Raw genomic sequence first — 114,998 nt, forward strand, 5'->3', positions numbered from 1 at the left:
AAAGGAGCCAAAAGATGGTCTCGATTACCAAAAGTTGGTGGGAAAAAAAGTCTTAAGACTGTTGGGCACGAAATTAGGTTCCCAAGTACTTAGATTATAATTGCAGTGCCTGGATGACTTCTTTTTGACCCAGTTTCTCTCTCTGAAAAGCTAATATAATGCTAATTCTCTCCTTTGTAAAGTGCTATACAGGAACTAAGGAAATATTAGTAGGAAATGAAATTGCAGCCTCACCCACTTGCACAGCCATATGTACATAGGGGAGGATGCAGACAAGGAAATTAAGAGTTACCGTGTCCCAGAAATAATACTGTAGTCTCATTAAAGCCTGAGTCTCTCCTCCACTGCAGGGGAAGGCTGTTTGTGGATCAGTTACGAAATCTGCCATAGAAAATAACCATCAGTTTGTTACCAATAAAAATCAGCTCTCGGAAGCAGCTCGAAGGCAGGGAGCATAAAAACTAGGCAGAGGAGTTCATTGTTAGGGCTATCTGCTTTGGGGAAATAAATGATTGTGCCCAGGGATCCCTGGAAACAAGAAGGGCCACATCAAGCATATTCAAAAATACTGATTAAAAGGATATTTTCCACTCCTCTACAGGGCTTGCCACCCCAGCTTCTCCATGCAGGGAGTTTACCTTCAACCTGCCAACAGTTTGATTTGATGTATGAACAAACAGACATTGAGTTACAGTTTGAAGGGCCCTCATGGCCTTGGAGGGCCTCTGATTCTCAGTAAAAGACATCTCTCAGTAGGAATTTCATGGGCACAGCTGCCAAATTAGGTTTTCTTACCCTTTTGTCCCAAATCCTCCATTGTAGGGATACGTCCTTTTTCCACTCCTGGGGCCAGAGGCTTGAGCTGATCTGCCATGTGGAGTGCTGGTCATACCTTTGCCTTGGTTTCCACGGCTTTTCGAAATTGAGTGTAGACATCAGGCAAGCTGCACAGATTACAGTGCAATCAGACCTTCAGGGGATGGCTATCCTGGCCCCTCCTCACAGCACCAGTTAGCTTCTGCTGATGGAGGATTAGCATCTCAGGTTGCACTCTCCTGAGGGTGGTGTACATATTTGTGGTACATGCTTGTACATCACCTGGCACACAAAAGGGGTAGATTTCCCTGGGGATAGCAACAATCAGAAGTTCAGTCCTTCACCCAGGTTTTGTTTGCTTCTGATCAAAATGGTGTCTTTTCACTAAGAGGGATTTATGGAGTGTCCTGATGGGACAATCCATGAGTGTGAGGTTTATCTCACCTAACTTTAGATTGCCCACAAGTCTGCATCATACAAATCTGCAACCTCAGGTTTCCTTTATAATCAACGGAGAGAAACAGACATTTTTATGGCCTGATTCTTCTGCCCTGTTTTATAGATCTTCTATAGGATAATATGAATCACTCAACTCCACCAACTAGATCTCCAGTGATTATTGCAGGAGCCAAGAGTGAAGAGCCCACATGCAGAGGTCTGCTCTCATAGGTACCTGCATTTAGCCAGATGGGGTAATGGAGCAATCCGGTCCAATGCCACAGGGGCTCTGGGCACTGCAGACTGAGTATCCAAACTGTGCTGAGGGAAGGAGGAAGAGAAATCAGTCCCTCAATCAATGATCAAACAAGGCCCTCATCTTGACACATATTGATGAGCAAATGCTACTGACAGAGAGGGATGAACATGCCCCTTCCCCTTGATGTGCAGGACAGCACTGCTCCATAAATGCAGATGAACTAATGGGTCCTTTCCCAGTGGAACTGGATGGCTAGACCCGCCCTGAGCAGTTTAGTGGAGTAAGCAATAAATGAGGCAAAAGAGGAGTGAGGGGTATCATGGAGCATCCCACCTGGCGATAGGCCTGAAGGGAAGGTCATCCCAGTGATACAGCGTGGATCCCCAGAATGTCTGGATTTTCATTCCGTGCTGACCACACACCTGGCACAGCCCCTTCTCTATATCCAGCTCCTCCTTTGTAGCCGAGGAAGAACATGCAGCAAGACCATGGCTGCATGGCCTCAGCTCCCTCATGCACACAGACCCTGGTCCTGTCCTCCTCCCTCATCTCCACATTTAGCTTCACCCACTCAGAGACAGTTGCATGGAAACAATCTCTAAGGTACTCTCTTTCTGCCAAATCCAACAACTGTTTGAACTCTCCATTAGTAGTCCTGACACTAGAATCTGAGGGAGATGTGGACAGGGAGCTGCCAGGATGCCTTGGAATACTTTCCACCAACCACAGGCACCAATGTAAAGCGTATAAGTGAGTCCAGACTCTTTCCAAGAAGAGACAAATGAAAAAACATTCAATGCTAACAAAAGGATATTCAAAACAAAGAGAGAAGCTGGTTCACCATCCAGTGTGCAGTGAAAGCTGTGGAACTCCTTGCTGCATGACACTCCAGATGTTAAAAATTTACATGAACTGGAAAAGTGACCAGACAAATATATGGAAAAGAAATCCATTGAGGCTTATTGAATATTAAGACACTATCTCTGCCTCAAGCAGTCCTTGAGCCACAAATTCTTGGAGGGTGGGAAAGTATTTGTGCGAAGTATCTTTACAGACTTACCTTGCTGTTATAGTCTTCCCTGGGCATCTGTTATTGGCCACTGGCAGGAAAAAGGCTATGGAGTTAGATGGCCTTTTCTCTGACCCCCAGTGGCTGTTCTTACACCAACATCCAGTGTTGCATGCAGCAAGGCACTATGGGATGTGTAGGCTGCTCAGTTGCAAGGGTCTTAGTTGTGACAACAGGGATGCTTGGAGTGCAGGTCACAGAGTGCTTCCTGCCTGTTCATGTGCACATAGCCCTATAGGTTTGGAGGTTTGGATCCAGAGCCCTCCATTGAATCCAGCAGGCTCTGGATCAGGCAAACCACTACGTTAGCTCAGTGAAGACAGGTCAGTGACATGCCAACTGCTCTGCAACCAGGGACTGGCCTCCTGTTCCACTCCTCCATGTGCTGGTGGGCAGCTGCCTAAATACAGGTGCTGTCAGCACACTGCTGGCCTTTTCTACTCACAATACAATACACGTCCTGACAGCTGGCTCCCAGTTCAAAGAAGAAGCCAGGAAAAAGCAGCTTGCGGCAAACAGGAGGAGAAATGGGCTCTGCTCTCCTGATCCAAAATGCCAGCTGCCAGAAATTGCTCTTCTTCCTTCCTCAAGGCACAGCACTTGCAAGTGATCATTCACAAATAGCTGCTGTCATCCAGCAAGGCCTCCCACCTGCACAACCCCCATCCTGGGAACTGGCCGGTTCCCCTATGGTCGACAACGCCACACACAAGGAAGGCTCTGTACAACGTACAAAACCAGCATCACCAAATGGTTGTGGAAGAAACCTCACCAATTCTATCTTTAAGCAGCATCACTCAGATCTTTCCTTTACCTCTTCATGGAAAGCCACAGCACTCACGGAGCCCAGCTGAGTAATTAGATCATAGACTACATCTTCCAGCTTCCCTTTCCTCATGACCAGCGTACTGCAAACACAAAAATTTGGTCTGAATTAGGTTTGATACTATTGATATTTATTTGTACTAGGAACAGAGTCATGTTGTGTCCTTACAGCCCCACAGACTGCCCAGCTGTGTACTCAGGGGTCCGAACCAAAAGAGAGGCCACAGTGAGAAAGCTGGTCAGAGGTGGGTGCAGGGAGTCCTGTGAGGAGCCCGATACCAGACTCCATCCCTTTCACTGCCACACACACAAACCACAGTGTAGTACAACAAAGGTCTCTCCTGGAGAAGTTGCTGGAGGGGTTAATAAAGTGTTTCTGCTAGAACAATTTAAACCATGACTGAAAGGGTTCTTCAAAGACAGGGTGGGTCTGAGGAGGGCAGGACCGAGGGGTCCCATAGGAAAGCAGAGACCAACCTGCCCATTGGGAGCACCACAGACTGGAAGTGGTGGAGGTTTCCGTCTGCCCTGTTACTGCCACTGTAATGAGAAGACACTTCATGGCCATGGAGGTGGAGCATAGGTCTTAGTGTGGCTGTTCAAAACTGCACAGCGCTCACACTGCAGAAGGCCAATCTCTTTTCAGTGGCTTATCAGCATTAACAATGTCAGGGGAGCATTACAGCAGCTCTGAATCTGTTCACTGGAGGGTGAGGCTGTAGACACCCACTGCTCAGCTGTTTCACCCAGTCTCCCCTAACATTCACCATCAGCACAGCCCACACTGCACCGCGCACCCAGAGCCATTTCTCTTGTTTCTACTACCCCTGTTGTGCTGCCGCACCAGAAGACGGGCTGGCTGATGCATCTTCTGCTGAGCAAAGCCAAATGTTATCTGGTAATGGGATTCCTTAACATGAAGACTTTCAGGCCTTGGTCTACCCAGTTATGGCTCCTAAAGTTTTCCAGGGCGCAACGAAAGGGGAATCCCTGAAGATCCCCTTCCTGTAGCGTAGCCTGTCAAAGGGGATGTGTTTAGTGAGACGGGATGAACAAACTTGACTCTCTGGTCTCACAAGCCATGGTCCACGCTGGCCTGTCTTAGGCTTCGAGCCAACTCCTAGGGAAATAGCAGGGATACAGCAGGAAGGGCGCCACAGCGATTAGTGTAGCTGCCGTTTTGCAGGACTCTGGGCAAAACCCTCAAGGTGCAAACCCACCTGTGGTGTCTGAGCCAAGAGAGCAACCCCCTGAATGGCAAACCCCCTTTGCTCCCCTCTGGATGCCACAGACGGCCCAAGGAGCAGCCCATGGAGACACCGACATGGATGCTGTATCCGACAGAAGGGCTCTCTGGGACTGGCCATCATCAGAGCCCGGAGCATCCGACAGGGTTGACCTACAGTGGGGGGACAACGTGATCGGCGTCGCTCCGAGTCCAGTGCAGCACCGGGAAACGCCGAGGGGCCGCGACACCATCTGGGTGGCACTTTTTTACCCGGGGGGAGCAGAGCAGGGCCAGGCCCGGGGCATGGCTGGGCCCTGCCTCGTTGGCGCGGGGGCGCAGGTCACTGCGCAGCCAGCGTGGTGCCATCCCCGCTGTCACCACGGTGGCTGCCGTCTCGCACCAGCCCGCTCCTGCCTCTGCTGGCCTGGCCTGGTCTGGCCCCCTCCAACCGGCCGGGTCCTCCCGCAGCTCAGCCCCTTCCCACCTCACCTGCCCCGGATCTCTCTCGGCCCACCCCGGTCCTTCTTGGCCCTCCCCAGCTCCCTCCATCCCGCCCCGTCCCCTCTTGGCCCACCTCGGCTCCCTCCATTCCGTCCTGGCTCCCTCCATTCCTCCCCAGTTCCCCTCATCCCACCCCAGCTCCCTTCATTCCACTCCGGCCCCTCTTGGCCCACCCCGGCTCCTCCATCCCACCCCAGCTCCCTCCATCCCACCCCTGTTCCCTTTCAGCCCACCCTGGCTCCCCCCATCCCGCCCTGGCCCCTCTCAGCCCACCCTGGCTCACAGAATCACAGAATCACAGAATGTTTGAGGTTGGAAGGGACCTCTGGAGATCATCTAGTCCAACCCCCCTGCTCAAGCAGGGTCACCTAGAGCACATTGCACAGGACTATGTCCAGGCACGTTTTGAATATCTCCAGAGAAGGAGACTCCACCACCTCTCTGGGCAACCTGTTCCAGTGCTCTGTCACCCTCACAGTGAAAAAGTTTTTCCTCATGTTCATATGGAATTGTCTGTGTTTCAGTTTGTGCCCATTGCCTCGCGTCCTGTCGCTCGGCACCACTGAAAAGAGTCTGGTCCCATCCTCTCGACTCCCTCCCTTCAGATACTTGCACACATTGATAAGATCCCCCCTCAGCCTTCTCTTCTCCAGGCTGAACGGTCCCAGCTCTCTCAGCCTTTCGTCATAGGAGAGATGCTGCAATGCCTTCATCCCCGTAGCAGCCCTCCGCTGGACTCGCTCCAGTAGCTCCATGTCTCTCTTGCACTGGGGAGCCCGGAACTGGACACAGAACTGCAGGTGTGGCCTCGCCAGGGCTGAGTAGAGGGGGAGGAGTCCTTCCCTCGACCTGCTGGCAATGCTCTTCCTAAGGCAACTGGGCATGCCATTGGCTGCCTTGGCCACAAGGGCACATTGCTGCCTCATGCTTAACTTGGTGTCCAGCAGCACTCCCAGGTCCTTCTCCGCAGAGCTGCTTTCCAGCAGGTCAACCCCCAACCTGTACTGGTGCATGGGGTTATTCCTCCCCAGGTGCAGCACCCTGCACTTGCCTTTGTTGAACTCCATGAGGTTCCTCTCCACCCACCCCTCCAGCCTGTCCAGGTCTCTCTGAATGGCAGCACAGCCCTCTGGTGTATCGGCCACTCCTCCCAGTTTTGGATCGTCAGCAAACTTGCTGAGGGTGCACTCTGTCCCTTCATCCAGGTCACTGATGAAGAAGTTGAACAAGACTGGACCCAGGACTGACACCTGGGGGACACCGCTAGCTACAGGCCTCCAACTAGACTCTGTGCCACTGATCACAACCCTCTGAGCTCTGCCATTCAGCCAGTTCTCAATCCACCTCACTGTCCACTCATCTAAACTACACTTCCTGAGCTTGTCTATGAGGCTGTTATGGGAGACAGTGTCAAAAGCCTTGCTGAAGTCTAGGTAGACAACATCCACTGCTCTCCCTTCATCTACCCAGGCAGTCATTCCATCATAGAAGGCTATCAGATTGGTTAGGCATGATTTCCCCTTGGTGAAGCCATGCTGACTACTCCTGATCACCTTCTTGTCCTCCACATGCTTGGAGATGGCCTCCAGGATGAGCTGCTCCATCACCTTTCCAGGGATGCAGGTGAGGCTGACTGGCCTGTAGTTCCCTGGGTCCTCCTTCTTGCCCTTTTTGAAGACTGGGGTGACATTGGCTTTCTTCCATTGGCTCCCTTCATCCCATCCCAGCTCCCCCATCCCGCCCCGGCTCCCCTCAGCCCACCCGGGCCTGCTGGCAGGAGCTGCCTGCTGCTGGCTCCCCACAGCTGCCCTAACCCCCGCCGCCTCCTGCGGCCCCGGCGCGGCAGGTTCCCCCAGGTGCTCCCACTGCGGGGTCCCGGCTGTGCCCGGCGGAGGGGCGCAGTCCCGGCTCCCCCGGCAGCTGCGGTGGGGGCCAGAAGCCACCGGCAGGGCCTGCCCTGCCCCGGGCTCTGCCCTGGATGGCACCAGTGGCCCGGGGCTGTGCGGGTGCAGAGCAGGAGCGTGGGGTCCGCGGGGGCCTGGCGTCCGGCGAGCCGAGAGGCTGCCGAGCCCAAAGCGGGTTTCCAGGTCCCCCGGTCGTGCGGCAAAGCTCAGGTCTTTCTCTGTTGGCTCGAGTCTCTTTCCCTTGCAGCCCCTCTTACCAGAGCCCTGCCCAGGCTGGTAACACCTTTTACTGTTGGTTTGTTTGTTTTTAATCTCTGTAATCTCTTTTTTTATCATCCAAATAGCAGCTGCTGGGAGCCACTTTGCAGAAAAGTGCCGCTCCGCTGCACAAAAACCTGCTCCTAACAGCTCTCTTCTACCGCCACACTGCCAAACACCCCGCAGCCGGCCACGCACTGCGCTTCATGAGCGGGATGGAGAAGTGGGAAATGCTGCCAAGGTGCCGTGGAGCTGCTTTCTCTCAAATGGCGATGCCTGGCAGTTTCATACGACCACGGTAAATCCACCCGTCCTCTGCAAAACTGCCCTGGTGCACTGAGCCCGGCAGGCCTGGCTCTGAGTGTTATTTATCCTGTAAATTCCAAGTATGCAATATAGCTGCACTTGCTCCAACCGGTGTGCCGGCCTGCCTTCCGGGTAGCTTAGTCAGCTGTTACTTGACTAACAAAAGGTGAGTTGTCGATTCAGAGTGATGACAATGTCTTTGACTCCCGTCGCGTGAAAAGACTTGCCTCAGCCTATAGTTTCCGTAATTCAGCATCGGACACTGAGGATCACACCTCCCCTTACTCAGTCTGGATTACTCACTGAATTGTCCCTGAGGATCTTCTTTTTTTTTTTTTTTCATTTAACTGCTCTCATAATAAGAGGAAATGCAGAAAACTGCTTGGCTACCTCGCAGAGGTCTCTAGCCACATCCTCCCCTTGTGTAACTCCACTGGTTCTCTTGGAGTGTGGGAGGATGGAGAAGGGGTTAATATACTACTGCAGAGCTGGTGATGATTTGGGGACTGAAGTTAATGAAAGTGAAGTGCTGCAGCTCGCCTAAGCATCTGAATTGCTGGAGTCATTGCCTTTGGTGGGGCCGCACTCTGACTATTAGATGCTCATCAGAGATTGTGGTACCCAAACGCCACTAAGCGGGGAGTCCTGGTTTTATTTCCAACTCTTTCAGGCCAGCAGGTCCTTTGCATGCAATCTGCATTTGCTGGCTAAGGGAAGTGATGATGATTTCCCATGTGACTCACATGACACATAATCTCCTGATTCCCATTCTGTGTTACAAGGGCTCCTTTTCTTGGCTCACCAGACTGCAACCCTCTATAAGAACCAGTGACTCATCTCAGAGGGCTCATGTTTGGTGAAGGAAAAGCAGAGCCAAAACTTTGGCTAGCACCCAGGGAAAACACTGTTAACTTGCAATACACATGGTATAGGAACAAACATCTCCCTTTATCATATCAAAAATGAAGGGGTTTTATGAATCCAGTTTACAAATCTTCCCTGTTTACTTTGGCCTTCATTTGGAGAAGGACAAACTATGCAGTTGGCTTCTCTTTTGTTTGCAGTCAGGTCCCCCCCGCCACAATATCTTGCTTGACATTAAGCTGGGCCAAGTCTTGCAGTAATGACATCCTCTTCTAGCTTAGTCATAGCTGCTAGACAGCCACCCACTTGCATTGCAACTTAAAGAGATCTTATTTAATGTGCGTGCAAGCCCTACCGGCTGAAAAGGGCTGAGGGTGTACTTCCCATTGGCAAGGGAGGTTGGTTTCCACCAAACAGAACCCCCAGCAATAAACAGAAGAGAGAAGATTTGAAACTCTCAGCCTGCCAAGGGTGTAACGAAAGCAGGGGAAAAGCAAATGAGCCTAGGCCAGCTTTCTGTGTTGTGTAGATATAAAGGATGAAAGGTGTACAATATTGCTGTAATTCATACTACAGTGGTGGCAAGATGAATAGTTTGCTCAGGCCCACGACGCTGGGCCTCCTTACTCCCAGCGCAGTACCTTCCTGTTACGTCACCGGAGGTTAGTTTTATTTCCTTTGACCTTCCGCAAGAGAATACAAATCCCGCTGCATGCTCAAACCAGTGCTTTCTAATATAGTGCTGCTTGCTGCCACTCTCTAGCTCACCCAGATAATAAAGGCTTGTATTTGGCCCACTTCACTGTTTTTTTTATTTATACAGTTGTTTCTCTTTCTTAGATTCTTCATGTAAATGTTCTCAAGCCCTGCTTTTGTGAGCCCTTATGAAATCATGCTCTGAAAATGTGTGTATTGGGAGTGTTTAGGAAAAGCAGTAGTGAGGAGTACTTTGTTCCAAAATTAGAAATCAGGAGAACTGGCATTGTGAACTGTGGACTCCAGGCTCTCCTTGCCTGGATTTTCCATTCAGACAAGCACAGTCAATGAGAACAAAAGCTTTTTTTTTTTTCCACTGACACCTGCCTCTTTACTCCAAGAAGGTGTTCCAGCTTTCCATTCTCCCTGTAAAAAGCAGAACATCTTTGCCAACAGGGCTGGTGACACTAAGTTGCATTGCGATACCCTTGCAGCGTGAATCCTGTTCTGTGGCAAGGACCACTCTGCAAGAATGATTCTGTTCCCACAGCAGACAAAAGAAAAATTCCTCTAGACAAGCAACAAAATAAACACTATGGAGAAAAATTTAATCAGGTTGGTCCCAGGCTATCCCAAGGGACTGGAGAAATGCTCTCTGATTTTCAGATTTGCCCTCTATTACACAGACTTGAAAATTATAGATGGGACTGCAATCTCACATTAAGCCATAGTTCAGACATCACTGTGGCATCAGCCTATGCTTGTGGCATCAGCCTATGCTTCTGCCTTGCTCTTTCTCCTGATGTTCAGTCTGATACTAATTAATCTGACTGGGATTAGAGTCCAGATCCAGCTTTTCACTTCAGCTGGCCCACTGGCCTGCCCTCTTTGTAGAGAGGACAGAAGAGGAGCCGTTCGGTGCTGACAGCTCTCCAGGGCTTTCCCACAATCCTGTCATGGGCCCACAAACACAGGCAAATTCTCCTGCAACTTGCCTAGAAAAACATCCTGGAGCAGTACAAGCGCATTCAGGGATGTGTCAGGATGAATCAACACCTAAAAATATGTACAGATGAGTGCAGCACCAGTAAGGGTGCTGTACATCTTCCTCGCCCTGGCCAGGCTGACTGAGTGACTTAGCTCTGGGCATCAACATCTCAGGCCAATTGTAAGGAACACATCCTGTGTGAGGCCCACTGTAGAGTTTGGACGTAGTGTGCGTAGGACTGAAGGTAACACTGAAGAGAAGTAGAGAAGTGGTTCAGCCTCTGGAAATGCTGTTAACAGGACATTTCCAGGTAGCATGTCAGTTCTAATATTAGCATTTGAAAAGTAGGGGGAAAAAAAGAGAAAATTAAGAGACCTTATCACAGACTATAAATATATTTATCAGGAAAAAGGTTTAATAGCAACAGGCTCGTAAGTCTTGGATGAGAAAAGTTTCAGAGAGATACAGTAATCAGAGCTCAAGCAGGAGCAAATCAGACCAGGAACAAGATGTAAACATTTGCCAGAGTGGGTGATAAAGCATAGACTCAAATGGTAGAGTAGACTCTGGCCTGAATTCAGACTGAAAATTCATTTTCGCCTGAACCTCAGCAAGGTCCTAGACGTATGATATTTTCTGCATTTCTGTGGGATATCCTGAATTTCTTACTGGCCTCCCAGTCTCTCAGGGAGCAGCTGCAATGCACAGATGAAAGTTCAGCCTTGCAGACCTCAGGGAACAAAACATCCTGCCAAACACACTTCAGTGAAGTTATGCAGGGGACTTCAGATAAAATGCACTGGATAGCCATGGACTATCCAGAGCCCGGGAAAACTCGGACCAGGCTAGCCAATACCTAGCAGTTGCTTCTTGCAATGCAATCCCTTTGTTTCTCAGAGACAACCTCATGGGACACGAGGTCTTGGACTGACCCCAACTCCAAGTCAATAATCATTTAGCTGTACTCTTCCTGTAGCTGCTTTAGGTGTCCTTTTTCATTCATTAAAGCCATTTGACATCTCTTTGTTTATTCCTGGAGTTGAGTGTTAGAGTCAAAAATGTCTGTTGTACCCATCTTGGGTAACACGGTCATAGAATTACACTTCTTCATTCCTGCAGCAAGCTCTCCATTTATGGCTGACCCAGAACAAACCTGTTAGAAAAACAGCCAGTCTTGTGAAGGAGGAACTGGAGGTGGGCCAAGTGTCCTTCTTTCTCTTTGCTCTGCTCTGCTTCGCTCTGCTCACCTCCTCATCTTCACCCTGCCTTTTTGATGCTAGCTTGTTGTGACTGAAGATCAACAGCATGCTCACAAACACCAACATTTTTGCTTTCCTATCCAGAAACAGGCTGCAATGAAGCATGGAGGCAAGAGAAGGCAGAAGTCTTCTTCAGTAGTGACAGTGTCCTGTTGAACATGAACAACGTTTAAGACAGTGGATACAGCAGCAAGTCCACTTGTGTGCTGAATAGCACCGCAAATAGTAAGATAGAAAGCAGCTGTCACACATGGGCTGTGTATTCTTTTGTGTATTTTTGATTATGTTAAAGGCTCACACCTGATGATCTTCCCCCAAGACAAGAAAGCTTTTGTCCATTGGAAAGTCTGCCTCCAGCATTGCTGTCCATTGCATCACTGATCTCAATCTTTGTCATGTCATCCATCAACGTCCACTTTTACAAGCATCTGTGACCAACTTCATTCTCGATGCATAGCAGCATCTCCATTCAGATGGTGTTTCAACTGATTAAAGTAACAAAATTGGCCTGAATAATCTCTTTTTTTTTCATTTTGGAAGCAAGCTCCAACTGTTGCGTCTTTTAATTCTCCACGAGAATGACGCTTTTGCATTTAGTTTGTCATCCATGACAAGACTGACATCATTATTTGATGTTTCACTGAGTGTCCCTCTGAGCGCTCTATAAAACTCTTGAATCATGTCATCTTTAGCTGTTACCATAAAAGCATAAACCCTCTATGGTCAACATGTAGAGCAGCATTGCTCAAGGACAGATTGTAATGATTCTATTACCTGTCCTGCTGTGTCCAAGCATATGCTCTAATGCTTCCTTGGGTGCAACAAGTGCAATCTCATTTCCTTGGATGTGAGCAGCATGGTGATACCAGCATGAAATACCCCTTTCTTTTCATGCCTATCTGAGATTCCACCTAGATCTATCTTTCAACTTTTTGAACCACTGATAACAATGTCAACCTGCCCTTGATATTGAAACCTCCCATTCCATGGACAATGCTCTGGTGTTTTGACTGCAGAAATCCTGGCATTCTTTTCCATGCTGGAAGCAGAAACACACAGCACCTCTCAAAGAGTTCAGTTCACTGCCTGCATAAATGCAACCACTCTTCTTATTGGCCAGAGACTCTTCCCCAGTGTCACCTGTCATGCTTTTTGGTTTGGAGAGGTCTTGCCATCAGGTAGGCATGGGGGTTGTCTGACCCTGGTTCTGCCATGATTACTCTTGTAGCAAAACATACAGACAGGTTGCTCTTTGTAGTTCAGTTTGTGACCACTATTCATTAAATCTGTCATTTCCTCTTCTGCCTTTCAGCGGCATTTCCTCCATCAGGAACCTAATGACCTTCTGCAAGCTCTCATCTACCTACAATGACTGGACTTATCTGAGGTTTACCAAGTGGCTTTAAATACTGTTTAACATCTAATGTCAGCTACTGCTTATGGCCGTCATATGGGCTCACAACACACTTGCCTGACTTATGCTATGCCCTCAAAATACTAGAAAAAAAATCTACCTTGATAAAGTATCAGACAAGCATAACTGCAACTGAAGTGGCATAGTATCAGTGAAGTATAATCAATATGAATGTAATTCAACATGGCTGCAATAGAGCTAACCAAAGATTTGCTTCAACACACAGTTGACTAGAAAGCTCAGTTCAAAAAGGCTTTTAAAGCAAAAAAGGAATCATGTTTTTGTGGTCACAACTAGGCCTTGGAGCATCATGTTTTTGCTGTATTCCAATCTGTGCTTCCTGTGTTCTTGGGACAGGTCATTTCAACCCTCTACCTCAATTGCTTCTGCTGTAAAATGTATGTAATGTCACTTCTTTATTGCACAGGACATTTTGAGTGTTGCCTTCCTTTGTATTAGAGACCTATCCCTAACTAATAGAGGTGCAGAATATTTTGGACAATAACATTTACAGAAAAATACAGTCAGATCATCTTAGACATTTAAAAACACAGATCCAAATGTTACTGTCAACTTGTTTTAATCAATAGACACCAGAGCATTTCTGACATACAGGTTGTGATGAAAGGACAAGGACTGCAGCCCGGGTGAGTTCCAGGGTCCATTCAGCTCACCAGTGCATCTAAACCAGAAGTGAGCACTATCTGGGCCAGAAGAAGATGTTAGAGTCTGCTTTTGAGGAATAGCCATCCTATAAAACATTTTATTCTTCACATCCCACTAGATAGAAGTTGGTTCATGTTGGGTTTCATTTTGAGGCAGCAGTAGTTCTGTGTGCAATATTTTGGGGAACCATATGATCACTTCTGCAGGGTAATCATTATCTGGAGAAAATTCCTTTATTAGAAGCCCTGTATAGTTTTCACATCTATTAGAATTTTCTCTTGGAGACAGATCCCAAGGTCATCGTAGTCTTGCAGCCACGTCCTCCTTCCCCTGCGGAAAGTAAGATTCTGTGCTGGAGACAGGAAGAACCAACACTGACCAAGGACATCAAGGGCTGGCCCTTAGGCAGAAGACGCTGGCATCATGATTTGGCCACGTGTTGCTAAGAAGAATGGCAAATGAATGGAAACCAAAAAAAGAGTCAAGAAGAAAGCCTTCACTTTCGCCACTCCTCCTCAAATCATAGTTATTATGGTCCCCACCAAACTATACCTAAAATAGCTTGTGTCTGTTGCTATTTAGCTGTTTAGGTTGAATCTACCAGCTGCATTAACTTGCCCCTATTGTACTATTGCAGTTGGATTGTTGCCATCCTCCCCCCATGGGTTTTCTATAGATCTATATTTCAAAGTTATGGCTCTTGCAAAACTCTGCTGTGACTGTTCAGACAGGCTAAAAAAAAAATTAGTCATATTTCCTCTATTCCTGCTGCTTTACTAGGCTTCCTATTTGCAATCAAATTATTTTTAATTTTGACCATGTTCCTATTGTTTGCCAGGAAGATAATCATCTTATCTCACTGCCAGGATATTTCTCTCCTTTCTCATGTAGTTTCAGATGGATTAAATAAATACCACTTACACAAAGCACACCAAACTGGGCGAAAGGGCATTTCACAATCACTGGCTGATCTGAAATTTAGGAAATGTCTCCCTTTTGGAAAAAATAAAGGATTGGAAGGACTCAGACATGCCATAATGGCAGCTGTGCCATTACAATGAGCTAATTGTACACACACCGTTAATTTTTAGCCATCTCAGAGTAGCTTTACGGAAACACGTGGGTGAAGTGAAGTTAGTGAGTGACACTAGCTTGTTTGCCTACTAGTGCTGAACAAGGGCCATGGGTGACAACTGACCAAGCTTTGGGTAAAGGAGAGGCCAAAAAATGTTCAAGTGGTCCTGCGGGATCCTTCTGCTCTTCCCTCATCACTGCTTCTTCCCAGGTGGAACAATACGAGCTCCATACAGGGAGCAGCAGCTCCCACGTGTGCCCGACAGGAAAGCTTTTCACAGGAGCGTTCCTGCGCAGCCTTCTCCACCTCCACGTGTCTGGAGATTATCAAAGGGAGCTAAACAGGAGCAGGTCACTTCACTGCATTTTGTGGCCTGATTTTAAGTCATTTTCAAGGGAAGGATTAATGCTCATTAAGACTGAAGGATCAGGCTATCAGTTCAGGCCAACCTGATGGCGGAGGATCAGGCACGCCTCAGCTATTTCCAACTTCTCCAATGTGCCCTCCAGGAGGAACTAGGTTGTTAATGCACCGGCTATGATGGCGCAACGGAAAGTTCTCCGAACAAGTGACACTGCTCAAAACCGACTTGCACTGTTTTGTGTTTTGTAACCTTCACCCAAATACACTTTCCCAGTGCTGGATGCTGAGTGGTTTACCCCCAGCTTCCTAATTATCGAAGTGCTGCTGCTTGTATTTTACCATAGATGAGGAAATGAGGACATATGGCTTTTGTGATAAGAGATTTATGTGAGCTGTCTGTGCAATAGTGCTGCAACTTTCTATACAAGTCCATTTATAAAACAAAACGTGTAAACAGTCAGGTTTTGATTGTTTCTGTGATTTCTTCCCCCTCGTGACAGATGTAAAGGAAAAACTGTAGGTTTCCACTTGATGCATGCAGATAAGTTTATGGTTAATGGGACAGATCCCAGTTGCGGTATATCAGTCTCTACTTCCCCTGATTTCTGTCAGCCAAAATCGAGCTCCGTCCGTCCGTCCGTGTGTGTGTGTGTAGAAATACAAAGAAACTCAGGCTCAATGGGTGCATGACAATGACTCATTCTCAGTTTTAAGAGCACAAATATGCCTGAAGGCTTCTGGTAGGAGCTTCTTCATCAAGAATACAGCAAGGAGTACAAAATACTGATTGCAATGGCAGCTGTGATTGTAATGGGTGCCTTTGACTACACCCCAGTAGACTGATTACCTTTCAAATCAGGAGAGGGATTAGAGAATTTAGGGACATATTCCCAGGGAACAAATTCCTAATAAAGTCAGTGGAGACAAAGAACAGAGCAGGCTGGATACATGCACCTAAACCCTAGTCTGGACCATGCTCTTTCAGTCCTCTTATTCCTTAGACTTTACTAGAGAGGGGCCAATTGTAGGGTGGAGAATCTTGGTTCTGTCCAGGAAACTATCAAGATTTTCTCTGAACTTCCTGGGAACTTGGAATGGAAACCCAGGATACCCCCTGCAATTTTTGGCTTTCTTGCCGTTTCAGCTGTGAATGCCAGAAGGACAATATTTCTTGTGCTATTTCCCACATTGTTTCAGACACCAGATGAGCCCATAAGTATTCTGGGATAGTTCTGACCTTATCTGAGAAGGTCTAAACTGGGTCCGTTTGCAGACAGACATGATAACTCCCCGGGGCTTTCAGCTCCACACCTTTCACCAGGGTGATAGGTAGAGTCACCTTGCAAATATCATTTGGAGGACACAAGATCTAAGCTCCTTGCGTATGTGCAAATGCATCACAGGCAAATGCTCTCCGGTGATGTTTGCTTAACAACCTGTCCAGAAACCAGGCCCTCTGCACTTTCACTTTGTTGCTTTTGGAGCTGTTTTTCCCCTTGTTTGGGCAGAGAAGGCGAGTCATGGAACAAAGACAGCGTGGAAAGTTACATTCAGCCATTAAAGCGAGTGCAACAACTAACAGGAAAAAAATTCATCCATGCAGCTAATCTCACTGTAGTCACACCCAAATTGGATGAATTATGAGCTAAAATCTGAGCCTTTCGATTGATCAAGGCTGCTGGCTGTTGCACGCTGCTGCCTTCCTCTGTGTGTCACACTCAGCCTTCAGTGCTTGTTTTTTAAGATCTGCAAAATCTGCTCTGTCAGCTGGATACGGTTAGGTGGATGGACACAGATACATGCTGCGCTGAAGCTCACAGCCACAGAGAGGGCTGCGACTCTGACCCCATCACACAGCGGCTTTCTAACCCCCAAGATGGGAGGTTACTGTATTCCCACATGGTCCACCTCTTCTCCAGCATGAAGCCTGTGCCATTCACTTCCAAGCGTAGGATTCACCCTTCCTTTTTAAAGTATGGTTGCTGCTGCTGCCACCTACCTTTTACGCCAGAGTGGGTGCTAGAAATATCCTGTTTGCTAAGTCTGGGAAACAGCCCCAGATTTCCTCCTCATCCAGAGGGGGTACAAACCCTGACTTGCGGGGGATTGCGCTAACCCCCGGGGCTGATCGGTCATGTGGCGTGGGAGATGCTACCTGCTGATGGTGGGGAAGAGTTTCCTGCCACAGTGGAGGAAAAATGTCAAAACCCATTGAGCTAGAGAGATCCCGTGTTGCTCTTGCCCACTAGTTCGGGCAGTCATGTAGCAGATCTGAGTGCCTGCTCCTCACGGCGTATCATCATACTTGCCGGGGGGGGGGTTCATTCTTGTAAAACGGGAGCAGAGGCAGAGATGAAATGCTGCCCCCAAACGTTTGTCCCCAGCACACCTCTGGATGTGTTTAGCCATGTTCTGGGAGCAGCACAAGTCCCTCCGGGAACGCTGACACAGTCATGGGTAGTCTATAGGTCCTGCTCGAGCTTACATATCGGATAGGTCCCAAATCACTCGGCCTCGCAGCAGCGGTTCGAAGCATGCGGGAAATGGGAGAACGTTTAAGTAGAATAAACACGGCTTCTCCCCAGGTGGAATGACCCACACAGACATAGGATGGCTGCAGCCCTTTTTTCCACCCTGAATAATTAGTTTCTTTTCTTTACATTGAGATGGCATCATTCCTTCACAGGTTGCAGACTAAGTATAGCAATGATTTCACCCGCTGCTGATGCACCACCATCTCTATGGGAGAGAAAGCCCGACATGTCTCGCAGCACACAACAGCTTTATGCTGCCGTTTAGACAGGAAGCAAGAAAGGATATTATATCAAACAGAAGGCATGGGAGAATTGCAGGTTAGACGGAGCATACTTAGTCACTTAAGAATTGGGTCGGCTCCCTGGGACCTGCGTTCACTTCCTGCAGGAACCCTAACATAGCCCCAAATAGTAGCAGCTAGGTAAAAGCCAAGTATCTTCCCCTTTTTCTCCCCACAGCAAATACTAATGCTTACGACAGAGAAAGAGAGGCATAAATAGAACAGCCTAGGGCTATGATTTGCAGATTTTGGTCTGTGGATGAGCCGCCAACGTTTCTTAGAGATTGCTACTACCCACTTGTGTCATTAAACTTTTCACCAATGATATGATCTGGATGATATAGCCCTGTATATCCACTGGATACATTTATACCAATAAACTAGGAAGAACCAGAGCACAGGCCTGGGAGTGTCCATACTTTTGATATATGGCATGGTTTCCATCTGGCCACCTAGCACGTTCCCAGCCAATGCCCCGGCACGGCTTGGGAGACTGCACGCACCAAGGTTTTCTGCTGGCAGTTTGGGCACGCCGGTTTGGAAAAGAAGGGAGTTTGGCTGTAAGGATAGAGGGTATGCCCTGCCAGGTGTTTTCAGGGATGGAGAATAGCCCTGTGGCTGTTTTATCCCCGGTACACATGTACCCACAACAACTGCTGTCTGCATCACACTGGTTTTACTATTGCTCTCTGCTGTGTGCTCTCTGCCAGGTTTTCCCCTCTCTCCAGAAGTGTGGCGAGGGTTGCTACAGCACATTTGCACCATGACAACATGAAACTACACACAAAGCCATACGTCTCCATTCATCCTTCTTCCAAGCTTTATAAATGTCTTCAAGAGCTGCTCAGGGAGGCAGAATGTAGGGCCAGATCCTCAGCACACACATCAGCAAAGTGCAGGTGACATCAGTGGAAACACGTTTTACATACCTTGACGATCACTCGTTTGGGTACTGTACACGCTGGAAATGAAATCCCCATTGCTGGATTTCTGGAACATCAAAGAGGTTCAGGAAAGAGATGCTTGGACAGAGTTTTCCAAAGCAATTGACACTTGCCTAACTGATTGCCATTAAAAACTAGGAGGTTTTAAAGGAGCTGCTTGCCACTTAGTGGCTTAAAAACTTGCACCTGAAGTACGGGGGCTCTATGCCTGGTTCCCAAGGTAAACACATGTGATTTATTTCCTAAACGCATCTGCGGCACAAGAATTCATTACATCCATCCCTGACGGATAGGAGACAAAACGTTTCCAATGTACCAAGTTACCCGAATGTTATTAAAAGCTGCAAGAGCTGGAGGGAAGGTGCAGAGAAAGGCAACCTCCTTCCCAAGGCCAGGTGGCTTAGGATAGACTTACGCCGCTTCCCAAACTGATGAGGCAAGCCGGAGTCAGCGGTTCCTTCCAGCAACAGCTCAGTCCCCCTGGATGCCTCTCCGAAAGCTGCACAAATATTCTGGGGAGGGGGAGGGAGAGAGAAGAGAGTGAAACCTATTCAATTACATCGAGCTCACGCCTGGCCTAGTAAAATCATTTATGGAGTGAGGGAACCCGGAGCGGTTTGGGCTGGAGCCATCTGCTGTTATTTGGTATACAGAATTGGTTTCTATGGATTTTATTAATAGGTCACGCGATCGTATACGGAGATGTGAGATCTGAGTCTCTCAGGAGGGGTCCCTGACTGGGGTTTCTGTTGCCTTTACAGGCAACGGCTCCAACTTTCTCGCAGCAGCAAGTCCGTAAAAGCTTGAGGGGAATGGCTCTGGGTTTAGGATCCTGTTTTTTTGCTTTCCCCTCCGCAAAAATCTTCAACTGACCTCATCCCCGTTCCTCTCCACAACACGTTTAGTAAATGGGGAAATGATCAGAAAGGTTTTCCTACTTACTTACCCCACCCTCTGCATGGATCCTCTCTCTCTTCCCCACTGGTGTGAGCCATACCTGGTACAAAACCAAGGGCCGGCTCCCACCCGTCTTCGAGGCACAAGGCTTGCGCTGGCCCTCTGTGTGGGGGTGAATCTTGCCTTTAAGCCACTGTGGGCTCTCCCCACGTTAAAGGGACTTGGACACACAGAGGAGGCTTGGGACAGGTGGGTGTAAACCAGAGCAGCCCAGAGGCTGCTCTACCTCCCCCTGGGTTCTGTCCCCCCAAAAGAAGCGAAACCAAACTGAGTGGTCAGAGCAATCCCTTCACCCCATCTTCATGTATCCACTGCAGGGAGAAAGCAAGGCGTTGGAGGAGGCTGCAGGGAGGCAAAGTTTCACCAGCTTCTGCAACATTTCAGCTCATAAATTTGCTTCTCCGGGAGTCAGGTGATATCAACATGTTATATTGCTCATCAGCTCTCTGCTTTTCACCCTTAAACAGGGTGTCTTTGTTCTGGTCCCCCTCTTTCAGAAAGTCCCAGAAGCCGTTGGATGGGAAGTGCACAAGCCACCTTAACAGCGACGGTGCAGTCTCCATCCTTGAATGCAAAGCCACTACCACCACCCGAAAGCCGGGCCAGGATGGGGAGGGGCGTCACAGGGCCAACTCGGGCTGCAGGACTCCCCAGGCTGATCTGGGATGCAGGACCCCCCCCCCCCCAGGTCTGATCTGGGATGCAGGATGGGGGGGTTGCCCTGCTCCGATCCGGACTGTGGAACCTCCTGGGTCTGATCTGGGCTGCAGGATGCGGGGTCCCCGAGGCTGATCCAGGCTGCTGGACCCTCAGGGTCTGATCTGGGCTGCAGGATGGGGGGTCCCCCCAGTCCGATCTGGGCTGCGGGACCCCCCAGTCCGATCCGGGCTGTGGGATGAGGGGTCCCCAAGGCTGATGCGGGCTGCGGGACCCCCGGTCCGAGCCGGGCTGCGCGCAGCGGCTCCCCCAGCGGCGGCAGCGGCGGCAGCGGCGGCAGCAGCGCGGAGCCCCCCGGGCCGCCCCCCGGCGGCGGGCCGAGCGCGGCGCCTGCCCCCCCCGCCGCCCCATTGGCCGCGGCGGCGCCGCGCGTCACCGCTTCCTCCCGCTTTTGTGCGCCGCCCCGCGCCCGCTGCCGCCGCTGCCGCCGCCGAGCCGAGCCGAGTTGTGCCGTGCCGTGCCGTGCCGTGCCGTGCCGTGCCGTGCCGTGCCGTGCCGTGCCGTGCCCGGGCGGTCGGGCGGTCGGTCGGTCGGTCGGTGCTCGGCGCCGGGCATGGCGCTGCGCCGGTAGCCGCGCCGCCGGACGGGGTAAGGGCCGCGGCGCCGCGGGGAGGGGGCTCGTGCCGGGGGGGGGGGGGGCGCGGGCGCCCCTCGCTCGCGCTTTCGTTTTGTCTTTTCCCCCTCGAGTTCCGCGTCGAGCTCGGGCTCCGCTGCGCCCCTCGCCGCCGCCCGTCTGCGGCCGCGGCTGCTGCCGGAGCGGAGCGGGGAGCGGAGCGGAGCGGGGGCGCCCGGGGGCGGCGGCCTCGGCTCGGCTCGGCTCCCCCGGGCGCTCGCGGCGGCTGCCCCGGTTGGGGTCCGCGGCTCGTGTTCCCCAGCGCTGCCACGAGCCTGCCCGGAGCAGCTGCCTTACAGCCCCCGAACGTGCATATACATATATATATATATATATGTGTGTGTGTGTGTGTATGTATGTCTATAAAATTGCGTGTGTGTATATATATGTATGTATATAGCATCATGTTCTCAGGATGCATTAACCCACCGGGCCAGGCACAACACAGTTATATCACCCTTTTGCGATTGCTTGGGTCCTGTTGTGATGCCAAGTGTCTGACACACGTCCGGACGGCGCGGTGCCTGTGCCGGGGTGCTGCGGGAGCGCCTGGCGAGCCCTCGCCCTCCGAGCTCGCCGGGCAAGCAAAGTCCGGTGGCGCGAGCTTGGCGCGGCGAGGATGAGGAGGCTGTGTGGAGGAAGGCTCAGCGGCCGGAGCGGCAGCTGTTGGGCGCTCGGCTCTTCCCCGGGCAGGTGCGCGGTGGGAGTGACAGCGTGGGCCGGCGGCATCGGGAAGCGGCCCGACTCTCTCGCTGTGCCCCGGCGGAGCGAGCCGGTGCTGAGCCGATGCTACGGAAGAGGTTGCGTTGCCAGCGCCCGACCTTGGCGTTGCAAGGCTGGGCTGGGAGTGCAGGGGGAAGTTGTGTGCCGGGCTGAAGGCTCGCCGGGCCACGTAACGTGCGAAAGGGTGGCTTCCCCTGGCCAGGTGCTCCTTGGAAAGAAGCATGTTTGTTTATTTATATATATATATATATATATATAGTTTGTATAGACCTGCTTCTGGTTCAGATCGTGCCAGGGACTGTTGAATGCATCGGTGCACAGACAAAAACGCAGGGCGCCCTCCCCTGCGGCAAGCACGGAGGAGAGGCCGGGGCTGGGAATGGGGAGCTGGGAGAGGAGGAGGGTCTTTCTCTGGAGAGCTGGGATTTGTGCCGAGTTCGGGGGATCCCAGGGATCTCCTGGGTCAAGCCCTTCTGCCTCTCCTGTGCCTGGGAGCCATTTAGCAGAATTTCCTTTTGTGGTGACTTGCAGATTTTTCCCACCCGGCGTGTGCAGTTTGATGTAGCTCCGTGCACGCCTTGGGCATGGGAAGCTCTCCTCACTTGCACGAGAGACCGGCTTCGTTTGCAGACTTGCACGTGACTGTCTGTCTTGTGACAGTAGTTGTGTCCGAGGGTTTTCAGACTCCTAGTTGGGAATTAATTATAACAGGCATTTCCAGGTCTCCCAAGGCTCCTGCAGGATCGGGGCTTCCCTCTGCAGCCGGGCACAGTCCTTGCCTTATGAAGGGTTTGCAACTTGTAAAAGCTGCTCCGTCGGAGATGGGATGCATGGCGTGTTTTCCGCATCTTCCCGTACCAAGGCTCTCTTAGACCAGGACCCTCTTAGATCCTGAGACCCAGAGCCACAAAAAGGGGAATATGGAATTCAATTTGGTTATTTTTTTTTTTTCTTCCACTAGCCTTTAGACACTGTTTTCTTGGAAAAGCTATAAATGGCCCCCCGATCCCGAACCTGTCAGACTTGCCATGAATGCCCAGACTGCATTTATTTATTTTTCCCGTTTAAGTGCTGTAAGGTGAAACACGTGACCAGGCGGTTTCTGCAAATGCCTTCAGGAAAGTGTCAAAGGAGTGATGTGTCCCGCAGCGGCGGGGCCCGCGCTCTCCTGAGCGGCTGCTCGATTTCCCACCTGCCGCTCCACCAGCTCTGCAGCTCTGTGTGCTCCATGCACGCCGGTCAAGATCGTGTTTCTTTTTGGTGCCTTTTTCCACCTTCTCCAAGCATCTGTTTTTGCACGCTCGATGCGTGCCAGGCCGCCATCGGAAGCGGCGGGCAGCGCGGTATCATGGCCCCCACAGCCGCTGGAGGGTGACGAGTCCGCGACGCTGCGCCTGAGCGCTAACACAGTTCGTGATTCTGCACTCTTGTGTGCTGGGCTCGTCCACCCGCCTGGCTGACTTTGAAGGTTACGGCGTTGCAGTCAGGATTTACAGGTTCCCGTTTGACTCTGGATTTAGTTTCCGCGTGGTTTTTAGGCTAGTTGCATGTGTGTGTTTGTTTGTGGGGTTTTTTTTCCCCCCGGGTGTCTTCCCTTGCCGCTCTGTAGCGCGCTCCGTGGCTGCCTGCGCTGGGGGAGCTGTGGATGCCGTCCGCTCTCATCGGATGCTCTGACTTTGCCAGATGCGAGACGCAAGTGCCAAGTAGCATCCCGGTTTTGCTTGAAACGCCATCTCCGCGGGCTTGGCCAGCGTCCCATGCTGCGCGAGTTCTCATGTGATGTGGTAAACGCTGTGGCTGGCATCCGACATGTGCCGACTTTCCCCAAAAGAGACAAGGCAAGTGCATTGCTGCCAGGCGAGCACATGTGCTTGCGCTTTTTTGTTTGTTTTCCGTCCCTCCCCGCAGTTCTGAGCCGCTCTGGCCGAGCCATCTTGCTATTAATCACCGTGAAAATACCCCTGATGTCCAGCCAAATCCATCTCGCCCATCTGATCTTTAATAATGCAGGAAAGAAAAAGCCAAGATCCCTCAAAGAGGAGGGTGCCCTCTTCTTCAAAGCAAATTACTCGCTGCAAAATAATCACCTGTTGTGGTGAAACCTGGGAAGGGAGGACAAGTGCGAGAGAGCTCTCCTGTGATATCGGAGAGCTGCGGGGGGTGCACAGCCTCCGCACCCCACTGATGGTGCCAGCACGACAGTGTGGAGCCCCCGGACGGAGAGGAGGAACAGTTTTGTGCATGCAACTGGCTGAGCCACGTCTGACCCTGCGATGCTGCAGCTCCAGCGAGATCCCATCCCGGTGCAGCACAGACCGGCTTTGTTTTGTGCTAGGAGTGTTCCCCAGCTGGCAGGGGCATTGCCTCTGGCCCAGCGCCTTTTTTCCGATGGGGAAAGGATTTTTGGGCAGCACAGTTGGCCTGGAAAGCTGAACGCCTCTTGCCCTCCCAGGTGCTCGGAGCCTGTGCTGCCGTTCCCAGGGAAGGACGCTGGGGCTGGAAGCCCGGCTGAGCACACAGAGTTGGATGCTGCAGCATCAGCATGGCCCACGTTGGGTTAAGTGGAGGAATTTGGCCCAAAGCCGACTCACCCTCTGCAGCAGCAGACGTGGGGGGAAGTCTTCACCGAGCCGGGGGCATGTGGCTTTGCAGTTAGCCGGCGTCTTCTAGCAGCCCTTGCCGCTGCTTCCTCTTCTCTGTGATCTGCTGTGGACGAGCTGTTGCATGTCATCGCTGCGTCAGGTCTCAGGTGCCAGCTTGTGTTTGAGGCATCTTAATGCAGCTGCTACTGGGGAGGCCGCCAGGGGGGCTGGACGAGCAGCAGTGGGGCTACCCGGAGCGTTTGACCTGGACTTCCAGGGCTTTTAGAAGTCAAGGCTGAAAGGTGTGCTTGTCCTGCCAAGAACAGAGAGATTCAGCTCCAAAACCCATTCCCTAAACACTTCTTCCTTCCCTGGAAGATTCCCAAATAGATGTTAGTGAAGACCAAGTAACTCTGAATTTAATGAGAACCTGTAGTAGGCTAGAGCTTGTCCTGCTCTCCTGAGTTAAACAGAAGCCAACATGGATTTTAACGCCCCTTGCTTGTGAAGCATGGATATTTCTGCAGAAGGATTCAGGAGAAGTGGACCTCACCCACAGAAGGACAGTGAGATTTATCACTTCAATGAAAGCTCCCCCGTTTCATATGCTCCAGCCTGGCAGAAGATCTGGCACAGCCTAGGAAGGAAAAGCCACAGCAGCAGTGAAAACAGAGGGTGGAGCCGAGCCAGACTTTGGCTCGGTGCCGTAGAAATTGCATGAGACAAAGTCCAGCGAGTAGCGTGCCCAGCGAGGCAGGCCAGGGCTGTGCGTGGCTAGATCCTGGAAGGAGCCAGTCAGCCTTCTGCGTGGGATGCTGTGCAAACAGCAGGCGTGTGGGCCGGGCCCTCGGAGGGATGGGTGGATGGACGGAGTTCAGGTGGTGCTTAAAGATGAAATAGCTTGAAAAAATGGCTCTGGTTGGGTGGAGCCCAGGCTGCTGTACAAACCTGCTATGGCCAGGAGCCTCCACACTATGTAACAGTGACCTGTTTGGTAACTAGATGCTTCAGGGGAAAAAAGACTGGATAAAATTGCTCTGGGAGAGTGTCTGGTGGAACGAAAAGTCTTTGCAGAGGAGGGAGGAAAGTCTTAAATCCAGCGCACTGAAAGGTATTTGTGGCCTCTGACATGCTCTGAGTGCTCCTGCCCTACACCTAGAGCTAGGACTGTCCTGGAGTGATTGCATTTGGGTGGCTGTCTCATCCGTGTGGAGGTATTTCTTGTGCAGAGGCTTCCAAGTGTTTGTAAATCCCCAAGGAGCTATTAAAATTTTTGCATGTAACAATTGCTGATAGCCCAAACATCAGGATTTGGGGGGGGGGGGGAAATGACTTTTGTCTTATGTTACAAGTTCTGTTCCTGCCAGTCCCGCTGTGGAGGTTCGGAGGGAGAGATGTCTTCTCTGAGGTATCTGCTGAGACCTGGCACGCTCCTGCATGTGGAAGTCACTGAGCAGTGAGCTTTTTGCGATGCGGATGCTGGATTGCTTGGATTACTTATTGCTTTTGCAGAGGGCAGGAGTCAGATCGTAGATGATGTAAATCAGCAATAACTGAGTGCCCTTCATGATGATAAAAGCCTATGAAATCTAGTAGAGATTCAACCTGTTTGCAGGGTGCTGTTGCACCTTTTGCTCTGCAAGGTTGCAGCAGAGATGCTCTATCCCAAGCCGTGAGGACCCTGCACAAGGGTGATGGGCACATCAGACTCATGCTCGCTTTTGCTGGCTCTTGCTAATGGGTGAATCTTGCCTGCGATACAGATTAACAGTTTGAAACATCTGCTGCACTGGGGGAACCCAAGTGCTGTGATAAGGGAGGCTTGGGGAGAAGGTGTAGAGTGAGGGCCATTTAGGCTAGTGATCAAGGTCAGCTGAAGGAAAGGGGTGCCTGTGTGCAGAAAAACCCTGTTTTATTCTTCTTCTGCCAGTCTCTCACTTACTGCTCTCTGCCACCATCCCAAGAGTGGCCTGGCTGGGGGGGACTGTCCCTTTTTTGCATGCTGAGTCAGTGCACTGTTATTGTGACCAGTGGCAGAGTTATAACTCATCTTGGGATCTGCAGCAGAAATAATGTGGCTGATGTGGCAGTGCGTAGCTGGATGGCGGTGTGTAGGTTGGGATGGTGGATCTAAGCAGTCTGTGAATTGCAAGTGATGAATAACCACTACTTGGAAATCAGAGATCAGATTTTTTGCCTTGCTTCCTTTTAGGTTGATCAATGCACTGAGATACTGTGGAGCTGTGAAGCAGGGCCTATTTTGCTGAACTGGTGAAACATCCTTCAGTAAAGCTACGAGGCTGGTCCAAGCTCCTAGACAGCTTTTCTTGCTGATGCAAGATGCTCGCATGTGTTTATGTAACTGCATTGTTTTGCAGTTGCTATCTAGGCTGGCCCAAGAGGAGTCTCAGATTCCAGCAACTGCAACCTTGACGTCTTCTGTTTAAGTTTCAGTGCAGAAATATGGTATCGATCCCTCTATTACAATCCTTTTGCTGGATTTCAGTTTGGAGAGTGGCTTTTGGAAAACCCAGGTGACCGGTTAATAAACCAGAGGAATGTATTTGCTGCTTCTTGGTCTTATTCCTTCAATGCTGGTGCTCATCGAGTAGTAAGAGTCATTTGAGAAATATGCAAGATATTTCAGTTATTTCTGGTTGGAGGGTGCTGGTGGCAAATAAGAGATAAACAGAGACTGTATTGAGCTGTGCTTAGCTTATTGCATCATTGGTTTTATTGGAAGGTTCAAGGTCCAGCTCTGAATGTTGTTGCTACCCGGGATAAACCCAGCAGCAGGGTGCATTCAGGCTGCTCCCGAGTTGTGCTGTGTTTTGCTGCGGGGATCAGGGTAGGGGAAGAGTCATTTTTATGGCTCTCACTTGTGTATTCCTTCTGAATGGCACTGTGCTTTGGGGAATTTGAGAGAGCTGGCAATGAGGTGCCTGGATGGAAAAGCCAGGAAAGGGGTTGAACGTGTGTGCTTTTTGAAACGCTGGATCGTAATTCTCCCTACACTACCCTTCCCGCCTCCTGATCGCTGGAGTTGGATTAGCGGTTAGATGCATTTGCTTTGGTGTTGGTCCCAGGAGCTTGCTCTGGGCACAGACTGTGGTTTGTGGTGGCCGCAGGGCTTCAGTTGCGGTGTCTTTGAAGAAATATGATGGGGCAGGTCCTGTTCTGCTTCTTCCGTGGGCTGGCACTCAAAAACGCTGCCCTCGGCTCCTGTTGATCCCAAGGAGCTGTTCTTTGGCAGGAGCCGGTGTCTGATGGTGGCAGCCTCGTGTAGCCCTTTCTCCTCTTGCGTCCCACTGGGTATTGTGGCTGGCGGGGGCAGGTATCTCTGCCCGATGCTCTCTCCATCTCCACGTCCTCAGCTTTCTGCTAGGATGGCTCAAGCTGGCTTTGCTGGCTGGGAGGACCTGTTTTCCCCAGTGGGACTGGGTTGATGCCTGCTTGCTCCCTCTGTGCAATACAGTCATTTTTGACTGTGCTGCCCAGGGGGTATGGAGTGCTCCTGAATGCTGACTTGAGTTGTGGGTGGCTCCAAAGCAAGTACAGCTGTGTTGTTTTCTATGTAACTGAATGATGAAGGTCTCAGTCTGCAGACTGGCTTGGCCTCACCTTGCTTGGCTGAAGCGTGAAGGATCTGAGGAACTATGCCCACTCTTGCTTATTTTTGTTTGGGGTGGGGAGAGGAAATGCTTTGCTTGCTGGGGCTTTCCCTAATGCTCTCCCCATAGCACTGAAATGTTGAAGAGCCCCACACAACGCCTGTGTCTCCTTCACTGTGTTACCTGCTGATGACTCAAGAAAAAGAGAGAAGATACTTAATCACTGCAGTATTTCAGTGACTTGCTAACATCAGGTGCCCGTCTGCTCGCCTTTGGGATGCAACGGTGCGGAGTGAAGACGTGTATTTTTGTTTGCAATTTGTGTGGGAGGAGACAAGATCAAACAACTGGCTTTTGGATCTAGTGTGCAAGGCGCTGAAAATGGCAACCGTCTTCATCTCTCAAGGGAAGGCCAGGGATGAGCTTGTTTCAGTCTTGGTCTATGTCTAGGAAATCCTGCACAGAAGAACTTCCCCTTCAGAAAGCAAGTACTGCTGTCCTGGGGAGGTGGTGTAATAAACTGCACTTTTCATCCTGGACTGCTGCTGAGCGTCAAGGAGGTTGGGGACCTCAAAAGAAGGAGCGAGACCTCCCGTACCCAGCTTGTCGCCGTATGGGAAATCAGCGTGCCTCTTGCAGTGTGCCTTGCCAGGGAGGTCCAATTCAGTGTCTTGTCTCTGCATGAGTTTCTCAGGCAGAGGTGGCTGTGTATTTGCTTCAAGGACTTGTCGAGAGGTGACAAAGGTGTGAGGTTGTTGTGGAAGGATGCAAGAGCCTCCAAGCTAACTGGATGTGATGGAAAGTGTCTTTCTTCACTACAGGAGAAATGTTCCACCTCCCGACATGTCTTGGGCTGGATTTCTGAAAAACTCAGTCCTGGGTGTTGATGGACAATTACCACAGACATGGTTCAAGGGTCCAGGGTTGCATCACCAACTGCTGCTGTCCTTGTGGCCATGTTCAGGAGTGTCACCACAGGTCTTTGATGCCTCTGCACCAGCCTCCCTTACCCAAAGGCTGGTGGGTATGGTGGGGAAATCTTTTTTTAAAGTTGGAGATGGACTGGCTTTCCCTTTGCAGTGCTTGGATAAATCTCATGTACATTTATTGCATGAGTCTTGAGGTGTTGGTGCATGGTGGTGTTGTGCTTAGCCTCATGGTTGCATCCTTTTTATTTGTTCACAGTCCTTGAGAAATGAGAAGAGCAAATGTTTTGGCTGGGGATTAATGAAAGCTAAGTAAGCCTTCCACATGCCTGTGTGCATATGTGCACAGTCATGTATGTGCATAGTCACCACAGACTCCTCTGGTTGGCCGCTTGTAGCATCCGTCTCTGCTTGCTGAGAGCCCCGGCTGGGCCTTGGGGCATCAGGAGACATCCCTGCTGCACTAGGGTCGGGGCTGCGGGGGATCCAGGCTGGTAAATCCCACTCCTGTGGCATGTCCTGTGCAACCTACTGAGAGCTAATCTCGCTGTGAGGCTCTATTTTGGGCCCATCTCTGATGTAATCTCTCAAGAAATGGTCTGCTCTTTGGCTTGCTCCTGAAAGTGTGCTTCTGGATGGGTGAGCAGTTGCTTACCTAGCATTACCAAAGCAACAAGTTGTTGCTTTCCATGACTCATGAAAATGCACTGTGGGCTCTCTTAAGAACAGATGAGATCATTTTTTGGCCAGGTCTGAGCATCTGGTTTCCTTAGCAAATAGCAGTGCGGGTGGAGGGAGGGGATTTCCAGACTCGTTTCTTTGTATCTGTGATCTGGGTTTTTGAGCTCTCCTAGAATAAAATACCAACTTCATTTAAAAAGGGGGGAAAAAAAGACCCGTGACTTTCATGTCTGTTTAGTTTTTGCAGCCTCTCTTGTTTTGCCTTATGGAAGGAAGAACTAATAACATTAGAGAAGTGTACACTGTATTTTTCTCTTAAGCAAGCAGAGAAACATTATGGGTGGCATTTTTCCTTCAGAGCCCATCCTTTTTGGGGAGGAGAAGGAGGTGCAGAGGAAAATTGTGCAAACAAATCCATAAGACTGTAGGGTTTTTTTGTTAAAGCTTGCTCAAGCAGAGGATTCTTTGAACATATAGTGCTGCAGAAAGGTAGAGTGTTGGCAAGAGGGATTTGGTGTCTGATCAGTGTGACTTTTGAGACCCTTGATTTGCTTTCTGGTTACGCCTGTTTAATCTAAAAGAAGCAATATTTGCAGGGGCTGAAGGTGCAAGATGGACATTAGCTGCAGGAGAATCACATCTTTAATAGCTGTATGGTAACTTCGGGTAAGGAGAAGGTCCCCAAGTGCTTTACAGCCTCTGCAACCAGGCTGCAGCCGCCTCTGCAGAAGAGCTGCCTTTCAGGTGGAACATCTCCTTCTTGCCCAGTTTAGCTGCCAAACGCAGGTGCCTGAGAGCAGGCAGGGAAGAGGGAGGAGAAATCCTCGGTAGGCAGAAGGTAGTTGTTGGAGATACGCGCAGCATTGGGTTTAATGCTCCTGCGCTTTGCAGGTGGCAGTAGGAGCAAGGGCTAGGCTTGTTAAACCTGGTGTGCACAGCCGCGTCAGCTGACTCCAGGAATTTAATAGACGCGGACTGACCTCTCGTCGTGCACACGCTCCCTGCTGTAGTTACGTCTTTGGGCTGCAGCAGGCAAGTGCGTGTCCCCGCACCTTGGGGAAGCGGGCAAGATCTAGCCTGGGGCAGTGGGTCTGTCCCGGGAACCCCAGGAACACAGAAGCGTAACCGGCTGGCCTGTGAGGGGGCAGCGACGTTACCGAACAGGTTTGGGCTCACTTCCTCATACTTGCGGAGATGAGATAAGATAGAAACACCAAAATGTTCGCCAGCAAGAGCAGCGAGGCTTCCTCATTCTGCGGGGCAGGAACAGCCGACTCGGTGTCGGCACTGGCTGCGCCGCTAACGGAAAGCAAGCTCTGCCTGCTCGAGGAACAGCGTGATTCGGCTGAAGTCAGCGGCGCTGTATCCTGCCCTTTGGATCTGGAGCGCTTGTGCGTCTGCCCCAAGCCGCTCTGTGCACTGTGAATTCTCGGATCCTTCCGTTTCTCTGCACCTTGTTTAGCTAGCTTTGGGCAGAGTGGGTGAACACTCCTGATCTAATCAAAAGTATAGCTTTTACCCCCTTTTTCCACCTACACAGTGTACTCTGTTCATAGCTCAGCAGCGATCCCAGTCTTCTAGGTCTTGATATTTTCCTTTTATGCAGAAAAGGAAATAAAGGCGACCTGCAGTCTGCTCGTGTTAATGGTGCTTGTGGCTGTTGGACTGCAGGGACGAAGTTCGCTACTCTTAGGCGGTGGGTAACCGCAGCCCAGCACACAGCCGGCTGGGTGGCTGAAGCGTTAAACCCCGTATGTGTTACGTGGATTTAGTGCAGGACAATCTTGTTGGAGATGACCGGGTGTAGGGTGTTCCTCTGCCCCCTGGGCTGGCCATCCTGAGTGCTGGGTCACTGCTGCACTGAGCTCTGCCTTCTTTTGCTCTCGGTGGTATTTCTGCTGGGCGAGACCCACCAACGGGTGTAAATCTGGTAGTTTTGGTGAACGGAGGATGCCAGCAGACAAGCTGGAGGGCTGGAGTCAGCCGGAGTAGCTGACTTCCAGGGCTTTACCTGACCTGGTGCTGCATGAAGGAAGCGAAAGCAAGCTTTGGCAAGCTATTTTTTTTCATTCTTTTTTCTTTTTTTTCCCCTGCTTTCTTTTCTTCCTGTTGTACCTTCATCTTGCTCCCTCAATGCATAATGCAATGAATTGGGTTTGGTTAGAGAGGCCGCCACCTGAGCACCTCCAAGGGCCTTGTAATTTCTAGGCAGGAATTGCTAAAAAGAGACGAATTTTCTCATCTGTAATTTACCGACAGGGATGTTGAAGCCTCCCTGCCCCTCAACCAAGTCATGTTCCCCCAGTCTAAGGTTTCCAGTACATAGATAGCATTGGGCAAAGAGAGTTCATCATCACGTTCCTTCCTCCAAAAAATAAGTAATTGAATTTAAAATATTGTTATTCTTTTTTTTCATTTGAGCATTTTAGACTTTATGGCTTTTACACTTCTTCTTTCTTCAACTTTGACATCTACAAGTCTTTTTTCCTTTCTTTTCTGTTTTTAAAAAAAAAAAAAAAAAAGGAAGTGGAATTCTAATGTAATCTTGTGACTTCAGGAGCTGGGTACTTCATGAAAAGCACCCAATTATGTGAGAACAGGCAATGCTTGGGGTCATGCTGTGGTCCAACAACTGAAAAAAAAATAGAAGCAGAACCATCTACTCCTGACTCCCCTTTCCAGTGTTGTGATCAGTGAATGAATGTTGCTTCCCCAGTGGTGGATGTCTGCCCTGTTGCAAGAGGAGATATAGATTGTGTGTGTGGCTTCTTTTTTTTTTTTTGGGGGGGGAAGGGTATTTATTTTTCTTTACCTAGTATGAGGTTTTTTTCCTTCCATGATGGAGGTTCTTGAAGCTTTTGATTGCTCTTTGGGTTGTTTGGGGTGTTCTCTTGTGGGAATCTGGCAAATTGCTGCATGCTTTGCTTGAACATGTTTTGCAGAGGGTGGCGTACTGCATCTGCTGGATCACTGTTCTCTGCCTGACTGCACTACTTCTGCATTTTTAAACTAAGAAGGGGCCTTGCTGATGAATCAAGGCCAATGCAAATTGCAATATAAGCTATGTTATCCAAGTTGCATTGGATTCTCCTCTTGCCAATCCCCCCTTTTTTTTGTTTTTGAATTGGGTTTCTAACTGTTTCAGGAGACTAGCAGTGGCTGGTTGATGGGAGGAACTGCTTCTGTCTGTTCTCTTGCCAGCCTGCTTTCTGCAAAAGCATACTGAGTGCTTCTCCACACTAGACAGGATCAGATCTAAATGTTCAGAGAAGTACAAATACTGCGATAATACAGAAATGAGGTTCCTCTGCTGCTTGTGGCTGCTAGGACAGGAATTGGGTGACTTGGTTGGGTGCCTTTGAGCTCACCGAAGCTGAAAGCCAGGCAAATGTGAGTTCTTCTTTGCTTAACTCTCCTTAGGCAAGTCCTGTTAGCATGAGTGAAATAAGAGCAGGAAAACAAAATGTCTTCAGAGGGCAATGCTCTGCCAACCTAAACGAGTGAGCAAAGCCAGCACGTTTCTTTACAACGTGGGAGATATTTATTCTGTGACTAAGCACAAAAGTTGAGAGATGGAAAAGGTCCTATTAGATCATCTAGTCCGCCTCCCTGCTGGCATGCAGTTTTTCTCCCTGGAGAATATTTCTGAATACGCTGTAGGACAGAAGGGAGTCCTTTACCCAGGACACTATGTAGGACTAACAGGCAGCTTGTGCGGGTGAGGAACGTGTGTCTGTGTGTGACTCTGCTTGCCGTGCATGGTTACTTGCAGCAACAGGATTTTATAGTAAAAGAGCTGAAAGCCGTTGACTCGACATTCCTTGCATGCTTGGAGCTTTCCTGGTGACTTATTGGAGCTCTGTTTGTGCAGGCGTTAGCTTGTCTTTTTTTAAACATTCTAGGAATAAGCTAATTTTGCCTTTATGTTTACGATGAAGTAGATGGTTCGAAACCCAATCATAATAGAAGAAAATGAGAAGCCTTTTGGTACGGAGAGGTCAGCCAGCTAGATATCTGCGCAGCTGGCCTGGCCTTGGTGCGCCAGGATCTATGATGGTGGGGTGTAAAGCCTCTCGGAGGACGTGTCAGGAAGGTGCAGGTGGAAATGCTGTCGCTATGACAGGCGGAGCAGTTCTGGAATTTCAGGCAGCAGCCTGGAGACCATCAACACTTCTTCATTTATTATTCCTTAGAATGTGCAACCAAAGCATGGCCTCATGCATATACTCTTTAACCCCCCTCCTCCTGATTTAATCTGTGGCTGAGAGCACTTAGCCTCTCCCAGGACTGAAATCACAGATTCTTGAGTGCAAAAGGGCTGATTCTGTTCTCACCTGGACCCTGATTGAGGGAAGACTTGGAGCACATGCTGAACATGGCTGGAGAACTGGAGCAGAAATTTCCTACTGGGACATGTGCTGACCTGCCCTCCTGGTTTGAGACTGCTGGTTTTTGCATTTTGGATAACTCCACTGATTCCAAGGATGTCTCCTGGTTTACGCTGGTCTGAGATCAGTATTTGGGTTTGGAAGCCAGGCCTGGTCTGCAGTATGGGTGAGCAACCAGGCTTCTGCCTCATCGAGGTGTGTTTTGCTCGTGGTAGCACTGTGTTGGGCCCCTGGGGTTGTGCTTTGGCCTGATGATCTGTTTCCTGACACTGCAGTGTGTTTTAGGTAATTTTCTGCAGGTATTATGGGATCACACTGAGCTGTTTACTCTGTTTAGTCAGGAGATGCTACCCCCTAAATCCACAGGAGATATGGGCTGGGTGTTCCATGGTACAGACCATGTCCCTGGCAGCAATGGTCTTTCTCTTGGCATGTTCTGTGGAAGTGACAGTGTCACAGATGACATTTTCCAGGAAAACTTCCAGCACTTGTAAATGAGCTCTGAGATGCGCTTTGCCTCCCTCTCAACAGCCAGACATCTTCTAGGGAGGAGGGAGCTGGATCAGGGCACAGTGCATGCAGGGAGCAAATCTGCCTTATTATTACTTAATTTAGAGAAATCTCTGTCTGAAGATGTAAAAAGCAATTGCGAATGCTGTCTGGACACCACCTCATCAATTAGCAGCGTTAAATGCTCAGCAGGGAGGCTTAATTAGAAAACTAAAATCTTTCCATCGTGACAGCCTTCTGGTTTCCATTGAAATGCAACTGAAGAACTGGAAAGGCTTCTGTGTTTTGTTGTGATATTCAGGCATATGTTTCTTTCCATCCTGGAGATTAATTCTGTCTGTCTGTAACAGGGCCGTGGGAATCAATATTGAATTGTACTGAGAAAACTATTTCTTCAGAGCTCTGTTCTAAAAGTAGTTGGCTGTTTCCCCACTGTGCCTAGTAAGTGACCTGGTTTTGGAGCAGCTGAGCAACTGCTGCTTTCACGGTCCTCAAGCTCGGAGGTGTTGTGCAGCTGCCCTGACAATTCAGGGTTGGTCAGTGGTGTCCGGAGGGTGATGGGCTTCTCCCTTCAGAAAGTCTTTGGGTCAAACTTCCTCCGAGATGGCTGAAGACCCTCAACCTTCTGCTGGCTGTGACTTTCCATTGCACAGCACCGGATCTGGCAAGCTGTAGGAAAGGAAATTACTCATCGCTCTGCAGACTGTGCTCATCATTGGTGAGCTGTCATGACCAGCCCTAGTCTGTGCAATGCTCTAAGCTGTATTTAGAGGCAAGATCTGCGTTTTCCCCATCTTTTCCTCCCCATGTGCTTCTTCCCTGGCACTCTGTTGGTGCATGCATAAAGAAGCACAGGCAGTGTTGTCGCTCTGTTCATGGCTTGAGGAATGAAGGAAAGCCATTTCCTTCCAAGCTGCCTCGCACGAGGGTAACGGGTCACTGTTACATGATGGCAGGGTAGACCTAGGAGGCCCTGAGGGCTTTGTGCTTAGGGCAGTCCTATCTGCTCTACATGCCTGTTGGGATGTGCGAACGTATGACCACATGCTGCCAGTCTGGTTCTTGCACTGTTTGTGGCTTATTTTTGTGTTCAGCTGTATACGAAGGCAAGTGTACGTGAGTTCATGTGATACTACAGGTCAAGAGGGCAAGGAGGAGAATGAAACCCAACCCATGTGTTTCTGTTTCATAACTTCTGGTGGTGGTGTGGTGATGGACACACAAACCAACAGCTTGTGAAGGCAGCAGTCACCTGAGGCTATGCAGAAATACAGCCCTATTGCCTGAAAATACAGCCCTATTGCCTGAAAATACAGCCCTATTGCCTGAAAATACAGCATCCATTTTAATCTTAGCACCAAGCACTTGCTGAGTCTTACTCCCTCAGTTGGTCTAATATTAACTCAGAATTAGATGACAGAAGTGGCATGAGCCAGAAAAGGACCTCAAATTCTGTGGCAGTCTCCAGGGCTGTTCCTCAGGTCCTGGTTTCTGTGCGTGCCATGGGCCTTGTGCTTCTTGTCTGCAGGAAGAAATAAAATAACCCTGTAACTGGTTAGAGAGGTGCTGAGCAGGAAGTGGTCAATAAGTCTGTTGCACTCACCTTCACAGTCAATCGGAAAGCTGTGTTTTGATCAATCGAATCCAAATGGGCTGTGTGTGTGGGGGGGTGAAGTTGAGCTCGTTAAAGAGGATGCTGTGAAGCGGGAAGGCTGCGAGAAGGACTATTGATCACGGGTGGCTGAGGGTAAACGGTGGTACATGAGGAGGGAGGAGGCTGGTAGGACAAATGGTAGGAAATGCAGGAGTTAGCTTGTGTGCTATCAGCGGGATATTGCAAGCAAGAAAAAGTGGATCGGTTAGCAAGTGGGCTAGTCGTGGGAGGTGGCCCAGTGACTTCAAAACCCTGAGGACCGTCTGAACAGAGCTACTGCAGACACCATACGGCCTGTGCTAGCTGCCACAAGGTCTTGCTGCTAACGTAGGCGACGGGATGGACCTCCCTTCTTCCTGGTACAAAGCTTGGTCCGTCAGTGACAACCTCCACATTAGAGCATGTTGGACCACTCATAAAGTTTATAATGATTTTGGTGCTCTTAGAGATCAAAGCTACAGAGATGGTGTTGGTTCCTGGCTGTCCTCACCTTTGGGGGATTTTGGTGTCTGAGTCCCCAGAGCAAAAGCTGGCTCTCGGGCTGGGTTCTCCATTGCACTGCATTGGCTTTGCAGCTCCTGGAGTAGTACCTCATTCATGGAGAGGCTTCATTTCTGATGCCAGATAGTGGGGAAATCAGTGCTGCATAGACATCTTTCTGCCAGTTGCTTTTGCCAGAAAAAATTTTACCTTGAGACAAATGCTTTTCTGAGGATATACTTCATCTGAATGTTTTTGTATCTGTTCCTCCCTTTTGGTTTCTGCTCCTTCTTCTTCCTCTTTTTTCCAGGGACATAGAAGAAAGAGGCCTGAAACTTCACTTTTCTGAAAATACTTTTTTGATTGAAATTTCTCCCCACAAAGTCTCTTGTCATTTGAGCTGAAACATAAAAATAGCCGCAAAAACCTGTGATGGAAGAAATTTTAATGCTTCTCTGCCCTGGCTTTTATTTTATATGCCCAGGGATATTCCTTCCCCCTCACTGTCTCCACTTAGTGTGTATGTTCAGGGAAACTGAAAAGGGTTTCCATTGGTGTAACTTGTATCAGAGTTTATTTCTTTGTTTTATAAGTGCACAAAAAATTTTCTGAGGACAGGATTTTGCCTTGTGAAAGGGCAAAGGATGCAGAACAGTTCTTTCCTCAAGCTGGAGACCTTCATCCTCAGCAGAGAGGACTGTAGGTTTAAGTAATCCTAGCTTGGTTGGCTTCAGTGAGATGAATGTATAAGTTTGCAGGAGATGAGGACCTGGGCCCTTTAGACTACTTCATTTCAGCACCTGATTTAAAAACTTGCTTTTAGGCACACTGGATAATGGAACTGCTTTTTGGAGGGAATCTTTGTAAGAGCTGGACTTAAGTGTGTAATCAGGGTATTGGCAATTTGGTTCAGCTCTGCTAGTGGCTGGAAGAAGCAGTTTCTCTGTAACAAATGTGAATACAGTGGAGATGCAGTTTTTCATTATGTAAACCTTGATGCAAATTAAAATCCATATAGGTGGGGGCCACGTGTGTTCTCTGGAAGTTCTCTTTGCTTGACTTCCCTTTTATATATATGTGAAATAGATTAGCTTTAGCCTGATAGGGCTGTGTTATCTGTTTGTTGCTGATAGAAGAGAGTCCTTTCTAACCCTTTGATTGTTTCCTTATTTTGTGGATTTCCAGAAGTTTGTGATCTCTGAACAAAATCAAAGCTATTTATATGCCAGTGTAGATTGCTGACTATTCCGCTAGATTTGGTAGAAGGCAAGATTATTACTGTAAAGCAAAAAATAAAACTTCTTGGAGCATGTTGTCTGCAACATTTCATTTATAAAATCATTTATATGAAGAATAGGGGTTAGGAGGGGAAAGATTTGAAATCTCAGTGTGTTTTATAAAGGGCTGTCGTGGAAGTTAACAGCCAGCAGTCATGCAGGGTTTAAAGCTTTTATTTTTTATGTACGCATGCTGGAATCGACAGGATGGTTCAGGAGATGGTGCATTGGGTTTGCCATAACTGAACTGGCTGAACCTAGTTGCATGGGCTGGGTCACTTACCAACTGAAGGTATCTTCCATCTTGACCTGTAGAGAGAAGCACAGTCTTTCTTCTCTCAACACCACACTGAGGTTGTACAAAAGCTTTTTAATCAATTTTGAGGTGTGCCAGTAAATGGGGGGGAAAAAAACTTCAATTCATGCATGTTCATACAGAACTGCTTGCTGGCTTTCATGCAATGTAGTTTTTGGAGCACTGGCTTGCCCCTTACGTGAGCTGTGGTGATGCATGTACGTCACCTCTTGCTCAGCAACCTGATCAGTGCGCCTTCAGAAACAACTTTATCTTTTCATCATGGTTCATGCAATTTGCCCGTTAAGCCTGCAAATCTGGCCTGGTGGGTTACACGTGCATCTCTTAAAGTTCATTCAGGTTGCATGCTCAAAAACGTAGGTGCATAATCTTAAATGACTACTTTTTGACCACCCCACTGTGGTGGGTGCCTTGGATAACCTGAGCAGAAACTGCCCTGAGAGCAAGGTCTGACATCTCTGAAGTGTAGCCAAAATTCATCTGTTTTTTTGAGTAGCTCCTGAGTATGAGCACCTTGTGCAGGGCACCTGTATGTGCACAGGACTGAATGTCCCGTCATTTCTAGAACAAAACTATGAGGATGAGGTTGAGGTGATCATAGCAAGCCTGTAATATTTCAACCACTCTTTTTTGCATTCGAATCCATCTTTGCCAACCCAAGTCTGCAGGCTGTTTGACTGAACTATCAGCATGCATATATTGTTTTAACTGTGAGAATACAAATCTCACTTGCTTTGCTGTTGTTTTTAACACTACCCCAGCCCTGGCCTCTGAAGCTTTTTGAAAATAACATTTACAATAATATTTTTAACAGTTCTGTAGTATACAAAACTCCAACACCCTGGCAGGACTCCCGGAAACTTGCTGAAAGTTAATGTGGTCAACCCTTAAAAAGGAGAGATTTTTTCCGTGTGACTCTTGCTTGTTAAACTCTCTGAGCCCAACATGTTGTTCCCTGCTGCTTGAAAAAACAAGGAAAGTCCCAATTTTAGCAATGCTAGTTTGAGTATCTTTCCAGCTGAGCCGCATTTCAGGGGTAACTGTGGCTGCTTTTCTTTTAATGGTGGTATATCCCTGCAACTTCAAAGCAAAGTGCAAGTGATGTTCAGGCCTGGAATAAGTCAGTGGAAACCTGTGGGTGATACTCTGCAGTGGGAGATGCTGCTTGTTTGTGCAACAGTAGTGACAAAACATCCTGGTTTTGAGGCCGTATTTTAGGTTGGATGCTGGGCCTGTGTGGGATAAGAACAGTCCTTTCTTGGAGAGAGGAGATGCTGTAAATCTCATTTCGAAACGGTGGATAGGCCAGTAGAGACATCAGCTGCGCTGTGCTCTTCCCTCTTCCCTAACCCCCTATCCGACAGCCTTCCTCCCAGTAACTCCGTTGCAGTTACTTTTGTGTCTTACCTCAAATTCAGGATGAAACTCCTCTTCCTCATCCCCTCCTCCCACGCCTTGAGTTCCTCACCCTCAACACACAGACCCTGGAGTCACATCTAGCTAGACAGTACCTTGCTGTTGTCTTCCTTGAACTCAGTCTTGACTATTCCCTCCCCACCCTTGGAGAAAGAGAAAGAACTGGAATTAATTTTTGAAGTGGATTTTGTAGTGGGAGGCTTGCCTGTGGCCCCTGTGCGGATACTCCTTCTGCACTGAAGTAGCCATCATGATGTTGAGCTACTTTGGCTGCAGAAGTGAGTTCAGCTTGGTCAAATCAAAGTTGCTTTTATTTCATGTGAGAGCATCTACACCGGGGTTTCCTGCAGCTTAACCAACCTCCAGGAGTTTCCTGGGCAGACAGGCTCTAAGCAGGAGCAGCACAAGTCTCTTGCGTGCACTGCACCGACCTGAAATGTGAGTACTGACTTGTCCCGGCATCCTTGGTAGCTGATGTTTTGCAGAGCTCTTGCTTTTGTTGTTTGGTTGTACGGCAAGGTTACCCAGGCAGTAATTTGTTGCCGATTTATGGTGGAGGCAGGTTTCACCAGCTGTTGGAGCGGGAAGCGGGAGCCCTATTTCGGATACTTGCGTCGTGACCTGCCAGCGCTTGAAAGCTCTGACCAGGGAGCTCGGTGGGAGGAGTGGGGAGATGCTGCTTTGAAGTGCATCAGAGTAGAAACAGGCTTTTCCCTTTTTTTAAGGGAGATAATAAAAGGGCAGAATTTGTACTAGAAACAGGAATTTGTCCTTCTGTAACAGGAAGCTGCTGATATGTATTTTTGGGAAGCCGCGGAAATCGCCGGTGTTCGTGATCCAATTTGAAGGCTGGCTGTCTTCAGGATTTAAAAGAAACTTGCTAAAATAAAATAACCTTTTCTCTCATGTATTTGTGGAGATTTTCTGCACTGTATGTGGGGGCTGGTTTGATGAGAGCTGGGCGATGAGGTCTTGGGGGCTTGCTACGGCAGAGATGACAAAGAAAGAGGGAAATAGGGTTCTACAGAAGGAAAAACTGCCCATTTTTCTAGAGTTTGACTGCGTGGTTCTTTTGGGCATGTGTTTCTGTGACTAGATGCTGATCCCCAAACTGGTAACCAGTTGTGTGTCTGTCTGGCCACTTCGGCCTACAGATACCCAAGTTCATGGGTGCAGTGGTGGCAACCAAGGGCCATATTTGGCTTGCCTGAATTCTGTCTGGTGCCTTTGCCTTGTCATTTAGAGGTCTCTGAAAGGTCTCCAGAGAGCCATTAGAAAAAGCCTGACTCTGAGGGGAGAGTTAATCCAGGCTAGCCCAGGAATTTCAGGTCAAATTTAGGCTATCTGCATGTGGCCCTTCGTGCAACCTCTGTGCACGGCTTAATTGCTGGAAGTGTCACATTAATTTTGAAAGCAAAAACAGTGAAGGTTTGAGCTGTTTCCTGTTCTCGTTGTAATCGGCTGGAGTTTTCACCCTGCTTTTGTGGATTTCTGCTCTCTCGTGTAGATCAGTCACTTCTTTCTCAAGACAGGATTTCAAACCTTTCCCAGCCTGTTGGTTGCTTCCTTGCCTCTTCGTTTCTCTTGAAGCAGGCAGAGCCGAGCGCCCTGCGGCTTTACGCTCTTTGGTTAAATGGTGCTCTTTGGAGAGGAAGCTGCAGCAGCAAAAGGAACAACGCACTTAACGGCACATGTACTTCTCCCCCAGTGCTGCTTGCTTATCGGTTTCCCTTCCTGCTTGTCCCTCTCAAAATAGGTTGGATAAATACCCTCCTGCTTGCCAAGACGAAGGCTCTGGAGCTGCTGAAAACTTTAATCCGCGCTTGCAGTCGTTTGTGGTTCTCTTCAGCGTTTCAGATTTGTTTTTTAGGTTGATTTGGCTGAGCTGGAATCTTTCGGAATTGCCTTTTTGTACTGCTTCTGCACAATATGTGGCTCCAGCATTTGCACGTGTGCCCTGGCACATGCCGCTCTCATTGACTGCAGGGCAGGGTTGCCTGCAGCGACTGTGGAGCAAGAACATTTTATGCTCTCAGCGCAAGCTTCATAAGGTATCCGAGACGTCTCTCTGTTTGGCTGTGCTATCGTGAACTAATGTTTATGGCCAAAAAAAATCTGTGTGCTTATCAGCCAGCTGAACTGGCCTGGTCTTTGCTGACCACTTCTATAGCACTAGTATTTAAAGGGTGTCTGTCTGGCTGGAGGTAGGCTCTGCCTTTGTTCGGTCTAAAAGAAGGTTTTCCACTAGTGTACGTAGGAGTAGAGACTGGCTTTACTGTTTGGGATAATAGTCTAAATTTCTCAGTGAGCAAAGAAAACCCTTTGCACTGAACTTTGACTAAGTGTGGCGTCCCAGGTAGACTGAATCCCCTTCTGCATTGGCCTTGGGTGAACTAGAGGGGGGTCACGAGTAACGTGGTGGCCACCGGCAAAGTGTCTGGAAGGAATGTAGGAATGCTGCCTGCCATGAAGGACATATGTGGTGTTTGTTGCTGCTGAGAGCTGCCCAGATTTGTTTGTGTGTGTTTGTTTTTTGTTTGTTTTTTTTCCCCACGAGGAGATAAAAGTCAGAGAAAGGCTGATCCAGCCTTTAGGAACCTTGGCTGGACTTTGGAAGGCCTAAATTTAGGTCTTTACTCTGATATAGGCTGCTTCTGAGACTGGCTTTCCATTCCTGCTGTCTGTCTGGTCTCCAGACGAGCATCACCCCGTAGGCTTGCTGCAAAATGAAATGCGTTAAAGATGGTATTGTAATAATAGTGTTGATGCAAGTGTATTGCTTCCCTCTGTAAATCCCATTTATTCTTAAAACAGGTAAGTTTTCTTTATCCTCCTCTTACAAAAGGAGACCTGTGGCACTTGTGTAAGCTCATTACTCCAAGATATGTTGGTAACAAAGGGTGCTGGGTTGGTTGCATACAGGGCTGTTGTGTTACCTTTGGGGTGTGTAAAGGAGCTCAGACTGCTGGTCTCGATTCCTAGAGAAATGGCTGGCTTCTTTCTCCCCTGCCCAAGTGATGGCGTGGAAGTGTGTGGTGTTTGTTTTTGTTTTTTTGGGTGTTTTTTTTTGGGGGGGGGGAGGTGGTTAGAAAGATGGTCCTGTTCGGTCTTTATGCCAGTTGCCATGTTCATGTGTAAACTCTGTGTATGTTTTTTATTACAGGTTGGATGCTTGAGAGTGGAAGATAAGGTACAAGTGTCTGGGACCAGTGGAATGGAGGCCTGATGTAGTTGGAAAGATGGGTAAGAACTGAATTCCCTTGAAGCGATTAATTCTCTACAGCCTGCTTATTTTGGTTGGGGTTGCATAGCATGACAGCACAGTGGGAGATGCTGCTGCAATGCCCTGGTTAAATATTATATTGTTTTCTAATTTCTATTTCAGTGGTAACAGAGTTGGACAAATTCTCTTAGCGTGGTTTGGTGGGTCATGTTCTAGGGGGAAACTGGAGTCTTTTGCCAACTCTGCCTTGTATTTCTGAGCAGAGCATCTTCCATTCCCTGTATCGCTCCTCCCAAGGATGCTTCAGTTTTGAACAGAGCCCCTGTATATTGCTTATCTAAATGGTGATCTGGTTTACTTGCACCTTTTGCCCTCTTCTGCTGGAATAACAGAGTAGTTGTATATCAGAAGCCCTGTAGTGGTGAAGGAGATTCTTGTTAAGTGGGGATTACCGATAGCTCTGGAGGTTCATAATAATCTTGATCTTCTCTGCTGCTGAAGAAAGTTTTGTTATGACAGAAACTGGGAACACTTGGAAGTGCTGGACTGTCTCAGTTTTAGTGCATGAATAACCAGATAGATGGTGGAGTGTCTTGCAGGTAATCAGTGTGAGGCTCAAGTGCCCTTGGGCTTATCATGCTGTTGGCCATCGAGCTCCCTGCATTACTCTTGCAAAATCCTACATTATTTGCAGAAAAACAGCTGTGCCCTGTTTGAGATTCCTGTAATCTGTCTATTGCACATCTGGGACAGCTGGAGGGACTGCCTGATGTCTTCCCATCCTGGCCCTCCAGGAACTGCTGCGGGAAGAGCTTCACAGTGGACACCAGCCTTAGTGAGAACAGCACAGGCGCAGTGCTGTGGGGCTAGGTTTGGGATTCAGCAGGCATTTCATGCATTTATGGGCACGTTTCTAGTACAGCAAAGCTCTTTGCGGAATGAGCATTGAGCACAAAAACACTTCCAAAAGGGATCTGTGAGCCAATTTACCAGCCACTAGCTGTCCTAGCACCTGTACGGCTTTCGGCTTCTTTTCTTTAATTTTAATCTTGCTGAAAAAGAGCTCAGCAGGTTGAAGAACAAGGCTGGATTCTGCCTCATATGGGTGTCACTCCTTGATTAACACGTGGAGCCTAACTGAGCTTTGGTTCTTGTTTCCTTTGCCAGAAGAGGAGGAAAGCAAAGATCTCAGAGGAGTCCTGAGTGAAGCTAGATGCTTCATTTTTACATTTGCAACATTTACACAAGTTCATCAAAAACTTTTCAGAGCTGGTTGAAATGACATTTAAAAAAAAAAAAAATCCCAATAAATTCAAGGATCATCCCCCAGCCCTGGTAAGAAAGTGATGCAGAGTTTGGTGGTGGTTTGAATTAAAAAATGAGAAACACTAAGCCATTGCCACTGTTTGTCCTCCCTTATGCAAAAAAGAGGATAGGAAAAAAGCGGTGTTCCCCTGTTCTGGATTTACATCTCCTTACTTTGCTGTTCTCTCTCCATTAACTAAAGAAATGTTTTGGGAAAAGGGAGAGAGAGAGCTGACTTTAAGCGAAGTAAAGCAAAAAAGAAGGGAGGAGAAAGTCCAAACCTGAAGGAATGACAAATTTCACTTAAAAATCCCTGGTGGAAAAACCCCAAACTTTTTAGAGAAATTTTCACTTGGAAGGTTAAAGCCACTATTTTGTCAAAGCAATTTTTTTTTTTAAAAAAAAGAAAGAGAAGTTCTCACTTGCTCTGAGTTGGTGACTCCAGTGTCATTCTCAGCAGACAGTTGATTTGGTGACTTTCTTTTCTTTTTTTTTTTTTTTTTTTTTTTTTTTTTTATGCACTAGAGTCTCTGGCTGGAAGGGGAACTCAAGCCTTGTAGGGGTGAGTCTCTGCAGCAGCAAGTGCAGCTGATGAAAAGTGCTCCAGCTACCTTCAAACTAGCTATCTTGCATGCTGCTGCTAGGCCAGAGCCCGGTGCAGGCTGCAAAATCCTATGCAGGGACTGGTGAATACTTGGGCTGTGCTGCTGCAGCTGGGCCTCCTGCAGCATCTGAGCTGTCTGCTGTAAGCATAACATGGATGCGTTTGGATAAAGCTGTAATTGCAATGGGTACTGTAGTGAAATAAGCACCCTTTTCCAAGCGTGTGACTGGTTTTTGGGCATGCGGGCTGGATAGCTAGGGGTCTGTTGTGCAGATCTACAGTTCTGCTTAAACTTGTGCGTGTGCTTGTCCCCTTCCCAAATCTCATTGCTCAGAGCATTGCTATAGCTCATCGTTAAATAGCTTCACTGCCTGTGTAGGAACCGCTTAGATCTGCCAGGCCTCATTGAAAAAGGACCATGGTGTGATCCCGGTTTCTAGCTTGCCTGCTGGGGTGAGACAGGTAAGTGGGGTGTATCTGCTGAAGCACTGAAACTGCAGCATATCAAATATTTTATTGATGTTTAATCCAGTGCGGGTAGATTTTTCTATCTTACTTTTTAATCTATAGTAGTGATTGTTTTCGAAGCTGTGATAATGGCTTGATAGGACTCTGTGGGGATTTTTGTGGGTTTTTGTACCAGATCCCTTGCAAAAATGATCATTCCTAGAGGTGAAGGACAGTGCTTCATAGAGCTGACCCTGCTTTGAGTCAAAGGCAAATGGATTTGATTAGTGTTACTGAATGGTGTCTGTTAATCGAAGGATCATTGCATCAGTTTTGCTCATGCACAAAAGAATTAGCTAAATTTTGGGTGTTTTACTTTCATTTCCCCCATTTTCCGTGTGAGCTTGCTGCTTTTCTACGCAATGGGAAGGGGGAGTGTTTTCAAGGGAAGAGCAGGAAATCTGGAGTTGTTTCATTGCTTCCCTTCTGGTAGACCACAGAGGAGATGTGTTGGATTAGGTGATCTCTTGAGGTTTTTTCCAGGTCTGCCTCTCTAGGATCCTATTTGTAGTCTGCTCAGTGGCTCTGAGTTCAGTGTAGCACTGTGACACCTGGACCTATTCCAGCGAAGTTTCATCACCTCATATGAAGACCACAGGATGGGAAGTGGGAACTTCTGACTTCTCCATGGGCTCCACCTCTGACATGCCTGTTGGGTTGCACCATACGATGCAGGGCTGCTTGAATTAGCCCTCTGTAGCGGTGGCATCGTAGGGCTGCAGAGGGGTTGCTCTGCCGTTGTGGGTCCAAGAGAATATCTCTGCACATGCTGGCTTGCGGCCAGCCTGAGCAGGGGTCCTTGCCACTGTGTCCTCTTACAGTGTGTAGACATAGTCATGGCTATGTCTACTTGACGCTAGTGTCTGTTCTCTTAGTGCTGTCTTGAAGTACTTGGAGGTCTCTCATGCGGGTAGGACAGAAGGCTGCTGGATATGGCATAGGAACTTGGGACAGAATTGTTTCAGTTTTGCTTCATGCTTTGGTCTTGGATAAACCACATGGACTCCCAGTCAGCATCACCCTGGGGCACTTTACCCCAGATGTGCAACTGTTGTACTTTTACTGAAGCTTTTGATTTTTCCTTTGTATGGAAAAGGAGGGTGGTGAGAAGAGTAGGATGGAGCCATGGATTGTATGTGGAAGTGGCTTTGGAAAGACTCCGTGACCTCTGTCATGTGAACAAAATATACCTGGGCAGCAGTGCACGGGTATGAAACTTATAAAGATCTCCATGTCTCCAATGGGGTCAGTCAATGGAGGTTAAAAATTGCTGTGTTTAAACACTACATCACAGTAAAAGTAACAGAAAAAACCTTTATTGCCTAATTTTGTTGATTAAAAATAATGTGAGCGTTCTTAATTCTGGTTATGAAATGCTGTGTGTGCTATGTTTCTGATGATAAAAACATGGGGCACTTAATCTCTTTCAGTTAGCATTTGTGTGTATTAACCCTAAGGTTTAGGGGTCTCAAGCTTTGTGCTGAAGGAAGTCTGATTCTTGCTTCAGCAGAAAGGTAATCTGATGTGCGGGAGATGGGAGAATGATACTTATTTACAGTACTACCTTGACACAGGGGTTGTGGTGAGTACCCAGACTGTAGGCTGGGCTGGGAAAAGGCAAGGCAGGTGGCTTAAAGAGGAGGGGGCCCTGCTGGGCAGTTGTGGTCTGGTCCCCAATTCAGTGTTTTTCTGGGTCTGTTAACATAGGAAAACAGTTCTGTGGTTGGAGAACAGACCAACTCTCCACATCCCTGCACTTGCAGACAGTGGTTTCTCTCAACTCTTTCATGCCTTGTTTTCCTCATCCCTCAAACTGTGCAAACTGTACTTCGTTTGCTCTTTGTAGGCTGAGAGCTATTAAAAAAAAAAAGTTTCAGCTGAATTGCAGCAGTTTGTCTTATTGCAAAGAACATCGAGCTTTTTAGCTTAGGTTTTGTCATCTTCAGAAGGAGTGCCGGAGTTAAACTCTTTCTCCCTTTCCTGCTGCTGTGCCCTTCCAGGCTCCCGTTTGGGGTCAAACTGGGCGCTTTGGGCACCTGGCGGGCATGGGACCAGACCTGCATCGCTGCTTTAGGGTCGTTGCAGCCATCGCTGCAGCGGCAGATTATGAGTTTGCAGACTGGGGACTGTGGCTCTGAGCATCGGAGGTATCTGGGCTGGGAGGGAGAAAGAGGTCTTTATGGGCACGCAAATAACCTTCAAAGGCATCGGAGGCAGTCAGGGGAAATAACTTGCCAGCTACGTTCATCACTGGACAAACATTTTTCTCCTTTCAAGTATGCTCCAGAGAGGGATGGTTTGTGGGAAGAGCTAATATCTTTTATTAAACCAAACTGATAAAGCTGGAAAAAAATCAGGCCACCCTTTGGGCACATTAGCCCTTTCTCAGAAGCAGCAAACTTCAAGCTAAGCACGGCCAGGAAAATTGCCCCGAATTTAATTAAGTTAACCTGCTGGACAGCGTGAGAGGAAAAGGTAACTAGCATCCGGGGAGTGGAGGGGAGTGTTAGCAAAAAGCTGTGAAAGGTTGTGGGATGAGAGGGAGAAACCAGTGGCTGGTACCTGTGAAGTGGTGAGGAGCTTGCAAGGCAGATGGTGCAGCAGAAAATGCCCTGTGCCGTAAAACCAGACAGGCCCCGATTAATTTTTAAGTACTCAGTGGAGTTACAGGTAAACAAAGCTTTCTTAAATGTGGTGTTTTTACTTTTTAAGGATCTAGCCCCTGCTTGCAGCTCTCCTCGAAGCAGCTCAGAGCCACCCTCCGTGGGGGCTGCGTCAGGACTAGGACAGGTCCCACAGCTGGAGCCATCGAGGTTGGCTTAAGTTTCTCTTCGGTGTCTAGGGGCTTTCGCTCTATCTCAGCACGCAATGGTGCTCTGCAGGGCGAATGCTTTCTCTTCGGCTCACAGATCTGCTTATTTAATCCTGCTGTGCTTTAGGCCTTTTTATGAACTCCAATAGCCGCGATGAGGTTGCTTAAGCAGTGAAGAGCATGTCACGCGCAGTCCCTGGTCGTCCTCGCCGCGTTAAGCCTGCGTGCCTCGAATCACTTCACAAACAAGGTCTGCATCATGGTCCCCGTTTTACAGAGAAGCGTAGAGGCCCTTGGAGGTAAAGCGGCTTTCCCGGTTATGCCTGCACTGGTCAACGAGACACGTCGCAGCCCGTTTGTTGGCCCTGCGGGCTAGTGGTGCTGTCTTGCTTGTAGCCAAACTCTCTGTTCCCCCCAGTTTGGCAGGGGAGAGTCCTGCATTTGGTGTTTCAGTGCTGGACCTCAGTTGTTTCTTGCCTCTCAGGTGCTGGATTTGGCAGCCTGGCAAGCGCAGCAAGCCAGTACCCATGCAAAGGGGATACGTCCAGCTAAACCCCTGCCCTGGGGAGGGACCTGACTTTGCGTTTCTGGTTTTGAGGCAGCCCTTTGGTTCAGCTCTGCACCTGCGGGAAACTCAAGGCCTGATTCTCCCCTGAGCACGGGTTTTTGGGTGCTGATTTGTGTTCGTGTGTGTCCCAGGCCGCCTCAGGGAGCAGCCGCCCTGCTGTGGCCCTGCCGCCCCCGCAGTTGCCCTGGCAACGAAGCCCCGCGGTCGCCCTGGCAATGCGGCCTGGGCCTCGCCGGAGCCCACCTGGCCCTGAAGCGGCGCCGAAATGGGGCTGGAGAAACAGCAGAAAAAGACTTACGAGACCGAAAACAAGCGCGTTTGTGATTATTAAACTTTCACATCTCTCCTGCTTCAGGATTCAAATCACCAGTGGCTGAATTTGGGCAGCAGGGGCCCTTCCGTTTCCTCACGACCACACTTTTTAGCAAATACACTCTTACAACGTATGGCGCTGGCCGCGGGATCACTGTTTCGGGAGCGGAGGATTGTAATGAAATGCAGACATAGCCCTGTTTCCCTCCCCTGCTGAGCGAAACCAAACACTTTTGACTTCGAGGCCTTTTCCATTTCCGATGTCCCTGGTGAATCTCTGGGATGAGGATACATCCATGGGGTGTCACAGCCCTCCACCAAGAAAAACTTCTTATGTGGTTCATGGCTTAGCTGCTGCACCTTTAAACAAGCAGTAAAGCTTACCTTATAATGCCCTTGAAAGGGTTTGCTTTTGGTGTTTGCAGGGTACCCATCACTTAGTGTTTTAAGGGCATGGTAATCTTGCCTTAAGCAGAGATGGATTCCCAGTCACCCTACTCTTCCCCCCCCCCCCCCCGGGGAAATTCAGAGAGGAGTTAAAGCTCTTCATTATCTCGCCTAATGAGATAAAATGTCTGTTAATTTGCTGATTTATTCTCTTATCATTGTATTCTCAATGCTGTTAAACAGATATGTTAAAAGCCCATTTGCTTAACATTACATTGGAAATGTTTCCTTAGTTGTGTATGCAAGTCGTTCTGACAGTGGTTTGGGTCTATCACTGTTGTGGTCAGAGTTAGGGTTATTTAAGTGGTATCCAGTTTTCCTGATTGGCATTTATAAAAATGTCACTTTTACACATGATAACTGGTTTAGCCATTTTAAACAGATTCTTGTCTTTCCCCCAAGCCCATTCCTGGCCACTTATTCCTGCCCCTTTTTGCAAGGGAATGTAAGGGAAAGAGTTGCTTTTAATCCAGGTAGGGTCTCTGGTCTGTTCGCCACACAATTTCACCAGTAGTTGTATTGGGTCACCTGAGTGATAGTGTGGGGTGGAAGTAGGAGGCAGGGACTACCAAGACATGGTCTACACCTGAGAAAAGGATCTGTGAGATGATGTGGCTGTGCCCTAAAACCACAAACAATTTGGTTAGCATTGGTATCGGAAGGTGTGGCCTTCAGCATCATCATTCCTTGGTTAGGAGAAATGTGCTGTCAAGAAACCTCAGTACCTCCCAGCATTAGTTTATCAACGTGAGATTTGCATGTGTCCTACGCTGAAGACGTCAGTGAGCAAACTCCTGCCAAGAAACCCTGCTTATCAGGAGGGTCTTTCCTTGCTTCCTGGTGTGCGACCTGCTGGGCCGTGCTCTGCCCTCGAGTCATGCGCAGGGGTGACCTTGCCATCTCTTGGGTGGGGTTGCAAGAGGGTGAAGGACAGCAGGATCCGGCTGCTTGCAAGCCTTTGCTGACTTGCAAAGGGAAGGTGCCGCACTGGGGGCTGCTACAGTATATAGCAATCTGAACTGGGCGAGGTTAATGGGATAATTTCCCTCTTTATCAGATACTGAATGCTGCTTGCTCTGGTTAGTGGCATGTGGGTTTAATTTAAATTGAGGATCATCTGCATCTCTGTCACTAGATGGATGCATACAGCAATCTGCTTTGCCACAGGTTATTTTTAAGGGAGACAAGTGCTTTTAAGATGGTGCTTTTAAGGGGGATGGGTTGCAGAGTGTATTTGTAGCGGGCTGCATCTAGATCCCCTCCCTGTACTTGCCTAGGGGCTTGTTATGGTCCAAGCCATGCTCTTTGGTTTATACCTTGAGCTTGTGCTTCTAGCTCAGGAGGTCCCTGGTCTCCTTCCTAGTATTGACTGGGATGGTCACTGTGATAGTAGTTACTACCTGATCCCTTCAGCTATTTGCCGGCTAGATATGTCAGTGGCAATACATATCTGCTGAAGGTGTCTGTAGCTGCTGAAGAAACTCTGCCTTTCCCCAGCTGGGATGATATTTTTTCATCAGTAAGAGCCTTATCTCCAAGCTCACGTCCCCTGCTGGCTTTTGGAGGAAGGACGTCATTTGTTTTCACAAGCAGGTTCTTTGAAACCTGCTTCGTGCAGGAGGTTAGCGCTGTCTGGTTCCCTGGACCAGAAAAGCAAACCCAGGGCTGATAGAACATTGACCTTCTGATAAAGGTAGTGGGCACTCCGGATTGCTCGTGGTCCGGTTGCTGTAATGTGTGGGACAAGTTTGCTGTTGCCCCATTCTCACACTGCAACCGCAAATAAAGAGGTGTTATTGCCATTGAACATTGCACTAAAGAGAAAGGTACTCAGACTGTGTGCTGTGCTATTTACAGAGATAAAAGAACAGTGGCCAACTACAGGAATAGTAGCTACAGGAATGAAATAAGGGCTGCTCAAACCTAAGAATCAATGTGTTTCCAGTTCGTTTAGTTACATGAAGAGGGGTTAAAAGGGCATTGGATCATAGTCTACATGCCTGCAGGTGATGAGGGGGAAAGTTTCTGTTAGCAGAGGTCTCTAAAAGATACAGGCGTATCAGGATCTAATGAGTAGAATATGAAGCTAGCTATACTCGAACAGGAATCTAGAAAGATATTTATGGTGAGAGTATTGGAGTTAGTACATGAAGCACTCTTCAAACAGATTTTCTGGACAACTTTCCAAAAGAAATCATTTTGCTTGATCCCAGGTCAAGGTCATGATGTAGACACTGCTAAATGAATTTCTGTGACCTTTGCAGTGAGGAAGGCTAGAGCAAGTTAGGTCCTTTCTGGATTTAAAATCCATTTATGTATTTAGTTCTGGCTGCAGTCTGGTGCAATCTTGGTCAAGACTTGTCTGTCTCAGTTTCTCATCTTTAAAACAGGACATAAATAACAACTCATCTCTCTTCTCCTCTGACTGTTTATCTGAAAGCCCATCAGGACAGGGACTGTCCTTTGCAGGATACTGAGTGGTGCTGAGGTAGTGGATCTTGTGTTTCAGTTGAGGCATCTTTTTGGTAAATGATAAATACCTGAATGCCTTAAATCAGTTAATCCAAAAATATGTGTTTTAGAAAATGACAGGCTGAGGTCCTTCAGAGGCCAAAGTTAAGATTGTTGGATCATGTGGTTAAGTTGTGTGGTTCCTTACTTCTTTTCATTATGTCTTATTACATTTGATTATTTTTCACTGTATATTCAAACTGTGGGTTTGAACAGGCTTTTACTGAAGATGACGGCATTTGTGTGAGGCTTCCCATCCTTTCCTCATCCCTTTCTCCCTTCGGGTTTCTGGTCTGTAAGCCTCAGCCTTAGCAGAACTCGTCCCTCCTCTTGGGAATATACCCAGTAGTTGCGTTGCCTTTCTGAGAGGTGGATGCTAGCGATGGAGGGTGCCGCTGGAATTTACACCGGCTGAGCGACTGAGCTGGACTATCAACACCATGGTTGCGAAAAGCACAGTGGGATCTTCAGTGACCACAAGTGGTCACGGCTGTGGTTTTATGTTTGATCCAAGCGGAAGTGCATATGACAACATGCAGCCCCTTAGCTGCATGCTACAGCCTTGGTTCAGCGATGACTCAAAAGACAGTATTCTGCCCTTCTGCAACACCCAGGATTTTTCCCGGACTTTTCCCAGACGAAGCCCTGAGAGAGAGGCTGAAATCAAACTGTTTTTACCAGACTCTGTTTTACTTCTGAAGCCTCTTTTGTATGCTTTGTACAGCCGGTGCTTTTTATTTTTTGCATTGTTGATGGCAGCGGCTTCATGGAACTACCCTAAGCTGCCTCTTAGTAATGACCTATTAGTGAAGCCAACAATAACAGTACTGTCTAGACCATCTGAACACAGCTAAATTATTCCGTTGTCCCTTCTTCATTTGCTTTCTCTCTTGACTGTCGAATTGTTTTGGGTGGTCCGTGTTGACCTTCAGGTTCAGTATTTCTGCCTTTTTTTTTTTCATTCAGAAGTGAGCCTACTCTACTAAGACTGAAACTCCAGGTTCCTCTCTTTTGCACGCACGGTGGAACTGAAGCTGTTTAGCAGCTCCGGAAACATGTATCTGAAGGACAGAGATGTGTCATGTTGCAGCTTTTTGAATGGAATGGATTTTACTTCGTGGTTGATTCTGCCAAGTGCTGAATATTCTAAACTCGCATTGGTAGCACTTGGAACCTGCGGGTCTTAACAGCTCACAGAACTGAAAACTTGTTGAGAGGATGAGGTGCGCAGGCTTTGATGCAAGATCCTTCCAAAATGGGTCAGGGGACTTTATTAGAAACACAAAACATACCTTCCTTCTCAGGGAAGGACAATGCATCTGGGTAGCAGGAGACATGCATGGGAATGGGATGCAATAATCAGAGCTGTAGGTACTCAACATCTTGGGTAAAAGTGATTTCGATCACTGAATCGTGAACATAGTCCTTGAATTCCTTTGGCTCCAATTCTACTTTGTTTATAGACTGAAACTGCTTGGATTTACACTGGGCTCATGAACTTCACTTTGGCGTGAACGCCACAACCTACAAACCACGTAGGTGATGCTATAGCAGAAAACACACACACCCTCATCTAGTGAGGATTAAAAGCCTCCACACTGCTGTAGGGCAATCTGCAAATTAAACCAGATTTTCACCGAGCAATGTCACTAAGGTCGCTTGATTCCTGTAGACGTGCATTCAGCATCTCCTATGCTTTCTCTCTGCCTGTGCCCCGTTAATAACATTTCCCTTCAGTGTCTCTTGCTGTCCCATCCATCTCTTCCCTGCTTCCCGTAGCTCCCTCCTGTGTCCCCTGTAGCTCCCACTGCATCGCTAGATCCCTCTGTGTCTTCTCTTTTGGCAGGACATAAAGGTACCGTGGTCTGTAGCTGGTTTGGAGCTGTGTGTACTGGTGGCCCAGCTAGTTATTGCTCCTCAGAAGTGCTCTTGGCTGATTTCTTCTTTGTGTTTCTCTCCTCTATCTGTCTGTGGATATTCAGCTTTCCCCTCCCTCCAAATCTTTGGGAAATTAATTTCTTTGAGACCGCTAGACCTCTATTATATTTGGTTGAAAGTGGTCCTTGATTTTTAGGGGTGGGCTGGCAGCATGATTGAATGAGTTTTGCTGTCACAGGAAGGTGATTTAAAAAGTGCAAAATTGAGGTGTTGACGAGAATTAGGGAATAATGAATTCACTAGTAGGAGAAATGGCTGAAAATAAGGGAAGAGGGTGAATCAAGAGGCACACTAGGGACAGAGGGACAGTGCCAGACACAGCTGATTCTGGTGCCATAGTGTTATTGGCTCTGTAATCAGTTTTAACTTGTCCTGATCTTCCATAGCAGAAGTGTTTCTGTTTACATGCCTTGCATGTAAAAAAGAAAGAGTTGGCTTCATTTTACAAGCAATTCTTTCTGTCAACCTGCCGCTCTGCTATGTGAATTTGTACAATAAAGGCATGAGAGCGACGCTGGGCCAGAAGGTTGTTCAGGAGCAAGAACCTGCCCACGCTGTGTAAAGTCATGGGTTTCCCGGAGCCTTTGAGTTCGTCTGAGCTCTGCGGGCTACTTCATTGGTATTGTGTAACTCGCAGTTGTTTTGCTCTGGAGATGTGACAAAAATCCAGGGAAGAGCTGTTAGCTGCACAGTCTCAATGCTGCCTTTTCACAAGTCTGAGGCCTATCCGGGTCCTCTCAACAGCAGATCAGGAGAACCTGATCTTGCACATCCCTTGGGCATGGGTTCCTGGCAGTTCCCCCTGGGGAGAGCCATCCAGCTTGCGCCCTCCGCTTGCTCGAAGCAAGCCGAACAGAAAGCAAGCAGTGTATGACACGCCTTTCGCTGAAGAGACTTGGGAGCGGCATTTGGATTTAATTATCCAGTGAGCTTCAGTGCTTGCTTGAATTTCGACTGAACTGGCTGAGCTGGTTGCTCGTTTCCATGGAACAAAGTTCTCCACCCTTCCAGGGAGTCAGCTTGGAGACCCTGAGAGCGGCAATTAGGATGGGCAAGAGAACTTGTCTGGAAAGCATCAGGCCCTGTGTGAAGCTGTCAGGAAGAGCGCAGGGAAACGTCCGTTTTGCAATTGATGATGCAAATTCTGTTCCTGCTCCAACGCTGCTTCGGAGCATGGTGTGAGGTTTCTTTGCTTTGTTTTGAACAGTTGGGGGTTCGGCTCTAGTCGCTCTGACATTGCAGCTCGCTCGGACTAAAAAACACACGACTATAATTTATTTCTGCTTGTGCTGAAAAACTGTGCTCTGATATGCAGATGCTTCATGCTCCAGTAGCAGAAAACAACCTTTCATGCTTGTATAGGAAGAAGTTTTCTTATCTCGTGTTGTAGCAATTCTCATGGCATGGATTTGTATTTCATGTTTTTGGCAAGTGGAGAAAAAATAAATGCTCAAATGCTCTTCAGAATGCTCTTTAGCGTCTGCTTTTTAGTAGATGGAGGAGCAAAGAGGCTGAGTTGACAGCCTAAATGTAAGAAATATCTTTTCATTTCTTCTTTTTCCTTCTGGGACTTGGTTCAGGACAGGTAGGGCCTGTTTTTTATATTCCTGGTTGTAGGCTACTTAAATGGACAGTTGAGCCTTTCTGCAAATGGGTTAAATTTAGCCAGTTACTGAGAGTGAGTGGACACTTCTCGCTTTGCGACGTTGGGAGAGCAGCAAAAGGAAGCTCCTGGCAGACTCTTACCTTGGCTTTTCTTAGGAGGCTTTCACCGTCATGCTGGTGGGGGCATAGCACCATTAATTTTTAAATCTAAATCTGACAAACTCAAAATGCTAAAAGTCTTGACAAAATTGATGTGCAGGTACTGGAGGAAAAACACAGTTACAACATTGAGGAAAATGCAATATAAACCCAGTCCTTACTGAACATCAGAAACCCCTCTAGGTTTTCAAGAAAAACGGAAATCCCAGGATGATGCTGTAGACCTGTCACCAGCTGCTTATGAAGCAGCTCTGTCTGCGTCCTCAGAGTCCCCGTGTCCCTAAAGAAAGACCGGGGACAAACTGGGTGACTGTCCTGAATTAAAGCGCTCCCCTGTTCCTGTCTGTTGTCCTGGGATATGGTTGCAGGGCATCCGTGGCTTAGCCCGAAATTAGTCTCTTTGCAGACCCTGCTGGGCACATCCATGGGTGTCCCCAAAAATGGGGGAGCGGTGGCCGTCCAAGGGTTTTCGCTAGCAGCAGCCTGGCTCTGTGGTGGCAGGTGAGAGCCCTGCTCGGTTGTGAGGTTGTGGATGATGCACCAGGGCAGCAAGTTTAGGAAAGTCGTATTGTCACTTGGCCTGGAAAGGAAAAAATGTGGGGAGAGGGGGGTTTTTTTGGTGGAAAATTCCTGGAGGGCAGTGTGTGGGTATTTTTATTATTTTTATTTTTATTGCTTTTTTTTAAGTTTTTATTTTTTTATTTTTTCCTACGACAAAAATCTCTCTGGAAAAATATTCTTTTCCCCAGAGGTCCCTTTTAGGGAGGAAAAAAAAAAAAGTAGGGGAAAATTCTAGGTCTTTTGTTCTTTCCTGAACTAGAAATGAAAGTGTGGTGGTTTTTTGATTTGTTGGTTGTTTTTTGTTTGTTTTGTTTTTGCTTGTTTCTGTCTTTTTTACATTTTCTTCAATGCTATATTGTAGCGTTTCATGCTATGCTCCCTCCCCTGCCTGTTTTCAATGGAAAGGGAAAGATGGAGGGAGAGTGGAATTGCACTGTCAATATATATTTATACATGTGCTTTATATATATATATATATAATATATATATATAATATTTTATATATATATAAAAATACACACACACACGTACACACGTTGTATGCTGCAAGAAAATTATTTTCTGAGCTCTAAAATGGAAAGGACCCTGGATTTTAAACACTTTCTCCCCTGTTTTTTTTCCCTTGTTTCTCTAATGAGATGGCTCTGGGTACACGGCATGCCTGAGAAGCCCCTTTTTGTTGCAGGTTCAGTCCTGAGATAACCTAGCCACACGTGACAGAAGAAGAGCAGAAAAAGAGGAGGTGGTGCTGTATCTGAGCATGAGGATCCAGGGAATGTTTTCTCCCTGAGGAATGAACCTCAGTATTTGGACCCAGCCCCATGTGATTTTGTATAGTTTTGTGATCCTCACGTATTTGCAGACTTTGAGTTAGATCTGCAGGCTCTGTTCCTGGAGACACCTGGTTTTACACAAAATGCAGTAGCTGTATTTGTATTTATACAATAATAAGCTGCAGGTGCCTAATGCCTGCCCCTCTTAACTGTATCATGAGCATGGCAGCATGCAACAGGTTGTCACTCCCTCCAAATGGGTATACTATGCCCTGGGTCCTTAACTGGTCTTTTACTGCTTGTAGTTGGTATTTCCCAATGCAATAGTTTATAGCTTCTTTAAGAGACCATGGCCGTAGATGTGAAAGAGTTAAAAAGGCACAGATTGGTTTCAGACCAAATGAGTGAACCAAAATTCTTCATGTTACAGCAGAAATCAGAAATGCCATATGTGCTCTCAGCGCACGTCTCTTCCATCCTCAATGGTCAGATTTTGTTGCCTTTTTCTGGTGGGTTTCTTGTCCTCTCCCCTCATTTACCACTGACTCCAGTTCTGACAACCCACTGTGGCTCTCAAGTGTCTTAAATTAAGTCTTGGTAATGAAGAGGAGATGAAGAACCAGGTTGTTCTCCATCACTTGCTGTGCGAGCTCGCTGGGTCCCAAAAGGTTGCTGTCCTATGGAGCACCCAGCTTGTAGCTCTCAGATGGGATCCAGCCCTCAGGACAGAACATTTAGCCTATGGGTACCTCTCCCAAGGGCCTGGTGGGCAGCAGGCGTAGGCTGCAGGACGCAGGAGCTGTTGAGGTGGTGGCAGCCTGTGCTCAGCTAATGGCTTTTCTGAGGAGCTCTGTCTCTCCTGTGATGAAGAAACCTGTATTTCAGGCATGCAGTGGGCTTGGAGGGGTTGTGCTGAGGTGTCTTTGAATGCCTCTGCAGTAGGAAGGCTGGGCATCAGGACTATGAAGCATTTGTGTTGAAAGACTGCGTGTGTAGCCTTGTGTTTTTGCTCAGTGCCTTTGAGGGCAAAGCTGCCTGGCCTGCTTCAGTTGTCTCTCCTTCTTTTGCAGATGCAGAAGAAGCTCTGAACTCTATTATGAAGGATTTGGCAGCATTGGGCAAATGTGGGGGGCTGCTGGACAACAACAGGAATAAAAACAGTGTCCACTCTGGCAAACAGGTAAGATGTCTCTGGAGTCCTCCACAAACTCCGGCAGAGTTTGGCTCTGCTGGAGTAGAGCCCGTGTAAGAGGTGGGCCTGGTGATGATGGTGGCAGAACTAGGACTTGCGATATTGCCAGTGAGGTGCCATGAGGAGACAGCAGATGCTTTTCCCCAGAGCTGCAGGATGTGGATGTTTGGTACCGTTGCAGCACAGTGCAAGAGGCTGTGTCACAGAGGGGAGATGGAGGAGTGTGACCCCAAAAATCATACCTAAATATATGAGCCCGAAACTCGTCCTAAATCTCAAATCCCACCCCAAGGCACTTCTTTCTCTTATGTAGCACTAAATCTAGTAGAACTGTTACAGGCTATGCAGTTTTAAGATTTGCATTACTCAATTACTTATTGACAGTGTTGATGGGATTAGAATGTGTGCATGATAAATATTATACGCCGGATAGTTTAAGGGTAGACTGCCAACTTTGAGCTGTAGACACCCAGCCTCTTTTGGGAGGAAGAATGTCAGTCTTACATAAAGTGTTTAAATATTAATTGCTGATGTTTATCTTTATGTTCCTAATCCCAAACACTTTGGCCCTGCTACACATACAGTTTTGATTTGCAGAGCAAAAAACGCCCCTTGGGCAATGTGAGAAGTTATCCACTGACACTGACATAAGAGCCGAGGTGGATTTAATATCTTATTTGCATATGGAACAAATGCCATAAAACACTAAGATTGTGAAGAAAGAATTCAGTTGTCAAAATACCAAAAAATAAAAATAAATAAATAAATAAAATAAAAGACCAGCGAGCTGTTGGAGACATATATACAGTCAAATCCCCTTGGAATTCCACTTCTAGTGCTGTGGCTTTGAATAAGCTTGTAATCAGCTTGACAGTCACTGAGGGCCTAGCAAGCAAGAAAACAAACTGTCATTTGCAATTGTCAGGCGTATTTTAGTGGCACTTGTGCTAGTAACAACTCTGGATGCCGAAGAGAAAAATACTTTTCCTGAATCCCTGTAGACTTCCTAGACACAGGCAGATGAAAACACATGCGCACGTTGCCCGTCTGTTTAAAAGTGTGTCCTGGAGGTAGCAGCTGTCCAAGTTGAATCACTGGGGTTGTGTTCAGCTCATGCTGAAATACATCCGAGATGTTTACAAAACAGACCAGAGAAATTCGGAGTTGGCTTTCTGCAGCTGCAGGCAAATCGGACAATCCAGCACAGCCTGGGCTGGCTCTGAGGGTAGCATTTGCTGCTAGTTGATGGGTGGGGACCATACCAAGCCATCTCAGGATGCTTTGGGGAAAGCAAAGCTTTTGAGACTTTTCTTAAATAACATATTTGCTTTTTTTTTTTTTTTTTTTTTGCAAAGGGAGAAAATTCCTGCTGTCATTTTTGAAAGCTGTAACTATAAACACTGCATATATACAGTTAACCAGATACTTAGTTGGAAACAAGGAAAGTAAATTTTCATTGGGTGAATCATTAAGTACAAAAGTTACATAAAATTGTAGAAGAATCTTGCATTCGCAACCCATCCATTCCTTATCTTCATTTATAGATCACCAGTAGGGTTATGTTGTTCTCTGATAAAAGCTTTAGGGTTGTTGGCTGCCACTTGCATTTAATTTTATTATGCTGAGGATCAAAATGTTCTTCCCAATTATGGCATTGGTGCTCGGGAAAGCATTACCTCTTTCATGATTTTATCTTTTTACCTGTAACCAGACCAGCTATAGCTGCGGGCTCAGAGTTACTCAGAGCTCTGTGATGGAGGAGGCGCAAACAGTCAGCGTCCTGCTCCTCTCGTATCCGGGGCTGAGGATTCAGACCGACCGGCCCCACGAGATGAAGGGCGTTGGAGTGTGCTGAATTGTTGCTTCACTTAGCTGGACTAGCTGGAACAAGTCTGGCTCGCGGGATGATCGAGTCTTGTCTGCGAGGTGGGGAGGGGCCGAAGGAGGTGGAATTACTGGCGACTTGGTTCATGTTTGCAGCTCAGAAAGTTTTAATTGACTTGTTTGGGACACTTGTTTTTTCCTCGTTTTCAGCAAAGAATTTGGCGGGGGAAAAGATTGCTTTGGAAATGCTGCTGTTATCCCTGGGGCTGGTTGTTCCTTTGGTACTTGGTGTTCCCAGTTTTCTGCTTGACCAGGTTGCCTGGTTGGGCTGAAGGATGCACTACACGGTCTCCCTGGAGAGGAAGGGTGAGCTGTGGGGCATTTAGACATCTAAATTCTCCTCTTAAGGGACATCAGCAATGAGATTTCTATGAGGCCCTGCAGCAACACATTCACACTGAAATACTTGGGTTCTGGACATTCAGTTTTTAGATTAAAAAAAAAAAAAAAGCTTCTGTGGAAAGAAATACTTTTCTGAGGCAGGGGAATCCTTTAATCAGTGTTCCAGTTTTCCACTGAAAAACATTTTAAACAGGAATGTGTTGACTAACTGTCTTTTTGTGGCTTGCAGCATTTTTTTGATCTACCGAGAAGCACAACAAAAGTGCTATCTCATCTGTCTCTCTCAGTGGTTCCTTCAAGCCCTCTTGACAGAAGATGAAATTTTGAGCCTGTCACGTAGTACTGCTCGTAGGCTGGGCCACGCAAGAAAGTAGCCTATGTTGGTGTGTCCTACACAATATTTTTTCCTGAAGATACTGACAGATCTGTTTCAGATCATTTTTTTGTAGTGAACTTATCCTTAGACAAATTGTTTAAAAAGCAGTCTTTCTTTTTTTTTTTTTTTTTGGGGGGGGTGTACTCTCCTTGCCAATGTGGTTTGGACTGAGGCTGAGTTTCTGCATGTCCAATGCTGCATGATAGAATAAGCCAGAAATGGGTATAATAATACCTGGGGCATGATGGGGAGAGTTTCTTCTCTTAGATTGCCCAATGAACTGGCACCAGATGCGGTAGCTCATCACGAGTCTCCCCAGCCCTGGTCAAACGTGCTAACCATTGCGTTACGCTGCCCTTTGGCTGCTGAGAACAAGGCAGAGGAAGGGAGGTGGATGCCCTCGTCCTGCTGCATGCAAGCCATCATCTTTAAAAGGGAGTCATCCTCTGGGAACGGAGAGATCGCCCTGACATTATTTCTGTTGCATCCTCTGATGTCCTGGAAGGAGTCCTTTCGGCTGCTCTTGTGGCCTGACCGGACCGAGGAGTTTGGGTATAGCGGTTGCTCCATTCTTAGGTGGTGGGAGAGAGAGGAAGGAGGAGATGGCATGAGAAAGATGTACATTGCGCTCACTTATGAAAAAGATGAGTGGGATAAGAAGCGAGACCACAAGGAATTAGAAAACCCAAACAAAAGCATGGAGGAGAAGGAAGCAACGATTGTGAACATTTATTTTGTGTCTGTCTATTTATATGCACATTCATTTATTCATATAAATAGCACTTGGCAACTAGCAGTACGAAGTTGGTTGTCAGTGCTGCGCCTTGCTGCAATGACAAGGCATTGGCGGGGGCCTCTATCGCAGCTGATGACAGCTAGCAATTCCTCTGCCGCATTAATTTTGACTGCAAGCTCTCCCATGGCAGTAAAGTCCAATTTTTAGGAGGAATGTTTTCCCAGACACAGGACAACAAATGTCAGACTGACCTAGAAGTTGTTCTTTCAGTAAATTACCTCTCGACCGTCTTTTCTCTTGCAAGCTGGATGCAGGACAAGGCACGCTAACAAATAGAATAAAATATAGCTCATGTTCTAGGGCTCTTCATCTGTTAGATCTCCAGGTTGGCATTGGCCAAGTTGGCATTATCCCCTCTGGGGAATATGATGGGGATCCCTAAATCTCACCTCGAAGATAGGGGTCTCTGCTAGGGGAGCTGCAAGGGTTGTCACTGGAGGGCAGAAGCAAGGGACCCAGAGCAGCACTGGAGGCAAAAAGCTTAGCTGGAGATGGCAAAGGCAGTGGAGGCTCAGGGATTTGAGCAAGAGGCTTTCCTGTGTCAGTGTGTGGAGCTGACTTGGGTGCTAAGTGATAATCCCTGGGAAAAATCCACCTGGGAAAAAGCTCTCTTGCCAGGTAGGTGGTGTTGGATAAACATGTTGTGCTGCTTTGTAAAACAAAAATATCAGGGCAGCAGGGAGCAGTGAACCCCCTAGACATCATCTTTCTGTCACCTCTGAGCTGCTCGCAGGCTGGGCCTTCTTTTGGGAGGAAAAGGGCTGTAAGGACCCAGGGGGACCTGAATACCTCGGAACTCCCACCCACTGGAAGGAGAAGGGGGCAATCCCGGACAAAAACCTTTTTGTGCCGGATTGCCGAATAACCCGAAGAGCGTGGGGGGCTCTGCGGGGATCATTCCTAATGACGCCCATGAGTCATCTCCTATTGTGGTTTCGGGATGCAGGCCAGCTGTCTGGCTTGTAACGAATGTCCCGTTGCTAAAAGCAGCGGCAAGCGCAGAACTAATTCAAACCGCTCGCGAGTCGGCGAAGCCCCCTCGGCCTGGCTCTGGGGTGCTGATTTTTCTTGACTGAAGCCAGAAGCGGGAGAGAAAACCCACCGCGTTGAGTTAGTACGGAGGGGTGACTAGAGCTCGTACACTTGGACGCCAAAGCGCTCTGTGCGTTTGGTGTGTTTTTTTTCTTCGTTGTTTCCAAAGCCAACAAGTGGGAAGTGCGAGAGAGGTGAAAGTAATTCCTCATCTTATCCTCCACCATGCAGGAATGGGTCCCTTTCATTGCCCCCATTTTACCCAGTGGGGAAACTGAGGCAGAGCAGCCACCTGAGGTCAGGCAGCAGCGGGAGAGCAGAGCTGGGACAAGCCTCTCTCCACCCCGCGCCCCTTCGCTCCCCTTGAAACGCAGCGGCCAAGGGCCGAGGAGGCCCCAGGCCCTTTGCGGTGATGTTCCTGCATTTCTTGACCTGCGAAAGGTTAACTCTGGAGTTGGCAGAACCTGCTGGTTTGGGAAGCAACCTTTGGTTTGGGTGGAAGGAGGGATGGAAAGGCTCGGTCCCCGTGGTGTCCCACCACGGGCAAAGCTATTCCCAGCGAGGTTTGTCAAGAGCTGCTTTAAAAGCTAACTGTAGAGATGGGGTCAGACCAGAACACTGTTTCTGAAAATGCCAGAATTTGGGAGGAGCAGAGGACGGGATGAAGTCCAACTGGAACTCAAACCCCAACCGGGCGCGGGGTTTTGCACCGTGGCAGCTTCACGTGCGGAAAGTGGGAGTTATTAAAAAAGGTGGATCCAAAGTGGTGACGTCCTGCCTGCCCTCACGCCCCAACACGGAGCATTCCCCAACTCGGGGTGCGCACGTGCAACTAGAAATCGCGCCAGCGTGCTCGGTGCTGTGCATCCGTGCGCGGAGCTGTAGCCCCAGGGTGCCGTGCTTGCTCGCAGGAGGACTTTTGCACGTGAGCTCTTGCCTTCGCTGCCTGTTTCCCGGGAGAATCGGTTGTCCCATCCCCATCTGCAACGAGCGGTGGGGCGGTGACACAGCCGGGCACAGCTGGCTCAGGACGCCTGGGCCCTGCGGGTGTTTTGCCTGTTTGAGGATGCTTGGCACCCACCGGCGCTGCCTCCGGTTCCCCCCAAAGCCGCTTCCAGCCTGCTGCGCTCTGTGTGCGTTTTTATTACAAACAGCAGTTGGCTCCTGGGGGATCTCTGCAGAAGAGCGTGATTCAGCTCGTTTGGAAGCGCTTTTTTTTGTTGTTGTTTTTTCCCTGCGTGCCGTCGCGCTCGCTCGTGCGTGGGCCCAAGAGCCAATCCACCCCTGGGAAATGGGATTTAGCTCCCCGCGCTGCCCCAGCGGGACCAGGGCAGCGTCACCGTGGGGCAGGGCCCCCCTGGGGTTCGTGGGGCTCCTCTGGGTGGGTTACGGTGCAGGGAGGCGACTGGGGCTGTGGGGTTTTTGTTTTCCTCTATTCCTCGATGTTTCAAATGGCCAAAATAAGTGTCTGCTCCCCTGCAATTTTATTTATTTATTTATTTATTTATTTATTGGAAGCTCTTTGCCTCCCTCTGGGACCCTGCGCTCTTCCTAGGGCTTTGGGCACTGCCAGCTTCTTTTTAAAGGGGAAAAAAAAAGTCCTCGTTCCTGGTAATGGTGATGGATTCAGCCTTAGCTGTGGGTCGAAAGCTTGAGCAAGCCAAGGGAAGACTGCAAATAAAACTGTAGCCAACTCCCCATAATGTATGTATACACATATACATATATATATTTTTTTCTTCTTCTTTCAGATGCTTACAGGTTTAAGAGCTCAGTTTCTTTGAAGGAAGGGAGCAGTTAGTGGGTTTTCTATCAGCTGTAGAAGAAAAGGATGCAGCAGGGATGTGGCCTTTTTTTTTTTTCTTTTCTTTTTTTTCCCCTCCCCTCTTTTCTTCTCCCTCTGGAGCTTTATACAAGTGTTCCGACCTTTTCCAGCCGCCAGCTGTTTCTTAAACTTTTTTTTGTCTGAGAAGTTGTTTTGCTCGGTGTAAACACGCAGTGCATGTTCGATCCCAGTCCGGCGCCGTGGTCGGCTCTGCGCTGAAAGTGAAACCTGGGTTTTGAAAGGTTTCCTGCGGCGAGGCCAGAGCGGCGCGAGCTTTTGCCCTTATGTGTCCTGCTCCTTTGGAAGGACAAACCTTGAAAGCTTCTTGCCCTGGTTTTTCTCTCACCTTGGAGAAGGACTCTATGGAGTTACATGCAGTGAATCCAGACTGGCAGCCGGGAGAGGTGAACTAAGCCCTGTTCAGAGACTGATGTGCAAATAAAAATTGACATAAGAGGACCCATCTTTTTCTCTCCAACAGATCATTGGAGGTAGGAATCGCACCCATATCTGCCTGTCTCTCTAGAATGATTTGGACCTTCAAGCCCAGCTTGGTTTTGGTCGTCTCTTCTCCTTTTGAATTTTGGACGGTTTGAGAGCTAGTCTGGTATGTTTAAGGTTTGGGCCTGGTTGTAGAAGCGAGCCTGGAGTTTGTCCAAATTTTGTGGATCTGGAGACCTGGCGGCAGATACGGGGGTGATGTCAGCGCGGGCCCGTAACGCTGCTGGAACGCCCCGTTTCGTGATGGTCCCAGCACTGGTTCTTCCAGTCCTGTCTGCAAACACGGCGTATGCCAGGGGGAGAGCTGAAAAGGGCGAGTTTTAGGTGATACAGAGCGTTACCCTGAATCTCCCAGGGTTTTTAAGCTTTTCAACTGAATGGCCTCTAGGCTCAACTTCCTGAACTTCGGCGGGTGTTTGCAGCGCGCGGGGAGCTGTCGGTTTATAAATAAATCTGAGGACTCGCGGCCAGCTCATTTTCCTCATTAGGGACAAAGCGGTTGTGCTGCGTCTCTGCTTTCCCTTGGCGAGGATGGAAAGTGTGCCTTCATGCGCTGGAAATCCAGGGCGAGAGATAAGGCCCTGGCTCAGGAAGGGCTGTCACCCACCCGTCCGGGGACCGTCCCTTTGAGATGCAGGCGGCGCGAGCCTGATTCCTCCCCGCTGTTACACCCGCTGTGCTCTTCTCCATGGAAAGAAAGCCACCGACTGGGGAGGCTTGTGGGCATTAGCAGGACAGAGCCCCGGTTAACTGGAGCCACTGAACCTGGTCTGGGAAGCAAAGGGGTTTTTGATCTGCCTTGAGACCACTGGAAACTCTTGGCGCAAGCCAAGGGGACGCTTGGCTAATGCGAGGTCTGAGAAGCTGCATGAATGAAAAGGCTCCTTGTGGTCTTGTGATTGCTGCCAAGCAGGCACAAATAGAGGATGGGAGAAGTGGCTTTGAGCGGCGTCTGCACAGCTGCGTGCCCAGTCTGCCCAGGATGCCGCTGGCTCTTCTTTGGGCAAATCGAATGGTTTCTCTCAGGGTGAGCAGTGGGTCAGTACATTGCTTGGGCATTTACTGTGTATATTGATGCCTGATTCACTTTGCATTCTGTAGGTCCTGAGAAAATAGGAATAACAATGAAAAAACAGCACTGTTGGTTTTTAAAACTCAACGCTGTCTCTCTACTTCCATTAAAGGATGGTAGCTTTTGCTTTGTTCTTCTCCATTCCAAACGCTGCTGTGTTTTATTAAACATCCCCTGAGCTTTGCTTTTTGGGTTTCCAGACAGAAAGCATTGGGGTAAAACCAGTGGGAGCACTGAAGATCGGCATCGGACATAGGCATTTAACATGCTTTTCCCTTTGATAGTAGTGCATTGTTCCCAAGTGAGTTTGGAGCATTTGAAAATTTGCTCTTGTATTAATGCGGTTTATTAAAACTAGCAGTTACAGACAAGTGGGTGTCCACTCATTTACACAAGACTGTATTTTTTTGGCAAGTTCTTTTATCAGCAGCGTGGAGCTTCCCTGAAGTCCATGAGTTCAGAAAGCAGCTGGCCCTAAATAGACCAGACCAGACATCCACTGGAGTTAGGGGAGTTTTCCTGAGAATTGCTGTGACCTTTGGATCTGCGTGTCAGTCTGGGACGCAGTTTGGGAGCTAACTGTTTTCTCCTCTTTCTTTCAGCAGCGAAATGTCAGGATCAAGTTTGAATATGAGGGAGAGAAAAGGTATGTATCTAACCCAGTCCCTTTCCAGGTGCAGGGACAAATTACCCTTTTTACTCAGCAACATCCTACAGGCTTGGCCAGCTGCAGATGAGCTCACAGCAGGATTCATTCCCCTGAAATCAGCTACAATTTTATATGCAAGAGCCTTGCCTAGTCATCCCACTTGCCACAAATACCTCCTGGGATTTGCACACAGGCAAAGTGGTTCCTAGCTGGAAATCATTAAATGCCTCTTACCAGGCACAGAGGGTACACAGTTGGATCCTCTCTCCTTCTAACTCTTGAGCCCTGCTGAACCGCAGCCCAGCTACAAGGGTACAGAAATGTGTCCTTTGATTAGTAGCCTATGACACTTAAGATAACCAGATTTTGGGCACAGGTCCCATGAAAATAGAGCTGGGAGTTAAAGCTTGCCCGCCCTTCCCTGCTTGACATTTTCATGGAATCATCTCTGCTTGATACTTGGTGACTGTGGCAGGGCAGGACACAGGGCTGGAAACTTGCAGACTGATGTTCTAAGGTACGTGTTAAAGCCAAAGAAAATCTAAGTAATGTCAGTGTAGCGCTAGACCGTACCTGCTGATATGTGCCTGTAGAGCTGCTGCATGCGATGGTCACAGAAGGTCAAACCACACCATCCTCTCTGCCATCCCTCCTCCCTATTCAGAGCCACTTGCTGAAAACAGAGATGATAAATCACTGACAAGCGCATCACCCTGGGGCTTCTCCAATAAAGCAATGTAACCTACCTTCTTACCAATCTATATCTCACAGTAGGGGAGGAGCAGAGGAGATATATTAAGATTTTGGGTAGATATTCTTGCGGGGTAGGTCAAGTCTCCTCTTGGGCATACAGACAAACAGCATTTGTATGAGCGTAAAAACAAGGTGCAAGGTTTGCGCTTGATGACAGAAGAATATAGGTCCTTGCTTAGCTGTCAGTCTAATCTGAAATTCTAGTTTACTTTTACTAATTTGAGACTGCTGTTGTATTTGCATATACAGGATTATCCAGTTTCCAAGACCAGTCAAATTCAAAGAAGTGGTGCAGAAAGTCACGGATGCTTTTGGACAGACGATGGACTTGGTCTGCGTGAATAATGAGGTACTTTGCTCCTTATTGATAAGGGAGAGTTTGTGTGCTTGGTGCCCACTTCAGAAGCGGGCAGTGATTTGTTCTTAAACTCCTGATTTAGTGTCTTTGTACATAGATGTGAAGGAAAACAATCTATTTCTTGGTTCCTAGCTAGTGAGTATAAAAGAGATGTTGTCCAGACACAGTTCATTTGGATCCTCAGATACCAGGCTAGGCTTGCTCTTCTCAAAATGATTTCATTGAAGGTGTATTTAAATGGTGACATAGGAACATTGTCCTTCCTACAGAAAAAAAATTCCTCCGAACTCAAACAGAGAGAGAAGTTAAGTAACTGAGATGCTGGAGACGTTGCCCGTTCACCTGCAGAAGGGAGTAGCACAGTCAGCAGCAGTAGACATTTCCCCATCAACATCCTTGGGGCACTAGGACTAACTTTCAGCATGATGGGAGGTGAGAGCACACACAGGGCAGAGAGCAGAACAGCTGAGACCAAATGAGTTTCATGCGAGCCACAAGAAGTGACTGTAGGTTCCTTCTCGTTTGGGTTAGATGTGAAGCCCAGCTCTGGGGAGCAGTTGCAGGAGCATGCTGAAGACCTTGGCATTAGGGTACAGCAGTGTTAACGTAGCATGCCTTTATCTAGCACTCATTTGGTTTAACCCTGGAACCCCACAAGTGTGTGCATTTGCTTTTGTGACTAGGTCTGCAATGAACCACGCACCACTGTAGGTTCCTCCAGCAGGTAATATGACCACACGCAAATGTCCAAGAAACCCTTGCTCCACCATCCTTGCATTTTAAGGCCTGAAGAGCCTTCTAGCCTGACCTTCCTCATAACACAGGCAATTGCATTTTTACAACTTGTTCTTTGAGCCCAGCACTGTGACTGAAAGAAATGTTATGGAAGCTACTGATGAGGTGTCCTTACCTTGGCATCTGTTTTTTGAGTGTTCAGTGTTTTCTTGCAAGGTATCTTGCCCTGAGCTGTACAGGGAGCTGGAGCCACTGAACTCTCAAGTTGGGTTCATCTTTGGGGAGAGAGAAAAGGGGCAAAATGACAAATAGGTAGCTTTGAAACACTGATTCTGTTGGAACTGCCCTTACAACTTACTTATTAGAATGTTAATTGCAAATGATTAGGGGCCTTTCATTAAAGTATGAATGGAGAGGGAAGATGTGGAGAAAGCTTTCTCTTTTCTTTCTCTTCCCTGTTGGTGGAGGTTTGACCACAAAAAAGTTGCTATTTTTCTGTAATAGTTACCTCCTGATACCAAACTGTCCACTAGTCTGTAGCTTTGAATGTGGTCAGGTTTCTAATCTTGGGCATTCTCCAACAGCCCTCCCGGGAAAAGCCTGCCATTGAATTCTCCAGGAATGACTCACTTCATTCCAGGTTTCTTTCCTCTGGAAGAGGTATTTTTTCCAACAACAGCAAATAGAAGCCTAGGTAATGTACTTTATCCCATGCTAGAAACTGTCTTCCTAGGCATGTGTACAGCACATAGCAGGACCACAAGCAGGCCTTTGGGTACTCCTAGTTACCATAGGGATTAGAAGGCCTGACCACAGACTCATTACAAGAAAATGTTTCACCCTTTCTTCATACCCAAAGGAAGCTGTACAGTAATTCTTTGCTTGCTGCCATTAGATGTTTCTGTTGCAATAGCACCTTGTAGACCAAAATTACACTAAGGCCAACTGCCTCCTACAAACACTTATTAAATGTCAGTCTCCGTCCCAGTGAAGCAGGACTCCTGAAGCCAAGTTCAGTGAGATGACCATGCTGGCTGGGTGGAGTAGGGGCATGCATGAATCACATCCTGGTGGGGCTGTGGAAGCAACAGGCTCGGGCTGGTATAGATAAGAGCAGGGCCTGACCGCGGGCATACAGCATGGTGTAGGGGGCATGTCTGCATGTTAGTGTTAGGCTGGGCTCATCTTTCTGATGAACAGGAGAGCAAAATCTTGCCTGACCACGGACAGCAGGATGTGGTGACTTGTAGATGGCTGGCAGTGTTATGGCTTGAACGCTGGCTCCTACTGGCTCAGCAAATGCTCTCTCTGAGTTTTATCTGCATGCACTGCTAACCAGCTGCTCCCTGTGGCACCAGGTGTGGCTGTGTGCCATCTCTTCACTTGTCCCATCTCCACTACCAACTTGTGGTGTGACCTTGGGCAGAATGCTGAACCTTGATGCACCACCAGTTTCCTTCTGACCTCCATTTGCCTGTCTCCTCTGAGGCAAGGGCTATCTCTTGTCATCATTTAGAAAGGTTAAGGAGCGTTAAAGCCTAGGGAAATGGTAGAACTGCCATTTCTGGGGGAAGGCTTAAAAGCAGATTAAACAAACCTTTGTCAAGAACTGCTGATGCCACTTGGTCCTGCACTGGGAAGATGAACTAATTGACCTCTCAGACTTTTCCCCATCCCTGTTTCCTACTATTCTTTGGCTTTCTAGTGTATCTTACACAGTGAGATTTAGTAATACTGTTGTGGTCAGTGAAAACTCATTCTTTGCACTCACTTTCTTAGACTTGTGAGACTGCAATAGATTGGCTGCCAAGTCCCATACTGCAACATTAGCCTCCAAAGGAGTGTACTGTTTAAAAGCAAGAAGAAAATCTAATAAGCTTCATTTGGTGAAGCTTCTGTGTAGGTGAACTTTGCTGTTTGTCATGGTTGCTCACTATATACAGAAGGAACCCGGTTACTGGAAATGCACCCTGGCGATTACTTCCGTGGTTCTGCATGTATCTATATTGAGTTTTATGTTTAGTAGATATCTATTCCTGATGCCCACATGTGTACCACAATCTGGAAGCCAAGTGGAGCAAAATCTACTCGCCAGATGTGGGTAATAGGTAAAGCCAAGCTAAATACTGGCTGCAGTCCCTTTTAGGGAAGGACAATTTCTGCCTGATGTTTTTGGCTCCTCTGAAGCAGGCATGCAAACGTGTTAGTGTTGTGATATTGGAGTGAGGAGGAGTGACCTGCAGAACATTTTGTTCAAAGCAGAGGCCGAGGGACTGCAGTTCTGAACACTTGTGAGGAGCTCTGTAAAGGGATGAGTGAGCAGTGGAACTAATGGTTGAGTCAAATTCTGCTTGTGGGTGAAACAAGGGGGAGCAGTGTTTCACCGTTCTCATTTCTGTTTAGGTGAGCAGAGGAAGGAAGGCTTTTTCTGCTTGATACACCTGCAGAGCCCTTGTGAACTTCAAGAGGGTTAGGCAATGTACTGAGAGAATATCCCTTAGTCTTTACTGCTTAAGGAAAAAGGCTATCTGTGGACAACTGCCCAGCATTTGGGAGACATGCCTTCAATACCAGCTTTGCCTGATATCTGCTGTGACCTTGGGTGATTCATTCAGATCCCAAAGTTTAACCATGGCCTAACTATTAAACTCCATGGACCTCCTGAAAGCCCTGAATAGCTGATACCTATCCGGTGGGTACTTTCTCCTCACTCATGTTCAAGCCATATCCCCAACAGGGCATCTCTTTCCAGCCTTGCTTGTGAGGGCCAGCCCAGACAAGGCTGTTGTTGGTGTTCCCTGTTATCCCCAGCTGACTAGATCACTTTCTTGGGAGGTAAGAAACATCTTTCCAAAGATGTCTTTCTCTCCTCCCCATCTGGTTTGGCTGAGGACTTGAGCCCCTTGACAGGCTGTAGGACCTTCTGGGGCGAGGCTTTCTGAAGAGCTCCTCTTGGAGTCCTTTTCCTACACATAAATAACTAAACAGGCTTTGAACAAAGGCTACACAACCTGGTTTTCCTCCCTCCTGGGTGAGAGTGCTAAATGCTTTGCTCTGGAGTCTCCTCTTCTGGCTTTTCATAGAAATGTCTCAATCACGTTTGTATGTCTTACACCGGAAGAGTGCTCCTAGCTGAGATGGGCACTTCAGCCTGGAGTTTGTTGCTTAAGTATCTTTTGAGAACTGCCCTCGTCTTTCTTCAGCAATTACCGGTGGCTATGCCAGACAACTCCCTTCTCTTGTCCATGAATCCCATTTCTGGATACTTGAGCATCCCAAGCATACTGTTGGAGTCCTGGGTATTATCTAATTTGGGACTGTAAACTCCGCAGGATAGCAGGGTGCATAAAACTTAGGTATTGCTATGCTCCAGCTCTTTTGTGGATCTGTCCTTTAGTGTCTCAAAGCTGGGTGCCTACAATAGGTGTAAGCTTCAGACCTTTGCTATCCACAGCTGCTGGAGGTAGGCTCTCTTGGTGGGGGAGGATGATGTTCCACCTGATGCTAAACATATGCAGGCCACCTGTTTCAGATGGCCTCAGTTCCCTGTCTGCAAAACACAGGAGAGGAGAAACTTGATCTAAACCTTGAGGTGTTCAGACCCTGCAGAAACAGCAGCCACACAGACGTCTAAGATGGAGCCTGGCAGGACTAGACTGCGGTCCTTGGGTGGATGAAGTGGCTGTAGCGCTTTCCCAAGATGAAACCTCATCTCTGCTGGTCAGGACCCACAGCCTTCCCTTGACCTGGTCACTCCTGAAATCCTAACCTCGATGCACGCAGTCTGAGGAGTATTTACCTATGGGCCAACAGCCAAACCCTTGGTAACACCCCATGATCAAAAAGGGAGACACAGGCAGCTTTTGAGTGTCTTCTTGGGGGTTTGATCTGAGGCACTGAAGCTTTTTTGCTGTGGCTGGCGGCATGAGCTCTGGTCACCTGGAGAGCTGGCCTGCCTTTCAGAAGTGCTGGGCCGCAGCTGTGGCTCCCAGCAAGGTCAGTGGGAGCATACTGGGAGCTGTGGCCACTTGGTCCCTTTGGTAGGTGGAAGTGCTGTGTACTTTGGCACAGGCGAGAACATGTGCTCTGTTGGCTGGATTTAGTGCCAATGCCCTAGGCAACCTACAGAGCCTGAGGCCTGTTTTTATGATGTTAGGCAGAGTGTGGCAGGTTATGGGGCAAATAGTCGTGTTTTTAGTCATAGCCCGGGGCAGCAGAATGCCACAGAACCCCTCTGAAAAGCAGCTGTGTTAAGCATTGGAAGTTTTGCAGTCCAATTGCATGATGCGGTACACCACACAGCGATGCCAGAGGGGTGAAATTCCCTCTGGAGATATGAGGGCAAGAGTTTACCCCTTATGGAGAAAACACTGGGACCTTTAGCTGCTCTACAGACAGGGCACTGTCTGTTTCTCAGCCTATTCACCATATAAAGAGCAGAAGCTCAATTTGTCCTGCGGCGAGTCAAAGGTGTGGTTCCTGGAGGAAGGGAAATGCACACCTTTCACACCAAACAGGTAGACTCCTACTTGAGATGTTCCTTGATTTCACCCAGTGCTCAAATGCTAGGGAAACTGTGTCAGTGCACAGAATCACAGATTGCAGCAGTAGGGAGGCCACCGAGGGTCTCCCAGAGTCAATGCTTGGGTGTAGCTCTCTGCTTTCTCAGAGCACCGTTGCATGGCCTTCTCCTCAGGAAGAAACTTGGGCTCTTTTCAGCCCAAGTGGAATGCATAGGCCTGATTTGGGGCTGGGGAGCAGCAGGTCTTGCCTGCAACTTCCAGGGACAGACCAGCCCCAGAATAGCAGGTAGCAAACATGAGGATTGGTCTCAGCCCTCTTCTCTGCCCACTAGCTGAATTGGTGATGTGACCTTTAAGCACTCTCCTTGCAGACGTGTTTTGTTGTGGTTTTGTGTCTATCCCGTGGCAGACGAGGACTTGGAGGATGACATTACAGCTCCACAGGCTGGAAGGCATGGGGGCTCTGCTTTTTGTCCATGTTCTCAGCTCCCCCCCTTGTCCACCAATCCCTGAGCTGCTCACTGTGAGGGTCTGGCTTCCTCTGTTTACCCAAATGTGTGACACTCCCCCGTGCCGGTGTTTGTTCAATTCCCTCCAGCTCCTGATCCCACTGAAATCCCAGGAAGATTTGGACAAAGCGATGGAACACTTGGAGCTAAGCCCTTCCCTGAAGAGCCTGCGGATCCTTGTGAGCGCTCCAAAGAAAGCGAATGTGAGTCAGTCACCTTCCCTGCTCTTTTGTGTCCGGAGCGAGACGCCTTGTTATTGTGTCAGGGAGTGGAAACGAACCTCCTGACAGCGCGGAGCTGAGGGTGAGCTGGTCCTGGAGGGGGGGTCCACCCTGCCCTGGCTCACCTGGCACATAATCGTCCTCTGCTCTGCAGCCCTTCTGCATCTGCAGCGCAGAGGCGAGTGGCTGTTCAGCTCCTGCTAGCTCCTCCTGCAACCTGAGAGGGGTTAAATACTGTGCAAGAAACAAGGTGAAACCCCAAGGGAACCCCCTGTGCTCTCTGCTGCGGGATGCTGCGACCATTCCTCTGTAGCTGTCTCCACGTGCAGCATGTCTGCCCTGGCCCTTGCTACGCAAGGCAGCAGTGTGGGGACCGCTGCTTCCTTGTGGTGCTGAAACTGTAAAGACCAGGGAGAGCAAACTAGAAAATCCTTCAGTCTCTTGCAGAACTGTCTTTTTTTTTTCTTTTTTTTTCCTGAGCTCCGTGGTTTTGCAGTTAAGCCTGTTAGCTTGACCTCATGTGCACGGAGCGTCTTGCCAAAGCACATGTCGTGCTGCCCCAAGCACAGACTGTAAAGCAAGGGATTTGCAGATGTTGCAACACTTTCTTCCTTTCGTTTCCTAGAAGTACGGAGAGGGAGACTGAGAGTCTCGAAAGGCACAGCGCTTGTCCTCACGCTGCCACTGATGCTCCTAGCTCCCGGGATGTCTCTGCTCTCTTTGGGAGGTTCTCAAAAGTGCGGCGCCCAGAGGCCCCGAGGAAAACTGAGCAGTCAGTTGGGGTTTCAGAAGTCCTGAGCAGAAATGGGACAATCTGCACTAGCAACTGCAGAAACGTTGCAGTATCATGCATCGGATACTAATGGCAGGGCAGCCAGGTGGATTCCTGCATACCTTTGAGGGCAGACCCAGCTCAGCGTGAAGCGTGTAACCGTACTCCTGCATTTAAGGATGTGTGGTTCTGGGGGACATACATAAAATTATCGCAAGACCATAGCGCATGGTAGCATATTATCTCAGTAAGACTTGGCTGCTACCAGTGAAGTTACCAGCTGCATGCACGGTTCTCCTTTACTCTCCCCCTTGTCTGTCTTCCCTTGCAGGGCCTGATCCTGCATCCGCAGCATTGCAGAAGAACCTATGCAATGCTTAGGATTATAAATACAATATAAATACAACTGCTGCCACTGAAGTCTAGGGAGCGCGGAGCAGAGTCTCTGGTTTTGTGATAACAAACCCGGATTCAGAGCAGGGATCAGTCCCTCTTACCTGCCTGGAAATAATGCAGTGCAGCTATACCCAGGAAGTCTTTTATGTCTTTTTTGTCATTTTATCACTGTCAACTGGGACTCAGTTTTTATGTTAGTAGAGTATTTTAATAATAGAGGTGAATTGTTTATGAATTGTTTTAGGTTACCCTAGATTCCACTTAAGTCTTTTTTTTGTTTTGGGAGGAGAATGGTCAGATTGGGGAGCCAAATACAGGGTTTCCCATGGCGTGTTTGGAAGGGCCCTGGCCTCTGGCAGAGTCCAATTGTTCCCTTTGTCTGATTCCCAGCTCCTGCAGCCGAACAACAGTAAGCAGCATGAAATGAGGATCTCCAGATCCATGGGCGATATCATGGGATCCTTGTACAAAGACTCTGAGAGGACGCGGAAGTATTCCACAGGTCGGTGAAATGCAACACTCTGCGGGGTGTGTTGTGCTGTTGTAAACTGGACCATCGTCCCCTTTCTCTCTTCCCCCGCAATCCCTGTAGCTGTCACGGTTTGGACTGCCACCCTCATGTCTCCCCCCGGGAGCTCAGTGCAGCTGCTGCTTATCTCTCCATCTGTGGAAGAGCCTCTGCAAGCTGCACAGGTCGGATACAGTTGTGATGAGCAGAAAGTCAGCATGAAAGCTAAGGGAGGGCAGAGGATCCGAGGTGTAGCATGAGGGGGGAAATGCCATGATAAAAGCATCTGATAAATTTGGTGCTGCTGAGTTTCATCATAGTCAAGAGTGAGGACCTGCAGAAAGCCCAGGCTTTTCCAGACTTTGACATCCGTACTCCTATAAGCTTCTGCAGTTCATACTCTCTGCGGCTCTCTCCCTTTCCCAGGTGGGTGAATATGTGGCTGGCTGGGCTTAGCTTCCTTAGCTGAGCCAGCTTCTCCCACAGGCCCAGGTCCTCCTGGCTTTGTGGGAATTGCTTACACCTCTCACCGGCCTGAGGGCGAGATGTGTCTCAGTGTCACTGATCTGTTCTTCTTGTTGGTGAAATGGAGTCTGCAGTAGTTACCTCTGTGGTTTCTTAGGCAAATGGAGGTGTAGTGTTTCGTAGTGGTCCCCTTTCAAATGAAGGGGACCATCCCTGCCCTTTAGAAGCGCTAGGAGCAGATGCCTGCTCGCTCCGAAGCCAGGCTGGCAAACACCTTGTCTTCTTGCAGCCCTATGGGGACTGCCGTTTGTTAGCTTTGTGTGGCCTTTGCCTTGGTTTTCTATGCTTGAGTTTGTGCCTTTTTTGCTTTTTAAAATACACTGAACTATTTGAAATGATAGGTACTCTTGATCATCAGTGTTTGTAGGACCTTTTGTGTGAAGAACCTTGTTGGACCTTAGAGAACAGCGTGCTGTGTACGGAGCCGGTGAAGCAGTCCTTAGGACTGTGTAGCAGGAGTATAATTCATATAACAACCTCTAGGCAGGCGTAATGATTTGTCTTACACTGAATGTTCTCTGCCACATCTGTGGGAGCTGGTTACAGGGTAATTTCTGCAGAGCCCTATCATTTCCTTCCCTTTATTTGAGAAGTGTAGAAATGACAGCGTCAGAGGTCTTGAATGAAGCGGGGCCCTCCTATACAAATATACATGAAGATGCACTTCATCCTCCAAAGATGCTCCCTATTTATATGGCAATCAGCACTTCCAGACTCTTCTCCATGCCCCAAAGAGTATTTCTCTCTAAGGATTTGCGGTTTCTGCCTGATAGCCTGTGCTGCCTTGATAACGCAGGCTGCAGTTTGTTGCATCTCAGGCAACGATATATAGGAAACATTTTTCAAGAGTAGATCCGATTCTGCCCTTGGGATGGCCATGCCTAACTCTTACTGAAGCTGGGGGCAGGTGGTATGTCCACAAGAGCTCTTTGGTCCCGTTGTTTGGATGTGCCAGGGATATCTTTTCCTATCATCTTTTTTTTTCTTTCTTCTTTCTAGCTCACACGGCTCTTGAGACTTTGCCCAGAGTCACTAGATGATTCTGAATGAAATGCACACACAAACACAGGGTAAGGCGCAGAGCCTCGGCAGAAACTGTTCTTGAGCAAAATAACATCTCTGCTGCTCTTTTTTAATTTATTTTTATTTTTATTTTATTTTTTTGGACACTTGTTAAGCTGTTAATATAAGCCAGTAAAGAACTGTGGCACTGGGAGCTGTCACTGGTGGGTGAACCAAGCGTCGCAGGCAAAATCGATCCCGTGTGTAGCTGTGCTAGCGAGAAAACGGGCTCTTGCAAAGTGAGGCTTTCTTACTGGTTTCGATGCCATGCTTTGATGGCCTCTCCTTACTGTAAGACCAGGAGAGTCTCTGACCAGGTTTGTGCCACCGCCTGAGTTGTCAAGAGCGCACGGTAATCGCCTGAATAGCTGAGTGGAGGAACGGTTGTAGCGTATACGGGTTTAATCTAGGTAACGCAACAGGAGGCCTGGGCAGCACCGGGTGTCGCAGGCAGATCTGCTGCCGAGGCTGCTTGCTGCTTGCAAGCACATGTGGAAAACTCTCTCCTCGGTGCCCTGGTATAACGTAGGTAGCAAAGGGAACTAGCCCGTGCTGCAGGCATCCCTCTAATTTTGCTTCACAGACCCCAAGTCTTACTCTTAATTTGCAGCAGAGGTGGCAACAGCCCCCCTGCATGTTGACAGCACGCCAGACTTGTGTTTGGGGTTAGCTGGCGTCTGTACAAAGGTGATACAGCCCTGCTTAGGCGCTCGCAATCCAGCCGCTTTTGTTTTTTTGCTTTTCGTTTCCTTTTTTTACCCTCCTGAGTCAGAACTGGGTAATCTAGCAGCTGAGCAGACGCTCCAGTGGGCTGCAAGGGAGGGCGTCGTTTCAGGTGGGGTATAACACTGGAGGTCAGGCCTTAAATGGACAGAGATGGTGCTGTGCTATGGTTCTGGGATGGGGGATTTTACTAAACTTGGTGAATAGTCAAAAGGCAGCCTAAGAGACTGGGATTTCAGTCGGAGAAAGTATTTTTTTTGCTTGTAGTTGCAAAATATTTCAGTGTTTGCTGCTGCTGTCATCAAAGTGATTGCTATCAAGTGAGGATCTTAACTCAGTTCAGCTTTTCTCTTAAAACCACATTTATAAGGAGATTTAAAGCAGCTTAATAAAAAAAGGTGGTTCAGGGTCACGTTCTCAGTGGTTCTGAGATGTCTTGTGTTTTTCTGCTGACTTTGCCATGTTAGCGGGAGCAAAAAAAAATAAAGCTGTATGTTGCTGGCACGAGCAGATTGGAAGAGGGTAGATGTTCTGGAGAAGAACTGGCTATTTTTACGTCTGCTGGACAGAAAACTTCTTCACTCCCTGTCCTTGAAAAACCTTACGCAAAGTCAAAATATATATATATTTATATTTATTTTTTCATAAACATTTTCAGTGGAAATCTCCCCCCCCTCCCCATTTTTTTTTTCTTTGGAAATGGAAAATGTTCCAGTCTCTTGGTGACCAGGGTCTGAAAACATTCAGCCGAGTGCCAGAAAACTTTAGCTAAAAGCTAGTGGGGTTCTGCATTTTCTGATAACCGAGGTTTTTTTTTATTTACTTTGAGGAAAGACATGTTTCACAACGTCAGCCCCAGAACGTTCAAGAACCCCATTCCGGACTCAGCATTTCAAAGCCAAAAGCTTTGTTTCTTTACTTATTTCGTCTTTCCGCGGTGGCAAGCCGGATCGCTGAGCCATGGCACTGGGTGCCTGCGGACCTTCTGCAGACCGGGCGCTGGCGCTAGCCCAGTCGGCGCTGCTGAACGCGGACCGGTCGGGAGAACGGCTGGCCTTTCGCCTCGGAGACTTGCCTTGCCGCGGTGACCCGGTGGTGCTGGTAGCAGGACCCGTGTGCAGCGGCAGCTGACCCCGGCTGGCACTCGGGGAGGATTTGACTGCTCCGGGGAGAGAGATGGTAGGGAGCGAGACGTCATCTCTCCCTCGCTCCGAGGCGTTCACATCTGAGCCCCAGGCTCTGCTCAAGCCCAGAGGGGAACGTGGTGGCCCCAAAAGGAGGAAACTCTATGGGGACACTTCTGGGGACAGGCCCACAGACCCTGTCCCGGCTTGTCAGGGGGCTTTGCGCCTCCCTGGGGACCCCTGCTTGATGTCCCAGCAGCGGTGGGTGAAGTTTTGGGCAGGATCTGCTGGGGTGGGGAAAGGGCGAAGCTGGAGAAGGCGGAGGCGGAGGGAAGCCAAGCCTGGCACCGGGGAGCTGGCTGTACACGCAGCGCTGTAAGCTCTGCACATCCTGCATGAAAGCTGCTGCTTAAATAAAATTAAAAAAAACAGATGGGAACATGAAAGACCCCAGCAGATGCCAGCAGTGACTGCGAGTCTCCGTGCTGGCCTGGTTCGCCCCGCTCGGGACATGCTGTGCTCTCCTCTCCAGTATGTGGCTTTACGTTATAGCACGTAACGTGGAGCAGAAATCCCTTCCCAAAGCACCTTGGTCCAAAGGGTAGTTGAGGTCAGATGCTCGACCGGTGCCAAGATGCAGAGCTTCTCCGAGTTCAGGGATCCTGAACAGGGCTGCTGAGCTCTGGCCAGGAGTTTGGCTTATAAACCGGTACCTGCAAGCCTGTCTCTAGGTGGATAAAGCCGGATTATCTAATCCGTTTGATATGCCTCGCATTGCCCCTGGTTTCCATTTTGGGCCCTGGGCAGGGCTGAGAGGGCCTGGGAGCCTTGTTCCCACACTCCCAGGGCCTCCCTCCGTTGCTCCCGCGTGGCCAGAAGAGGGGACGTGGAGGCGAAGCAGCAGCCGCTGCTCCCATAGGTGTGAAGCTGCACGAATTACTCACCACGGCTCCTACGTGGCTTTATCCACCTGAACAGCCCGACTGAAAAGGGATCTAATTTAATCCAGCAGTTTCCAGCCATGCAAAAGCCTGCCTGTTTTGTTTAACTTCCTTGCCTGCTGGGAAACGGCTGGTGTCTTATCCCCTTTTTAAGTTTTTGGCAGGTAACGTGATTCTGGAAGGTCAAGTACGACTGACCTGAGTGCCTGGGAGTAGCTGGACAGGCAAAGACCTAATGTGAGATGAGGCAAAGTCTTTACGCTTCTGAGAAATCTCATTTAACTCCCTGGAGTTGACACCTGGGTTCAGAGTCAGACGGGACATGTGCAGCTCTCTGTCCAATCCGAGCCTAAGGCTTTCTGGGAAACTTTTGGGTTATCGTAGGGAGAGATCCCAGCACTGCCCAAGCAGACCCACGCCCGAGAGTAGCCGTAACAAAGATGCCCAACAGAGTGAAGACGCCGCAGTTGCACCGTGTCAAACCATCTAGCAGCTCTTTGGAGCCAGGACCACCTTAACGTCTTTACGCACCATTCCAGGTTGGCATCTGCTAAGCAAATGAGGGAATGATAATGCAGTGATTTATTCAGGGTGCCTGAACCGTTAAATGGTTAAACATATTCATTTATTTATCTTCCAAGAGAGGATGCTGTACTTCCCAACTGGTTTTGTTCCTAGGGCTGGTGCAAAGCCAGTTCATTATGAGCGCTGCAGCGCTTGAGAGAGTCTCCCTCCTTGATCTTGGCATTACTTCAGTTAGACTTTTTTCACTGCGTTCTTATCCTGCAGGAAATCTGTGAAGGAGCAAATAGGAAGAAGGAAAAAAAAGTAACTCAAAGCTGTGTATGATTCTTATTTTTAAAATCCAAGCAACAAGGAGCCTGGAGGGAGATGTGCAATGGGACAGAGATATCTGTATGTTTGGTGTAAATCCAGCCAGCCTGATTTAATCAACTTTAATGCTAGTGTGACGCTGTTAACGTTAGCAGCTCCTGATGTGCATCGGTTCAAGTGACAGGTGGGGACTCGCAGATCGGTGGTGCTGATCGTGCTGATGGAGTTGCGCCGGAGATCAATGCGGCGCAGTAACTGTGATGCAGAATAGCAGCAGCAATGTTTTGCTGATGGATCGGTGTTGGCTTTTCACGACAGGGTAGACCCCTTTCCAGCCCCTTTCTCTTGCAAATATCGTGCTTAGCCCAGGGCACGTTGTGCCAAATGATAATGGCAAACCAATGGGTTGGCGAGAGTGCAGCAAAAGCCGGTAAGGAGCGCAGGGAAGTGCATCGCCATGTTCTTTCTAGCTCTTGAAGGATGTGTGCCTTTTAGAGGTTTTCTTAAAAAAACCAAGTTGTTGTGTTGTGCGAAGGCTCGTGTTGCACAATGCTGGCCCATTACCGCTCCAGCACAGAGCAGCACAGACCTCCGTCAGCAGTTCCTTGCTGCGGAGTGATGACAGCTCAGGGATAGAGCCAAGGGACTGCAGAAAGACGAGGGGAGCCAAGCCTGTGTGTCTAGGCCAAGTGAGGGCAACACTCCCTGAATCCTAAAAAGGCTCAAGGAATCAGTTCAGGTGGATTTGGGGGATCTGGAGGAGGGATGGGACACCGACCTAATGAAGTTGTGGAGTTCTCTCCTGGGTGCAAAGTAGAAGCCCCTCTCTTAAAATGAGTGGTGAGGGACACACCGGGCACTGCACGGCCCTAGGGATTTCCAGGTGGCTCTGCCTGGCGTGGAGGCTCTGCCGGCTGCAGCGGGCGAGCCTCCGGGGCTGCTGATAGGGAACGTCACCCTCTCCCAGGAGGGAGCTGGGATGAGCTGATCCCGTAGGTCCTCTCCCTCTCTGTGGTTCTTGGGCTCGAGGACTGTTTTTTTCCTTCCTTTTCATTTTCACGTAGGGAAGGAAGAATTTCGGTACAAACTGCTGCCCATATATGAAATGGGTAAGCGCTGTTGCACAGCGAGGCTGTTTCCCGCGTCGCCGAACCAAGCGGTGACGTGATCCAGGGAGGAAATACCCGGAGGTCAGAGAGGAAGGTGGGTTTTGCTTTGAGTTTGCCTGGTTGTATTACGACAAAACTCAAGAGTCCTTTTCTTCCTGGCATCAGCAGAGTACCTAGACACAGTGCGAAGCTCTTAGGGGCCAGAGTAGGCTGAAAGCTAGATGTCGTATGACCCCGCAGCGAAACCAAGTGTCCAGGTTGCAAAAGCTTTGTAGGATGCCCCTGCTGTAAAGAGCATCACATCTCTAGCTCCTCCGTTCCCTTCCACCCAAGTTCAAACCCAGGCACATCCCCAGGAGGTTTTCGGTCCCTGGAGCAGCATCCCTGGAAGGAACTCGGTGGCAATTCCTTCCATCCTTGACCCATGTCTTTACCCGTGTCCTAGGCTCTCTGCACACCGGCCGGAGCTCTCCGCCCCCGGGCAGCGTTCCTGAAGAGCAGCAGCAGATCGCTCGCCAGGGATCCTACACCAGCATCAACAGCGAGGGCGAGTTCATCCCCGAGACCATGGATCAGAACGTAAGCGGGGCCGGCGTGCGCGGGGGCTGTCTGCCCCGCGATTGCAGCGTGCTCGGGCATCTCAGGTGGCGCTGGAGGAGCCCGGCTCCGGCGCGTGCCTTCATGGGCCCTCGCGGCCGCAGCCTCCCCGGATCCCAGGGAGCGCGAGGGAGCGTGCCAGCAGCCAGCTGCCTGTGATTGCAGCCGCCCCGCAACGCGGGGCAGCAGCTCTCGCTGCTCCCGGAGCTCTGTTTCTGCCTCAGCTCTGGTTACAGCACTTGGCCCTGTTTGTAGCCTCTCTCTGTGGGTTTTGTCCGTCTCTCCTTCCCCCCTTTTTTTTCTTTTCTTTCCTCCCGTATTAAACAGTTTGTAGATCACAATCCCTCAGTAATAAAAGAGCAGCTTGTTCTTAAGCGCAGCGGTGAGGAATACCTCCCCCTTGAGCTGCCTGCAGCAGCAGGGAGTCTTGAGCGTCGAGGGACCAGAAGGAAAACCGCTCACGCCTCCCGCTCCGCTTGCATCTCTGCTCAGGCTCTAGCTCCCAAGGGCTCGAGGCAGGCGGTACCCCGGGCTCGCTGGGGGCAAGACTGGCTTTTGCAGAGCTCTTGGGAGGACGGGGCCGGGATCCGCCGCTCGCCAGAGGGAGGCGGAGGAGCCCCAAGCCGAGCAGCTCGTGCGAGCAGGCTGCGGCGGCAGTGGCCCCCGAGGATCCTGCCCGGCGAGCATTTCCTACGCTCGGATAGCACCCACCGGCTCCGTTCTCGCACGCAGCCCCAGCCAGCGTTTCCATGGCAAAGCTGTGTTTTTAACGGTTTATTATGCAGCCATTAATAAAATAAGAAGTCGCTCCGGGTGAGTCTTGGCAGCGTCGGCGTGCAGATGTATCTCGTGCTGCTCGCAGCCAAAAGCTGGCCCTCTATTGTTTTTACATGACTTCCAAACATGTTTGGTAGGATTAAGACGAAGTGTGCGTACGTGCAGGGGGAGGGCCCGCGTGAAACCCCCCTTGGATGTAAATCTGGCCGCTAACGGAGCTACGTTAGCCCTAGCTGGGCGCTGAGCTCTGCCCCCATGACGTTTCCCAGCTGCTCTCCTCGCTTCTCCCCAGCATTACACTGTGGGTGGCATGTTGCCCTTCTCCCCGGAGGTGGATGAATGCAGGAAAAACTGCTTTTGTTTTTTGTTTTTTTTCCCCTCATTGAATAGCCATGCTTTTCCCCATAGGGATTTTGCCCTCAAAATGTCCTTGGGCTACAGCTTTTATATGTGCCTGCTGCAAAATCACCTGTAACCTGGTGCTCGCTGCCTTTTAGGGGATGCCGCTTGAGACCAGCTTGGTAGATGGTCAGAGGTGGAATATGGACCCCGCTCAGATTCCCGGTTCTGCCCCCGTTTCTGTGCTTTTGGGGAATGACAAGTCCGTTCCAGCATTGTGTTAACTGCAAGGAAAGGCCCGCTGGGCTGTGGCATGGCTGGCAGAGGGGGGGAGTCAGGGTCTAACGGGGGCCTTGCTCCTCCTTGGCTGGTGCGCTTCGAAGCATCAGGCTTTGGGGTAAAAACTGCGGAGAAAAATCACCCTTTCCACATGGGACTGGCCTGCCAAAACACGGCGAGCTGTTATGACAACCAGATAAATAGGTCTAACGCAGGAACAGCGCAGGGAAAAGGAGGCCGTTCCCATATCCGGAGAAGAAGGAACGGCTTGGGTGCTGGAGCCGGCGGAGGGTGCCTCCTCGTGGGGTGTTTAACCCTCGCCGCTCGGCTTCCCCGCTGGCGGCGGCGGCGGGGCTCAGCCGCGGGGTTGCAGCCAGAAGGAAGCGTCGCGCCGCCCGCGGCACGGCCCGGGGCGAGCTCTGCGCGGGCCGGACGCGTGCGTAGCCCCTAGGTTCGCCGCTCGACACAACGGCTCCATTGTTAGTAGCCGGCTATAAATAACCCCGGCTAGTACAATGTCTCATCCAGGAAGCGACACAAATGCAGCTTTTGACTCACTGAGCCGGCGAGAGCCAAGCCGGTTCCTCCGGCCAAAAGCCCCGTCGATGCCGCGCTTATCAACGGAGAGGAAGGCTGGTCTCGCGTGCCAGGGCAGCTCGGGGAAGCCAGGAGCCCGCGGCGCTGATCCTGGCTGTGGCACAGAGTATCCCGTCAGCCTTGGGCACGTCATTTGTGTCCTTTTTCTTTCTCCCCCCCCCACAAATACTTTGAGAGCTTTGAATCTCCTTGATTTCTCAGCATGCTCTGAACATCAGGGTGCTAATTCCCTTTGCCTCGCTTTCCCTACTAGTAAATAATGATAGGGAAGAACAATAATCCAGAGAGGGCTTCATTAACACAAGTTTTCTCTAGGAAGAAAACTCTCCTGTTAGGCTAGATATCGTGTCTACTGGGGCCATGTGGGCTGGTGTGAATCAGTCGGCTTCAACGGAGCCACGCTGATCTGCCCAGATGCTCTCCAGCAGAGCGACGGAGGGACTGTTAGTACTGGAGCTTAAAGAATTATAGCACATTATTTCATCGTTTCTCCTTTCTTTTGCTGTCAGATGCTCGAAGCTTTCATCAGCCCTGACGAGTCGCTGTCCGGGAGCTGCCAGTCGCTGGACAGACCTGTGGACAGGTGAGTCGGTCATGGCGCCACGTTCGGAGAGGTGCAGTCTCTCGTGCGCGGCGGGAGAGCGGTGGCGTTGGTGGCATCCCCTGAGGGTCCTGCCAGGATTAAGATACACCTCCACAAAATGAGTTTATCTTGCAGAGAAGTGGGCCACGGCGTGATTTGTATTGCAGCAGTCCGAGCTGGACAACGTACTTGGGGGTCTGCAGACCAGCCTGCCGTTGTCTGTCTCTAGGCTTTCTGAATCCGTCAGGTCCTCTCCTACCCCTCTGGCTTCCTGCAGCCACCGCATCAATGCTCCCTTAGCCCACCGTGCCTGCTCCTCCGGGCTTGCTGCCTGCCCTCCGTTGACTGTTTGTAAATCCAGCAGCCCCCAGGCATTGCCAGCAGTCCCAGCTGCAGCAGTCAAGGTGCTAAGGACACCAGACGATCAGCCACTAAGTTTAGCTTCTCAGCAGGAAGCAACTAGGACACGTTGTACTGAAGCAGACGGCGGTTCAATAGTTGGTGTGGCGGGTTAGATCCAAGCTCACACGTGCGCCGTGACCATACGTTTGCTGCTGCACATGGTAGTCTGTGTGCGACACGCAGTGTCCTTTTGGGAAGCAATTATTTTTTTTAACCTGCATCAAAGTTTTTCTTTTTCTCGCTGCTTTTGCCGCGTAGCCCCAAGGCTGCATTGATTTGACTGTGGGGCACGCTTCGGCTTTGCAGCTCTGTGGTTTGGATCTGTCTCAGCGTCAAGGTCCATTTCCTTTCTGTGGATTTTAATAATTTCCTGTGATGTATTTGCTCATTGTTATGGAAGTATTGAAGCTGGATTCCTTTTGCTCCCAGCCTCTGTGGCCCAGCTTCAGTTTTGCGTGGACTTTGCTAGGAATAACAACACAAGAAGCAGCACAGCCTGGTTATAATGCTTTATTAGGAACAGAGAGGCAAATGCTAGGCGTTTTTGCAAGAGGGTAGCATACCTGATTTACATTCAAAAAAGCAGGCAGCTTTGTGCATGGGGTCTAGAGAGCTGGAAAAGGCATGAAGAAGAGGGCTAGACTCTTCAAAGGCAGGAAAAGGAGTAAGCGTGACTATTTTTGCAAAGATGTAGCTGAGGCCTTGCTGCCAATTGCTTGAGATCACGTTAGCCTCAAGTGAGCAGAGGAAGGCACTAGGCACTGTTAAGAAATAACACAATAAATTTCTTTTCCCCATAGCAAATCAGTCGTGATTAACTGTGACATTAGTAGACTTCAGAGCACTTTACAAAGAAAATTTCTACCACAACGTCCGTTTTATTGAAAGGGAAATTCAGGCACAGAGCAGACGACGTTGCAGAGAAGGGTGATCTGTGTGAACCAAGCGTGGCTGAAGGACTCCCAATGGGGACGTCCACAGGAACTAAGCAATTTTTGCAGAATATTGCACGTTGAGCATTTGATATTCAGGGAAGAGAGGAATCTGCAGCCTTCCTCCTAGGTCGTCTTGTGCATAGGCGCTAAGGTGCAGTCTTTGGCCACATCATTGTTTCAGCCTGGTAACTGTTTTTTGCAGGATCATGGGAACATGTTTGCACTGGTCACAGGAGCAAGCTGTTGTCCTACAAAAGATAGCATTCGGTCTTGTGCAGGCTGAAGGATGAGAGCTCAGTTGAGTGCACTGAATTGACCAGGGGGTCTTTCTATACAGTTGGTGCTTTCTGTATGTAATCACTTCCTAATTCAGTCCACAGCCTTTTGGGTGTAATAAAGTGACTCCTATCTTTTTTTCTCCTTTGCAGCCCTCCCTTCACCCAAACCCCTGTTCCTGGAAGGAAGAGCCATCCCAAAGACGGTCTCGATTGCATGGGTAAGCACTCTTGGAAGTTTGTGTTCACTTAAAAGTGCAGAAAGCAGGCAGTAAAGTGACTGGATAAAGGCTATTAGAGAGATGGTACTGCATGAAAAGTAATTAAAAACCTGCAAGCAAACCAGCTCCATTGCTTAGGTTACACTTCACAAATGGCCCTGCAATGATCAAACATGAATAGTCTGCAAAGTTGAAGGACCCAGAGCATCAGACACAAGCTTGTCTCTCTCAAGTGCTACTACTACTGCTGCAAGAGCCAACAAGGCTTAAATGAGGATTAAGTACCTCAGGGCCTTATTCTGGATTCAGTTTACGCCAACAGCAGTCCAGACTGGCAGCAAGTGCCCTGAGGTAGCAGAGGCAAGTGCATGAAGCTGTTGAAAAATCAGAGATGGGCTCTGTGCTGGGTGAAGATGTTGAACGGTCCTTGCTCTTGCATTTGGCTGGAAGTAACTGCAAGGCGCTGAGAAACAGCCTCGTGGCATCACCTTTTATTTCTAATAAGGTTCCCGTGAGTGGCGCTTTCAGGGCCCTGACTTTCTACATTGCAAAACCTGAGTCCCGAACACTCCAGGGAATCAAACCTCCTCCATTCGCATTAATAAGAGACAGACCTAGTAACGCTGCACATGCTGACACGGAAAGTGTATTGGTAACTCACAAGGATCATAGGTTACTGCTTAATCACATATAAACATCCAGCTGGTTAAGTCATGGAAACTCTGTAATATTATAATGACTTTCGCTATTAAAAATGAACAAATGGCAGTCAGCCTGTAGCATGATAACACATTTCTGGCCAGAGGCAGCATTTCTAGATTGAACTATAGACCTGAAGCTGCAGCCAGGCCATGTCGCTGAAGTTTTAATATGTCCCTGGTGGTCAGGCAGGCATTTCGCCTTAAAATGTCGCTCAGCATTGTTGCTCGCATGTGGCTCGCCGTGAGCCGCTTGACCTGTCGTTGTTGCTTTTCTTGCTGACCATATTTCAGCCATTAGGCGCTCCTCCGGTGCGCTGGTGTAATGGGGAAATCATGCCGAAGCGCGGCCAGGGCCAGGAGCGGTCTCCAAGGAGTGGCTGCTGGCCCCAGGCTAAGACAAACAAACACGCAGAATGGGCTGTGTCATTAGAGTTGGATGGAGGAAAAACAGGAGGTGAAAGATGGGGGGAAATGGCAGATATTTTAATCTCAAGTTGTTCAGTGCTACCAGCGATGGCTTCCTGTGCTTCTAGTTTTGTTTCTCTTTTGAAGTGTATATTTATCTCATAGGTATCCATCCATCTTTCTTGCATAATCTCCTGTGTAATCTTACTCTGATGCTCTTTAATCATTTCTATATATTTTAAACCTAGCTCTCTGGCATTTAATCAAAATAAATGTGGACATTTGGGTCACTAGGGGTTTAAATCAGTCTCCAACTTTTAGAGATCAAGACTCACATTTGAGAAGGATGTGAGGGATTGTCCCATGTCAGCCAAGCACTGGATTTTTGCATTTCCTTGGAAATAGCTGCTATCTGAGCAGGGATTTTGGACCAGATTTAGGCCTGCCCCTGCCTGGCCATTCTGTGTCTACACTAATTTTTGTATTTCCATGTGGAAATAAGATGTTCAGTACTCAGTCTTGGAAACCAGACACAGTCTGTGTTAATCCCCTGCCTTGTTGTGGGCCAGAGTCCATAATGCCAGTGGTTAAACCTCCATTGGTTTTAGGGGGACCAAGGCTAGAGCATCTTGCCCTTATTTTCCACTAGCGACGGGTGGCTGTGGACAAATTTCAGAGCAAACTTTGGCAAATGCCTTGCTGTGCAAACAAACAGTTTCTTACCTCGTTCTTCCCTGTAATTGAGCCTGAAGACCAGAACGCTTTCCCGTAAGAAACACTCTGGGCCTTCACTACTGAGCTGATCTAAGAAACGCATCTCTTCTTCCCTCCTGTCAGATTTCGACATCCCGTTCTGTGAGAGGTTTGGGAAAGGTGGGACCTTCCCTCGGCAATACCACCTCTCCCAAAGTCGCAAGGACTACAGCGATGGTAAGAAAACGATGGAGAGATGGGGAGGGAGGTGCGGTACCAGGGTTGCGGCGTGGGGTCGGCTTGCAACAATGCCTGGGACAGGAGAGACTTGGGAAGAAGGCATCTCCAATAAAAGGTTAAGAACCAAGTCATGTGGGATTTGCTTGCCTCTTCTGTATCTTCTAGGAGACCTTGAAGGTCTGCTCTTTCTCATGCTTGACAGTCAACCTTCTTCCTCCCCTCAGTCACCTGCTTTTGAGGACGCTGGTTTGTGTCCTTTACAGCGGGCTTTTCGCAGAGCTATCGGAAATCCCCTGGCAAATCACAGTAGTGGCGTCTGTTCGCGTTGTCTCTGTTTTAAGCTGATGAGCCCTGAGCTTCAGGGACCACTCCATCGCCTCACTGCTGCTAGCTCTTTTCTCTGCGCAATACTGCAAGTGGTGGGAAGCAAAACTGAATACGGATCAAATTCCCTTGGAAAAAAAAAAATACTGAGGGCGTGCAAACAGCATATTGAGCCTTCCAGAATGAACTTCATCTCTCGCTGACACATCCTTGTGCAAGTAGTTATCGTGCGATCTGGCACTGTGTGTGTGGTCATTTGTGTTGTGGTCTTAGGGGATGCCAGGGATAATTTGCAGTGTAAATCCCTGTCTGTTCAGAGTTTAATTGTGATTAAAACCAAACAAAAACCTAATTTAATTAAACTGTTGCAAACCCCTCTGGAAACATTCTGCATTAAATGTAATCCTGCCTGCTGTTAACGACTTTTAAATTGAATTAAAAATGTTCACAGGGTTTTGCTTCAGTTTCATTAAACTTGTTCTGTTTAATTTGTAGAGGTGCATCACTGCATCTGGGCAGCCATGTGAGAAGATGGCGATAGGCAGATACAAGCTGCCGCGTGCTTTCTTACTGTAACTCTCCCCTTTTTCTCACGCAGGCCGGAGGACTTTCCCCAGGAGTTATTTCCCACAGGAGAACCTGTTTCAACTTGTCCCTTCTAGCCGAACCAAGAGCTTTAATGGGGACAGCAAGCTCGGCACCTTGCAGTATGATGAGTACAGACCCAAATGGTGGAACAATTGTGAAAAAGGTCTGCAGGTCTTCAGCACCTCCCCTACTAAAGCTAGGAACTGTAAGTGAATCAAAGCACGCAAGTGTCTGAGGTCTCAGTATGTCTGGACCTCAACACAAAATTGAGTTACCGTGAAATACTGAGTTACTGAGCAGCAGCTGAGCTGTGGCAAGAGGCTGGGAATGCACTCCGATTCTGTCCCCAGCAAGAGGCAGTCTACACTAGCTTACATCTCAATGAGGAAGGCTTAATATAACACACTCTGCCTTACCTTGGCCTTGAGTTAAGAGTACGTATGGGCTCAGCTGGTGTTTATGATGTGTTGAGCTTCAGCAAAGTGTTTGCATGTTGAACTCTCAATGTGCTCACACAGTGGAAGCTTCCAGGAGACCTGAGATGTGGGAACAAATCAGTTCCCTGTTCTTTGTCCTACGTTGCTGTGACCTCAGCACCCAAAGATGGTGTTGCAGGCTGATATTGCAAGACTGCCCACGTTATAGAAATTGGTGCATTCTGGCTGGTTTGGTGATGGATTGCAACCTAGTGAGATAAAACTGCTGTTCTCTGCCTGGGCTGCAGCTCAGCTGTGCTGTATCCTGCTAACTACCCTTATAACTGGAGAGAGAAAAGGTTCAGCATTACCCAATAAAGCAGTTTCTGGAAGAAAGACTCTAAAGAAAGGTGATATCGTTGCAGGTGTGGTCTGCACTATGTAGGGTCAAATAGTCCCTGATGTCTCTGTGCTGTGCTCTTTTCTCAACTCTCTTGTCTCTCCTGTAGCTCTACAGGCACCTGTGAACTGGAGACTGGGTAAGCTGCTTGGAAGAGGAGCTTTTGGGGAAGTTTATCTCTGCTATGATGCTGACACTGGCCGGGAGCTGTCGGTGAAGCAGGTGCCTTTTGACCCCGACAGTCAAGAGACAAGTAAAGTGAGTATGAGAGCAGGACTGCCTTCTGTAGCACACTGTGGGGCATAGGGGGGCTGAGAAACACGTGTCCCTGCCAGAAGGCAACACATGGGAGACAAGGTGCCTTGTGTGTGCCTCCTCGATGTGGAGCGGTCCCCAGTGGTTCGTGGTTGCTCGTGATTGACAGGCTGATGTCGAGCAGCATGCTCTGATGATTTCTTTACCTCCCCTCCCAGTACCTCGGTCATGTTGGCCCACTCTGTGTCTCAGATTTCATCCCTTGCAGGTCTGTCTGCTCTTGCTTAGTTTTAGCCTTCTTGCTACATTTGCTGCCTTCTTGCTCTTGGCTCTGGGAGCTGCATTAGCTTTGGTGCCTTCATTCACACCTCATTCACACCTTTTCAGAAAGTTACCTTGAGCATAATTAAATAAGTAAATTTGTCTCAAAGCCAAGCCCTTGTGTCTCTCTCCTTATCAGTTCCTCAGGGCAGAGTTCTTCATTTCTGAGCCTTACATGGCTGATGTCCTAGTGGGCTGCTTCACAAGTACTGTAAAGAGTGTTTAGCACTGAACAGTATTGGGGTAGTATTTCTGTTCTGGTGAGGTATGTGTTTGCCCACGGAGCGTGTCTGTTTTGTTGCAGGAGGTAAATGCCTTAGAATGTGAGATTCAGCTGCTGAAGACTCTCCGGCACGACAGGATAGTGCAGTACTATGGGTGCTTGCGAGACCCTGAGGAGAGGAAGCTGTCCATCTTTGTCGAATACATGCCAGGGGTAAGTGCAGTTCCTGCTAAAGATTGTCCTGAGCTATAGAGACACATTCAGACTGCTCTGGAGTTCGGTGAAGTTTGGATCTGAAGCTCATCTCTACGCTGAGCTGCTCTGTATCTGATGAGCCAAATCAAAACAGTGGATCTCAGCATCCCTAGGGCTTGAGAAAGCTTAGGTTGTGAGTCAGATGTCATGGTCAAGCCCCTCAATGTGCAGTGGGTCAAATCAAAAGCCTTGAATGCGGGGTTTGGGTTTGAATGTTGGAGCAGGGTGTGTTCACAGTCTGGAATCTGAACTTGGTGAATGTGGGACCTCATCCAGATCTGGCTCCAAACACTGTGTCTTGAGCCCATCCATAAGTATTTATTACAAATCCCTTCAGGAAGAGTTAATAGTACAGCTGTCCGCCCACAGCTGTCACCAATTATTTATGGCTTTCAGCACGTGTATGTTAAAAACAGTCTTACTCAGTTGTGAGTCTTCTCCTGTTTAGGACAGAACCTTCTGTCAGTAGCATTATTCTATCTTGCAGAGGTGGCATCGTTTTGTGACTTTGCTGATATAGGATGAAATATTCCTAGGGAAAAAGGAAGAAGCTTTAAGAGAGTCCAGCCGGAGGCTGGAGAATGTACGCAAATTTTTCTCTGTTTGCGAGCATGCAAGTTATATCAGCCATCTAGACAAACTCATCAGTTGGTATAAACCAGTACAGCTCTATTTATATTGCTGGAGGATCCGTTCTCCTAAGTCCGGCCTGTCCAGCTGGATTCATTCCCTAGACTGTAGGAGAATAAACCCTTGTTTATACAGAGATTTGTAAGGTCAGAAGGGACTAAGTCATCTGGTCATAAATAATTCTGGTCATTAGTAAGTGTGTTAGAAGTTCTGCTAACACATCTTGCACATGAGTAATCAGGTGGATTTCCACATGGTTGAATCCCATCCAAGCACTGTCTTCTCTGCCCCTGTGGGCAGGCGTCTCTACGTTCAGGCCTTGCTGTATAACCGTGAAGCATGGACCCCAGACTATAAGCCCAGGGAATTTCAGCAGTCCTTTTGCTGCTTATTCTATAACGTGCTGATGTTTGTTAGCAGCCAGGAAACCAACATTTGATGCTAGGGCAGTGTCCAGCAAGACTGGAAGTTGAATGTTTGTTTTTCTTGTGATAAAATAGAGCTCTGACCAAATACAGATTGACTTTCATGCCACAACAACGGTTCATTTCACAAAAGCAGCTCAAGGCTTCAGTGTCTAATGGCAGTGGAAGTGAATGAGGTCCCAAACCATTCAGGGCAGCAGCTCTGAAATGTTGGGTCTAGTCAGGCTTCCAATTTAACACAGCTTGTTAGCCAAAATCTTCCCAGAGCCAAGCTTGGATGTACCGTTAACCTGACATTCTTATAATTACCCCCATTAAATAGCTGACAGTCTTTTCTTTTCCTTCCCTGCCCTATTCTGCCTATTCTTTAGAATTTGTGCTGAGAAAAGGGAATGATCTACTTGAAAGGTCCTGTTTCCTCTTCCTGATTATCGTGTCAGGATGAGGGTGGCCAGGATCAGAGTGCTTGCAGGGTTGTGGTTGAGGGAACATACCCTGCATGCAAGTTGCATGAGGGGGTAATTTCAGAGAATCCCAGATTACTCCAGCAGCGCTATGAAGGGGAAAGGTGAGGCCTCTCCAAAGGATCAGCACCAGCCTCAAAAGACAAGAAGGGCAAAATAGTAGCTGAGGCAGAGCAATAGCAGAGGTGGGTGGATGTGAAAGAGCCAGGACAGTCTGAGTGAGTTACTTGGAGCAGCGTGTCCCGCTGTTCCCAGAAGAGAACAACTCTGGCAAATCTTGGATCTGCCCCAGAACAGGCAGAAACAAGATGAGTTTCCCCTGTGCTTTCCAGCCAACCTGAATGCTGGAGGTGGAGCTGCATGCCTGACCTCTGTGGTTGAAACCCAAATCTGCCTCTGTTTCTCCCTGTGAAGAACCAGCTCTGATGTAGTTAGGAACATCTATTTCCAAGTGGCCAAAAAACACAGCTAAAACCAAGGGGGGGTAGCCTCTTGCAGAGGATAGATGTCTGTACTGCTGCTTCCTTCCCTCTTTGATCAATAAAACCAAACCACTAGGAGCCTGCACGCCTGAGTCAGAATTTCAGGGTACCTGCACCGTGTCCATTCTGGGGCATCTGGAAAACAGTCCTATGTGGGGTTGATCTTGTCCACCATGAGTCTGCCCACCTCAGGGCAGTGGATAATCCTCGCTGTAAGAAGTTGGCCTTGCCTCATCTACTGAGGGAAAGGCTTCATAGAAGACTGAACCATCAGCTCGGCCCTGAAGAACCCTGTCACCTTGGGTGGTAGCCCCTCATCAGTTTGGTCCTTCTCCATTTCCATATTGGAAAGGTCCAGCCACTAGAGGGGGAAAAAGACCTGTGCTGTTGGCAGGGATAGCACTCATATCCATTGGAGACCATACATCTTTCTCTGGTGGCATCTAGTACATGAGGGACAAGTCCTTGCTCTGTTCAGTGCCTAGTGGGGTTTTATTTTGTCATTTCTCCAGCAGAGCTTTTTTTTCTAGCTGGGAGATAACAGTCAGGAAAGTTTAAAAAGTCAGTGTGCCATGATGCAGCTAGTTCTGCTAGTCCTTACGGTTGGTGCACGTTGCTTGTTTGAAACAGGGTTCAATAAAGGACCAGCTAAAAGCTTACGGTGCTCTGACTGAGAACGTCACCCGGAAGTACACCAGGCAGATCCTGCAGGGAGTCTTCTACTTGCACAGCAACATGATTGTCCACAGAGACATTAAAGGTGAGTAGCTAATGCAGCGAGCCTTCCTGCCTACCTAGATTTGTTAGCCCCCTCCCTTCTCCAGATGAAATCTTGTGTGCAGAACACAGGGCCGGGATCCAGAAGTTAAAGTATTTTTGCCTTGGCTTTGCCTCTTGCCTTCAACTAGTTGCTTGAGCCATGAGAATCTTGAATAAGCAGCTGAAACAAAAAAAACGTGTTTCTTCCTGCTTGAGATGCCCAGATTAAGGACTCTTAACAGGGATTATCATTAACTGTGCTTATAGACATCAGATCTCTACACTTCTGAAAATATGGTATAACCCAAGAATTGAAGACTCAGAGGGACTGAGGGTTTGTTTATCTCCCTGTGCACGGGGAGGATCGTTGTTCACCTCCTGTTCAGGGCTCACCTTTGGGAAACCTGCTGAATGAGGTTATTCAGGAGGACTGGTGGGAGTCGGCCCTCCTGGAGAGCGACAGCCTTCAGAGAAGGGTTCTTGCATGATGCTGAATCCAGCTGAGCAAGGCCCTTTGGGCTTCTGCAGTGCCTAGCTCCTCGCCTGAGCCCTTCCTGCTCTCTGTGCTGGCCACTTTGGCTCAGCTGCTTCATCTCTTGGGATTTTTTTGCCTTTCACCCCTAGGTGCCAATATTTTGAGAGATTCTGCTGGAAATGTGAAACTAGGAGATTTTGGAGCCAGCAAACGCATCCAGACCATCTGCATGTCTGGGACTGGGATTAAATCTGTCACGGGAACACCATACTGGATGAGCCCGGAGGTTATCAGTGGAGAAGGCTATGGAAGGAAAGCTGATGTATGGTAAGGAACATGGCAAAAACCCCACCTTTGCTGCTTATAATCAGCTATCCCTTTGGGAAGTTGCAATGGGAGCAACAAGTATAGCTAGCATTTTGAAGGCAGAACAGTACAAGGATAGAAATGGGAGCTGAATGTTAGGATGACCTACGCAGATATCCAGAGGGAGTTTGTCTTAAACGAATGTCCCAAAATGGGAGCACTCAAAATTACAGCTTGCTTTTGGGAGGTCTTACCATGTGCAAGGACCACATGCTGCTCAACCCTGTAGCTGCTGTTTAATTCTGGAAAGCAGGTTGATACAAAGTTTGCCAAAAGAGCTGTTGAGTTTTGGTGGTGCTGATTTTGGGGATTCGTTCAATCTGGCTCTGAGGCTCAGTGGGATCTTGGCAGGCTCTCAAAATCTGCCACTGGATATTTGCATGTGGCTCAGACGTGAAGACGTCCAAAATCAGTGGCTGTTTGTGAGTGTTTTGATCTGTGGGGGATGTCAGCTGGAGCCTAAAAGAGCTGGGAAAACTCTAGTAATCCTCTTAATAAATGGAAACAGTACTGTCTTCTCAAAGTGCTTTCCCTTGAGTGTCCAAGCCAGTAGGGTCGACAGAAACTGGTCCCCCTCTGTGTCCCATTGGGAGGGGGAAGCCTGAGGAGTCCTTGGCAGGCAGCCTGGCACCCCCTGCTCCAGCCTATGGGAGGGAAGCGTGGTTCACTTTTTTAGCAGCAACTGCAAAGGGAGGTTGCCGAGAGGGTCCCTGCTGAAACCAGGACTCCTCACCAAGCACAGGGAAACCCTTCAGGCTCTTCCCTGACTCTGATCTGATGTGCTGCTTCTCTGATGCACATGGGAGATGATGCTGGAAGTAGATCTGAAAGCAAGACGGTTTCATTCTGGCTCTGCTGCTTGGGGAACTATGTGATATTGCTCAAACTGTGGTGTATGAGCTGTTGTCTGGCCTTCCCTTGGAGGGAGGCTCTGACAAGTTCTCTTGTGTTCCCAGCCTCATGTTTTTGTGAAGCTTAGTATCTGTCAGACTTGTCCAAAATGGGTCCGTGAGCTCAGATGTTAAGGGGTTACCAGCTGGGATCAGGTAAGCCTCTACCCTTAGGAAACCAGGATAAAGCACATGCACAGAGTTTAAGAAAATGCCTGCCAGTTAATATAGGCAGAAAAGGAACCAGCTTTAGCAGTTTACTCTTGCCCGTGGGAGCAGAGAGCTCTGTGCAAAGGGCTTGTTTGAACCGTGAGCTTCAAGGGGGACCTGCATACCAGAGACGTGCACTGATCTTTCATGGGGGGCTGCTCCCCACAAGTTGGGAAAGTCCATTCCAGGCGGGAGCCTTCTTCAGACCCTAAAGTCAGTTATCCTTCAAAAGCAAAATGCACTGTGGTTCAGGTGTGCAGCAGCCACACCGGTCACTTACCTTTTGTCTCACCCGCTGTGTTCTTGGCATCGTTGCAGGAGCGTGGCCTGTACCGTGGTGGAGATGTTAACGGAAAAGCCGCCATGGGCAGAGTTCGAAGCCATGGCGGCTATTTTTAAAATCGCGACGCAGCCGACCAACCCCCAGCTCCCTGACGGCGTCTCGAACTCCTGCCGCAACTTTCTCAAGCAGATCTTTGTGGAGGAGAAGCGGAGACCCACGGCCGAAGACCTGCTGAGACATCCCTTTGTCAACTGTGGGCTTTAAACCCCTGGCAGCGGGGATGGGGATACGCCGGCGGGAGGGGGCGGCCACCAGACCCACGGCCCTTTGCACTCTGCAGATCAGACCTCAGCCCTGGGCTGTTCCTTGTGGTGGCCCCGCAGGTCCCATCTCGCCTCGTTGTCAGCTCGGTGGCTGCTGTGGTGTTTGATTTCGAAGCTGCGCTTGGGACCATCGGAGCCTGGAGATGGTGGCCACCACCGGCTGCCAGAGATTCAGAACGACGGAGTTCCCTGACACCCCATCTGTGCAGGTGCCAGCCTCAGACCAAGTAACCTTGCTGTCAACGCGTGCTGGGAGGTTCCCCATTTGCCATGTTACTTATCCCGTGGGAAAGTGAGGCAAATGGGATGTGTTGCCCCCTGCACCACAGCGACGCTGACAGCCTCCCCAGGACCAGAGAAGGAGAAAGTTGCTCAGTGGCGACCGCTGCCTTTCTCCAAGGAACGGACACAGGTGTCAGCCATGCTGGAGGAGATAATCCTCAGACCACAGACTTGGGGGGATGTTCCCCGTTGAGAAGGGGAAGGGAACCCTCCTCCTGGAGGTAGCAAGAAGTTGGCAGAGCAGCCAGCATCTCCAGGGGGGCTACACTTAATACTGTTCTGTGCCTTAAGCAGTTACAATCAAGGAGTGATGCTCGACTCGGCACAAAGTATGGAGTCGGGCGCAATTATGCAGCAGCTGAGTTGACTTTGCCTCTGTGTGTGTGCGTGTGCGTGCGTGTGTGTGCAACAGTCTGAAAGAGGGGTTCTTCTCGAGATGCGGGAAGTCTCCGTAGGGTACGCCTGCTGATGGTTCCTGAGGACCTCTGGTGCGTGTGGTGGGTAAGGATGCTTAAATGATGTTGATGCCAGCACCATGCAGAGCTGAGCACAAGCTAATTCTTCATCCTCTCCCCATTGAAACCATGAGAGTTTTGGCAGGAGCTAGAGGGGGTCTTTATGAGGGCAACTCCGCGCTCGTAATCATTGCGCTGATAACCCGGGCCAGCTTCTGCTGTGCTGCTAACGTGGGGCTGGAGCTGTGCTGCCGTGCTTTAGGGACAGGGCTGCGGGAGAAGTGTAGCTGGGCCAGGGCGATGCACCGGGATGGGCTGCGTAACCACGAAGCCTCCAAATGGGAGATCGGAGATGCCTAGATCAAGGGCAGCTCGAAGCATGCTTCTCCCTGCAATGTGCTTAAAGTTGCCCCGTTTTATACAGTGGGGAACCAGGAAAGGTCAAAGCACAGCTGGCCTGAAGCCCCTTTGACCAATGTGAACCTGCTGACAGACCTGGCAGCAAGCAGAGAGTCCCTGGAAGCCAGTTGCTTTGTTAGATGTTGCTCATTTGGGGCAAATTAATTGCACCATCCCACCTCCCGCTTCCTCACTGCCTTAGCCTTTTCCACGCGGCTCGGCAGAGGTTGAATAAGCACTTACCAGGGTGACGCCAGCTTCAGGCCGGCAAACGCTGGTTTATTTTTTCATTGAAAATGAAAAGTGTTGCTTGGAATGAAGGGGAAGCTGAGAACATGGTTGGTTGTGTGATTTTGCACATCCTCGAATTCTTCCATGTGGAAGACGGGCCTTTGCACCGTCGGGGAAACGGCGGGAGCATTTCCTTGTCCAGACTGGTGTGGCCTGGAGAGTAAAGAAGAAGCAAAAACTCTGGATGCAGGTTAATTAGAGTTATTTCGGTGGAAAAAAAAAATAGTGGCGGGTGTTAGGGGGAAAGCTAATAGGGTGCTGGAAATGCGTAAAAATATTCCCTGTAAGTTTTTCTGCAAAGCTGGAGAGGCTGGTTATCATCGGGGCCTAATTTTGGGGGAGCCAAGGACAGCTCCAGCAGGGCGACACCAAGATTTTTGTGCCTGTGGACCAAAACAGGAGCAAATACAGAATATTATCCTATAAATAGGACCAAATCCATCAGTCTGTTCAATTCTATGGGGCGCATAGAGAAAACAGGGCGGGGGGGAGGTGAAGCACTTTGTGTTAGCTGTTGAGGGTTTTGTCAGAAGAGGGTAAAAAAAGGCATTTTCACAAAAAGGAATGTTTTTAGGCTGCTTTTCTGCTTTCATTGAATCTCCTTGGGTTTTATATTCCCAATGTGGGCTTCCCCTGCCAAAGAAGTGAGAACAAAATCGCTTCCCCCCAGCCCACAAGCCGTTCGGGGGCATCTCGGCGCGCGGAGAGAGAGCGGACGTGGCCCAAACCTGGCTTCCCCGGCTCCTCTCCCCGCGTCTGCGTGTGCGTGTGTGTGCGTGTGTGCGACTCGCTCCTCAGGTGCCTTTGCCTTTTTCTTTTTTTTTTTTTTAAAAAAACAAAAAACCTTGCAGTGTTCTGATGTACAAAATGAAACTGGGCAAAGAGAGTGTAATATTATGCCATGTAAATTTTTTTTTTTTTAAGAAGAAGAAGAAGTTTTTCTACGTTGCGTTTACTCGGAAGTAGGGGAAAGGCGGGAGCGCGGCGTCGCGCAGCCTCCACGTCCGCGCGATTCCCCGCTCCGCGGCGCGCGACCAGGCCGGCGGCGCGGCCCGCTGCCTCGTGTGACCGCGCCGGCGGGAGCGGCGGCCCCCGTGGATCCCCGGGGCGGGGGAACGAAATTAAGCTAATGCTGAATGGTCTTGACAAGAAATAATGAATCTGGTTCTCGGACTTGCGAGCCGTGTGTGTGGCTTTGTCCCAGGGCGCGACCGCCGTCGGTTGGGTGGTGCGGGCCCATCTTGGACCGAATCTGGAACAAGGAGGGGTTTAGCCAGCGGGTTTTGGGCTGGATGTTCAGGGGGGCGGGCGCGGGGGGTTGCAGCGGGTCTCGGGTCTCGAACCCGGGTCTCGGGGCTCGAACCCGGGGCCGGGTCTCGAACCCGGGGCCAAAGGCTGAACCCAGGGCTAAGGACTGAACCCGGGGCCGGGGCTCGAACCCGCGGCTCCGGTCTGACCCCTCCCATTACGGAGTGAAACTGTTCCGCGGTGGGGGGCGGGGCGCGGCGCTGGGAAATGGCGGCGGCGGGGGCGGAGCGGCGCGGCGCGATGCAGCGGATGCGGGTGCTGCTGGGGCACCTCGCCGGGGCCCCCCCGGCCTCGGGTCCCGGTCCCGGCGCGGGGCTGCGGGCTGCGCCCTGTGGGAGCCGCGCCGCGGCCGACAGCCCCGACGATGTGGTGGTGGTGCACGGGCGGAGGACCGCCATCGGCCGCGCCAAGCGCGGCGGCTTCAAGGTACGGCCTGGGGGGGAGCCCGCCCCTAGGGACCCCCCCGGGTGCTGGGACCCCCTAACTGCCCCCCCCCCAGGGCTCTGCCCCTCCACCTTGGTGCTGGGACCCCCTAACTGCCCCCCCCCAGGGGTCTGGGCTCCCCCCGGAGTGCTGGGACCCCCAACTGCCCCCCCCAGGGCTCTGCCCCCTCCCAGGGTGCTGGGACCCCCTAACTGCTCCCCCCAGGGCTCTGCCCCCTCCCGTGTGCTCTGACTCCCTAACTGCCCCCCCCAGGCCTCTGCCCCCCCCCCCAGGTGCTGTGGCCCCCTGCTCCCACCTAGGTTGCTGAGCCCCCCCTTCTCCCCCCCCCCAAAGTGCTGGGGTCCCATACTTGTTGCCCCCCCAGGTGCTGGGACCCCCTACCAGTACCCCCCTGGGGTGCTGGGGTCCCCCTGAAGTGCTGGGGTCACATACTTGTCCCCCTCCCAGGTGCTGGGACCCCCTACCAGCCTCCCCCCCCCAGGTGCTGAGTCCCCCCCCGGGGTACTGCCTCCCCCCTCCCCAGTTGCAGCACTGCCACCAGGATCCCCCAAAAGCCCCAGGTGCGCGTTGTCCCAGCTGCCCCCGCTGTTGCCTGCTGCGGGGAAGCAGAGCGACTCCCGGAGCGCCGGCTGCGCCCCGCACGCACCCGCCACCCTCTCCCGGGTCACCAGGCCTTTCCTTGCCGAGCCGCGGGGTCGCGGCCGCGGGGCCGACGGCCGCCCGGCGCGGGAACACAGCTCAACGTTGGCCTCGAGCAGCCGGCATCGCTTTTCATCCTTCGAGCTATGCCCGTGCCCCTCCTCGTCGCACCGGCGGTGCTTTCCGTCCCCCGTTGCTAGGGGATGGGACCCCCATAACGTGACGTTACCGGGTCATTAACCGAAACCTGTTTCTAGGCCTGTGTTAGACACCGCCGGTCACAGAAACCCCCGAATCCGTCCAGCTGGAGCCCAGCAGTTGGTGGGATATAGTCACCGTCATTCAGGCTTGTTTCTCACGCAAAATGAACCTGGAGGCTCTGCCTTGCTGAAGTCTCGTCGTATAATTCAGTGTAGTTAATAAACTTATTTGGCTTTGAAAGGCCTCCAAAGCATCCTAAAAAAAACAGCTAGGTAAGAAAGCAGCACATGTTACCGTGCTTGCAAAATACCCAGAGTAAAAACAGTACAGGATGGTTCTGATTTCGTAGGAAAACAACAGCAGTCATAAGACTGTGAGCTGACACGTGGGGTAAGGCTGTCTAAGCTCCCGTGGGTGGTGCGCTGCCCCTCTGAAGCAGAGTGAAGGTGGCAGGCAGTTACTGGTGCTCATCAGGTAACACTAATCCCCTGTGCTTCTAGGACACTACACCCGACGAGCTGCTGTCTGCTGTTATGACAGCTGTCCTTCAAGATGTCAAGCTTCGTCCTGAGGACCTGGGAGATATCTGTGTTGGTGAGTGAACGATTTCTGTGCTGTCTTGAAACTCCTGGCTCTGGATAGCTCCCTGGGACAGGCCGTTCCTTGTCTCTGATAGGAGACTAAGCGGATGGTTGGGGTTTGGGAGGGGTTAATGCTGTAGCATTAGGCTTATGAAATTAGTACATCCTTTATGGCTCTTCTGTCAGGTGGTCGGTCTCTGATCCAGGTGTCAGATAATGCCACCCCATGTAAATGTCCACAGCAAATGAAATAGCTAGGGAAATGCAACTGATTGACTGCAATCGTATCTTTGCACTCAGGAAATGTGCTGCAGCCTGGAGCTGGTGCTTTGATTGCAAGAGTTGCACAATTTCTAAGGTAAACTCTCAACCAGATCGAGGCTCCTCCTTGTCTTCTCAAGCCTTGTCTACAGAGCAGCACTGGGTCAGAGGCTGCAATAAGGCACATGCACTCCTAGGAAGTTAAGGCTAATCGCCTTTTGCCTAGAAATTAGACTTGGATCGAGAATTCATAGATCTCCGAAGGGAGAAGCAGGGCACACAACGTTGTGAGGAGTTGCCTTCCCTTCCAAACAAACATTACTCCATGTGCTCGGTGGATTGCTCCCCTAATCTCTTCATCAGTGGAGCAGGGGGAGCAGCAAGGGCCAGCAACTGAGGTATGAACACTTCACTCGTTCCTGGCAGCCTTCCCAGGAAGGCAGAGTGGAGGTGGATTCATCTGTTAGTGCTGGCCCTCTGAGCAGGAGATCTTGTTTTTTGGGTCCCTAGCTGTACCCGCTGCTGTTCTGTACTGCAAGGCTACACGCTCAGTTTGCTCCACATGGGCCTGAAACTACGGGGTTGTCTCCATTCTTTCTGTTTGTTTCCCAGCGTGATGGTAGATGGGTTTGTTTCGAGCTGGGTCCAGCTTCCAAATGTTTCAGCCAGTTTGTATTGCTAAGCGACATTCCCCTCTGTTAAATCAGTTTACGACCACCATGTCGGAGGGGTGCAGAGTCCTCCAGTAGGTATGAATGCTGCAGGACCTTTCAGCGTTTTTGGACCCAGTCGGAACTTTTACATAGCTCAGGATCTAGATGTGTAAGGGGGAGCTGCTTACAAAGAAGAATTGTGCTGAAGGCAGACTTGTGGGGAAACAGCACGCTAATCCACTTGCAAATTAAATTTGGAAGTTATGTGACCTTTACTTGCTCTTGGTGCAGGACCAAATAGGTCAAAAACGTATAACGGGATTGTTCTTCATCTTCGTCTAAATTTCAGGGTTAAAGTTTAATTAAGCGGCTTAACGTTCTCTTTAGATGTGCAGCTGCTTGTGCAGTTTTTGTTACTGAATCTTTGCCAATGCTGTCGTCTGTTCTAGTGGTATCCCGGAGACTGTACCTTGCTCGAGTGTTAACAGGCAGTGCTCCTCTGGGTTACAGGCTCTTATCAGTATAGCTGGTAAGTGGGTATTAAGGGTTACGGGCACTCAGATCAGATTCACTGCCCCCACCAGCGCTCATTTCTCCTGTTGGAGGTTTGGCCTCCAATCTCTTTGAGCAGTAAAAATAGTGGTAATTTCTTCTGTCGTTACAAATTTTCAGTGTGGTTTTGGTTGAACACTTTTATATCCTTGAAACCAGAAAGAACGTTTCTGTTGAGGGTCTCTGATTATTCCTTGTCAAAATGGTAGCTAAAATATCTTATATGCATTCATAACGGTCTCTTCTGCAATTTATCCAAAAAGAGAGACTGAGTTAACACCTAGAGAAATAACCTTGGTTTTCTGAGCATGAGTTCTACTATCGTTCTACATTGGGCAGCTTCTAGTAGGGTCAGTCCTGTCCTGTCCAGTTGCACATTAGGACACGATTAGTCTTCAGCCAGATCAGTTCCTTGGCCTGGCTCATGTTCCAGCAGATGGGAGTGAAGAGCGAAGGCTCCTTTCAGCTGTAGCAGGTGCATCAGGTGTTCATGAAACTGCAGCTGGAATGAAAGCGCTTTTATTCCTAATGATAGTAAAAATGTTTATGCAATACTGTTACAGGTGGCATCCGAAATGGGTCATATGACATTGGCTTGGCCTGTGGGTAAGAATATCTTTTTATGGCACTTACTTAGGCTTCTTGAAAGTAGTACTTTGTTCTTCTGCCTCAGCTTTTGTATGAGGAATTAGAAATCCCTTCCAAGCAGATCTCTGTGCCCGCCCCCCTCCTCCCCCCCCGGAGATAGATACTGTCCTCATTTAACAAATGGCTGAATTAACTCTAAAATCAGGGACTGAGCTTAAGTGATGGCTGCAGATGTGATACGTGTATTTCCAGATGCTTCTGAGTACTTCTCAGAGAATCGGGTCATCCTAAAGGGTCTGAGGAGAGGGTACTTGAAAATCCTTTAACTCCCTGGAAGTTTTGGTCTCAGCGACATGTCTGCTGGGGTTGCAGTAATCAGCTGATCAATCTTGACTTCTGCTTAAGTATCTCTTACAAGCCTGCAAAACCCCTGTTTTTATTATTTATGTCCCTGCTGTAGGGTACCAGTTGTGTGCAGAGCTCTGACAGCCTGAAAGAGCCTGTAATTAGCGTTTTAATTAACCGCCTATTAACTGAAGTCTTAGAATACCAGGAGCTATCTTGGACAAAGAAATAAATGTCCTGTTCGCGCTAATAACTGTTTCACGGTCTTGCAGGAGATGTTCTTCTGCCCTGAATGGGAATGCTTCTGTCCTATGATCATAAAAAAGCTTTTATTTTTTGGAGGATGATATAAATGTTAGGTTGGCTTTGGAGAAATACTACTGACCACATGCACGTTTGCTTCAGAAGAATGAGTTACAGAATGGTGTTCAGTAATCCTGAGGCTAAAATAGCAAGTTTCTTGTTTTCTTTGCCTCGGTGTCTTTTCTGGATTATTACCGCACACAGTCACCCTGTAGCCTTTAGAAAAATATTTATCTTTACAACATATCAACAACTGCGCGTACCTGGTTGAGCAAGATCTGATGCTGAGAACCCCTTTTCCCCTCTTAGACCGTTATGAAATAAATGGCTCAGCAAGACAGGCGTGTTTCTCTGATGTACGCTGCGCACTTGGTAGTCGCGGGGGACACTTCTGCTTGAATGCGTGATGCTTTTCAGTCTTCCCTTTGCTTCCTTGGTGCAAGAAGTTGCTTGGCAGTATCCACCAAAATGATATGCTTAAAGGTTATACAATTACAGTAGTTCCTTTAAGACATAAAATCCATCATTACAAATAGCTTTTGTGAGTTCTTCTTATCCCAAGTCATGCTCGCCACCTGAGCGGACTCGCTTGTACTCTGTACGTGGAGACGTTGCATGACTTCCAACGCAAAATGCATCAGATGTGATTTGGTCTAATTTAAGGCTCAATTCTGTAACTTCCACCTGGGAGTAGATGCAGTTGAAGTCAAGCAATGCAGTGGCCTATGTTAGAGTCAGTGAGCACTGTCAGCTATTTAAGCTGCTTGGGGAAAAAGCCTTATTGCCCGCTTGCCTTGCATTTCCCAGGAATATTTTCTTTGTTCATTACTCCTTCTGTATGAATGTACACGTTCATGGTGCAGAGTGTAAGTAAATTCCTCTTCCGTCTTGGACTTTTTGGTCTAGTCTGACTTTACCAGAACTTACACAAAGCCATCACTTCACACTAGTTTGTGTAGTGAATTTTTTATCTCGAATGTGTTAACTCATTTGTAGGCCAAAGACTGCAGCCTCTAGGATCTCAAATTCTTTGTGTTGCAAAATACAAATTACATAACTCACTAAGCTTCTTTTTTTGGTTTGTCTAATGCTTAGGTTAATATACTGCCAACCAGTTTTTAAGCTGTAGCTGCTGTCTTTATAGTGTTGATGATTTCACTGGAAACTCCAGCCCAAGAACCTTAGGTTTCTCATTACGTTTGGAGACGAGAGTGCCAGAATAGTTAGTGATTCCTTCCTAGGCTGTGAAAGCGCAAGGGATTGACTGTTGACATTGGTATCCTGTTCTAGAAAAGCAAGAAACAATTTAATCTAGCAATCTGTTTTCATTTCTTGTTAATATTTATATTGGTGATTGAGGAGCTTGTGCCTGAGCCAGATTTTAATTACTATCTGTGTTTCTGTAGAGCAATAGAAAAGAATGTTGTCAAGATACTGAATTTTGATCTGTCTGAATTGAGTAATTATTGCAAATGTAGTATGAAAGCAGTGGTAGCAAACTCAAATATTTCCTCTGTGTCTAGCGTGGAAACCATGTCCCTCAGAAGTGCAGGCAACCCTGGTGATATCGGTTCTAGTATGATGGAAAACAGCAAAGCTCGAGATTGCCTTATTCCTATGGGGTAAGTGTTTCCTCTTCCCAAAGTTGCAGGATGTTTCTAGATTGTCTGTCTCTTCGGGGATTGTTCTGTTCCAAATGGATCAGCCTCTGAATACAGTGAGCATTTATCTGTACATGTCAGCATCCTCCTCGGTTGTAGTAAAAGATTCATTGCGTGAAGTGAAACACCCTTGATTTGACTGCGCTTCGCAAAGATGGGGGCCATCCGCTTTGCTCATGAATTGACCCAGAGGGGAGTCTTCAGTGTGATGGGAGAGCGGATTTGAACCATGGGTTGGATGTGGATTTGAACCAGGGTCTGCTTCTGCCAAGCAGTTCTGGATTGAGAAAACAGCAGTTGATTTTTGGGGATGAAGTTGCTGCTTGTATGTCTTGCTTGTTTTGTCTTAGTAGAAGCTGAATGCAATTCCACTGCATGTTTCACTGGATTAATTCTGTGATGTTTTCCCCAGAATAACCTCAGAAAATGTGGCAGAGAAGTTTGGAGTTTCCCGAAAGAAGCAAGATGCCTTTGCCTTGGCTTCCCAACAAAAGTAAATACTTTTTTTTTTTTTTTTCATCTTTTGGTTAAGGAATAAATACGGAGAGAAAAAACATTGCTATTCCCATTAGTGGTTAAGTGCAGCCTTTATTGCCTTTCAAAACAGAGTAGTGAGGAAGGAAGCTTGGGATGGTCAGAGCAAAGACAAGTACGGATCCTGGATGGTGTGATAGGAAATCTGAATCCTGGTCTCTACTGAGAGGCGTATGACTAATCCTTGCGCGCATACGACTGGAAGTGCCAGCCTTAAGCACTGAGTACACCTGTGTTTTTCAGCATCCAAAGGATACGACCTTCATGAACTTTCTGAAACCAATGTACAGCTGAATATTATTTTTAACTGAATTTGGGTGTTGCACCAGAGGGAACCTTTCCTAAAAGGGAATATTTGAAAGCGGCCATTTCTAAGGAACTGCTGAGTTTATGAGAAGAGTTGCTTGTCTTTGCAGGTGTTTAGCTTCAAGTGAGTCCAATTCTACCTCTAATAACATTCCTCTTAGGTAAAATTACTGCCAAAGTAAACTGTCCTTTGGATCCATGGGAATACATTAGCAAGTCCATTACCAGGGGATGCGTTAAAGTTGCTGGCATCAAAGAGTTAAATTAACTTTCAGGCATCTGTTTAAGCATTGTCGCGGTCCAATTATTTATCTAATACAGGAAGCCACTGCACAGGCCAGTTAACCTTTAAATCCTGGCCCTGCTTCTAGGGAACTTGTCATGCCAGCCTTTCTCACTGACGCTGAGCTGATAACGCCAAAGGGTATGTGAACGCGGTCCTCGCCCCTCACATGAGGAAAGGGGTGATTTTCTGGCCTCAGTCTCAGGATGTCTGTGGTGTTGCTGATCTATCCTTCAGCCTTTCACTCTTACTTTCACTTACCTGGTAGTATTATTTTCATTTTATGAATTAAAGTGTAAGGAGATGAGGGGGTGAAGCAAACTGTAAGTCCCAATTTTTGTTCTCTGTAAAGGGTGCTGCGCTGCGCTGCTGGGAGATGTCTTCTACATCAGCTCTACAGCGGCGGGTTTTAAATACCTTGTTGGTATAAAAGATCAGTCTTTTTCCCTGTAAGAATCAAATCTGTGCCCTGAATTGGTTCTAATTTAGCTAATTGCATTCTCCCTCGTGTCAGTTGTTCCTTACTGCAGTGCTTCTGTCACTGTGACCAGACCCTCTCCTCACTGCTCCTTCATTGCTGAATGAAGGGACTCCCTGCTATGTGGTCACATAAACTATGCGACATAAGTTGGAATTGTTTTAGGTTGAAAGGTGACGTTTAGATGCCAGATTATACCTACAGTCCAGAGTCTAAAGTTCAACTTGTCTTTATTAGGACAAAGCCAGGAGGCGGTGAAACTTTAGCCATTCTTTAACTTGTTGCAAATGATCTGTATTATGTGGAGGCCTAGCGGACTCGCCCTGTTTTAAACTCTCAGAAATAAGAATTGACTTCTGAATGTCAGGATTTACATATTTTCTTCCTGTTGTGATGTGCCTGTACTGCTAGACAAGTACAACTTCGTGGCTGTGTGCAGATGGTGGTCAGCAGAATCACAAAGGTGTTAGAGGAAACAACTGAGATCCTGCTCAGAAGTGTTTAGTCCTGTCACCTGGGCTTGGGGAAATTCCCCTTTATGTTAATGATATATTTCCTATGACATGCAGATAAGAAGTTTGTCTTCCCATGAATGGAAATAAGTATTCACATTATCTTCCCATATACTTCTCAGCAGGGATGTGTCTGTAAACCAAATCACACCTTAATTTGTATTTTCACTAGCTGGTTTGGTGCACCTCTTGCATTTCACCTTCAGACTACTTTAAACTTTCGTACTCTTCTTCAACAGAGCAGCAAAAGCTCAGCAGATGGGGCTCTTTAAAGCTGAGATCGTTCCAGTGAAGACCACTGTTGTAGATGACCAGGGCAACAAAAAAACCATCACCGTGCACCAAGATGAAGGGATCAGGCCCTCTACTACCCTGGAAGGCTTGGCAAAGCTGAAGCCTGCTTTCAAAGAGAATGGTAGCACTACAGCAGGTCAGCTCTATTAATAAGTTCATATATAAATAAATAATCAATAAATTCAAATAATAAATTCAGGTTGTTGCTGCCTCTTACCTGCCTTGTACTAAAACGTGCTGAGCCAAAAGAGATGCTAACAGATCTCTTCCAACAGGTAATGCCAGCCAGGTCAGTGATGGAGCAGCTGCTGTTCTCCTGGCAAAACGCTCGAAAGCCAAACAGTTAGGGCTCCCCGTCCTGGGGGTGCTCAAATCCTTTGCTGTGGTAGGAGTCCCCCCTGACGTTATGGGCATCGGACCAGCCTACGCCATCCCTGTCGCTGTGGAGAAGGCGGGTAAGGAACCAGCCGCTGTTCCTACACTGTTCAACACGTGGCGAATCAGACTCTGTGGAATGAGATTTGAGGTTATATGATTTTAGCATGTGCAGCCGTCTGTAATAGGAACAGTGAGCTTGAATTCAAAACCTTGAAAGAGATCCTGCCTGGGATTATTGTAATACCATTTACTTGTACTGATGTATAAATTGTCGTTCACTCACCTTTTAGAAGCCCAGGATTAAATCCCTGTACAGTCCCAACAAATGGTTAACGTGTGGCAAGTGATTTCAGAGCTCATTTGATGCTGTTTTCCTTAATATGACCAGGGTGTTCTGTGACTTCATACCAACAAATCGGTCTTGCTAGTAATATGAATCCTTACAGCTTAGAACACTTTGGGTTCCTTTTCCTACTTATGCAGCCAAAAGTTACAATTTGGGGGTCTGACCAGTGGATTAGGCTTTCCTCAGAGTTCTTACTACCCTCACAGGGTTAAATAGCTTTTATAGCTCATGATTGCTGTTGTGTCTGCCCGTTGTCATTGTGGTCACGTGCTCAGCTACAGTTTTATCTTTCAGTCTTGAAATACCCTTTCGATCTTGAATCCCTCTGCAGAGAAACCACCTTTAATCTAGGGAAATTTGGCAAGCTCAGTGACATGATACCAAGGAATGTGGTGTTTTGCAGTCTTTAGACATTGTTATACATACACATGCATATAAACATACACGCCCCGCAGAGAGCTGAGGTCACCCTCTTGTCACTGGTGGAGTAGAATCAGAATTCATAAAGGGAAGCTTGAAGTGAATTGCTCTCTTTGATGCAGTCATAAGGCAAAAATATCTCCTTTTAAATCCTGACTTTTCTGAACCATAGGTTTGACTCTGAATGATATTGATATATATGAAATTAATGAAGCTTTTGCTAGCCAGGTGAGTGATCATCTTGTTTAACTTGTTATATTGCTTGGTAACCAAGGATGTTACAGCTTGGTCTCAACTTCAGTTTTAAATTAAGATTTGAACTTGTTCCACACATTACATGTCCAATGAATCGTTAATAACATGCACAGACTATTTTCCATTTTTCTTCAAATGAAAACAAGCAGGACGTTGCATATATAGCTTAATATAAAAAAAGAAAAAAATTGGACAGATCTGTCCACTGAATGAGAATCTTTGCTATCGTGTCCTCGTACCAGCTTGCAAAATTTGCTGTTTCATAAGAGATGTAATCTGTTGTAGGGTGGTTTCAGTAGGAGTGTGTTGCACTCTCACCAATTTGGCGGTGATTAATAAAAGGTGGAAACTTCACTGTCTTCTACAAATACGATATACCTGTCAGAAAGTACGTGGGTTCGATTTGGGATGATGTTTATCAGTCTAGCTCTTTTTATATGCTTTGGATATGTAATGTAGTTCAGTGTCTTCCACTGGGAAACATGGTTTACCTAAACAGCACCTTTTCTGATTGATATACTAATTATTTAATATTTAAACAACTTAAATGTTTTCATAGCAGCTGATCTTACAATCTGGATTCTGTGCAATAGAAAACATAATTTGAGCTCAAATTCATCTTGAGTACAAGTCTTTTGAAGACCCTGGACCTGCATAGCGTTGTCTGCCCAGCTGTTTGCCGTCCCTCCGCATAGACGGAGGAGACCGCTAAGTGTTCTCTGCAGTCCTGTTGCAGCAAGGCTGAGAACTAACAGGGGCAAGAGCATCTCCGTGAAATGATTCCCTGTGTCTTTCTAGGCCGTATACTGTGTTGAAAAGCTGGGCATTCCCATGGAGAAAGTCAACCCCCTGGGAGGAGCCATAGCACTGGGGCACCCACTGGGCTGTACCGGCGCTCGTCAAGTTGTCACTTTGCTCAATGAATTGAAGCGCAGAGGGCAAAGGTGAGCCCTGAAGAATAGTGTTAGCCTAAGCACTTTAAATGTATCTGAGTAATTTAGGCTCAGAAGTAACCATCAGTTTGGGTTATGCTTTTGGCATATTATGCTCTAGGCGTTTTTATCCCTTTGATAACCTTAAACATGAATTCCCATTAGTTTTCTTTACACAGGGCTATATATTGTCTTGCCGTAGTGTGGAGTTACAGCAGCGCTGGGAGAGCAGCAAGTCTGCAGTCAGAACGGAGGGCTGGTGTCTCCGTGACGGTTCGGTCCCGGCCAAGTGGCCAGGAGTCGCTCTCTTCCTGGTGCATGGAAGAAGCCCTGTAGCTACTGCTGGCTGGTGCCGTCACTCTCTTTGGGGGTCGCACGTACAGTCTCACTGGGCTTCACTTTAGGGTGAGCTGCACCCTGGCCTACAGAGGACAACAGTGGTGGCAGTCTGTTAACTGCCAAGCACATCAGGCATGACCCACTGAAGTATCTTTAATTGAGGTGGAAGAATGGGCTCTGAAAACAGGCTTTTGTACAAATTCATCTTGAGTAGTGCCTAGCACAGCCACTTAAAGGACAGTAGCAGGAGGCAGGAAGGGGAGAGTTTTCTCATTATAACCCGTCTGAAGCAAAGCTGTTCTATCTAGACCTCACTAATAGTAAGTTTGAGGCAGGTGGTTGAGGAGGTTGCTTCTGGCACACTGCTCCCATCGAGAAAGCAGGCAGATTAATATGTGTCTATGTGTTTTGCTGGGACTGCTCTGGGGATAAAATCCTCTTGGTGACTCTGGAGAGTTGTGGGTAGCTCAACTGTATTGTACATTCCCTGCCCCCCCCATGGATAATCTAAGCCTTAATCTGTCTTTTTCTTAAGCCCGTGCATTCTTCTGTTTCAGAGCATACGGCGTTGTATCAATGTGCATTGGAACCGGCATGGGAGCTGCAGCGGTATTTGAATACCCAGGGAACTAAACTCCAGTGTACTGAAGACAACGCAGCACCTAATTCTCTGCCTTCTCTAGTAATAGCAAATGATTTGCACTGTGAAATCAAGTGGATTCAGGTATTCGTTGCTAGACCTACACACTTTATCCACAAATTAAGTAGAATAAATTATACATATTTTGCTCTGGCATTTGCTTCAGAGTTGAAATGCATCCTAACATGAGAAATGTGTTCAGCTGAACTTCAAATACAGGCCCAGGTGTGATGCTTGTGAATGAATATTTCTAATCTACTTGATCCCTTTATTCTGTGAATATTATCAGAGAGTAGTAGTTCATCAGAGAGTCTTCTTGTTTGACAAATTTTCTACAACTGTCACTTAAAATGAAAATGTCAGTGCATATGAAACGGCTTTTCCAGGATTTTCTTAAAGATCTTTGCAAGAATCAGTCTTGTAAGAGATCTAGGAAGGCTTATTTTTTTGTAAGCAGTGCAAAGATGTGTAACATTTCCTTTATAACTACATCTGTTCTATTCAAGTTGTAAGTTGGCTATGTCTTAAATTGTCCATATGCTGAAGGGTGGGTTTTTGCATTCTAACCTTTTTTTTTTTCTTTTCTTTTTTTTTTTAACCGAACTGGTGTGAAATCTCCAGTGGGGCAAAATGGAAAGACAAGCAAGTAGTACACTCATGAGCCAGGCTTCTCTTGCCAAACAAACCATTGGGGTGCCTGAACAGAAAAGGCTTGATAAATTGCTAGAAGCTGGGAATTTCAAAATGGTCATTCCATATTTTACAACATTTTTGCAATAGCTTGTGTGATTCTAACTTAGTTAGAAGACAGAGTTATGTTTAATGATATTTAATTACCTAACATGGAACAGATTTCAGTGTATCACTCTTGCTGCAAGCACTACATGACCATCAACGACATGCTCAGTGCTTCAGTGCCGGTACAAATGTATGCCTTTTATACTGTAAAATTCTCCCATATGTGTTCCCTCTCTTCTGAGCAGAAAGATCATTAAAATTCAGAACTAACTGCTTAAAAAAGAAATGTACTCATTGTCTCTGATATGTTAGAAAAGTTTAGATTTGTAACACAGACTGAAGTACTTTGTCCCGGCTTTTGTTTTTGCACTTAATAATACAATTGGGTTCTTGCAATATATTGTATTTTTTTTCATCATGATTGTTAGTTGAAGGTTATGATTAAGTAGAGCTATTTTATATTCTCACATTCCTGTTCTGTAGCCAGTCTTGCTCAGCAATCACGCATGCTGTGTTTTAGCGCAAAAGGACGGACTTATCTAGAGTGGGCAGAGAGGCACTTTACATCTTCAAGGGTCTATTTTGCACACTGAAGTTCTTATGGACAAAATGAATTCTCAATTTCCCATGGGTTAGGGCCCTAGAAGGAAGGGGGGTCCAAGAGAGCTGGTTAATATTCAAGCATCACCTCCTCCAGGCTCAAGAGTGGTGCATCCCTATGAGTAGGAAGTCAAGCAAAGTGGGCAGGAGACCTGCATGGACGAGCAAGGAGCTCCTGGCAAAACTCAAGCAGAAGAAGGAAGTCTACAGGATGTGGAAAGGGGGACAGGCCACTTGGGAGGAATAGAGGAACGTTGTCAGAGGATGCAGGGATGCAACGAGGAAGGCTAAGGCCCATTTGGAATTAAATCGGGCTAGAGATATCAAGGACAGCAAGAAGGGCTTCTTCAAATCCATCAGTAGCAAGAGGAAGACTAGGGAAAATGTGGGCCCTTTGCTGAATGGGGTGGGTGCCCTGGTGACGAATGATACAGAGAAGGCCGAGTTACTGAATGCCGCCTTTGCTTCAGTCTTTACTGTCAGGCCAGCCCTCAGGAACCCCAGACCCTGGAGGCAAGAGAGAAAGTCTGGAGAAAGGAAGACTTTCCCTTGGTGGAGGAGGAGTGGGTTAGAGATCATTTAAGCAAACTTGACACCCACAAATCCATTGGCCTTGATGGGATGCACCCACGAGTGCTGAGGGAGCTGGCAGATGTTATTGCTAGGCCACTGTCCATCATCTTTGAAAGGTTATGGAGAACAGGAGAGGTGCCTGATGACTGGAAGAAAGCCAGCGTCACCCCAGTCTTCAAAAAGGGCAAGAAGGAGGACCCAGGGAGCTGCAGGCCAGTCAGCCTCACCTGCATCCCTGGAAAGGTGATGGAGCAGCTCATCCTGGAGGCCATCTCCAAGCATGTGGAGGACAAGAAGGTGATCAGGAGTAGTCAGCATGGCTTCACCAAGGGGAAATCATGCCTAACCAATCTGATAGCCTTCTCTGATGGAATGACTGGCTGGGTAGATGAGGGGAGAGCAGTGGATGTTGTCTACCTTGACTTCAGCAAGGCTTTTGACACTGTCTCCCATAACATCCTCATAGACAAGCTCAGGAAGTGTGGGCTAGATGAGTGGACAGTGAGGTGGATTGAGAACTGGCTGGACGGCAGAGCTCAGAGGGTTGTGATCAGCGGTGCAGAGTCTAGTTGGAGGCCTGTAGCTAGCGGTGTCCCCCAGGTGTCAGTCCTGGGTCCAGTCTTGTTCAACTTCTTCATCAATGACCTGGATGAAGGGACAGAGTGCACCCTCAGCAAGTTTGCTGATGATACAAAACTGGGAGGAGTGGCTGATACCCCAGAGGGCTGTGCTGCCATTCAGAGAGACCTGGACAGGCTGGAGAGCTGGGCAGAGAGGAACCTCATGAAGTTCAACAAAGGCAAGTGCAGGGTCCTGCACCTAGGGAGGAATAACCCCATGCACCAGTACAGGTTGGGGGTTGACCTGCTGGAAAGCAGCTCTGCGGAGAAGGACCTGGGAGTGCTGGTGGACACCAAGTTAAGCATGAGGCAGCAATGTGCCCTTGTGGCCAAGAAGGCCAATGGTATCCTGGGGTGCATGAGGAAGAGCGTTGCCAGCATGTCGAGGGAGGTGATCCTCCCCCTCTACTCAGCCCTGGGGAGGCCACATCTGGAGTGCTGTGTCCAGTTCTGGGCTCCCCAGAACAAGAGGGATGTGGCACTACTGGAGCAAGTCCAGCGAAGGGCTACAAAGACGATTAGGGGACTGGAGCATCTCTCTTATGAGGAAAGGCTGAGAGAGCTGGGCCTGTTTAGCCTGGAGAAGAGAAGACTGAGAGGAGATCTTATCAATGTGTACAAGTATCTGAAGGGAGGGTGTCGAGAGGATGGGGCCAGACTCTTTTCAGTGGTGCCCAGTGACAGGACGCGAGGCAACGGGCACAAACTGAAACACAGACAATTCCATCTGAACATGAGGAAATAATACTTTTTCACTATGAGGGTGACCAAGCACTGGAACAGGTTGCCCAGAGAGGTTGTGGAGTCTCCTTCTCTGGAGATATTCAAAACCTGCCTGGACACAATCCTGTGCAACGTGCTCTAGGTGACCCTGCTTGAGCAGGGGAGTTGGACTAGATGATCTCCAGAGGTCCCTTCCAACCTCAGTGATTCTGTGATTCTGTGATTCATTGCTGGGACAAGTCTGCCTTAAAGGAGGCTAAAGGCAGCGATCATCATCTTTTGTTCTCCTCTGCTGTGGATTGCAG

At 48.6% G+C, this 114,998-nt stretch overlaps 2 protein-coding genes across 5 annotated transcripts; both read left to right on the top strand.

Annotated features, from left to right (window-relative positions):
• Window positions 1-20,881: 20,881 nt before the first annotated feature.
• Window positions 20,882-99,359, top strand: LOC106494845 (mitogen-activated protein kinase kinase kinase 3-like). Its single transcript, XM_067291985.1, has 17 exons — window positions 20,882-20,950; window positions 42,703-42,782; window positions 57,935-58,044; window positions 66,487-66,530; window positions 67,536-67,635; window positions 73,501-73,614; window positions 75,191-75,302; window positions 82,072-82,205; window positions 84,725-84,798; window positions 86,564-86,631; window positions 88,575-88,667; window positions 89,593-89,787; window positions 90,508-90,656; window positions 91,279-91,410; window positions 94,084-94,213; window positions 94,837-95,014; window positions 96,472-99,359. The coding sequence occupies exons 2-17, from the start codon at window positions 42,779-42,781 to the stop codon at window positions 96,698-96,700; spliced, it is 1,866 nt and encodes a 621-aa protein (XP_067148086.1). The 5' UTR covers window positions 20,882-20,950; window positions 42,703-42,778; the 3' UTR covers window positions 96,701-99,359.
• Window positions 99,360-99,702: 343 nt separating this feature from the next.
• ACAA1 (acetyl-CoA acyltransferase 1) lies at window positions 99,703-112,573 on the top strand. 4 transcript variants are annotated; one of them, XM_067291986.1, is made up of 12 exons: window positions 99,703-99,920; window positions 101,279-101,372; window positions 101,660-101,717; window positions 102,723-102,802; window positions 103,389-103,431; window positions 105,585-105,683; window positions 106,135-106,215; window positions 108,075-108,265; window positions 108,405-108,584; window positions 109,446-109,501; window positions 110,327-110,472; window positions 111,357-111,510. In XM_067291986.1, the coding sequence occupies exons 1-12, from the start codon at window positions 99,735-99,737 to the stop codon at window positions 111,430-111,432; spliced, it is 1,290 nt and encodes a 429-aa protein (XP_067148087.1). In that variant the 5' UTR covers window positions 99,703-99,734; the 3' UTR covers window positions 111,433-111,510. The 4 variants fall into 4 exon arrangements, with proteins under 4 accessions (XP_067148087.1, XP_067148088.1, XP_067148089.1 ...); XM_067291987.1 differs by lacking the exons at window positions 109,446-109,501; window positions 110,327-110,472 and having other exon boundaries at window positions 111,357-112,573; XM_067291988.1 differs by lacking the exons at window positions 101,660-101,717; window positions 102,723-102,802.
• Window positions 112,574-114,998: the final 2,425 nt, after the last annotated feature.

The sequence above is a fragment of the Apteryx mantelli genome, chromosome 2 (genome assembly GCF_036417845.1).
Source record: "Apteryx mantelli isolate bAptMan1 chromosome 2, bAptMan1.hap1, whole genome shotgun sequence".
Classification (NCBI taxonomy): Eukaryota; Metazoa; Chordata; class Aves; order Apterygiformes; family Apterygidae; genus Apteryx; species Apteryx mantelli.

Coding starts and splice junctions, on each gene's coding strand:
- LOC106494845 (XM_067291985.1), top strand. Junction 86,632..88,574: donor AGACGGTCTCGATTGCATGG/GTAAGCACTCTT, acceptor CCCTCCTGTCAG/ATTTCGACATCCCGTTCTGT. Junction 94,214..94,836: donor TGTCCACAGAGACATTAAAG/GTGAGTAGCTAA, acceptor TTTCACCCCTAG/GTGCCAATATTTTGAGAGAT.
- ACAA1 (XM_067291986.1), top strand. CDS start 99,735: ATGCAGCGGATGCGGGTGCTGCTGGGGCACCTCGCCGGGGCCCCCCCG. Junction 108,266..108,404: donor GAATGGTAGCACTACAGCAG/GTCAGCTCTATT, acceptor CTCTTCCAACAG/GTAATGCCAGCCAGGTCAGT. Junction 109,502..110,326: donor ATGAAGCTTTTGCTAGCCAG/GTGAGTGATCAT, acceptor GTGTCTTTCTAG/GCCGTATACTGTGTTGAAAA.